This window comes from Juglans regia, chromosome 1 (genome assembly GCF_001411555.2).
Source record: "Juglans regia cultivar Chandler chromosome 1, Walnut 2.0, whole genome shotgun sequence".
Classification (NCBI taxonomy): Eukaryota; Viridiplantae; Streptophyta; class Magnoliopsida; order Fagales; family Juglandaceae; genus Juglans; species Juglans regia.
In genome coordinates, this window is record NC_049901.1 from 38,209,212 (window position 1) to 38,353,390 (window position 144,179).

General features: G+C 34.1%; 8 protein-coding genes, 1 long non-coding RNA gene and 1 pseudogene across 10 annotated transcripts; 5 read left to right on the top strand and 5 right to left on the bottom strand.

Annotated features, from left to right (window-relative positions):
* Nucleotides 1-1,455: 1,455 nt before the first annotated feature.
* Nucleotides 1,456-3,014, top strand: LOC109000156 (lachrymatory-factor synthase-like). Its single transcript, XM_018976985.2, has 2 exons — nucleotides 1,456-1,652; nucleotides 2,284-3,014. The coding sequence occupies exon 2, from the start codon at nucleotides 2,330-2,332 to the stop codon at nucleotides 2,831-2,833; it is 504 nt and encodes a 167-aa protein (XP_018832530.2). The 5' UTR covers nucleotides 1,456-1,652; nucleotides 2,284-2,329; the 3' UTR covers nucleotides 2,834-3,014.
* Nucleotides 3,015-21,243: 18,229 nt separating this feature from the next.
* Nucleotides 21,244-22,677, top strand: LOC118343813 (lachrymatory-factor synthase-like). The gene is made up of 2 exons (XM_035682641.1): nucleotides 21,244-21,310; nucleotides 21,944-22,677. The coding sequence occupies exon 2, from the start codon at nucleotides 21,990-21,992 to the stop codon at nucleotides 22,491-22,493; it is 504 nt and encodes a 167-aa protein (XP_035538534.1). The 5' UTR covers nucleotides 21,244-21,310; nucleotides 21,944-21,989; the 3' UTR covers nucleotides 22,494-22,677.
* A 14,117-nt stretch (nucleotides 22,678-36,794) lies between these two features.
* Nucleotides 36,795-40,344, top strand: LOC108986592 (protein phosphatase 1 regulatory inhibitor subunit PPP1R7 homolog). Its single transcript, XM_018959259.1, has 6 exons — nucleotides 36,795-37,170; nucleotides 37,623-37,853; nucleotides 38,093-38,239; nucleotides 38,348-38,490; nucleotides 38,578-38,692; nucleotides 39,797-40,344. Exons 1-6 carry the CDS (start codon nucleotides 36,871-36,873, stop codon nucleotides 39,875-39,877), a joined length of 1,017 nt encoding a protein of 338 aa, XP_018814804.1. The 5' UTR covers nucleotides 36,795-36,870; the 3' UTR covers nucleotides 39,878-40,344.
* A 1,233-nt stretch (nucleotides 40,345-41,577) lies between these two features.
* On the bottom strand, nucleotides 41,578-44,467 carry LOC108986594 (SNW/SKI-interacting protein A-like). Its single transcript, XM_018959268.2, has 3 exons — nucleotides 44,342-44,467; nucleotides 44,137-44,205; nucleotides 41,578-43,697 (listed from the first exon to the last, which is right to left on the bottom strand). Exon 3 carries the CDS (start codon nucleotides 43,650-43,652, stop codon nucleotides 41,838-41,840), a length of 1,815 nt encoding a protein of 604 aa, XP_018814813.1. The 5' UTR covers nucleotides 43,653-43,697; nucleotides 44,137-44,205; nucleotides 44,342-44,467; the 3' UTR covers nucleotides 41,578-41,837.
* Nucleotides 44,468-46,660: 2,193 nt separating this feature from the next.
* Nucleotides 46,661-55,449, top strand: LOC108986604 (dolichyl-diphosphooligosaccharide--protein glycosyltransferase subunit STT3A). 2 transcript variants are annotated; one of them, XM_018959280.2, is made up of 23 exons: nucleotides 46,661-46,892; nucleotides 47,316-47,378; nucleotides 47,666-47,721; nucleotides 47,812-47,883; nucleotides 48,072-48,177; nucleotides 48,261-48,311; nucleotides 48,885-48,980; nucleotides 49,231-49,290; nucleotides 49,375-49,488; nucleotides 49,951-50,037; nucleotides 50,749-50,852; nucleotides 50,942-51,037; nucleotides 51,426-51,546; nucleotides 51,626-51,706; nucleotides 51,810-51,941; nucleotides 52,046-52,276; nucleotides 52,642-52,785; nucleotides 53,493-53,679; nucleotides 53,805-53,902; nucleotides 54,057-54,136; nucleotides 54,253-54,340; nucleotides 54,790-54,879; nucleotides 54,970-55,449. In XM_018959280.2, the coding sequence occupies exons 1-23, from the start codon at nucleotides 46,776-46,778 to the stop codon at nucleotides 55,030-55,032; spliced, it is 2,337 nt and encodes a 778-aa protein (XP_018814825.1). In that variant the 5' UTR covers nucleotides 46,661-46,775; the 3' UTR covers nucleotides 55,033-55,449. The 2 variants fall into 2 exon arrangements, with proteins under 2 accessions (XP_018814825.1, XP_035548075.1); XM_035692182.1 differs by lacking the exons at nucleotides 46,661-46,892; nucleotides 47,316-47,378; nucleotides 47,666-47,721; nucleotides 47,812-47,883; nucleotides 48,072-48,177 and having other exon boundaries at nucleotides 48,283-48,327.
* Nucleotides 55,450-61,745: 6,296 nt separating this feature from the next.
* LOC108986382 lies at nucleotides 61,746-62,794 on the bottom strand. Its single transcript, XM_035691257.1, has 3 exons — nucleotides 62,708-62,794; nucleotides 62,318-62,390; nucleotides 61,746-62,122 (listed from the first exon to the last, which is right to left on the bottom strand). Exons 1-3 carry the CDS (start codon nucleotides 62,792-62,794, stop codon nucleotides 61,746-61,748), a joined length of 537 nt encoding a protein of 178 aa, XP_035547150.1.
* A 3,226-nt stretch (nucleotides 62,795-66,020) lies between these two features.
* On the bottom strand, nucleotides 66,021-75,242 carry LOC108986611 (protein unc-13 homolog). Its single transcript, XM_018959292.2, has 5 exons — nucleotides 74,448-75,242; nucleotides 73,116-73,982; nucleotides 71,782-72,237; nucleotides 67,656-67,845; nucleotides 66,021-67,566 (listed from the first exon to the last, which is right to left on the bottom strand). The coding sequence occupies exons 1-5, from the start codon at nucleotides 74,943-74,945 to the stop codon at nucleotides 66,641-66,643; spliced, it is 2,937 nt and encodes a 978-aa protein (XP_018814837.1). The 5' UTR covers nucleotides 74,946-75,242; the 3' UTR covers nucleotides 66,021-66,640.
* Nucleotides 75,243-118,148: 42,906 nt separating this feature from the next.
* On the top strand, nucleotides 118,149-118,926 carry LOC118348780 (annotated as a pseudogene).
* An 8,385-nt stretch (nucleotides 118,927-127,311) lies between these two features.
* On the bottom strand, nucleotides 127,312-127,878 carry LOC108987515. The gene is made up of 3 exons (XR_004797970.1): nucleotides 127,738-127,878; nucleotides 127,436-127,620; nucleotides 127,312-127,349 (listed from the first exon to the last, which is right to left on the bottom strand). It is a non-coding gene; the product is annotated as an uncharacterized LOC108987515 (long non-coding RNA).
* Nucleotides 127,879-139,205: 11,327 nt separating this feature from the next.
* LOC108986620 (dehydration-responsive element-binding protein 3-like) lies at nucleotides 139,206-140,522 on the bottom strand. The gene has a single exon (XM_018959300.2). The coding sequence runs from the start codon at nucleotides 140,173-140,175 to the stop codon at nucleotides 139,402-139,404; it is 774 nt and encodes a 257-aa protein (XP_018814845.1). The 5' UTR covers nucleotides 140,176-140,522; the 3' UTR covers nucleotides 139,206-139,401.
* Between the last annotated feature and the right edge of the window lie 3,657 nt (nucleotides 140,523-144,179).

The following is a 144,179-nucleotide window of genomic DNA, read 5'->3' on the forward strand; positions in this document are numbered from 1 at the left end:
GTCAAGGGAGTGGGTTATTTCCTTGAGATAAAAGTGATAAGGAAATGATAAAATATGCAAATAGTTTCGTTACAAAAAAATTATTTATTTATTATCAATTATTTTCTCTCAAAATAACAATCTCTTGACAAAATGAGTCAATTTTCATCATAAATAACTCACCACAAATATTAATTTTTCTTATAGTGTAGTTTTATTTATGATAGAGCCTTTATATATAAAATAGGCCGTTGCTATCGAAATTTTTTACTGAGCACTTTAAATTTTATTTTTATTTTTTTTACTTTTTACTTTTATCATTTTTTTAAACAATTTAGATATTTTAAAAAAAATCATATATTCATTTAAAAATATTTACTTAATTATTAAATAAAAAAATAATTAAAAAGAAAATTCGGTGACCACCATCGGTCGGTGACTACTTTATATGTGAAAAGCATTTCCCAATAAATTATTTCAACGTGTCTTCAAACATGTTAGATCCTGCGCGATCTTGCTGGTAAAAACAAAAAAAAAAAAAAAAACACGTTTTCCAACAACGATGACTAGTACTCATTCGAACAACGTGAAAAAGGTTCAAAAAAGTAAGTGAACATAACTTGAATCAGCCTGACACTTGTCTAATTTTCAGTCCATACAGTTCATCTTTTGTTTTAATTGTCGGACACAGACGGTGACAGCATATTGGTTAGGAAACGAGTACTCTGTTGGGTTATGTCACGTAAGAGTTCGCTCGACTCTTACGTGACATTCGAGTAAAGTTTATTCGATAGACTGAATATCTAAGAGTATTTCTCGAGTGAGAGAGGCCCTAGAGATCAGAGGTGTTGTAAATCTCATATGAATAAAATTTCTTGCACCTCCGTAAACGTAAATATTTTGCCGAATTACATAAATTTTATATCATATGATTGTGTATGATTGAATCCTGTATTTTAACATTTATTTCCTTCTGCTCTTGTCCCCTCCGTAGTAACCTAGTGGCGGCAATGATGGCTTTATATTTAAGGAAGAATAAATCTTTCCAATCTTTTAATACTTTATATTTCATATTATTTTTAATTTTTATTATTTTTTTCTTTTATCAAATATTTATTATATGAATAATAAATAAAAAATTTGAAATAATTTTAAAAAAATAAACTTAAAAGAATTTAAAAAAAATTTAAAAAATTTAAAAAAATATAAAATGTAGAATATGAAATGTGGTGACGGAGATTGTATAGTAAAACTCTTTACGAAATTCCGGAATCACGCTCTCCTCTCGCATGAGTTATTTACATGTATAGGGATAAAAAAAATGTTTAATCTATAAATAGATTTTATCAAAATAGTAGTTGGACGTACGTTGCACGTGATCAACGAGCTAGCTAGTGTAAAATAGATCAAACTTATTGCATTGTAAAATTACTTTTTATAAGGATCACTACCACAACACGCTTTGATTTTTATTTCATCCACGCAATTATTCAACGTGAAAAGGACACTTCGGAAACAACGAAAAGATCACGAGGAAAGATTAATAATGCAAGAGAGACAGGTAGATTTTATATATATATATATATATACGCATAAGCTCATGTAGGCTTTGCTCATGATGTCCATGATTATTTAGGTTCGTGTCCAGCATTCTCCAGTACTTACTGAGCAAGGTAATCTCCATTTTTCGTTTTTCATGGAATATCTTTTATTCATGTGATAGCTTGCTTGTAATTATCTATTAATTCTATGCCGAAAGTGATGAATTAGTAAACATTACGTACTAGCTAGTGATCTCCACACGAAATATTGCAGATCGATCAGGTACCTCGCAGTTAATTTATAATTAAATTTATGATAAAAAAAAAATTATACTTAAATTTGTTTATGTGATATTCAGATTCACATAAACTTTTGACAGATATATAATAACATGATTAGATATGATCAGATATATAAGAGTTATTATTATGTTGGTAGGTATGTACGTTGATCTTTCGTAGTACTGTTTATCTTCCTCGGACTTCACACCAGTAGTCGTTGGCATCATTATCTGTTTGATGGTCATTCTCTCGGACATTTCTTTTATAATATTTTAATTTGGTTTGTCGATCTGTTCAGTAAGGAATTCTTATCATCTTCGAAACAAAAGCGACAAAATTTCGATCCTCTTTCTTTAAATAATTAAAAACGTTGTGTGTATATATATATATATATATATATATTATATTATATTAAACCAATTGTTCCTATATAAAGCCTAGCTAATTTTTTGTTTTGTGATCGTTCTGGTCCTATATGCAGTTCTAGAAAATTACTCTCAAGCTTGAATCTACGTAGTGTTCACAAAATGGCTCATCAAAACCAACCAAAATGGAAAGGAAAGGCTAATGCAAAGGTAGAGGGTCCCAAGGCAGAACAAGTGTGGCCTCTCTTGGAGGACTTCTTTGGGCTCAATAAATGGTTCCCAACTCTGAGTACATGCCTTCCTGTTGAAGGCATCTCCGGCCAACCTGGGTGCGTTCGTTACTGTGCTGGCTTCAAAACCCCTGTTAATAATGGGGAAGAAATAGTGAATTGGACTAAGCAGAAGCTGCTTTCCATTGACAAAGCTGAACTGACTTTTAGCTATTCCATTATTGATGGAAACGTTGGATTCAACTCCTACGTAACGACAATAAAAGTGGTGCCCAACGAAGATGGGTGTAATATTGAGTGGTTGTATGAGGTTGAACCAGTGGAAGGCTGGACACAGGAGGATTTGAAAACTTTTATCAGCTCAGGCTTGCTGGTCATGGCTAAGAGAATGGAAGAAGCTCTCCAATCATCAGCTCAAACCTCGGCCTCCTCCTGATCATGAATTAAGCCACATGCATCATGAATTATTGGTACTCATGTCGACGTATGTAGCTAGTCCGTTAATTAATTAATGTTCTTAATGCTGGTTTTACTTTAGTACTGTTTGTCCTTTTCGTTGCTGTTGCATACATGCACCATCGTGATTGAAAAATTAATAAGATCAGTAATTAATGATATAATTATGTACTCAATTTCCTTATAAGTAGTACTGATTAAAATTATGTACTTGGGTCTGATCATCAATTCATAAAATTAATTAAGCAACTAGCTAGTACTCTACCAGCATGCAACAAATTAAATGAAAGTACGATCTATCTAAACTTGGGCCTGGAGAACAAGATATATATTGTTGGGAAGAAGTACACGGATGCATGATCGACCTCGATCTGCCTATAACACATGAGCCAATCCTCTCAAGGAAATGCAACCTACCATCATCGATCGATGACGTGATCTTGATCATTAGTACGATACGTACATAGAAATACTCATGTCTAGCTAAATATATAACTCAATTATACCATTATATATGTACCGAACTACGTCTTCCAACCAGAAGATCGAGGCACCAGCAGTACATGAAGCTGCCTCAAGAATTAAGTCATGGCGTTGTCTATCATTCATCAAACAATTTGTCTAGATACAAACGATTTGGCAGACAAATCTGAGCACAAAGCTATGTCAGTGGTTTTTTTTTATTAAAAAGAAAAAAGAGAAAAGTTCGAAGAGGAGAAAGAGGACCATAGGCTTTTTCCAAATCCATTTTCGTCTACCCTTCGTCTCCCTTCCCCCAAATCCCATCTCACACCCCCATTTCTCCCACTGAATTTGTTCTTAACCATTAATCCTGCCAAATATAGTTTTAATGGAAAATCTGTGGTCGTAAGTGTGCAATTGACATTTATTCTAGCTAGAGAGCATGCAATTGTTTACTGAGAAAACAAATCTGAGTGGAGTGTGTCACTTGCTTTCTCCTTATATATAGAATAGAAACATACCAATATTTCGTCTTATGTATTTGTTTGTCACTACAACAATTACTATTTTTTTCCAGGAGTGAATGTTGTGAGAAAAAATATATCCTTAGTAGAAAAATTTTTTTACCTACCAATTTGTTCCATGGGAGACTCGTGGCATATAATTGGTAAAAAAATATTCTTTTTCCACTAAACCACAAGTTCATGGAAAAATCATTCTTCTTTTCGTGACATCTGTGGCGGTTAAAACCTTTTTTCTTCGTAGCAAATAAGGTCTCATCTAGTATGATGTGGTGAAAAATAATACAATTCTCCATGAGAAGAGGTTGTGGAAAAAAGTGTTTACCCATGACATATTTTCATGGAAAAAGTTCTCTTTGGTAGTAAGAAAAAAGTATTTCCGATAAAATACTTTCCTGAGAAATATATATTTTCCACAAAGTATTTCATCGGAAATAATCTATCACGAGTTGCATTCATGGCAAATGCTAAGAAATTACAGAAAAAAAAAATTGTAAAATAAAAAAAATGAGAGTAAGCCAAAAATAATAAATCTGAATCTAAGATTTTGTTCTTTGAATTGGAGTTGGAGTTAAGGTTGGGCTCATCAAAGAATCTGCCAAAGATAGGTTTATTATAAAACTGAATCCAATAATAATTGTTGAAAGAATGGTTGGTTGTTGTATGCACTCACCAGAAGATATAGGGATCCATCCCCGAGCCTTGAAAAAATATATTTGTTCATAGTGGAAAAATAGTACTTGCGCAACATCTTCCTTGTTCCAAAGCCGTGGGAAGTGGAATAAATTGCAGAGTATATGCAGGGAAAAATAATGAAGGTATTATTCATACCTGAAACCTTAAAAAATCAGCCTTAATCTCTCTTTGGCAAGCCAAATCTGTTAACGAGAAAGCTGAGAGGGGTGGTCGTGGTGGTTGCCTGGGCGTGGAGTGGTGGCTCGGGAGGAGCATGATGGCGCTTGGGAGAGCTGGTGGCTATGGGTTGCGAATAGAGCAAGGGAGAGAGGGAGGGCCTTGGGCTGTTGGGCTAGGCGTGGAGGAGAAGGGGGCTTCGACAGAGGACTGGCGACGGCGTTGAGGGGTGGGTGGTGGCGAACGGTGCCCCTAGCGGTGGCGATATAGAGAAATTTGAGAGAGAGAGAGAGAGAGAGAGAGAGGTGAGGCCAAATTCAGAGAAAAGGAAATAGATCGGTGTGGCGGCTGGAGGAGAAGGAGGGGTTGGCGGTCGAGGTGAGGTGGTGATGGCGTGGGCTATAGCGGAGGCAGCGCTGGGTAGCGGCAACCATGGAAAACCCAAGAGAGAAGAAGCTATAGGGAGGAAGAGGGAGGGTAGACTGGCGTCCGCTAAAGGGGAGGAGGAGGAGGTGGCCGACGAGGTGGGGTCGTTGGCGACGGGTTGTGCACAACGGCTTGGGTTGTGCTTGGCGAAGGTTTAAGGGAGAAGAGGGATTGGGGAGGGAGAAGGGGGAGACTGCTGGAGGGAAATAAATATGGGTAAAATGGGTTTAAATCTTATTAGCTTTTATGGCGAGTTAATATCGCCGCACAATCCGAAAACGTTGCCGCAAAAGTTGAATAACAAAAAAAAAAAAAAAAAATCAGATAACTTTATTTGCGGCGAGGAAGATTCGCCGCAAAAAGCTAATAACGGCATCGCTAAAACCAATAACCCACGAAAAATTAATATTTTTGGTAAGACTATTTACAATGAGAAAAAATCGCCTCACAAATCTAATAACCTTGTCGCAAAAACTAATAACCTATGAAAGGAAAATATTTCTAGTAAGTTTATTCGTTGCAAAAAGTTGTTTCCCCACAAAATTTTACTTGCTGACTTAATCTCGTAGCAAAAGGCTTGTCTTTTTTCCCACAAACAATTTTTGTGTCATCAGCACATTATTTGCCACGATCGTATATCTTGGAAAAAGAACTCGTGAGAAAAGCTCACAATCGTATAACATGTTAATGAACATCAGGAAATAGAGATTTTTTTTTTTTAGGATGGTTTTGGTTTTGTTTCCAAGTAGTCTGTTTCTCTTGAAGATGAAGTTCATTATCACAAACCTCCAAAACTCAAATTGCTTTTTGGGTTTCACTTCTTTCACGGTAAAAGTTTGTATTTTTTCTCTCTATCCAAGCCTAATTCAGAACCACTAGTGCATGTAACCCCCCTATTTTTCTTTTATAATCTTTATTTTCCATTTAATTGCTTCAATTTTCATAAGATTGTGTAATCTGGGTCCTTGCTATTTCTTTAGTGGAGTGCCTACTTGACAACAAATTCACCATTTATTATAATTTTCCTATAAAATTTGCATGTTGGATTTTCTCTCATTACATTTTGAAGGATGATAATTGACCGATTGATAATTTGATACAGATCCATTCTTGGTATTCAAAGTTGTGAGGAATGGGCTAATTTGTAGTAAGAATCTGTAGTAAAAGAGGCAATATGTGATGAGGTTTTTGTTCTACAAGATTCATTATGTCCTGCATTTGCTTTTGTTAAGAAGACTTGGAGAAGAGAAATCACGACTGGGTTGTAGGGGCATCTTGTCAAGAAGACGAAGAACTTTGACATGCACCGTTTTACTTACCATATAAGTTGGGTTCGTGCACAAGGAGTGCACGAAAGTGCCTTGGTTTAAATTTTTCCTTCATCAAAAATAAAAGAGGATCGACCAAACTCCACAAGCAAGAGTCAATATATAGCAAGTAGATCTACAATCAGTACTCTTGTACGACGTAGTTCATTATCCATGCACCACATGCAACTTCTAAATGGAACTTGTTAAAGGACAGATTTAAAAAATAAAAATAAAAAAGCATTATGATCATGGCAAAAGTTCTTTGTTCTCTAGGAAAATAAATTATTAAAAAAATAAAAAAGGAAACAATTACAAGAGAGAAAAGAGTACTTTTTCAAGCATAATCATGCAACTAAATGGGAATTCATACAATTAATTATCGTAGAATGTGTATCCATTCCTTAGGGATGCCTAACAAGAAGAATTGAAGCCCTAGATAGTCGGTTTACTCACAACAAATATTACATTTTCCTTCGAATGATTTTGGTGGCAAATGGCCAGCTCACTTCCATCGAAGAAAGTCATTTTCCACCAATCTTACTCATGGAATATAACTCATCACAAAAACTATTTTTTCCCATGAGAGGCCAGTTGGTCGGAAATACCTACGTTTTCCAGCAATAAAGATGGTGGCAAATGGCTACTGATCTCACCTCAAATACTTATTGATTTCATATTTACTCGTGGAAATAGAACCTATTGCAGCGACAAATTCCAATGGGTTATAGTTTTACCTACCGAAATATTTGGTGGGAATAACTTCTTTCCCAACTAGAGTATGTCCTTAGTAAAGGTGATGACCGAACCTTTTCCCACAAAGACTTTCCCCCGATGTTCATTTCCATCATGAACTCATCCCGCAGGAAATAGCTTTTCAAGAAGTGGGATTTATATGCTTTTTACAAACATTATCTTGTCGGGAAAAGTATTGTTTCCCACGAAAGATGGATCCTAGAAAATACTTATATTTTGAAGCATTTCCCACAAATTGTTAATATTACTAATTTTCAATTGAATTGTATTTTTTGTACACGGTCGTCGCAAAAAAAACTCAAAAATATAATTTTTTTCCACGGATGTTGCTACAACTGTCGGAAATAAGTGATGTTTATTTTCTTGTTAGGTCAATTTTATGTGTCCTTGTATCGTGATAAATCAATGCAACCAACTTTGCATTTTCTGCACGCAAACACCACATTATTGTTTAAACACTCACATCCATATAACACTCACAATTTGATATCTAAATGAGATGTCCAAAATACTGGAAAAAACGGTCAGATCTAGGGGTGTAACCGGTCTGGTCTGGTCCGGTCCGGTTTTGGACAAAATCTAAGACCGAATCGGTATATACCGATTTTGTATTTTTCAAAACCGATTACGCACTGGTTACCCTCCTAACCGGTATTTCCGGTTTTACCGGTTTCCGGTCCGGTTTACTGATTTTTTTTAAATGTAAATTTCACAATTTGTCATTAAAAATTTGTTTATAAAAAAAAAAAAAAACTTTTAGTATTAATTATAAGTATTAGTATTAGTTATAATCTTTTAGTAGAAACTTTTAGTATTAATTATAAGTATAACTATAATCTATAGTCTATATTAGACTATTAGTATTATTTATAAACTTATATATTAGTATTAACATTTAATGTAATAATTTATAAATTATAATATGAAATTATTTCATATATATGTATATATATATATGAAATTATAAATTAACATTTAATGTATAAATTTATAATTATATATTATATATAAAACTTATTTATATTAATATTTAATATATATTTAAAATATTTTGTATAAAACTTATATATAAAAATATTATTTTTTATTGTTTTTAATCAACCAATCCGGTCCAAAAAATCTCAAAACCGGAACCGGCCGATTTTTACATTTTAAAAACTGGTTTCGGACCGAACCGGTTTTCCAGTTTGAGTTTACACCCTAGTCACATCCATATAACATAATTTATATATTTCAATATTTATCACATTCCAATATGACTCATGTGATCAATGAAGACCATGAAAATATATCAATGTTGAAAAGTGGGAAGTATAGGAGGGTAACTCACATGCATATGCATGCTATATTGTTCATAACATATATATGCGACTAACTAAATGTATACATATATTTGACTCTAGACACACATAGCTTAATTCAGTCCATCATGTGAGATAGCCCCAGTTCATCTCCCCAATAACTCACCGAATAGCCTCTTCATCCACACATATCATGGGCTGATAACTACCTGGAAAGATATTGAAAGCGTATTAGCCCATAATTAGCCTTCCTATAGTGGCACCACACTACAAAAAATCAATTGTACCTACTAAATGCTACACAGATTTGCTGACCTAAATCTCCCCCAAATCCAATTGGTCATTTCAGACACCTTACTCAAGTTTATCATAAGATCCTCATGCAAAGAACCCCTAGAAATATATTACTATAATGGTCCATAGATTTGTTGGGATGAATATCATGTGTTTATGAAATATGCTTAGTCCCTATAAATTTGAGTAGGAGTCCATTCATCACTCTAGTATGATTTTTCACACAAAACATGTTTTTTTACATTGATCAGCCATATAAAATTCAACAGCTAATATTTGAATTGACCCATTTTAAACAGTATTTGGAAATGATTTAATATCAAAGATACACCATTAGTTTGTGTACAGATATACCACCAGCTCCTCTTGCACCTATTTGGAAAATGACGAACTATGAAAAAAGATGAACAAGTTCCATATGCCAACATGATGAACTATGAAAAAAGACCTTAATATATTTTTAAAAAATGACTAACATGGATGTGTTTTCCTTATTGGTTACTTACTTATGTCCAAGTATATTTTTCATTTCTTTTGGTGGTTGCTAATTCTCTCAACTTTCTCCCTACAACCGCATTCCATCAAGTTGCGTTTATGTTTGTTGGAACCCCTATAATGCAACTACATGCATGATGGTGAACCCCAGCATAGAATGAATTGTTGGTTTTAACCTCCCGATGCAGCTAATGAATTTAATAAGTCCTAAAAATCAGTGCATGGTGATTGTATAGAAGAATATACTCACATCATCATAAAAGCAATCAAACGATTACCTCCCATATACAATCACCATCATCATAATAAGTCCTCTCACCTGTATGTTTCACCTTCTTTTTTGCTTATTATTAGTGTTTCTTCGAGATAGCTCTTGAAACATTTAAGAAAATATCAAGTCTCATATTTTGACTTACTACTCGATGCTAGAAAGAGAGTAATGACCAAAAAGACTGGATGGTATAACAGAAATAAGGATGACTAATGTTAGAAATTGTGGTCAATCATAGTCACAAGTACATTGAATGTGCCGCTGGCCCACCTTTCACATAGCCACTCCCATGGAATATCCATTCCGTATAAGTTGGATTTATCCCTGTAATGAACAAATAATCCTCAACCACTGTAACAAGACGAAAAGTTCTACTTTAACATCTCTTACATGGATGCTTAATGCGATCACATCCAAATGCATGGGCTTCTGCCATAGCTATAAATTTTTTAATGCCTTCACCATATTCAATGGAACACAATCTATCTTCAATATGCATACAAGCCTTATCCATCTAAATCTTGACAAGAAACTATAAAAGTTAATAAGGATTCATAATTCTGGGTAGAGAAATTCCACAAGAAAGCCATAAATGGTTTATCACGAAACTACTTTCACACGAATACCCGAATGTCGATGGTCAAAAATCATTGAAATGGAGTGGAATGATCAATGATGTTGTATGGACAAAGATTATTAGGTCAATGAATTTAGGTGTGTAATGACTAGCCATTAAAAAAAGAAAATAATGAATATTACATACATATGCAAAGCAACCAAAATGAAAAATTAGGTTAATCAAAATGTTAGTATGCTAAAACGTTTCATGATGTTTATAGGTTAAGATGAGATGGTAAGCACAATATTAATAAAGTTAAGTCATGGGTAATACACATGCCCTAATACTCGAAAGTGCACATGATTGTAGAAAAGTCGGTAAGAAGAGATATTGAACTATAACGTACATTAGTTTTACCTTTAATTACTTAACAAGAACATGACGTTATGGGTTTACTAATTTAATGAGACGTTTTGGGTTCTACAAACTAATGCTTGACAATACCCAACATGGCGTACTAAAAACTCTAATTGGTGGGTGGGCTAATGTATTCAAGTTGGCTCCTCATGGATTGGGTTTGAAGGATGGTGCCTTGGTGAAGTTTCACAAGCATAGTTTATTTGTAATGTTTTGCTCAGTTGGTGCCTACACGCTCTTAAGTAGCATTTTGTTTATTTGTAGCATGTCTCTTGATCTCAACATCCAACTCTGTAGTTCTAGCTTTTGCCAAAGTCAGAGCACGTGTGTTAAGTTAATGTGAATGATAACGTTTTTGAGAAATGGAGGTAGAGGATTTTTGCATTATTTTCATTTCATCCATTTTTTTTTCTATTCTATAACTATTATGGGTTGAATTTAAATAAAATCATAATAAAAAAAATAGCAACATATGAGAATGAGATCTTAACTGCCCCTGTGTAACTCGAATAAACTAGAGATTGATCCTGGTTTCTAGCATGGTGGGTTTTGGAAGTACAACGTATGCAATATACAACTCTCTGAAAAATGAAGAGGACATGATGGATGATGAATCTGAAGGGAAACAAAGTATCAAAGAGGAGAGAGAGAAACGAAACTTAAAATACATAAAAAAAAAAACTAATCTTATTAATAATTAAAATTAGTAATAATAATAATAATAACAATAATGATAACCTTCATTAAATTTACACATGTTATTAATAAAATTTGATAAAATTAATAGTAGTATTATATTAACAATTAAATATTTTTGATAATATTTTAAAGTACAATTGAATAAATAGAACTTATTATATTGTCTTATTTAGTTTCCACATGATACAAACGTAAATAAATAATAGCCCACCAGCTTATTTAAAATAGTCCTTTAAACCTAATTTAGGTCAAATAAAATTATTTATATCCCGACCATAGAAATATTAGGTGAGTCTTTTCTCAAGTTTTAATGGGATATTTGGAGGTGGAAATTTACATTCCAATTGTTTTAAGAATATATTTTTATTTTAAATGGACAAAAATGTTTTTGATGTTATAAATGCATACATGAACTTGGTGGATGATCATTTAATTTCTACCACTTAGAACTCTAGCCCATTCATGTATCAACTCTTGGAATCTCCAAATTCATCAGTATATTTCATTAATTCATGTATCATCCTTTCATATATCTTATCCTCCTATGCCTATAAAATGATGTCATGAGAATCATTTGTACAATAAAAGAAATTAGAAGTAAATGATATTGAGCTCCTAAAGAGCTTTTATATTGCAATATTTCTATTCTTTTGTTATTTTTCTTTAATTTCACAATACATTATCAACACGAGATTCTAGTGAAATGTTGCATTCTTTTAATCTTAGGAAAGATATTTGCGTAACATTTTCCGACCACAATAAGTTTCTCTTATTATATATGTTAGTTTGATTTTAAATATTTCTTTTTATTCAATACATAATATATTTGTTATAGGTAGTAGCTCTCGCAACTAGGTGATTGGAGATGCACCCAAGAAAGTTCCAAGAAACTGAGAGGTTGATTTAACGAGAGTTTGAGATTCTTCAGGTTCTCTTTACGTAGGGGCCATGGCGGCCAAGAGCCTCAAGGCAGGTCAACGCTCTTACGTTGAACTGGTTTCGATGGTTCCGCAACTTCTACCTGAAATGTCTGTGCCCCATCGTGGGCCAAAGTACGTGGACGGGAAAATTTGTTTTCAGTTCTCTAAGGAGGAAATTGCCCGATCAGCTGAACCTTTTTGCTTTACCATTGTGCTGAAGTTCCTAAGGTAGAGACCCTCGTTGGATGTGATTCGGTCATTTATTCATCTCCGCTAGGGATTATCTTGCATGTCGGTGGTTTTAGCTATGCGAAGACGAAGAAACACTTTCATCCGAATGTCAAATGAACAAATTTCTTGAAAGCGCTCTCTCATGAAACTTGTGAGGTTAATGGGGTTCAATATCTAGCTTTTCATTGGAAACCAGATTTCAATAAAGATGAAGAACCATCTTTAGTCCCAATCTGGATAGTGCTGCCCGGTCTTCTACTAAATTTTTATCATGAATCTTTTCTAAAGATTTTAACTGCTCCGATTGGCCGATACATTAGAAGAGACAATCCAACAAAATGTGCTACTCGTACTGATGGAGCACGTTTATGCTTGGAGATGAATGCAACAAAAGAACCGATTTCATTTTTCTGGATTGGGATGCCAGGGTCGAGACGTAAGCAGGAAGTACTTTATGAGACTCTCCCAGCGTTCTGTTCCAAATGTAAAGTACAAGGGCATAACATACGTACGTGTAGATTGAAGACTCAGATAGATGGAGAAAATGTTTGGATACGTAAGAATGTAAAGGACATAGAAGCTACAAAAACAGATTAACAAGCGGTTCCAAAAGAAGATATAGATAAAGGCCAGGGTTTGATGATGATGGGAGCTGGAATGGAACAAGAAAATACGAGTGCAAAGTTGGTTTCGCTAACACATATGCGTCAGGATCAAAGCTTAACGCAACAGGATTGTGGTGCAAAGGAGGGAGAGATTCCAGAAAATCTGGAGGGAAATGGAACTGATGTTAGGTTGAGCGAAGAAAATGTGTTATCAGGTAAGGAGTATAATGTAGAGGAAATAGAAGAAGAGGAAATAGAGGGAGTGAAAATAAATGGTACTGTAAGTTTGGAATTTGAGGGGTTGCCGGAAGTGAAGTTTGATGAAAACGTGAATCGGGGAAACTATGTTTTGGAAATGGAGAGGGATTTGAACGTTGAAAAGGTAGTAGAACAAACAGATCCAGATTCGGAACTGGAAATAATACCAGAGGAGAATGATGAGAAGAACACTTGTATGGAGGATACGGTTTTTGAACCGGATACGGAATTAAATGTTGAAAATTTCTCAAAGCAAAGAGATTATGCCACGGACAATGAGGGTGCTGATATTAAGAAAAAAAGAGCTCGAAAAATATTTCAAAAGGTTTGTAGTTCGAATCGTGTGATAGCCCAACCAAATAAATTTACACTATGATTGGTCCGATTTTATCATGGAATATTAGAGGTCTTGGTACCTCTAGAGGTAGATTAAAAAACTTGGTTACGAAATTAAAATCGAAAATTGTTGCTTTAATGGAACCTTTTGCCTCATCTAATAAGGTGCATGATGTATTACACTTTCTACACATGGATAAGTTCATTCCTAATGATGGGGAGGCAGGTAAAATTTTGGTACTTTGGCAAAATGATATTTAAGTTCAGCTGATTTTATGTAAAGAACAATTTATTTTAACTCATGTTGGTGATGGAGTTACAAATGTCATTTGCTGCTTTGTATATGCCAAAAGTAATATGGTGGAAATGAGAGATGTGTGAGTCTCTCAATGGTCAAGTACTAGGAAATGAACCCTGTATTATTGTAGGTGATTTCAATATCATAAGGGATGACTCGAAACATCGGGGTGGCAGACCACATCCGAGAATGGCAATGGAGGATTTTAATTCTTGGATTGAGAATTGTGGATTAATGGACATGAAGTCTTTAGGAAGAAGGTTTTCTTGGTGTAATGGCCAAAGCGGTCTTTCATGAAGCTGGGCGAAATTGGACAGAGGTTTATTGAATGCTAATTGCTTGACAAGATTCCCAAATGTGAATAACTGTTATTTACCGAGATCAACGTCGGATCATTCACCAAGGTTTATTGAATTTCTGTCCGACCTTTTTTTGTATGGACCTTCTCCATTTCGGTTTCAACAAATGTGGATAGAGCATCTAGAATTCCATGATTTTGTGGGGAGTATTTGGAAGGAGGAAGTGGGCAGAATGAGCCTTTTGAAGTTGGCTCTCAAGCTGAAAAAATTAAGAGCGGCATTGCGAGAATGGTATAAGAGAATTTTTGGAAGAACCGAAGCACATATACAGGGGTTAGAAACTCAAATTGAGGGATTTGAATCCACACTACAACAGGAATGGGATCGGGGATTGAACATTTTGGAGGAATTTTGGGAGGAACTTCAACATTTGCTCACAAATATGAATCCAAAGTTTATGCATATTCATAGGGAAGGAAATGCGGTTGCGGATTGGTTAGCTAGAAGGGGCGCAAAAGAAGGTGAAGTGGACTGGAAATTCATGAGTGAGCTCCCTTCTCTGCTGCGGGGCTTGATCAAAGTGGATAAGTGGGGTCTTCCAGCACTAAGGAGTAAGAGGTAGGATGCTGGGTTTAAGTGGTGCGGAATGTGTTAGAAGTTTTGTGCAGAGTATGGTTTTAATTGGCAGTATAAGTAACATGCAGGAAATCAAAATCTACATAAAACGTGGGGTGCGGATCACGGAGCTAGTTATTGTGTTTTTTTTTTTTTTTTCAGTTTTGCTTTCATAGGTAGGTCTAGGTTTTTTGATTTGTTTGTATAGGTTTGTTTTTAGATGATTTTTTATAGGTTAGTTTTAGTAGTTTTGTTGGTTGGGCTTTCTTTTGTTTTTGTTGGATACAAGGGATGGTGTTAGTGTTTTTTGTAAATCTCAAGTTTCGGTTTTGTTACCACGGTATTCTTCTGCCATAAGTGAGGGCTATTAATAAAATTGGGACATGGTCACTATTGGATATGTGACTTCCAACTCTTTTATAAAAAAAAATATTTGTTATAGATGATGTCAAATCTTACAAAACTTGAATTTGTTGCCTTCAATGTTGAGATTCATCATGGATCCTTAATAGATTTGCTTCTGACAATAATTACTTATCATGGATCCTTGATATTGAGATTTATCTTGAAGCAATAAATCTTGAAAATAATATTAAGGTAGAAAAAGAAGCATCCCTCAATGATCACTCTAAAATAATAATTCTTTTTTATCATAATTTACGTGAACAATTGAAAATTGAGTACCTCACAATAAAAAAATCCATTGATTCTATGGGATAATTTAAGGGAGAGATACGTGTATGAGAAAACTGTGATCCTTCCACAAGCTTGTTATGATTGGATGTAACTGAAATTGCATGATTATTAGGACGTTTCTACGTCACAGATAATTTCTATCGAAATTTTTTATTGAACACTTTAATTTTTTTTCACCATTTTTTTAAACTATTTAGATATTTTTTTAAAATAAAAAAAAAATCACATATTCATTTAAAAATATTTACTTAATTATTAAGTAAAAAAATAATTAAAAAAATTTGTATGACTACTTTCTATGGGAAAAGTATTTCCCAATAAATTAATTAGAATAGCTACATGTATGCAACCGCTGTGTAACCGGCTGACTTCTACGTCAGCATATGTAAAAAAAAATTAAAAGAAAATAGATAAAAATTTTAGAAAAGTAGAACCTCGGGAATAATATACATCTGAGAAGAAGTAGATATTTGAGAGAGATAATCCATCTGACTATAAACATCTCAGAAGAAGTATAACCTTGAGAAGAATATTTGAGAAAAATTTCATATTTGAGTGAGAGCATTTCGCACTGATCGCATAGAGAATTTATTGCAAAAAATTATATGTACAGGAAATTCTATGCCAATCCATATGCATTTCACTTTACTTAAACCCATTTTCCAAACATTCAAAACAAAACCAAAAGAACCCCAAAAGTGAGATTATTTCTAACATCACCGTAAACAAGCAAATACTTCCTTTCAAAAGCACAAAACTTATTTGTTCGAGATCAGGATCTCTTAAAAGGGCCCTGAAAAGCTTGCACTTTAGCTTGAATTTTGTCGCCATCTGATGGCCATTTGATGGCGTTGGTGGTCGTGGTGTTGAAGCCATGTCAAAATCCATTTCAAAGGAAAGATCATCTTTCACGCCTCACCTTTAGTTTTTATAGCAGACTTGTTTTGGATAAGAAGTATTTTATTGAATTTGGATTTAAAACTTCAAACTCAATACTGACACTAGCTAGAAGAATTTCAAGAATTGCTAAACAAGTGGATTTTTTTTATGGAGCGATGAATATTGGAGACTGGATACCTTGACTTGATTTCTTGAACTTTCAAGGATACTAAAAGTGAATGAAAGTTGTAATAAAAACTTGAATCAATTTCGTGACCATTTTTTATGAACACGATAAAAAGAAAATGAGATCTTGTGCCAAAGGACACGGTGGATTTACTGGCTCGGCCTAGCATGGCTTGAGGTTGGTGGTTGTGGCAGTGGAAGGAAAGAAATAGAGAGAAAGAGCCTGGAACTAGAGAAAATTGAGAAAGAGAAGGAAACAAAATGAAAGAGAGAATAAATTTTTTTAACCGAGTCCATGGAGTTTTCCAGCGGGTTACAAATAGAGTCGTGAGTTTGTAAAGACCGTATAGTCATTTTAAAAAAAATAAATAAATATGAGATCCGTATTAAAAATAATTAATTTTTTATAAATAAACTTATTCTTTTTTAAAATAACTATATAATACTTACATATTTTATAACTATATAATATTACTCTTTCATAAATTAATTCAACCAGTCTACAAACTTGTTAGATCCTGCACGAACTTGTTGGTAAAGATCCCAAAAAAAAAAAAAAAAAAAACACGTTTTCCAACAACGAAGACTAGTAGTACTCATTCGAAAAACGTGAAAAAGGTTCGGAAAACGTGAAAAAGGTTCAATTTTCAGGCCATACAGTTCATCTTTTGTGTTTTAGGAATTGTTGGACACACAGGTGACAGCATATTGGTTAGAAAACGAGTACTCTATTGGGTTATGTGGAGGACATTGATTGTGAGTTAAATCTATCAATTTATTATTATAATTTTTTTAAATTTTAATATAAAATATAATAAATAATTTAATTTTTTAAAATTTTAAAATTTTAAAATAATAATAATATTAAAAAATAATATTTTATTATTTCAACTCAAATCAATTTAAATTATTGGTTCGAGATTTTTGGATGAAAAGTTTTTTGTTATATTTATTTTTTAATTTCTCATCTATATCTATCTTTTAAAAATCATCAAGAGAGTGAGAGAATTTTTGATTAAAAAAAAACCAAAAAAAACAAAAAACAAAATGAGAGGAATTGTATGATTGGTGAATTTTCAAGATAGTTATATAAGTAAAAGAAATTTGTGTGCAGTCCAGGAAGAATTTTGGTCTATGTTTCTTGCTGGTATAGAAAAAAACCAGGTGAGTTTTGATTGATTAGAACTCAAGGTGACAAAAAAAAAAAAAAAACTATACGATCGTTGAACTTAAACAAAACATCACTAAACAAACTGATTAAAAATGTTTAAAAAACAAAGTAAAAAGATATTATAAAATTGGTACCTTTTTTTTTTTTTTTAGTAAATTGGTGCACTTTACAACAAAATAAAGATATGATCTTGAATAATAAAAACTGCCTTTTAAAAAAAAAAATTTGGTGGACTTTACAAAAAATAAAGATCATATGATTTTGAATAATGAAAACTGATTAAAAATTAAAAATAAAACAAAGGAAGAAGAAATTATAAAATCGATGACGTTTTCTTATTCAATCTGTGTATTAACAAAACTTCACTCAACCTAATTTTTATTTATCTTTTAAAAATGTTTAACGTCAAAAAAAAAAAAACTTTGCAGAAAAAAATTATCCACTCCATGAAGATTTTGGGCCATTTTTCTAATAGCGTAAAACTTAAGGCTTTTATTAAAAATAAAGATATGCTTCTCATTAAAGAAATAAAGAAATGTAAAATTTTTTACTTAAAATTAAATTGTACAAGTGTTGAATAATTTTCATATTTAAAAAATTTGGCCTAAGAAGACATCACTAAATTACCGATACTGCAATATTAAGGAAATTTTTTTTTTTTAACTTAGTGATTAAGGAAATGATTTTAAGTATATTGGAATTTTTATTTTATTTTTTTAAGTATTTAAATATATTAAAAAATTGTGAAAAGGAAATGAAAAAAAAATCCAAAACTCAAAAGCGGTAAATATGAGCGGGCTACTCTGGGTGGCATAGTAGCACGACTCATTTCAAATTTAAAAATCTTTTTCTTGATATAAAGGGACCTGTAAAAAAAATCTTAAATAATTTATTCAAAAATCAATTTTATTTTACAAAACCATATAATTTTTGTTAAAAAAAATTTCATCTAACTAAACAAATGTACTTTGCACGTTGTTATTATCCGTGTGTGTGTGTGTATATATATATATATATATATATATATATATATATATATATATATATATATATATAAACTATGCTGAACTTTTTATCCAATAAAAATATACTTTATTATCAGACAAAATTGTCAAGGGAGTGGGTTATTTCCTTGAGATAAAAGTGATAAGGAAATGATAAAATATGCAAATAGTTTCGTTACAAAAAAATTATTTATTTATTATCAATTATTTTCTCTCAAAATAACCATCTCTTGACAAAATGAGTCAATTCTCATCATAAATAACTCACCACAAATATTAATTTTTCTTATAGTGTAGTTTTATTTATGATAGAGCCTTTATATATAAAATAGGGCGTTGCTATCAAAATTTTTTACTGAACACTTTAAATTTTATTTTATTTTTTTTTACTTTTACTTTTACCATTTTTTTAAACAATTTAGATATTTTAAAAAAATCATATATTCATTTAAAAATATTTACTTAATTATTAAATAAAAAATAATTAAAAAGAAAATTCGGTGACCACCATCGGTCGGTGACTACTTTATATGTGAAAAGCATTTCCCAATAAATTATTTCAACGTGTCTTCAAACATGTTAGATCCTGCGCGATCTTGCTGGTAAAAACAAAAAAAAAAAACACGTTTTCCAACAACGATGACTAGTACTCATTCGAACAACGTGAAAAAGGTTCAAAAAAGTAAGTGAACATAACTTGTCTAATTTTCAGTCCATACAGTTCATCTTTTGTTTTAATTGTCGGACACAGACGGTGACAGCATATTGGTTAGGAACAGGGCCGGCTCTTCCATTAGGCAAGTTAGGCAATTGCCTAAGGCCCCTAATGGAAGAAGGCCTCCCAAAAAAATATATATATAAAGTAGAATTGTTTTTTAAAAAATATATACCTAATAAAAACTTTAATTAACTCAATGAGAATGAGAATATAAATAAGATCAAAAAGATATTATATCATTATTATTTTTTAAAGGTATCACATATAATAATTATTTTACCTATTCTCCTTCTAAGAATACACTTCTCTTTTGTCATTATTAGTTTAATATATAATTAATGTGAAAATTATAATAACAAAATTTAATTTTCCAGTGTTCATAAAATGTTTTTGTATAATCCTTTGAAGAGGCAAGGGCCTATTTTTTTTTCAAATGTGTAAGTTACTTATAGAACTTTATTGACAATAATGATTATAATTGTGTCTAAGAGTCTAAAGTTATTGTAAAACTAGATTTGATAAAATTCTCTCTAAATCAAAAATTTCCTAATAAAGATTAAAGTCAGTTATTAATTGAAAATGTGGTATAAAATCTTAATCAATAATTTTACTTTACAAAATGATAGCAATTATTTTTAAATAAAAATATAATATAAAAATAAAAATAATTTTATTTTTTTTTATTTTTTATTTTTTAAAAAAAGGCCTCACTCAGAATTTTAACCTTAGGCCCCGAAACGTATTGAGCCGGCCCTAGTTAGGAAACGAGTACTCTGTTGGGTTATGTCGAGGACATTGATTGAGTTAAAATATCTAAGAGTTCGCTCGACTCTTACGTGACATTCGAGTAAAGTTTATTCGATAGACTGAATATCTAAGAGTATTTCTCGAGTGAGAAAGGCCCTAGAGATCAGAGGCACTATAAGAAAATTGTTTATTTGTGGTCATTTAATTTCAGCGAAATGATTATTTACAACCAAAATGAATCTGTTTTGGTACAAATAATATTTTCGCCGCAATTAAATGGCCACAAAAGACCATTTTTCTTGTAGTGAGGTGTTGTAAATCTCATATGAATAAAATTTCTTGCACCTCCGTAAACGTAAATATTTTGCCGAATTACATAAATTTTATATCATATGATTGTGTATGATTGAATCCTGTATTTTAACATTTATTTCCTTCTGCTCTTGTCCCCTCCGTAGTAACCTAGTGGCGGCAATGATGGCTTTATATTTAAGGAAGAATAAATCTTTTCAATCTTCTAATACTTTATATTTCGTATTATTTTTAATTTTTATTATTTTTTTCTTTTATCAAATATTTATTATATGAATAATAAATAAAAAATTTGAAATAACTTTAAAAAAATAAACTTAAAAAAATTTAAAAAGAATTTAAAAAATTTAAAAAAATATAAAATGTAGAGTATGAAATGTGGTGACGGAGATTGTATAGCAAAACTCTTTACGAAATTCCGGAATCACGCTCTCCTCTCGCTTGAGTTATTTACATGTATAGGGATAAAAAAAAATGTTTAATCTATAAATAGATTTTATCAAAATAGTAGTTGGACGTACGTTGCACGTGATCAACGAGCTAGCTAGTGTAAAATAGATCAAACTTATTGCATTGTAAAATTACTTTTTATAAGGATCACTACCACAACACGCTTTGATTTTTATTTCATCCACGCAATTATTCAACGTGAAAAGGACACTTCGGAAACAACGAAAAGATCACGAGGAAAGATTAATAATGCAAGAGAGACAGGTAGATTTTATATATATATATATACGCATAAGCTCATGTAGGCTTTGCTCATGATGTCCATGATTATTTAGGTTCGTGTCCAGTATTCTCCAGTACTTACTGAGCAAGGTAATCTCCATTTTTCGTTTTTCATGGAATATCTTTTATTCATGTGATAGCTTGCTTGTAATTATCTATTAATTCTATGCCGAAAGTGATGAATTAGTAAACATTACGTACTAGCTAGTGATCTCCACACGAAATATTGCAGATCGATCAGGTACCTCGCAGTTAATTTATAATTAAATTTATGATAAAAAAAAAAATTATACTTAAATTTGTTTATGTGATATTCAGATTCACATAAACTTTTGACAGATATATAATAACATGATTAGATATGATCAGATATATAAGAGTTATTATTATGTTGGTAGGTATGTACGTTGATCTTTCGTAGTACTGTTTATCTTCCTCGGACTTCACACCAGTAGTCGTTGGCATCATTATCTGTTTGATGGTCATTCTCTCGGACATTTCTTTTATAATATTTTAATTTGGTTTGTCGATCTGTTCAGTAAGGAATTCTTATCATCTTCGAAACAAAAGCGACAAAATTTCGATCCTCTTTCTTTAAATAAATAAAAACGTTGTGTGTGTATATATATATATATATATATATATATATTATATTAAACCAATTGTTCCTATATAAAGCCTAGCTAATTTTTTGTTTTGTGATCGTTCTGGTCCTATATGCAGTTCTAGAAAATTACTCTCAAGCTTGAATCTACGTAGTGTTCACAAAATGGCTCATCAAAACCAACCAAAATGGAAAGGAAAGGCTAATGCAAAGGTAGAGGGTCCCAAGGCAGAACAAGTGTGGCCTCTCTTGGAGGACTTCTTTGGGCTCAATAAATGGTTCCCAACTCTGAGTACATGCCTTCCTGTTGAAGGCATCTCCGGCCAACCTGGGTGCGTTCGTTACTGTGCTGGCTTCAAAACCCCTGTTAATAATGGGGAAGAAATAGTGAATTGGACTAAGCAGAAGCTGCTTTCCATTGACAAAACTGAACTGACTTTTAGCTATTCCATTATTGATGGAAACGTTGGATTCAACTCCTACGTAACGACAATAAAAGTGGTGCCCAACGAAGATGGGTGTAATATTGAGTGGTTGTATGAGGTTGAACCAGTGGAAGGCTGGACACAGGAGGATTTGAAAACTTTTATCAGCTCAGGCTTGCTGGTCATGGCTAAGAGAATGGAAGAAGCTCTCCAATCATCAGCTCAAACCTCGGCCTCCTCCTGATCATGAATTAAGCCACATGCATCATGAATTATTGGTACTCATGTCGACGTTTGTAGCTAGTCCGTTAATTAATTAATGTTCTTAATGCTGGTTTTACTTTAGTACTGTTTGTCCTTTTCGTTGCTGTTGCATACACCATCGTGATTGAAAAATTAATAAGATCAGTAATTAATGATATAATTATGTACTCAATTTCCTTATAAGTAGTACTGATTAAAATTATGTACTTGGGTCTGATCATCAATTCATAAAATTAATTAAGCAACCAGCTAGTACTCTACCAGCATGCAACAAATTAAATGAAAGTACGATCTATCTAAACTTGGGCCAGGAGAACATGATATATATTGTTGGGAAGAAGTACACGGATGCATGATCGACCTCGATCTGCCTATAACTCATGAGCCAATCCTCTCAAGGAAATGCAACCTACCATCATCGATCGATGAGTGATCTTGATCATTAGTACGATACGTACATATAAATACTCATGTCTAGCTAAATATATAACTCAATTATACCATTATATATGTACCGAACTACGTCTTCCAACCAGAAGATCGAGGCACCAGCAGTACATGAAGCTGCCTCAAGAATTAAGTCATGGCGTTGTCTATCATTCATCAAACAATTTGTCTAGATACAAACGATTTGGCAGACAAATCTGAGCACAAAGCTATGTCAGTGGTTTTTTTTTATTAAAAAGAAAAAAGAGAAAAGTTCGAAGAGGAGAAAGAGGACCATAGGCTTTTTCCAAATCCATTTTCGTCTACCCTTCGTCTCCCTTCCCCCAAATCCCATCTCACACCCCCATTTCTCCCACTGAATTTGTTCTTAACCATTAATCCTGCCAAATATAGTTTAATGGAAAATCTGTGGTCGTAAGTGTGCAATTGACATTTATTCTAGCTAGAGAGCATGCAATTGTTTACTGAGAAAACAAATCTGAGTGGAGTGTGTCACTTGCTTTCTCCTTATATATAGAATAGAAACATACCAATATTTCGTCTTATGTATTTGTTTGTCACTACAACAATTACTATTTTTTTCCAGGTGTGAATGTTGTGAGAAAAAATATATCCTTAGTAGAAAAAATTTTTTACCTACCAATTTGTTCCATGGGAGACTCGTGGCATATAATTGGTAAAAAAAGATTCTTTTTCCACTAAACCACAAGTTCATGGAAAAATCATTCTTCTTTTCGCGACATCTGTGGCGGTTAAAACCTTTTTTCTTCGTAGCAAATAAGGTCTCATCTAGTATGATGTGGTGAAAAATAATACAATTCTCCATGAGAAGAGGTTGTGGAAAAAAGTGTTTACCCATGACATATTTTCATGGAAAAAGTTCTCTTTGGTAGTAAGAAAAAAGTATTTCCGATAAAATACTTTCCTGAGAAATATATATTTTCCACAAAGTATTTCATCGGAAATAATCTATCATGAGTTGCATTCATGGCAAATGCTAAGAAATTACAGAAAAAAAAAATTGTAAAATAAAAAAAATGAGAGTAAGCCAAAAATAATAAATCTGAATCTAAGATTTTGTTCTTTGAATTGGAGTTGGCGTTAAGGTTGGGCTCGTCAAAGAATCTGCCAAAGATAGGTTTATTATAAAACTGAATCCAATAATAATTGTTGAAAGAAGGGTTGGTTGTTGTATGCACTCACCAGAAGATATAGGGATCCATCCCCGAGCCTTGAAAAAATATATTTGTTCATAGTGGAAAAATAGTACTTGCGCAACATCTTCCTTATTCCAAAGCCGTGGGAAGTGGAATAAATTGCAGAGTATATGCAGGGAAAAATAATGAAGGCATTATTCATACCTGAAACCTTAAAAAATCAGCCTTAATCTCTCTTTGGCAAGCCAAATCTGTTAACGAGAAAGCTGAGAGGAGTGGTCGTGGTGGTTGCCTGGGCGTGGAGTGGTGGCTCGGGAGGAGCATGATGGCGCTTGGGAGAGCTGGTGGCTATGGGTTGCGAATAGAGCAAGGGAGAGAGGGAGGGCCTTGGGCTGTTGGGCTAGGCGTGGAGGAGAAGGGGGCTTCGACAGAGGACTGGCGACGGCGTTGAGGGATGGGTGGTGGCGAACGGTGCCCCTAGCGGTGGCGATATAGAGAAATTTGAGAGAGAGAGAGAGAGAGAGAGAGAGAGGTGAGGCCAGATTCAGGGAAAAGGAAATAGATCGGTGTGGCGGCTGGAGGAGAAGGAGGGGGTGGCGGTCGAGGTGAGGTGGCGATGGCGTGGGCTATAGCGGAGGCAGCGCTGGGTAGCGGCAACCATGGAAAACCCAAGAGAGAAGAAGCTATAGGGAGGAAGAGGGAGGGTAGACTGGCGTCCGCTAAAGGGGAGGAGGAGGAGGTGGCCGACGAGGTGGGGTCGTTGGCGACGGGTTGTGCACAACGGCTTGGGTTGTGCTTGGCGAAGGTTTAAGGGAGAAGAGGGATTGGGGAGGGAGAAGGGGGAGACTGCTGGAGGGAAATAAATATGGGTAAAATGGGTTTAAATCTTATTAGCTTTTATGGCGAGTTAATATCGCCGCACAATCCGAAAACGTTGCCGCAAAAGTTGAATAACAAAAAAAAAAAAAAAAAATCAGATAACTTTATTTGCGGCGAGGAAGATTCGCCGCAAAAAGCTAATAACGGCATCGCTAAAACCAATAACCCACGAAAAATTAATATTTTTGGTAAGACTATTTACAATGAGAAAAAATCGCCTAACAAATCTAATAACCTTGTCGCAAAAACTAATAACCCATGAAAGGAAAATATTTCTAGTAAGTTTATTCGTTGCAAAAAGTTGTTTCCCCACAAAATTTTACTTGCTGACTTAATCTCGTAGCAAAAGGCTTGTCTTTTTTCCCACAAACAATTTTTGTGTCATCAGCACATTATTTGCCACGATCGTATATCTTGGAAAAAGAACTCGTGAGAAAATCTCACAATCGTATAACATGTTAATGAACATCAGGAAATAGAGATTTTTTTATTTTTTTGGATGATTTTGGTTTTGTTTCCAAGTAGTCTGTTTCTTTTGAAGATGAAGTTCATTATCACAAACCTCCAAAACTCAAATTGCTTTTTGGGTTTCACTTCTTTCACGGTAAAAGTTTGTATTTTTTTCTCTCTATCCAAGCCTAATTCAGAACCACTAGTGCATGTAACCCCCCTATTTTTCTTTTATAATCTTTATTTTCCATTTAATTGCTTCAATTTTCATAAGATTGTGTAATCTGGGTCCTTGCTATTTCTTTAGTGGAGTGCCTACTTGACAACAAATTCACCATTTATTATAATTTTCCTATAAAATTTGCATGTTGGATTTTCTCTCATTACATTTTGAAGGATGATAATTGACCGGTTGATAATTTGATACAGATCCATTCTTGGTATTCAAAGTTGTGAGGAATGGGCTAATTTGTAGTAAGAATCTGTAGTAAAAGAGGCAATATGTGATGAGGTTTTTGTTCTACGAGATTCATTATGTCCTGCATTTGCTTTTGTTAAGAAGACTTGGAGAAGAGAAATCACGACTGGCTTGTAGGGGCATCTTGTCAAGAAGACGAAGAACTTTGACATGCACCGTTTTACTTACCATATAAGTTGGGTTCGTGCACAAGGAGTGCACGAAAGTGCCTGGGTTTAAATTTTTCCTTCATCAAAAATAAAAGAGGATCGACCAAACTCCACAAGCAAGAGTCAATATATAGCAAGTAGATCTACAATCAGTACTCTTGTACGACGTAGTTCATTATCCATGCACCACATGCAACTTCTAAATGGAACTTGTTAAAGGACAGATTTAAAAAATAAAAATAAAAAAGCGTTATGATCATGGCAAAAGTTCTTTGTTCTCTAGGAAAATAAATTATTAAAAAAATAAAAAAGGAAACAATTACAAGAGAGAAAAGAGTACTTTTTCAAGCATAATCATGCAACTAAATGGGAATTCATACAATTAATTATCGTAGAATGTGTATCCATTCCTTAGGGATGCCTAACAAGAAGAATTGAAGCCCTAGATAGTCGGTTTACTCACAACAAATATTACATTTTCCTTCGAATGATTTTGGTGGCAAATGGCCAGCTCACTTCCATCGAAGAAAGTCATTTTCCATCAATCTTACTTATGGAATATAACTCATCACAAAAACTATTTTTTCCCATGAGAGGCCAGTTGGTCGGAAATACCTACGTTTTCCCGCAATAAAGATGGTGGCAAATGGCTACTGATCTCACCTCAAATACTTATTGATTTCATATTTACTCGTGGAAATAGAACCTATTGCGGCGACAAATTCCAATGGGTTATAGTTTTACCTACCGAAATATTTGGTGGGAATAACTTTTTTCCCAACTAGAGTATGTCCTTAGTAAAGGTGATGACCGAACCTTTTCCCACAAAGACTTTCCCCCGATGTTCATTTCCATCATGAACTCATCCCGCAGGAAATAGCTTTTCAAGAAGTGGGATTTATATGCTTTTTACAAACATTATCTTGTCGGGAAAAGTATTGTTTCCCACGAAAGATGGATCCTAGAAAATACTTATATTTTGAAGCGTTTCCCACAAATTGTTAATATTACTAATTTTCAATTGAATTGTATTTTTTGTACACGGTCGTCGCAAAAAAAGCTCAAAAATATAATTTTTTTCCACGGATGTTGCTACAACTGTCGGAAATAAGTGATGCTTATTTTCTTGTTAGGTCAATTTTATGTGTCTTTGTATCGTGATAAATCAATGCAACCAACTTTGCATTTTCTGCACGCAAACACCACATTATTGTTTAAACACTCACATCCATATAACACTCACAATTTGATATCTAGATGAGATGTCCAAAATACTGGAAAAAACGGTCACATCTAGGGGTGTAACCGGTCTGGTTCGGTCCGGTTTTGGACAAAATCTAAGACCGAATCGGTATATACCGATTTTGTATTTTTCAAAACCGATTACGCATTGGTTACCCTCCTAACCGGTATTTCCGGTTTTACCGGTTTCCGGTCCGGTTTTCCGATTTTTTTAAAATGTAAATTTCACAATTTGTCATTAAAAATTTGTTTATAAAAAAAAAAAACTTTTAGTATTAATTATAAGTATTAGTATTAGTTATAATCTTTTAGTAAAAACTTTTAGTATTAATTATAAGTATAACTATAATCTATAGTCTATATTAGACTATTAGTATTATTTATAAACTTATATATTAGTATTAACATTTAATGTAATAATTTATAAATTATAATATGAAATTATTTCATATATATGTATATATATATATATATGAAATTATAAATTAACATTTAATGTATAAATTTATAATTATATATTATATATAAAACTTATTTATATTAATATTTAATATATATTTAAAATATTTTGTATAAAACTTATATATAAAAATATTGTTTTTTATTGTTTTTAATCAACCAATCCGGTCCAAAAAATCTCAAAACCGGAACAGGCCGATTTTTACATTTTAAAAACTGGTTCCGGACCGAACCGGTTTTCCGATTTGAGTTTACACCCTAGTCACATCCATATAACATGATGTTTATAGGTTAAGATGAGATGGTAAGCACAATATTAATAAAGTTAAGTCATGGGTAATACACATGCCCTAATACTCGAAAGTGCACATGATTGTAGAAAAGTCGGTAAGAAGAGATATTGAACTATAACGTACATTAGTTTTACCTTTAATTACTTAACAAGAACATGACCTTATGGGTTTTCTAATTTAATGAGACGTTTTGGGTTCTACGAACTAATGCTTGACAATACCCAACATGGCGTACTAAAAACTCTAACTGGTGGGCGGGCTAATGTATTCAAGTTGGCTCCTCATGGATTGGGTTTGAAGGATGGTGCCTTGGTGAAGTTTGACAAGCATAGTTTATTTGTAATGTTTTGCTCAGTTGGTGCCTACACGCTCTTAAGTAGCATTTTGTTTATTTGTAGCATGTCTCTTGATCTCAACATCCAACTCTGTAGTTCTAGCTTTTGCCAAAGTCAGAGCATGTGTGTTAAGTTAATGTGAATGATAACGTTTTTGAGAAATGGAGGTAGAGGATTTTTGCATTATTTTCATTTCATCCATTTTTTTTTTCTATTCTATAACTATTATGGGTTGAATTTAAATAAAATCATAATAAAAAAAATAGCAACATATGAGAATGAGATCTTAACTGCCCTTGTGTAACTCGAATAAACCAGAGATTGATCCTGGTTTCTAGCATGGTGGGTTTTGGAAGTACAACATATGCAATATACAACTCTCTGAAAAATGAAGAGGACATGATGGATGATGAATCTAAAGGGAAACAAAGTATCAAAGAGGAGAGAGAGAAACGAAACTTAAAATACATAAAAAAAACTTATCTTATTAATAATTAAAATTAGTAATAATAATAATAATAACAATAATGATAACCTTCATTAAATTTACACGTGTTATTAATAAAATTTGATAAAATTAATAGTAGTATTATATTAACAATTAAATATTTTTGATAATATTTTAAAGTACAATTGAATAAATAGAACTTATTATATTGTCTTATTTAGTTTCCACATGATACAAACGTAAATAAATAATAGCCCACCAGCTTATTTAAAATAGTCCTTTAAACCTAATTTAGGTCAAATAAAATTATTTATATCCCGAGCATAGAAATATTAGGTGAGTCTTTTCTCAAGTTTTAATGGGATATTTGGAGGTGGAAATTTACATTCCAATTGTTTTAAGAATATATTTTTATTTTAAATGGACAAAAATGTTTTTGATGTTATAAATGCATACATGAACTTGGTGGATGATCATTTAATTTCTACCACTTAGAACTCTAGCCCATTCATGTATCAACTCTTGGAATCTCCAAATTCATCAGTATATTTCATTAATTCATGTATCATCCTTTCATATATCTTATCCTCCTATGCCTATAAAATGATGTCATGAGAATCATTTGTACAATAAAAGAAATTAGAAGTAAATGATATTGAGCTCCTAAAGAGCTTTTATATTGCAATATTTCTATTCTTTTGTTATTTTTCTTTAATTTCACAATACATTATCAACACGAGATTCTAGCGAAATGTTGCATTCTTTTAATCTTAGGAAAGATATTTGCGTAACATTTTCCGACCACTATAAATTTCTCTTATTATATATGTTAGTTTGATTTTAAATATTTCTTTTTATTCAATATATAATATATTTGTTACAGGTAGTAGCTCTCGCAACTAGGTGATTGGAGATGCACCCAAGAAAGTTCCAAGAAACTGAGAGGTTGATTTAACGAGAGTTTGGGATTCTTCAGGTTCTCTTTACGTAGGGGCCATGGCGGCCAAGAGCGTCAAGGCAGGTCAACGCTCTTACGTTGAACTGGTTTCGATGGTTCCGCAACCTCTACCTGAAATGTCTGTGTCCCATCGTGGGCCAAAGTACGTGGACGGGAAAATTTGTTTTCAGTTCTCTAAGGAGGAAATTGCCCGATCAGCTGAACCTCTTCGCTTTACCATTGTGCTGAAGTTCCTAAGGTAGAGACCCTCGTTGGATGTGATTCGGTCATTTATTCATCTCCGCTAGGGATTATCTTGCATGTCAGTGGTTTTAGCTATGCGAAGACCAAGAAACGCATTCATCCGAATGTCAAATGAACAAGATTTCTTGAAAGCGCTCTCTCATGAAACTTGTGAGGTTAATGGGGTTCAATATCTAGCTTTTCATTGGAAACCAGATTTCAATGAAGATGAAGAACCATCTTTAGTCCCAATCTGGATAGTGCTGCCCGGTCTTCTACCAAATTTTTATCATGAATCTTTTCTAAAGATTTTAACTGTTCCGATTGGCCGATACATTAGAAGAGACAATCCAACAAAATGTGCTACTCTTACTGATGGAGCACGTTTATGCTTGGAGATGAATGCAACAAAAGAACCGATTTCATTTTTCTGGATTGGGATGCCAGGGTCGAGACGTAAGCAGGAAGTACTTTATGAGACTCTCCCAACATTCTGTTCCAAATGTAAAGTACAAGGGCATAACATACGTACGTGTAGATTGAAGACTCAGATAGATGGAGAAAATGTTTGGATACGTAAGAATGTAAAGGACATAGAAGCTACAAAAACAGATCAACAAGCGGTTCCAAAAGATGATATAGATAAAGGCCAGGGTTTGATGATGATGGGAGCTAGAATGGAACAAGAAAATACGAGTGCAAAGTTGGTTTCGCTAACACATATGCCTCATGATCAAAGCTTAACGCAACAGGATTGTGGTGCAAAGGAGGGAGAGATTCCAGAAAATCTGGAGGGAAATGGAACTGATGTTAGGTTGAGCGAAGAAAATATGTTATCAGGTAAGGAGTATCATGTAGAGGAAATAGAAGAAGAGGAAATAGAGGGAGTGAAAATAAATGGTACTGTAAGTTTGGAATTTGAGGGGTTGCCGAAAGTGAAGTTTGATGAAAACGTGAATCGGGGAAACTATGTTTTGGAAATGGAGAGGGATTTGAACGTTGAAAAGGTAGTAGAACAAACAGATCCAGATTCGGAACTGGAAATAATACCAGAGGAGAATGATGAGAAGAACACTTGTATGGAGGATACGGTTTTTGAACCGGATACGGAATTAAATGTTGAAAATTTCTCAAAGCAAAGAGATTATGCCACGGACAATGAGGGTGCTGATATTAAGAAAAAAAGAGCTCGAAAATATTTCAAAAGGTTTGTAGTTCGAATCGTGTGATAGCCCGACCAAATAAATTTACACTATGATTGGTCCGATTTTATCATGGAATATTAGAGGTCTTGGTACCTCTAGAGGTAGATTAAAAAACTTGGTTACGAAATTAAAATCGAAAATTGTTGCTTTAATGGAACCTTTTGCCTCATCTAATAAGGTGCATGATGTATTACACTTTCTACACATGGATAAGTTCATTCCTAATGATGGGGAGGCAGGTAAAATTTTGGTACTTTGGCAAAATAATATTTAAGTTCAGCTGATTTTATGTAAAGAACAATTTATTTTAACTCATGTTGGTGATGGAGTTACAAATGTCATTTGCTGCTTTGTATATGCCAAAAGTAATATGGTGGAAATGAGAGATGTGTGAGTCTCTCAATGGTCAAGTACTAGGAAATGAACCCTGTATTATTGTAGGTGATTTCAATATCATAAGGGATGACTCGAAACATCGGGGTGGCAGACCACATCCGAGAATGGCAATGGAGGATTTTAATTCTTGGATTGAGAATTGTGGATTAATGGACATGAAGTCTTTAGGAAGAAGGTTTTCTTGGTGTAATGGCCAAAGCGGTCTTTCATGAAGCTGGGCGAAATTGGACAGAGGTTTATTAAATGCTAATTGCTTGACAAGATTCCCAAATGTGAATAACTGTTATTTACCGAGATCAACGTCGGATCATTCACCAAGGTTTATTGAATTTCTGTCCGACCTTTTTTTGTATGGACCTTCTCCATTTCGGTTTCAACAAATGTGGATAGAGCATCTAGAATTCCATGATTTTGTGGGGAGTATTTGGAAGGAGGAAGTGGGCATAATGAGCCTTTTGAAGTTGGCTCTCAAGCTGAAAAAATTAAGAGGGGCATTGCGAGAATGGTATAAGAGAATTTTTGGAAGAACCGAAGCACATATACAGGGGTTAGAAACTCAAATTGAGGGATTTGAATCCACACTACAACAGGAATGGGATCGGGGATTGAACATTTTGGAGGAATTTTGGGAGGAACTTCAACATTTGCTCACAAATATGAATCCAAAGTTTATGCATATTCATAAGGAAGGAAATGCGGTTGCGGATTGGTTAGCTAGAAGGGGCGCAAAAGAAGGTGAAGTGGACTGGAAATTCATGAGTGAGCTCCCTTCTCTGCTGCGGGGCTTGATCAAAGTGGATAAGTGGGGTCTTCCAGCACTAAGGAGTAAGAGGTAGGATGCTGGGTTTAAGTGGTGCGGAATGTGTTAGAAGTTTTGTGCAGAGTATGGTTTTAATTGGCAGTATAAGTAACATGCAGGAAATCAAAATCTACATAAAACGTGGGGTGCGGATCACGGAGCTAGTTATTGTGTTTTTTTTTTTTTTTTCAGTTTTGCTTTCATAGGTAGGTCTAGGTTTTTTGATTTGTTTGTATAGGTTTGTTTTTAGATGATTTTTTATAGGTTAGTTTTAGTAGTTTTGTTGGTTGGGCTTTCTTTTGTTTTTGTTGGATACAAGGGATGGTGTTAGTGTTTTTTGTAAATCTCAAGTTTCGGTTTTGTTACCACGGTATTCTTCTGCCATAAGTGAGGGCTATTAATAAAATTGGGACATGGTCACTATTGGATATGTGACTTCCAACTCTTTTATAAAAAAAAATATTTGTTATAGATGATGTCAAATCTTACAAAACTTGAATTTGTTGCCTTCAATGTTGAGATTCATCATGGATCCTTAATAGATTTGCTTCTGACAATAATTACTTATCATGGATCCTTGATATTGAGATTTATCTTGAAGCAATAAATCTTGAAAATAATATTAAGGTAGAAAAAGAAGCATCCCTCAATGATCACTCTAAAATAATAATTCTTTTTTATCATAATTTACGTGAACAATTGAAAATTGAGTACCTCACAATAAAAAATCCATTGATTCTATGGGATAATTTAAGGGAGAGATACGTGTATGAGAAAACTGTGATCCTTCCACAAGCTTGCTATGATTGGATGTAACTGAAATTGCATGATTATTAGTGAATACAATTCTACACTTTTGAAAAATAAGTTCGCAATTGAAATTGTGTAGAGAAAAAGCTACTAATGAGGATATGTTTGAAATAAAACATATAATCATGCCTTCAATGTGCTTTTATAACAGCAATATAGAGAGTAAAATTTGTTAATTAAAAATCACCAATTTTGTCCAACTGATTCTACTCCATTCATTGAAGCTAAAGGAATCTTATTTTATCTTAATAAAGGAACGTGGTCGTGAACGTGGATGTGGTAGAAAAAACTATCGAAATCAATGCGATGATACTTAAAGTTTTTCAAAGAGAAATACTACATACCACCAGCAGTATAACCACACTGCGATAAAGCAAGATGAAAGCAAAGGCTTGTAAAATAAGCCTATAAAGAAATATGAAAATAAATATAATAGGTGTAGTATGAAAGGGCATTGGTCACGTACATGTAATACTTCTAGACATTTGGTGGACTTATATCAAGTATCTATGAAGAAAAAGGAAAAGGAAAAAAATATCAAAATGTGTTTTGCCAACCACAAGGATCCAGAAGATTATCATCTAACTTATTTTGATTATCCAGATAAATTGGAATTAGCTCATCTCGATATTTTTTATTTTTTTCTTTATCATGTAATTACATTATATTTGAATTATTATATTTTCATACATATTGTTAAACTTTCTTTTGTATTAATAAGATTTTATACATATTTTTGTTTATAAAGAGATATGAGTTCTATTGATGCATTGACTAGTTCTAAGATGATTAGCGAAGATATACAATTCTTAAGGATAATAAATATTTTCAATATTAAATAGTGCCAACTTCAATACAATAATATCTAGTTCATCAAACTTGATTGAAGACTCACAAGAGCCAATATCATGTAATGAAAATGAACAAAATTTTGTATTGACTATGCTTTGTTTTCTTTGGAATCTAGAAAAAATTTACTTAGTTTTAAAGTTATTTATCGTAATGGCTATCATGTTGGAATTTATGTTTCAATTATACATTCCGAACGCATTAAGATGGATCATCAACGTAGACTTAGAATTTATTTTCATTTTGATTATTCATTTATTATTAGATACCTCAAGCCTTTAACTGGAGATATTTTTAAGACATGTTTTTAAATTTGTTATTTTGATGAAACAATATTCTTATTATTAGGGGAAAAAAGTTGTCAGAATGACAAAAACAAATAGTATGAAACACTTTGATGTTATTTCATCTTAATCCTGATATATATCATTGTAAACTAGAAATTCAGAGAATTATTCATTTGCAAACTATTGCAAATCAATTACCGGATGCATTTACTGACAATGAGAAAATAGTAAAGTCTCGTATTTCGGCTGTTAATAGTATAGGAAAGATCGATGTTCATGTAGGACAATCAAACAATACAACAACTAATGAGTTTAAGATATTTGTGAAGCGTGAAAAACTTATTAGTGCAAAAGATAAGACTTCCCAGAAGAGAAACTACAAATAAAAGAAATCGGTACTCTTGAAAAGGCCATACCTACAAAATAGGCAATAAAAACTATAGATCCATATAAACTTTCTGTACAAAGTTCTCTCATAATAGAATTTCTAAAAGCAAAATTTCTTGAAGAGTTATCCCCTGAAGAGGAAAATGTTCCTGAAAATAACGAGATATTGATACATTATGTAAGCACAAGTGAATTATTAGATGGAAATTAAATTGTTGTCTACAACATATTTTTATTTAAAGTTGTTCTAAATATCACCCGAAGTGATGATAAAAATGAATAAAAAATAGTAAAAAAATGTCGACATAAAAATGATTGGCCAAAATAAAAATAAGTAATTCATGTAGAATTGATGTCACTTGTAAAGCGTAAAGTATTTGGATCTGTAGTTCAAACACCTAAAGATGTGATACCTGTTGGATATAAGTATATATTTGTATGTTAACAACGAGAAAAATGAGACTATAAGATATAAAGCATGACTTGTTGCATAAAGTTTCTCGCAAAAACATAATATTGATTATGAAAAAATATATTCTCTTGTAGTGGATATAATTACATTTAAATTTTTTAGTAGGTTGATAGTCACAGAAAGTCAGGATATATGTTTAATGGATGTTGTAACAATATATTTATATGGATAATTAGATAATGATATATATATATATGTATATATGAAAATCCTTGAAAGATATAAAATACCTTAAGCATGTAATTTCAAATCTCAAAATATTTATTCTATGAAGTTACAAAAATCTTTATATGGGCTAAAGCAATTTGGACACATGTGGTACAATCATTTTAGTGAATATCTAATAAAAAAATAATCCAATTTATCCACGTGTTTTAATTAAAAAAATTAGATTATGGATATGCTATTGTTGTAGTATATGTAAATAATTTAAATCTTGTTGTGACTCTAAAAGAGCTTATATAAACTACAACTTATTAAAAAAAAAATGACTTTGAAATGAAAGACTTTGGTAAGGGTGTAAATAAAAAACCGGAAAAATAGTTGAACCGAACCAAATCGGATCAAATCAGTGAGTTTAGTCCAGTTTGTAGGTAGTCCAATGCGGTACTAATTTTCCTAGTTTTAAAATCGGTTTAAACCAAACCGAACAACTATATATATTTATAATTTTTTTTATATATTATATATATTATAAGTTATATTGGTAATTAGTATAACATGAAATTCTAATCTTATTATTTAATTCTATTACTTATGACATATCAATATATATATATCAATGATAAATATATTTTTGGCATAATAAATTATAATATATATTTATTCTTTTTATAAATAATTTTTTACAAATTTGACCATATATATTCTTAAAACAAATCTAAAACTTATATAGACTATAGTTAAATTCAATACTATAATAGTATGTGTTAATTATTATAAAATAATATATTTATACTATAATATAAATAGACTAATAGTTTAGTTTATAGAAATATCATATTATTATTAATATAGATAATCCATAAAACTGGAAAAACGGACTAAAATTAAAAGTTTCGGTTTCGGTAGTAAATTGGTCTGGTATCAGTTTTTAAATTTTCAAAAACAGTGTATACTGCTTCGATTTTAAAAAGTGTAAAAAATCGGACCAAACTGAACTAGTTGTACCCGTAGACTTTAGAAAAAGGCATTTGTATGGTCTACAAATTGAACATTTTTCAAATAAAATTTTTGTCCATCAATCAATATATACTGAAAAAAATTTCATACTAATGCTAGCAAGCCGAACCGGATGCATCAAAACCATTGAGCCAAATCTCTAACCCAAAAACCAATGTTGTTGTAATCGCAAACGATTAAGTTTTGTTTGGTTATACAATTTAAATGATATGAAATAAAATGAGATATTTTGTTGAAATTTAAATAAAATGTTATTAGAATATAAATTTTTAATATTATTTTTATTTTAAGATTTAAAAAAATTAAATTATTTATTATATATTTTTTAAAATTTTAAAAAATTTATAATTTGAGATTAGATGAGATAACTTATAATTTGTAGAAGCAAACCAACCCTAAACAACGCGACCTCTGTGAAATTTCGGATTCCTTCGAACTCAACTCCACTCTCTAATGGACGACGACGAGACCCGACCGCCAACGCGTCTGGATCCCGAGGCGGATGATACGACGATCCAGGATGATCCCTCCTCCACCGTCCTCGACCTCACCAGCTTCCAGCTCCACGATCTCGATTCGGTCGAGTTGCCCCCGAGTCTAACCGAATTGGACCTGACGTCGAATCGCTTGTCGAACTTGGACCCTCGAATTGGTCAGCTCTCCAACCTCAAAAAGCTTTCTCTCCGTCAAAACCTCATCGATGACAACGCCGTCGAGCCGATCTCTCGCTGGGACGCCTTGTCGGGTCTTGAGGTATTCAATCTCTTTCCTCGCTGCTGTTTTCTTTTTAATGCTTTAATTGGGCGCTTGGTCGTGTTTCTGTTATTTCTTTGGCAGTCTTTAGGGTTTCCGTAAAATGTCTGAAAATAAATACGGTTTTTACTTCTATTTCCGGTTTTGAGACTTCATTGAGTTGTTAGGGTTAGGCCATTTGTGTGATTTTCTTGGTGCTCTGTTTGGGTTCTTAGAAGATTTTTACATATATAAGAATAAGTTTAAAGCATCGAAGCCCAAAATTCCTTAAATGTAAAATTTGAAAGGCGTATATGCGGTGTATGAGCCATTGGACGGCTCAGATGGTTCATTTTTGTTATCAGGCTGATATTAGTTATACTTCCTCTACTTCCTTTATCTCATTCTTGTAAGGTTTAGTTTGTTTCTAGAATGACGTAGAGCCAGTTATTTACTTATTTATTAATATGCAGGAGTTGGTGCTCAGGGATAATAAGCTGACGAAAATTCCTGATGCCAGCATATTCAGGAAGCTTTTTGTTTTTGATGTTTCTTTCAATGAAATTACGTCGTTACATGGACTTTCCAAGGTGTCCAACACGCTCAAGGAACTCTATGTGTCCAAAAACGAGGTTACTAAAATAGAGGAGATTGACCAATTCTATGATCTGCAAATTCTTGAACTTGGATCTAACAGATTGCGGGTTAGCTCTCTACTTTGGTAAAGTTTTCTGATGCGAAACTAGAAATGAGTTTATTTTGATAATTTACAAATTTATAAGAGTGTATACTATGCATAATTGGTTATCATTTTTCTATTGCACACCCTTTAGAGTGGGTCTATGCGAAAATGAGAGGTATTGCATTGGATGGAACAACAAGTTTTATAGTTGTCTTTATTGGGCTATTGGATCATGCCTTAATTAATGACTTGCTACTTCAGGTAATGGAGAATTTGCAGAACTTAACAAATTTACAGGAGTTGTGGCTGGGGCGAAATCGTATCAAATCAGTAAACCTATGTGGGCTGAAATTCATCAAGAAAATTAGCTTGCAAAGCAATCGTTTAACTTCTATGAAAGGATTCGAGGTATGTCATTTTGGCTATTGTGAGACAGTCTATATTTGTGATTCTGAAGGCATTGAGTTGCATAAAAGAGTCCACTGAGCGTGTTGTTTCGTTGATTGTCTCTGTAAGGACTGCATCGGTCTAGAAGAACTCTACTTGAGCCATAATGGTATTGCTAAAATGGAAGGCCTGTCATCTTTAGTAAACCTCCGAGTTTTGGATGTATCATCAAATAAGCTAACGTCAGTGAATGACATTCAAAACCTGCTGCAGTATGTATTTTATTCCCTTCCCAGTCCTTTGTTATACTGTCTTGTCTTTGGTTGTTGATTTTACCACTTGAACGGATCTGTTTACAGGTTAGAAGATCTATGGCTTAATGACAACCAAATAGATTCACTTGAAGACCTCACTGAGGCTGTTTCTGGTTCAAGAGAGAAGCTCACCACTATCTACTTAGAAAACAATCCTTGTGTATGGCCATTAACTTCTTGGAGATCCCAATTTTTTAAAAGCTTCACTATTGCATTCTGCCTGTTTGCTTAGACTTCTTTTCTGACTGGTGATAGATGTTCTTTTTATAAGTCTGACTGGTGATATATGTTAACTCTCATGTTATTTCTTTGTGGTTCTGCTGACCTTCTCCTGGTCCTTGAGTGGCTGAAAATCAATCATCTCACTAATGATTACATGTTTGAACTTAAAGCTCCCTTTAGAGTGCAATGGTGGTGCTTGGAGAAGCAAAAGGGCAAACAAAAACAAACAAATGAGAATTCCTTTTTCTGTATATTATTCTTTAGAAAGCACCATACTGGACTTTTTTCTGCCCTTAAAAAAATCATGGGATGTCAAAATTATGACTAGGAAAGCATATGAATGTATCTTACTAATTGCAATGTTATTTGTACTGCTAAGTTCAATTACAATCTATTGTCAACTTTGTGTTTTGTTTTTCGCTCATGCATGTTGCGAGGTTTTTAGAAGGTTGTAAGATGTTCTGATCATGCCTTGTCCACAATTTTCTTGAATTATGAGGGAGTTCTTCACATCATACATCATTTCCAAATATTAAAGATATTGGATGGTCGATCTTTCCTTGTGCTCATATTCCCATTTAAGAGGTGCATGTTTTTAGTCTCTGATAAGCAATCTAAAATGAAAAGAATCTTTCTGCCTCTATTTGTCTGTCGGTTGTAGTGCAAGTAAGTATTAAGGGGAAAGAACTGAACTAAACAACTCTAAATTTAGTTGTTACCTCATCTGCTTTCATTGCATAGATGAGACACTAATTTCAAGGAAGTACACATAAAGCATGCACACAAGGTGATCACATTCTCTTGTGTTTCTAGTTAACTGATACAGACTAATGATCCTTGTTTGACAAGTGCAAAAAATCTTGTTTTATTATACTGTGGAACAGATTCTTGGTTCTGCTTTTCCGCCTTTTGCATGTGATATATGGATATACCTCTTTCCATAGTTTGAAATTATTTAAGCTTATTTTCACTTCAACTTTGGGTTAATGTATTTGATATTACTTCAAGACTTCTATATCTGATCCTCTTGCTTTTAATTCAGGCAAAGTCTCCAAATTATTCGGCTACTCTGAGACAAATCTTCCCAAACATCGAACAAATTGATTGCAATGTATTTGCTTAAAAATGTGGCTACTGATTCTCTCAGGAGCATTACAGGAAGCCCATCCAGATGTGACAAACCTCTGAGTTATTGCCTATTTATGCGTATGCCTGTTGTCATAATTGAATGTTGCTGCCTTCAACTTAATAGACCGAGTGTTGACGTGCCAGGCCTGTAGGCAAATGTTGGTCCCAGAGGTCGCTTAAAAACGCATGGTAGTGGTTTTGGAAGAACTTTCTTGATAGAAATTAGAAGGAACTATATAACGATCAACTGGGGGATAGGGGATATTGAAGACTCGTGCTTGCTCGTTGGTTGGGGCATTTAAGATACTCGTTAACAATTTTCTTGAGACCTCACCTTTGCCCCATTTTGATTTTCTGGCTGACATTTGAAGTAAATGTTGTATCCTTATGGTAATTTAAGAACTTTTACTTAAAATGATGGAATGCTTTGAATTCATAAGAGAGAGTGATTCGCATTAGCAATTCTCTGAATTCAAATAGACGTACTTGGATTGCCGGATTGCCCTGAATTCAAAGCAATCCCACCAGTGGACTGTTCCAGCAACTACCTACATGGCGACCTTGTTCTTGGTCTTAGGGCCAAGAAACCATGTCCGTTTCGGTTCAATTTTTGACATTCTTAAGAATCGAAATGGTATAGATCGATTTTAAAAATTTAAAAATTGATACCGGATCAATTAACCAATGGAAGTTTCGTTTCGGTTTCGGTTCGATTTTTGACATTCTTAAGAATCGAAATGGTATAGATCGATTTTAAAAATTTAAAAATTGATACCGGATCAATTAACCAATGGAAGTTTCGTTTCGGTTTTGGTTTCGGTTCGATTCAATCCAGTTTTTCTAGTTTTACGAATAAACAAAATTTTAGCAAGTGGTTGATCCATTTTATAATTTTTGGCTAAAATGTTATAAAATTAACATTTATATATTATATCAAAATTTAAATGTTATATTAAAATTTAGAAGATTAATTTTATGTTATATTAAATTTTATGTAAGTTTTATGTTATAAGATTAATAGATAATATTACAATTTCATATTATATTAATTAATAATTACATATAATATATAGAATATAATATAAAAAAATCATATATAAATAAAAAGTCATAAAAAATATTTTATATATAATATAAAATATATATATATATATATATATATATCTTCCGGTCCAGTTCGAATCGATGCTCTAAATATTAAAATTGGAATTGCAACGGTTTCTGACCAGTTTTGATTATTAGGAACTGGAAGGAATGAACACACCTTGCTTTTATTCTCTCCTTCTAGCTTTCGCTTCTTTTGGAAAGCATCTATCTAAATTGACTCATTACGCAACACTGACCCTTAACTCATTCATTTAGAAGTTTTATGGGAAAATGATTTTAACTAAAATTAAAATACCGCAGGAAATGGTGGAGAACCAAACAAATGCCAACAAACAGATGTCTACAATTGCATAAAACAGAAAACGAAGTTTGAAGTGAAATCGAACACAAATACCAATATACAAATATTTCAATGCATTAAATGGAAATGAAATCAAACAATTCTGGGACTGAATAACACTAGGATGCCCTCTAAAAACTACCCATGATGGAATATATAACGCTAACTCTCAACAAAGGACGCATCTAGTCTCGACTCTCATTCAAAATAGTGTTTGGGAACTATAAGACGTTCTTATGAACACGGAATGAAAAACACCATTTCTTATAAATTTTTAAGACGGGCATACGTAGCACAGCAACAACTGAAAAATAAAAATGCAAGTTAAGAAAGGAAATTGGTACAGCCCATTTAGCAAGCAGAAATACATGTTCTTAACACAAACCACTTCAAACCTCTAGGATTTGTTTTGGCAACTATAAGGTGATTGAGAAGCAAGGGTAACATCAAGGACTCGTAGGAGTCCAACCAAGAAAAAGAGACAACAAAGAGAGGCAAAAAGAGCTCATTAACGCCCTCTTTCAAACCCGATTCGAGTTCTACTGGAACCTCCTTCATACCCATCTCGCATTGAGGAACCAGCGCTTGCTTTCATTGTTCCTGCAGTGCCAACTTTGTCGAGAGCTTTCTTACCCTTCTTCACCTCTGTCAAGAACTGATCCAGTCCGAACGGATCAGCCTCTTCAGCCACCTTCTCAAACTCAAGTGGGCCGTCTCTTGTACCGGCCTTTTCAGCTGCTCCTGTAAAGCCCTTGTCAGGTTTGAAGCGATCAGTCTTCATGATATTCTCCAACTGCTCATCTGCACCTCCATACATCTCAGCATCGGCATCTTTCTTTGGCCTGTATAGGGTTGACAGTGTTGGTTGAGCAGTAAACAAACCCTTATCATACACATTGTATTGATCATCTGTGGCAAATCCAGAGTCCATTCCTTTTTCCTGGTTGAACAGCCTCTGGTCATACATAACTTCCCCTCCTCTTCCTGCTCCAGTAGAAGCCATACCAAGAGCAACCTTCTCACTGATATCACGGTCTCTATCTCTGGTAATCTTGCTCTTCTTTCCCATTGCAGCATCCTTGGCTTCCAACCTTCTTTCCCTCTCCCTCTCTCGGCGTCGCTCCTCACGAATTTTCTCACGACGCAGCCGTTCTTCCCTTTCATCCTTAGTCTCCTTCGGGAAATCCCTCTCTTTGTCCCTTGTGTGCTCATAATCAATTCTCGAATCAGAACCATCCATGGCACTCTTCTCAGAAGGGATTGGAATGGCTGCTGGGGGTGCCACACCGGTTCTCTCAGAACGTGCTTTTTGAGCAAGTGCTCTCAGCTCCTGTTCTTTTCTTTCCTTCTCCTTCATCATCATCTCCTTCTGAACCTTTGATCTCATGGCTACAGCTTCTCGAGCCTTCTGCTCTGCAACATAAAGCGCCTCTGAAAGCTTTGCAAAATTATCATTGATCTGAACATCTTGAAGGCCTCTACCATCAGCTGCAAGTCGCTTATCAAGAGGAATTGTATAACCTTTCGGGTTCTTCCAATTTGAAATACAAGGTGGGATCTTCCAATCTTGTTGATCCTTCACAGTCACGGGGCGAGGAGGAGAATGCATCACTGGCACAGGTGGTGACCCAGAAGCCTTTGGGACACGCTTATGCTTGAACTTAGGAGGCTCAAGCGGATCCACAGGCATCGACATCATACTGATTATCCTCTCCTTAGCCCCAGAGTTGAAGGCTGCAGATTGCTGTGATGGCTTATACTTGATAAACTTTGTTTCAGAAGACTGTTTTGGTACATTTTTTGGCTGGGCCGCACTCAATCTCACATTCACAATCTTTTCAAGCGCAGCTTTTGTCTCTTGTGTTGTCTCCTCAATTTCTTTCTCAATCTCCTCATCAACTTCTTGCTCTTCACTGTCGTTTTTCAGAACCTTAGGGATAAGATCTTTATGCTGGGAGTAAACAATCTTCTTTGCATTCTCATTCTGCCTGACAATTGCATCATAGGCAACATTGCCATGGGCATCAACAGTAACAGGAAGAATCTTGGATCCAGGCTTTGATGATCTGTTCCTACCCATGTCAAGAGGGTACTGAGCTAAGTGAATCTCCGGAAATGCTCCCCCATCCCCAAAATCCTCGACTCTTCGAGGAACAAAACCTGCACGCTTCAAGTAAGGAGGCACGGGATTTTGCTTGATAACAGAGGACTTTTCAGCCTCCGAGGAAGTGAATCTCTGCTTAAACCATGGATCATTTGAGTGATCATAATATGAAGCTGTGGTTGATTTCACAGGCGGAAGAAGCTCCTTCAAAGCCGCCATGATAATCTGCTACCCAAAACCTAATAGAGCTTCAAACCCAATAAACTGCAGATAGACCTCAAAAACAATAGAAAATTAATTTAGGAACAGATGCAATTGGATAGAAAAACTTAATAAAGAGATCAAGAAGTAACAATTTCTAATCAGAAAAATATATAATCTAAAGACCATAAAATTACTATTTATGAAACAATCAAATTAACTTTCACAGATAACATGTCACGCCCCAAACCCAGAGGGTTAGGGGAGTGATTTCCTGCCACTTAAGTCAAATCCCAACAATCAAAGTATAGACCCCAAATAATATAGGAAAAACCTCAACATGTAAAACTAATTTATTCCAAATAATATGTTCATCCAAAAGAGACGAATTGAACTCCTCCAATTTATAAAAATAAGAAAACCCTACAAAATCTCAACAAATTCATCATCATCTCGATTATCATTCAAAAGAAAATAACCGAGACGGAAGAGAGTACTTTACCCAATCTTGGAGCGGTGGTCGGTCGGATTCGAGATCGAGGCGGCGCTGCGTAGAGATGTTCGAGAAGATCTGTGACATTGAAAAACAAGGTCAAATCCGAGTTTGTGTCGGTGAGGAAACACACGGCGGGAGAGAGAAAACCGGACGAAGTGAGAGAGAGATACAGACAAGAGAGAGAAAGAGAGAGGCGGACGGAGTGACTTACCGACGTCGACGACAGCGCAGTGAGGCGTTCGACGGGAAAAAGAAAATCGCAAAGGAGAGGGGAAGGATGTCGGGCTGGGGATACAAAAGGGGAAAAAAATCCTTTGTCAAAAAAGGTGCGCTGCATTCTTTTGTTTTTCGTTTTTTTGCTTTTGGTTTAATCGGTGGGCTGGGTTAGGGCCTTGGGCCGGGTATTACGTAAAATCAAATAGCTACATTGACATTATCAAATGGCAATGAAATCAAACCTACTAAAAAAAATTCATTTCCATCACTACGGTCAATAAAAATAAATTTGTAAATTTATCTAATTTTATATTATAAATTTATTTTTATAAAATTTTTTATAATTAAAATTTTTTTATTTAATTAAATTTTTTATAAAAAACAAGTACATATTAGGCGAATCTTGACTAGCAAAGGAAAATAATGAGTACAAGCAGGATCAAAGCAGAAACCAACGAAACTCCAACGTAAAAAATCAAGGATAGATAATCCCGTGAGATGGCAATGGTAGGCCATTATTAAGTCTAAATTTTGATTAAAATTTGAGATTTTGATTAAAGTCAAAATTTTTGAAGAGATTAATCGACATTATACTAGCTATTTCAAAGTCAATATAATAATATAATATTATATATATTTTTATTTTATAAATACACTTTATATATTAATTAATAATTTAATTTCAACTATCCAAACAAATTATTTAACATGATAAAAAAATGAAGAAGAAATAAAGAGAAAGGGAAGGAAAGGAAAGACGAGACGTGGGAGTGAGTGAGAAAAGTGAAAATATTTTTTAATAAAATATTATTTTGATCGATGAACAATAACTCACTAAATATAGCTTTAATTTTTCATTTACTATATAGCTGGTAACATTACTTGAAATGATTTGATTAATTCAATATAAATAATTTTAAAAAAATTTAGTCAAAATTTAGATTTCATTGAAAACAACAAACCTTGATACAAAGGAAGTCGTAAGCTCGACCTCCCTATTCGAATTAGGAATCGTGGGATAGCGCAAGTGTCGAAGAAAACAAGTGCAGTAAATGAGGCTGCTATACACTTTAAAGGAAGAGGCGGTTCTGGATAAGATGGGCCACAAAGCCTAACCAGTGGTGGACTGGGCTCCAAGCCTGCCACGTCGGTTGGGACCGGTCCTTGTTCTTCAAAATATAAAACAGAAACTGAAGAAATTAAACAAAAATAAAAAAATAAAAAACACTCTCTATAATTTATAGCCTAAATTAAAAAAATACGGTCAATTAAAAGTATTAAACAAAAACTTAATAAACTCAGATTAAGAAAAAATAAATAAATTTATATAAAAAAACTTTGTTATTAAAAAAAATACATGATTGGCTCGCGTGCGTCAAGATTCATTACTTTTGACCCTATGGTTAACAGTTTTTTAAGTGTATTTCTTTCTAATTTGTTTTTTTAAATTCTAATTGATTATTTAAAATTACAATAGCTTATATATATATTTTTATCTATTTCTTATATATTTTTTTCTTATTTCTTAAGTTTTTCAAATATCTTTTACTAATGTGACATGTCTAAGGATATACTTCTTGATTTTGAAAACTCGACTCTGCATTTGGGATGGGTGTTTATATGGAATTGGCTATGAAGTGACACTCCAATAATTTTCATTGATGAAATAGTGAAATTAAATGACCACTTTAATCTATAACTAAATGTATATAGATCATTAGATATTACGTTGTTGAAATGATTTTTTGTTTTTAAAAATTTTTATTTATAAGTCTTAACACTTAATAAAATATTTATATAATATTTTTTAAATTTGAATTATTATTTTCTTTTAAATTTAAAATTTATAAATCAAATATTAGAATTTAAAGTCTCGTTTGTTTCTAAGAAATTTCTCAACTCATTTCATCTCATTTAATTATTATAATTTTATTAAATTTTCATACAAAATAAAATAAATAATTTAATTTTTTTAAATTTTTAAATAAAAATTATATTAAAGAATTATATTTTAATAATAATTTACTCAATTTTTTAAGTTTAATCATAACTCATCTTATCTTATTTGGATAACAAAAGTATTGAATAATTATTTTTTTATTTTTATTTTTATCTAGAAACCAAATTCTATAAAAGGTCATCATTTAGACTTGTCCAATACAGTCACGCCACGTCGTAAACCACGCGTCCACAGCCAATGACGAAGCATGTCCGAACAGCCAATAGCGTTTCGCCACGAGCAACGAAAGAGGATATACTTGTCATTTCAGGACATATATGAGACCCATCATTGTCATTTTCAGAAATCAACTCCCTTCTTCAAAGTCTTCACTCTCGCTCGTCCACCCACGACCTACAAAAAAACCCACTCTCACACCTGCAGACACAAACTCTCTCTCGCACCTACTCAGAGCTCGATTAGGCCGTCAATGGCGGCCTTGGAGACCTCCAAGGAAACAATCTTAAGATACGCTTTTGGCAATGTCCTCTCCTTCTTCATCCTCGTCCTGATCGGTGTTCTCGCTTTCTCGATTCGACTGTTCTCTGTAAGCTCTCTGATCTTCAAGTTTCCTCACTTTTATTCTAGATCCAATCGTCTCAGAGTATTTCCTTTTATAATTTTTCCGTTCGGCGGCTGCGACAAAGAAGGCAAAGGATGTTTGAAGTTAATTTCCCGTCCGTCACACATAATTTATGTTGAATACTACTCATCAAACTCGAATATCGAATAATTTAACCACGAGTCTTATTTTCTTAAAAAAATCTTTATGCCGTTTAGGGATTGATTGCATATAACGTAGCAAATCCCAAAAGTTGCTGGAATAAGGTCTGACAAATGGAAAATTAGAATATTGAATTTGCATTTCCTTCATATCCTTATATTTTCTCAGCGGCCGGACGAGAACAATTGTGTTCCCGTAGGATTCGTTTTTATGCTCATAGCTACTGCTCTGTTTGATAATTTGCAGGTTATAAAGTACGAAAGTGTTATTCACGAGTTTGATCCTTATTTCAATTATCGAGTCACTCAGGTTTGTTTTTTCTTGTAGAGAAAGCTTTACTTGTTTTATCGGCATCAATTTTCTTGATTTGCACTTTGGTGTTGATTAGGGTGAATGTTTTGGAGTCGCTGTTTGATTACTTGAAAAATCACTGTTATGTTGAACTTAATTTTCTAAATCACAGTGCCCATATGTTAAAATTTCATGAAATTGTCATAATGCAAATGCATGTAGATGATATTCTTCTCAATCATATCCTTTACTTCTATATAAAAAAAATCCATGAAGATGATAACGGCCTTGTTTTTTGGTTTCAGTACTTGACAAAGAATGGGATATATGATTTTTGGAACTGGTTTGACGATCGAACCTGGTAATTTCTTTTTTAATCTTTTTTCCTTTTAGCCAGGTTTCTTATGTAAAATTCCTAAACTGGATTTTTTGTTTAATTATTTGCCTCTAGGTATCCTCTCGGTCGTGTTATTGGAGGAACTGTTTACCCCGGACTGACATTGACTGCAGGCACCATATGGTGGTGGGTATTTCAGAGTTCGTAGTAAAAAGTTAAATGCAGTTGATTTTCTCATTCTGTTTTGTTTCTGGATTTGGCATACCACTATGCTTGTCTCGATATGGTTTCCCCATGCTAACAGTATTTGAAGTACTAGGTATTGACCAGTCCTATGTTGCTAATATTTTTGAGATTTTATTCTGTGATGGCAGGCTTTTGAGTTCTTTAAACATTCCTCTGTCTGTGGAAACTGTTTGTGTATTTACTGCACCTATATTCTCTGCCTTTGCCTCATGGGCTACATACCTTCTGACTAAGGTGCGTATTATGACTGGAACTGTGCCGTTAGAATCTTGAGTTTATCCTCTGTTTTAATTATGATCTTAATTTTGTCTTCATAGGAAGTTAAGGGTGCTGGTGCTGGACTGACGGCGGCTGCTCTTCTGGCCATGGTAAATTATGCAGCGGGTATTCATAACTCTGCAATTTCTTTCTTTATAGTTGGGTTTTTTAGAACAAGTACAGAACCAAAATTAAGTCATTGCTTCTGCATTGTTGTACATATTTTTTACATGTGATCCTTTTATCATGTTTCTTTTGTGATGTATCTGTCTTTCTGTTGAGTCTAAATCTGCATTTCTCTACTCTTTCTCTTTAGATATTCTGATCCTATTCTCAGGGTCCTGTGGTTGGGATAGATTTTTGGAAAAAGCTTACCATTGAAAAGTAAAGAAAAAGATTTATCAACAATGATGATTTGGCTTCAAGAGTGTATTCTGTTTAACTAATATCTAAGCTCACATGACACCTTTTTTCTTTTTCTTGTTTTTTTTTTTTTTGGTGGGTGGGGGGAGGGATTTATGAACGTACTTGAACTATGCTCTTGCTCCCTATCTCTGAGATTTTAGAATTGTTTTATAAACATTAATCTTGTTGCGTGGTGTCACATTTTTTTTCAATGCATCATTTTTATAAGTAAACAAGCTCATAATGCTTACTGTTCTCTTTTGTATTTTCATTTTCAGGTTCCATCATATATATCTCGATCTGTGGCTGGCAGCTATGACAATGAAGCCGTAGCTATATTTGCTTTGATATTCACCTTTTACCTTTATATAAAGGTTTGGTTTCGTTAAATTCCAGTAGAGTTTTTCCTATTTATGCAGTGTTGTATTTACTTCTAAAACTGATGTAGTTTTCTAATATAATTCTACCATTCTGGTTTGTTTTTAAAAAAACAAAATGTTAGTTTATGAAACAATTACATGTAGTTTGCTGGCAAACTTTTTCTGATTGATGTATTATTGGATTTCTACTTGAATCATCATTTTATCTGTGTAATCGTTGTCTGACAACAATATGTTTTTGCAGACACTGAATACAGGATCCCTCTTCTATGCCACATTAAATGCCATATCATACTTTTACATGGTAACCTTTGCGTGCTAATGCAGTTTAAGATCTTGTCTATGTTCACTTTGTTTATATTTTTTTCTTTTGCAAAAATTCTTTCAGGTTTGCTCTTGGGGAGGGTACACCTTTATCATTAACCTTATTCCGATGCATGTTCTTCTGTGCATTGTAACTGGTCGCTACTCTTCTCGACTGTACATTGCATATGCTCCTCTTGTAAGTATCTATTGCATTCATACAACATGTCTTGTATATGAGCACAAAATGAATGGGCACTATATACGGAGATTGAAGAATGCATGCTAACATTGATCAGAGATTAGTCTCTGGTTCATAACTGTCTCCAAACTAATAATACCACTCTTAGGGCAGGTTTGGGGGATGAGATGAGAATTTTGTATTTTGTTTTAGTGTTTAAAATATTATGTTTTAGTATTATTATTGTATTGGGATTTGAAAAAGTTGAATTGGGATTTGAAAAAGTTGAATTATTATATTTTGTATGAGGATTTAAAAAAAGTGTAATGATGAGATGAGATGAGATGAGAATTTTGTGTCTCATCCCACCCCCCAAACCTGCCCTTAAAGGTCACATTTATTGCGATTTCCTTCACTCAAAATAGAGGTTGTCACTGAATTCTCTCGGTTCTCATCAAAACTATGTCTCTTCCAATGCAGGTTGTCTTGGGAACTTTGCTAGCTTCCTTAGTGCCTGTTGTTGGATTTAATGCAGTGATGACATCAGAACATTTTGCATCATTCTTGGTGAGTTGTCTTTTGTCTTTTTCTCCACTGATAATCGACTCTGATTTTTGTCTTGGGTCAAAGTTATTATGGATTCAAAGATGAGTTGAGATGGTTTTAGATGAGTTGAATAAAATATTGTTAGAATATTAATTTTTAATATTATTATTGTTTTGAGATTTGAAAATGTTGAATTGTTTATTATATTTTGTGTGAGAATTTGAAAAAATTGTAATGATGAGATGAGATGAGTTTCCAATCCAAACCGGGGCAAAGTTATTATAGTGTTATTTTACATCTTGATTTTCCATTTCTAAGTGCTCTTGCCTGCCATATCTATTGGCTCTTGCTAGAAAACTGTAAGCTGTGTTGACTTTAGCAGGCACGATTGAGAGTACATAACTGGACCATGCTACTCTTATGGGTTATAATCTCATGACTAATTACTTCATGATGGTGTTTCTTTGGAGGCCAACAGAATTTTCAAACATGGTCTTACAAGCGTGGAAAAGATTTATGGGGCAATGGAAAGGGGCATGAAGTCAGAACTGTTTGAAATATATCACTTGGGGACATAACTTAGGATAAATTGATTTGACGCTATCCACTGTTCTTTTCATTTTGTTCAGTTTGCCACAGGATTTGTTCTCTTACACTTGACCTTGTACATTTTATGCCATGTAGCTTTTATTTCTTTCACATCTTGATTTCTTCTTGTTAATTTCACTACAGGTTTTCATTATTATCCATGTGGTGGCACTTGTGTATTACATCAAAGGGATTCTTTCCCCAAAGATGTTCAAAGTTGCTGTTACCTTTGTTGTCTCTATTGGCCTGTAAGCTTTCACCATTCAATTTCTCCACTATATTAATGATATGACTGAACAAAAACCTGATTACTTTTTTATCATTATTTTTTCTGCAGGGTGGTGTGTGGTGCTGCGCTAGCTGTACTTATAGCATTGGTGGCTTCAAGTCCGACAAAGGGATGGAGTGGACGAAGTTTGAGTCTGCTTGATCCGTAAGCATCTAGTTCACTTCATATGCCTTATTTATTTAGCTACTTAAGTCTTCTGTAATGATAATATGGCAACAGAAGTCATAATTATGGTCAAGTGCAACCTGTTTCGTAATTGACCACCCTCTTGAGTTGGCACTGTTTGTTTTCATGAGTAGGCTTTGTCTGGCCTTGAGTTACAAAGTCTAGAGCCTTCCTCCCACCGCCCCTTCGCTCCAAAAAAATTGCCCTCCACTCACTTTGAGATATACAAAAATGGCTTGGGCTGTTTGTCATTCTATTGGTTTTCTCATATTATCGGAATAATTTTTGTTGTGCTGTTGACCCTTCTAGTTATATGTTAGCATGCAACATTATTTATTTTCAATTTATTTTTGCTGTATCTTGACAGAACATATGCAAGCAAGTACATACCTATTATTGCTAGTGTTAGTGAGCATCAGCCTCCGACTTGGCCTTCTTATTTTATGGACATCAATGTCCTGGCATTCTTGGTTCCTGCTGGAATTATAGTAAGTTTTGAACTGCAACAAATGTTTGCTCTGTTATGTATACTTGTGACATCTTAACATGCTCTGTTTACTTTGGTAGGCATGCTTCTTGCCACTGTCTGATGCAAGCTCCTTTGTGATCCTTTATATTGTCACATCTGTTTATTTCTCTGGAGTCATGGTGAGCCGGTTTTGGGGATATCATGTGTCTTTTTGACTTTCTTCTTTCTAGTCTCATATATCTATGTCTATGTCTGTTATCATTGTTTTGGCTAATATTACAGGTGCGGCTTATGCTTGTACTTGCTCCAGCAGCATGCATCATGTCTGGGATTGCTCTTTCAGCAGCTTTTGATGTTTTTACACGGTCAATCAAATTTCAGTTGCCTGGAGCAACTGAAAATTTCGAACGTGATGTAAGCTTGTTTTCTATGCACAGTACTGTGCACATGCATTCTTCTGTCCCCACTTAGTAAGTGTAATCAGGAATAAACTTCATCTTCTTTCTTTGACCATTAAGGCAGGAGAAACTAGTTCCAATAGTGTTGTAGCACAGAATGATGTGGCCAAGACTGAAAAGAATGAAGATGCAGTGAAGGAGCGACCCTCGAAAAAGAATAGGAAGAAGGAGAAGGAGAATGTGGAAAAGCCTTCCGTTAAGTCCCAAATTAAGAAGAAGCTACTGATTTTACCTTTGGAAGCATCTATCATTGCTATTTTCTTGCTTGTGTTGCTGGGCGCTTTCTATGTGGTATTGGAATCGTTTTCTTTCTCCATCTATAAGAATATTTCTGTGAAGCATATATATTATTCCATGTCCAACTTTTAGTTCAATTGATATGTACTTGTGAAACAATTTGATCCATATCAGTTTAACTTTGAAAATTTGCAATTATATTCAACCTGTTTTTATGCTGAATAATTCTGAAGTTTTTTACCTTTCTGACCTGATGCTTATCCTAAAAGTACATGATATATTGTACTTGAATTTCCCTTGGATTTAAATACTAACATCCATATGCTGCTTTCCTCCTTTGTACTCCCTTTTCTCCTTCCATAAGGTGTATTTCTTGATGAACAAAGGCCTCCAATTTTGAGTTATCTTTCTTTTTGAAGGTTCACTGTGTCTGGGCTGCGGCAGAAGCTTATTCAGCTCCATCAATCGTTCTGACATCTCATTCACATGATGGTCTTCATGTTTTTGATGATTTTCGAGAGGCTTATGCATGGTTGAGCCACAATACTGAGGTGGATGATAAAGTGAGTGTTGTGTCATGTATTTTCCTTTATTATACCACAATTTTGTTCTATTCTACATCTTTTTCTTTGTTGTCATGAATCTGAAGTCTAGCAAACTTTTCTTTAGTTTCTTTCTGGTATCATCATCTGAAGTTGCAGTGGTATCATGAACTTGTTTATAATTTAAGCCTTCATAATCGTACTAAATCTGTTACTGCTCAGGTTGCGAAAAAAAAAAATTTATGTTTTGTCTTGATTACAATTATTTTCACCAATGGGCTTACTCAAAGTACTTGTAGATTGCTTTTTCTGGCCATAAAGAAAGTTTCTTGTAGAATGAGTTGGATAAAACTACGATAGATATAATTGCTGGGGTGAGAATATTGGGGTAACATATTACTTTTATCTACATTAATGTCTTTGGTTCTGATGATTTCCACAGCTTCATTCATTATTTCTGTTCTTCAGGATAGTTGAATGTTAATTGCTTATCAATGTCAGGATTATAACTACTAACATAAAAAAATGTCAGTAGAGTGTAATTGCTTAGAGCCAACTGAGAGCTTCCATGAATTTGAGTTCTATGTTTATTTTACTATGTTTGTGAGATATCTATAAAATTGAGACCTATGTTGATGTATGTGGATATTGTGCCTTCTATTAAATTTGTTCACTAATGTGACCAAATGAAGTTATTTAGTACACTGATTCCTAGCTGAAATTTTCAGGTTGCATCTTGGTGGGACTATGGTTACCAAACTACTGCTATGGCTAATCGTACTGTCATTGTTGACAACAATACATGGAACAACACACATATTGCAACTGTTGGTACTGCAATGTCTTCTCCTGAAAAGGCAGCGTGGGAAATTTTTAACTCTTTAGATGTAAAATATGTTCTTGTTGTCTTTGGAGGTATATTTCTGTCTTTGATGCTTGAGATTATTATTTTTCTATTGGCACTGAGTGTCCAGGACAAAGATGCTTGAGATTATTTTAATAATGAGAGAATTTTATTCTGAAGTTCTATTTCTTATTAGGTCTTGTTGGCTACCCCAGTGATGATATCAATAAGTTCCTGTGGATGGTCCGTATAGGAGGCGGTGTATTCCCTCATATCAAGGAACCTGATTACCTTGTGAGTTATCACAAACAATTGCTAGCCAAAACAGTCATCACTAACAAAATGGGATTTATAATTCTTTTGGCAAAGAAACTGGATGATACGTTAGTTTAGTGATAAATTCGATTTTCCTTGTATTTAACTATGTTCCTTTTATGTTTGTATATAGAGAGATGGTCAGTATCGCATCGATTCTCAGGCCACTCCAACTATGCTAAATTGCCTCATGTACAAACTCTCATATTACAGGTAAATTGTGTTGTAAAGTTGGAGGTTTAAATGTGGAGGTTGTATTTGTCTTGAATGTTTGGATGTTGAATTTTCTCTTTATTACCCGTCAAAAAAATTTTGCCTCTTTACTACAGGTTTGTGGAGACAGATGGTAAAGCCTTTGATAGGGTACGGCGTACAGAAATTGGGAAGAAATATTTCAAACTTACCCATTTTGAAGAGGTCAGTTGATCTTAACATCTGGTTTTTAGAAGTGTTACGGGATATCAGAAATATGTTCGGAAATGGCTACATTGTGACTTCAAAAAACATTGCTAGGGATAGTTTCTAAAAGTTATTAGAACTCCTTGCTAAATGTGGGCATTGAAATGCAGCTGTTAATTGATGCAAACATTAAACAGTTCCAGTGTGCTTTTTTCCCTTAACCTTTGTATTTTAATGCGGTTAGATTTTGTGATATTTGCATTGATTTCCTTTCCAAAATGTTATCCTACGCGAGCAAATTATCCTCATTACAATAGATACTGTAAGCAAGTCTTCATTCTCATTTTGTCAGAAGAGAATGTATGAGCTTTGCCGATCTAATGCAACTAGGCAAATTTATTAAAAGTCTTTATGTGAAGTGCATATGCTTTGTCTGATTGGACTTTTGTGGCATTTGATCAATTTAGGTGTTTACGACTCATCATTGGATGGTTCGCATATACAAACTGAAACCTCTGAAGAACAGGATACGGGGAAGGGCCAAGAAATCAAAATCGGTACTTAATTATTTATACTTCTTTATGTATCCGGAGATTTGAACCAGTGTCATCAACATAACCGCTTTTATATATTCTGGGTCTTCACAGAAAGCAAGCTCGACGACTAGCACCAAAAGAATTGGGATGAAAAAGAAGAATCCTTGGCACTAATGTCATAATGTCCCCCCCGCCCCCGCCCCCCTGCCGAATTCAGTGACTCTAGTTGATCCATGAAAGTGTACTAGAGAGCCATTTTGGAGGACTGCGCTGGCATAGTTAGTCATGTTTTCTTACACAAATGCGAAATGATCGGTCCAATATTTGCAGCCTCGAAAGATTTTGTACTTTTCTAGTCTTTAACACTTGGCCAGGGCTGAACACATTTGGGTAGTTGTTTGGGATTGGCTTCAAGTTCTACATTCACTGTGAATGTACTTCTCTGGCCCATTAGAGAACACTTCCTTTTTTGCCATGTGATTTTTTTTTTAAATTTTATTTCTTGCGGTAAATGCCCGTGGCATTGCCAACTTGAGATTATTCTGTTTCTGTTTACTTAACATGCCTAGGAAAATTCACTGGATTCGCTGCATTTTTGGCCTCCCGTAGCACAATGATGAAATCTCACAGAAATGGGACAAAAAAATCCTGAAATCTCAAGACAAGGCACGCTAGTAGAAAGGAATAGAGTTTTTCCTCTGCATTTCCGGAAATAACATGGTAAACAACAGCGCCTGATTATGGTTAAGTAGTTCAAAGATGCTTTTATCAACGGGTTTTGATCATTTCTCTCTCTTATATGGGTGAGTGCACCATCTGGACTTTCCCTTTTGACCGACAAAGTAATCAAAATTCTTTACTAGGTACATTCTTGCTAGTGACTAGTCTCCCATTTTAGCATCGCAATTCTGAAACAAGATCGGAATCGGTTTCCAGCACCTAATCGGTATGGTTTAGGTAATAGAATAAAAAGTTTCCCTTCCTTGGAGAGTTATAATCTCAGCAAAAAGATTTGCACCATGACCAAAGAAATGAGAGAAAGAACCATCCCATGTATGTATGCATAACGCTACCAGGATTCCCATAAGAGGCCACCATCATCATTAGATTAAAGCTTTCCATGTTGGGGGTCAGGACATGAGAAAATGACTTTAAAGCTTGACGGTAGAAATAAGAATTTTTTTAGAGCCTTTAAACCATCTAGAAACTTTATTAATAATAAAATCAGCTTCCATATTCATGATATTGTTAGACCTGCAGTTCTTTCTAGCAAGCCCAATTTCCCATGATGGGGTGAAGAGCCTTGCTACAAAAGAAGATACTTAATTCAACAGGCTTAAAGCAAGACACCAAATGGAGCTTAGATCTTTAATCTTGCGACAGAGGAAAAAGCAAAGCCGGAGATAGAAAAAGAATAAGACTATACTTTATAGCAATCTGGGGAATACCAAATAAATAATGAGCCAATTCTCTGAAAGCAGCAACATCTCAATACAAGAGGAATACAACATAGTTGTACGGCTGAATCTAGGGACACTCCATCAAACCAATGTTTCCAACAGGATCAAAACCTTGGAAGTGAGCAATATTGTAGAGTAAAGAAGAAGATAATCTAATAAAATCAAAAGTAGAACTGGTTTGAAAAAGATCATTCGGGAGAATGCAGATTCGGAGATTCACGCTCTCCCTTGGCTAACAGAGAAATTGGATCTCACTTGAAGAAAATGGGCATCACGAAGCTATGACAGAAAAAGGCCAATTCCAGCTACCATTGATGGCCACATCGTTGAAAAGTACATTGGGAAGAGAAACAAGAAACATTGTATTTCAAGTGTGCGTACCAAATCTTCGAACCACAAACTTGTATTACCCGGCCTAATCTGAATATTTCCAGTGAGAAATGATAAAACTTCAACCACTAGTTGAGTAAAACCCCTAAGATTTGATAAGTTTTTTTGGTGCATAAAAGTTATCAGGGTGTCCTAAGAGCATCCCCATCCGGATGTGTAAAGTACTGTTATCCCTAAAATTTAGAGATCAAATTTAGGAGAAGTTGAAAATGAGCCTCCCATCCCATTCCCTAAAATAGGGATTTGTTTTAGGGGATCCACAGTCGTTCCCCAAATATGGGGAATCACTGTACATCCCCAATCGACCGAACCCCAAATCTAATGCCATTGGTCCTGCGTGTTCCTCTCTTCCTCTCGATTCACAGCAAAGACCAAAATCGCTCGTGCCTACCTTCGTTCATAGGTAAGGATTTCGTCTATTTAGCTTTCAATCTATTATCGCAAGCAACTTTTGTATTTTTGTTTTTGCAAAAGCAGTAGCACATATCAAAGGCGAGTGATTTTGTCAAAACCCGTTGAGCTCAAAAGTTGTGCGAAATCATGATTCATTATCATCTTCAAGTAATATCCTCTTGATGTAGTTTTTCTTGTTTGCCTGATGATTTTTAATAGGATGATGAAACATTCTCTGAAACCTATTTCCCCATCTGGGTTTCGGTTTTTACACTCGTTTCTATTTTTACACTGATTTCTGTTTTTACTCGTTGTTTCCATAGAATTTATTTTTTCTTATGATAATTTTTTGAAGTTTTCCTTTTGCGATTCTCTTCAGATTTGTCACTTCTTTTTGTCACTAGAGACAAGTCTTGGCTACCTTTCTTATGATAATGCTGCCTTTCTTTTGCCACTAGAGACGAGTCTTGGCTATTCATTTGCATTTTTGGGTCGTTTTAGGTTCATTTGAGTTTGTCTTGCTCGCTTGGTTGTGTTGGGTTATAGTTTTCAAATGGAATACTCTGTGTGCATCATTCTCGTATAGTTGGACGAAGCTGAAATTTTTGGGTCAAAACATATTTTCTGTGCAACTGAGTGTTGATATCAAGATATGAGGTATTCAGATAAGAGGAAGTTAGGAACATTATTGATGTTGCGTCTTGAGAATTTTTTTCCTAAATGAGAAGTAGTTTGATTCGGACTAAGATGACAAAACCCGTTGAGCTCAAAAGTTGTGCGAAATCATGATTCATTATCATCTTCAAGTAATATCCTCTTGATGTAGTTTTTCTTGTTTGCCTGAGGATTTTTAATAGGATGATGAAACATTCTCTGAAACCTATTTCCCTATCTGGGTTTCGGTTTTTACACTCGTTTCTATTTTTACACTGATTTCTGTTTTTACTCGTTGTTTCCATAGAATTTATTTTTTCTTATAATAATTTTTTGAAGTTTTCCTTTTGCGATTCTCTTCAGATTTGTCACTTCTTTTTGTCACTAGAGACAAGTCTTGGCTACCTTTCTTATGATAATGCTGCCTTTCTTTTGCCACTAGAGACGAGTCTTGGCTATTCATTTGCATTTTTGGGTCGTTTTAGGTTCATTTGAGTTTGTCTTGCTCGCTTGGTTGTGTTGGGTTTTAGTTTTCAAATGGAATACTCTGTGTGCATCATTCTCGTATAGTTGGACGAAGCTGAAATTTTTGGGTCAAAACGTATTTTCTGTGCAACTGAGTGTTGATATCAAGATATGAGGTATTCAGATAAGAGGAAGTTAGGAACATTATTGATGTTGCGTCTTGAGAATTTTTTTCCTAAATGAGAAGTAGTTTGATTCGGACTAAGATGACAAAACCCGTTGAGCTCAAAAGTTGTGCGAAATCATGATTCATTATCATCTTCAAGTAATATCCTCTTGATGTAATTTTTCTTGTTTGCCTGAGGATTTTTAATAGGATGATGAAACATTCTCTGAAACCTATTTCCCCATCTGGGTTTCGGTTTTTACACTCGTTTCTATTTTTACACTGATTTCTGTTTTTACTCGTTGTTTCCATAGAATTTGTTTTTTCTTATGATAATTTTTTGAAGTTTTCCTTTTGCGATTCTCTTCAAATTTGTCACTTCTTTTTGTCACTAGAGACAAGTCTTGGCTACCTTTCTTATGATAATGCTGCCTTTCTTTTGCCACTAGAGACGAGTCTTGGCTATTCATTTGCATTTTTGGGTCGTTTTAGGTTCATTTGAGTTTGTCTTGCTCGCTTGGTTGTGTTGGGTTTTAGTTTTCAAATGGAATACTATGTGCATCATTCTCGTATAGTTGGATGAAGCTGAAATTTTTGGGTCAAAACATATTTTCTGTGCAACTGAGTGTTGATATCAAGATATGAGGTATTCAGATAAGAGGAAGTTAGGAACATTATTGATGTTGCGTCTTGAGAATTTTTTTCCTAAATGAGAAGTAGTTTGATTCGGACTAAGAGGAAAATATGCAGAGCTTGATAAAGTACCTGAATGAAGAGTAACGTATGAAGAGCTTAACTTTTCTGCATTGGTAGATCTATATGTTGAGTTGATGATATAAAGCTTATTATGAGGCTTTATGCCCTGTGTTTGCTACGTTTGTGCCCTGTGTTTTCTGGTTTGAGCCAATGTAGTCTCTTTAATTATTGTTTCCATGGACTGAGTTTTGGTTTGACAAAGTTAATTTCTATTTTTATGTTCTTATACATTTCGCTTGCTGCTTAGTATTAGATTTTCCTTCTCTAACCCCTCGACTGTGAATTGGTCTGTGCTATTGGGACCTTTGCAATATTTGGTACTAATGAATAATTATTACTTGTAGGGGAGGGAGGGGCCTGCATATCTATTGTTAGGCTATGATGATGGTGATTAGTGGGGTAATTCATAAGTGTTAGTGGGCCCCATTGAGATGGCGGTGTAATCCTCACCCGAATGACCATTTTGTAGTTTGTAATATTTTTCACAAAAGGCACGTGGGGTTTGGGTAAGGTTTTGTAGCCATTTGATGTTGGGCTCCTGTCTCACACATGATGTAAATTTTGTAAACCCTTCTGAACCACATTTAGAACACATAAGTATTTAGGGAAGTGGATGAAAATGCTCTTATTTTCACGTTTGCAAACTAATTTTGTTATTGGATTTGAGTTGTCTTAATCCCTTGGCTGTGATGATGAGAAAATTCGAAAATGATGATGGAACACTTTGGCACACACCTCCATGGCATGGTAACCTGGATGACCAATAAATAGTGGCAACCGGTTGTTGTAGCCATGCAAGGAAGGGTGCCAAGTGTGGTCATACGTTGCCATAGGATTCCTGAGCTGGCTGCCAAAATCACTTGCAAATGTAGTTATTAATTGTCTAACATGTGTACTACATTTCTATGTTTATAAATTTTTAGAGATGGACTCAGAAGAGCATGTAAATATGTTCATCACCAGCCTCCTGACTCAGGAGCTTGAACTTGACCACATTTATGTTGGTCAAGGTGAACAACATCCCGTGACTTTGAATGACTCTCCACTCCCGCCTCAAGTAGAGCCTCCCTTTTAAAGAAAATCAGCCAAGGGTGCAAACTTCACCTCCGAAGAAGACAAGTTACTTGTCTCTGCATAGCTGAATAGTAGCATTGATCCCATCTAAGGAATGGACCAAAAACACGCCCAACTTTGAAAAAAAGTTAGTCAATACTTCAATGATTATAAAGAAAGTACAAATGAGCGGAGTGTTGGGTCCTTAATACATCAGTGGTCTGCCATTCAAAAGACGATGAACAAATTTTGTGCTAAACTCGCCTAAGTTGAAGGGCTGAATCAAAGTGGCATGACTGAGCAAGACAAGGTATAAGCATTCACTTATTTATTATTGACAGCACTTAATTATCATTTTTATTTGTTATGTTTCCTTTATCTTTAATGGAGTGGTTAATTATTTGATTTTCATTTTGAATTGGAAGTTTGACAAAGCGAATGTCATGTACCAATCGCTTGAGAAAACGACCTTTCAGTTCGAGCATTGTTGGCAGCTATTGAAGGACCAACCGAAATGGAATCAGCGTTGCACAAAGGACGGGACAAAGCGAAGGTCGACGATGTCCCCTACATATTCACGTACATCAACAGTGGCAACTAATTCACCCATTGATTCAGTGGGTGGTACAGATGGCGAGAATCTGGATACTAATGATGTCATCGAATTTGATAGGCCAATAGAGAGAAAAGCTGAGAAAGGAAAACGTACGGCCCAAGGCAGGGCCTCAGATGAGCTTGTGGAGCAAAAAATACTCTCCTAGAGGAGTCACGTGCTCAGGAGAAAGAATTTTTCCTACTCAAGGCCGAGAAGATGGCATATGAACGAGAAATGGAAGGAAATAAAAGTAGACAAGAGGACGAGAGACTGAGGTTGGAGGCGGAGAAATTGGAAATCGCCCGGTGGGAGAAAGAGGAGTGCATAATGTTACTCGATGTGAGTACGTTAAATGAAGTTCAGCAGGTATATTTCCAACAACTTCAAAGAGAGATATTGGCGCGACGCAATGCATCCTCAGATTGAGACATTTATTTTCTTTTTTCAATGCATCCTCAGATTGAGACATTTATTTTTTTTTTTTGTAACTAAACCTATATTCAGTATTAAAGGTGATGTATATTATGTACCACTCGCTTGTGGCACTTTTGCACGTTTATTGTATTATATAATTTGTACGTTTGCAAATTTTTATTAAGAAAATAGAAAACGTGGCCGTTGAATTTGAGTCTAACATGGATAGATGTTGCTTGATTACAACTCGACATTACAAATCTTTAAACTACTACAAATAATGAAAATATTACAATAACTTTTGAGCATGTTCTTGAACCAAACATTATTTTTGGAATGGAAATTCTAGAAACTTTCATACACTGTCGCTACTAATGATAAAATAGAGAATCCAACACAACCTTATATTCTATTGTTGAGAATATAATTGCCAGTGATGTTCAATTAAATCTGCTTGTAGTTGATGATGTGCCGAGTTGTCTCTAATTTCATGATGGTGCTGAATGAAATTGATAAACTCGTTTGTTGGATTGCGCGACAATTATGGAATATTATCATCAAGTTGATCATATTCCATGTTCAGATCCTGAGTATCATTACGCTCGTCCTTAATGATCATGTTATGTAGAATAACACATGCTTTCATTATATTTGTTAGGTCATTGACTTTGAATAATCGGGAAGGTCTATGAACGATTGCAAATCGTTGTTGAAGTACCCCAAAGGCACGCTCAACATCTTTTCTTGCAGATTCTTGTGTTGTGGCAAATTTTTTCTTCTTATTCTCTTGGGGTGATGGAATCGTCTTCACAAATGTTGACCACTTGAGATAAATACCATCGGCAAGGTAGTATCCCATAGTATAGTCGTTGTCATTGATTGTGGAATTGACTAGTGGAGCACGCCCTTGGGCAAGTTCTGTGAAAATAAAAGATCTCTTTAGCACATTAATATTGTTATGTGAACTGGGCATACCAAAAAATGCATGTCATATCCAGAGATCATATGAAGCAACTGCTTCTAAAATAATAGTTGGTTCACAGATATGGCCAGAGTACATACATTTCCAGGTAGCAGGACAAATTCTCCACTTCCAATGCATGCAATCAATACTTCCTAGCATTCCTGGGAATCCCCATTGTTCACCAATAACAAGCAATCGAGCAATATCATTGGCATTTAGAGACTGCAAATATTCATCTAAAAAAACAGTTACGATTGTCTTGCAAAATATTTTGAGGCTCTTCATTGCGGTGCTTTCTCCAATCTGTATGTATTCATCCATAAAATCTCCAATAACCCTATAGGCCAGCATTCTAAGTGTTGCGGTTATCTTTTGCATAGAAGATAAACCGAATCTTCCGGCATTATCTCTTCTCTAGACAAAGTAGGGCTCGTAAGCCTCTACCTCATTTAGAATATAAAGAAATAGTGGACGACTCATCCGAAATCTCTTTCAAAATAGATTAGAGGGATATACTAGATTTTCTGCAAAATAGTTACGGAAAAGACGTTCATGCCCTTGAATATGATCACGCTGAATAAACTTACGACGTTGGCGATTGCCACGATGTCTCGATGACTCTCCATTAGCCTTTGCGAAAGAAAGAATGAGTCATTTGATGAAGGAAGTTGGAAATGAGACTTGGGTTTTTTAGAATGTGAATGCAAGCAGAATGCGTATTTATAGAGGAAAAAGTTACCGTTGGAGAAAAGATAAAAAAAATTACCGTTAGGAAAAAGATAAAAAAAGTTAATGTTGGATAAATGACAAAGCATGTATACTAATCATGGCGAATTCAAAATGTTACCGTTGTACTATTTTTCAAAATATTTTTGCATATATTTAAAAAAATTATTATTTTTAATACAGATATTGAATTGAAAAATAATACTGTATCTGGAAAAAAAAATTGTATAAGTATTTATAAAATGTGATCTTTGAAAATAAAAGAATATAACAAAAGAGAGAGTGGTTAAAAATGGAAATGGAAGTGAGAGAAAAAAATAATAAAGAAAGAACATAATAATATTATTTGAATAGAATAGAGAAATGATAGGGAATGAGATATAGAAGATTTTTTGAAGATAAGTAAAATTTAGGATAAAATTATAGTAAGTGTCCTTTTTAGCTAAAATTTAGGAAAAATTTTAGGGAACCCAATGGGAATGCTTTAAAAGTTCATAACCTCCAAGCCAGTTAATTAATAAGCTATGACTTATTAAAAACTAAATAAAAGATGCAATGCCTTTAGAATGTCATGAAAAACCTCAATCGTCCTTCCTGTAGTTTACGTATTTTCTCCAAAGCAATCCAGTTTTTACTGGGAAAATTTATAATCATACCAACTCTCGGGCAAAAGCAATATCCTAAGCAATCAATCTTCCTTCCACGAAAGCTCCCTAATTATGAGAAACAAGTTTGGGCAGTAATGAAGAAAGCGTCTAGGAAATATCTTAGAAAAGATTGTACAAGAGACTTGGCAAAGACTATAAATGGGTCTAAAGGCAGTAGATTCCTTAGAGTTCTCTACTTTGGGCACAAGTGTAAGCAAAAGAAAGAGACCCTCCACGCAACAACTCCAGGGCTGGCTGTGCATATAAATCCTCAAAAATAAATGGCCAACAATTCAAAGAAAAACCACTAGAAAAACCATTTGCACCAGTGGTTGCATAGGTGGGATTAGACAGCATAGCATCCTTAACCTCTTGCTTAGGAGGTCTGGCCAAGAGCATTTCATTGTCGGCTTCCGAGACTAGCTTGGTAATAATCAGAAGAAAAGGCAATGATAGTCTCAATAGAGTTTTTTCTCAAAGATATACTCATCTATAATCCCAGAGGGAAGCAATCATAGAGCTTACGACAAATTTCTTTCTTCTGTTTTCAGCCTGCTATGAAAAAATTTGATATTTCTCTCGCCTTCAGATAGTCAATCAGCAGTCTTTGTTTCGTAAAGCTCTCCTTCTAAAGTGAAATTGAATCATAAGACTGCTGCAATTTCTGTAAGGCCTCAAAAGCAAAAGATGACCCCTGAACTTAAAAAGTTCATATTCAGATGTTTGAATTCTATCCCAAAACTGACTCAAAAGAGTGAAACATATTATCAAAAGTAGACATGTTCCAATCTTTTAGAGCAGGAAAATCTGTGAAGACCAGGAAGAGGACAATCCAACTCTGAAACAAATCTAACAAATTCTAGGAAGTTACGACGAGATACCCACATTCATTGAAATAAGATCCAACTCTAGCAACATGATTATTTTGAAGAAGCAAAGGGGTGTCGTCATAATGATTTTTCTCAAGATGAGTGAGCAAATACAGCAGAAAATTCAAGCTACATTACTTCAGAAGGTATTAGCTACAACCCTATCCAATCTTTCCAAAGTTAACTCCCTCTCTAGAACAAAACCAAACGAACTTTGAGCTAATAAAACGAAAGCCATAAAGAGCATTATCATAAATGAAATCCAAGAATTCAGATTTAGCAATTCGGGAGAAAGGACTACCCCTAGCTTCTCATGATCCCATTTAATAACGAAGTCACCAATAGCCATCCAAGGGAAACCATCAGGAATAGACCAGTTAACGACTTCCACAAAGTCTCTAAGAGATATGTGCATTTAGTATAAACCAAGGGAAAAAATGACATCAACACACAACCAAGAAACAGAGAATGTGAGATGGTTATCAAGCATGGTAAGAATGCGCAGCTAAATACCAGGTTTTATGCACTGCCAAATCTTCCCTCCAGCACTTTCATTTGAGTAGTAGAGACAGCTGACAAACCCAACTTATAGTAAATAGGATCAGCTTTAGCAGAAGGAACCATAAGTTCTTAAAATAGCTACAGAAAAGGCAAATTGCATCTTTACAAGATTTGTAAGTGTAGTCAGAGTTCCTTTATGGGATATACCCCGAGCAGTCCAAGCCATAGTCAAATAGGAAGAGAGATTTTGTTCTGGTAAGAAACATAAACACGATACATTTTCTGCTTTTTCATCCTAGCACCATCCTAAACAAGGTCAGAATCTGAATGCTGAGCACATCCACATCCTCTAGAGTTAAATCTGGACCGAATGGAAAACCAGATGAAGCTTATCAATAAGAACATCAAATGAATTGCTTAAAGCAATCTCATCACCACTACCGTTTTTTAGAGAGCCACAGTTGAGACCAATAATGGAATCCTTCATGGATAGATCTAGGATTAGATGGTTTGACCTCAAAAGGAATAGAAGAAGGTAGAGCAACAGAAGGTTCAACCTCATTAAGACAAAGGATCCAATCACTAGACTACAGCTATCAGAGGAATAACATTCTGCATATTTAATTTAGAAGAACGAAAAATTGTGATAAATGGAGAAGCAGAAGACGTGAAATTCATTAACCAAAACCAACGTTTGCCATCGAATTTTCCTTGGGAGATTTCTCCAACTCCATTACAAGGAAAGAAGACATCATCTTACAATCACTAAAATCATGCCCCTAAAAATAAGAACAATGCCGAGATTTTTCATAAATCACCCTCTACCAAAAACCCACCTCATTATTGAAATCAATCCAACTTTTATCATCTTTAAGCACAGTTAAATACATCTCTATACGGATCTGAGCATAATTAGCCCTTGTGTGAGTTAGAGAGAAGGAGACCAGCAACCAAGAATTTACCAAGACATTTCACAATTTTTTTTTTCAAATAAAAGAAACACAAAAATCAATCAGTTACAAAGGCAATCTAAATTAGACAGGAGCCATGGGAGTAATGAACTGAAAATGGGTACGCATAAGATCCAGTCTACCACAGTTCTGCACAGCTGCTCCAACAATAAATTCTCATTATTGGTAATAATTTTAAATATTAAATTGTACAGATGATACTACATCTGACAACAAACTACCTGATACACATACCCTGAAGCAAGAAACAATACTTTCCTATCATCAAACCTTTTTCTATTTTGCACTGTGTCATCATATGCGGTATAAGACATTAGAAATAAAAATCAAACAAAAGGGAGAAGAACCCCACCATATCCAGCGAAAACTTTTGTGGCAGTTTGGACAGAAGAGTTGGCTTCCGAGTAGCTTATGGGAAGGACTGAAACCCATATCCGCACCCTTCCAAGTGTATTATAGATACCCAAGCTTATTAATCATAAGCCAAGGAGCAAGTCCACCATTCCCTCGAGATCTCACAACTGACTGGCAAAGGCTCTAATTAAATCTAAAGCAGTCAACAAATCACTATACAAGAGGCTAGAGCTATACTTTTCCTCCAACTAGCTCAACCCTGCCAGAAGCCACAATGGAAAATACATGTTTGGAAAATTAACTTCCAGTTGGTATAATAAACACCGGCAAAGCTTGAAGTAACCGTGCAGTATTTCGTGCCCATGAATGCATCATTCAGTCATTATTTTCAGAACCCAAAGCAGTTATAGTTTCTTGGGCAGATTGTAAGTCTTCTTAAGAAACTTTGCAGCCATCTCATCATTCCGATAACACAAAACTCGCAAAATCGTGTTTGGTTCAGTTGGATCCCATTGAGCTGAAGTCGGAGGCAATGGAAGCTTAGAGTTTGCAGAACCAAAACTCTCAAGAATTAGATGTTTAAATTGCTCGATTAGGCTCTCTGTGTCAGTACCAAGTAGAGGAAGAATATTTTTAACTGTGGTTGAAAACTTATCAATTAAATCAGCTGGCAATCCATCCCCATTGGACCAAAATAGATCCGTGAGCAACTTAAAATCCTCCTTTATCATTTCAGAATCTTTATGAGTGAAAGCACGAGAAGGGCCCCCAGCAAGCAGAACCAACAGGAACCCATCAAAAGAAGCTTTCATTATGTCAGTAATGACCCTAGTTCTGACTCTGTCATGCACTGTCGATGAAATAATCTCTAAATATTGCTCGACCTCCTCAAGGAATGGTTCAATCCTACAAGAATAAACTTCCCCGACATATAAGCCATCCCAGAGAACATGACTTAAGTTATGGAAGATGATTTTATATGCTATTGCCTCACAGAGTTGTTGGATCCCTTCCACGCAAGCAGTTGCTGAAAGGTCAAACCTTTTCCCTGTCCCATTTGCAATATCGTAACTCAGAGTGCATTCAGCATTTTCAAGATCTGCAAGTATTCTCTTCTCCAGTACTCCCAATTCCGTTCGGATTTGCTGCAAGGTATTTAGGCGAACACAAAGCTGGGGTATCCCGAAGGAGTTATCCCCATTTGAAGTTCCAACCAGCCTCTTCTGTGTAATTTGTGATTTTTCCTTCTTTCTGAATACGCCGTGGAACTTTGATCCTGTTGAGCATCTAGTCAAAGCAGGCAAACTTGGAACATAAGTACTTCGTGTCCCTGCAGATAAAAGAAGAGAATTAGTTATCATTGAAGATTGAAATACAATTTAAAAATCAATGCAACAGTCGCACGCTGTGGAATAATACCACAGCCAGACTTGGCCTTCAATATGTAATGTTGAAGACATCTGTCAAAACCAGTCATCAATTCTGGAAGCAAGACCGCATGCATGGGAATCGGTAACAGAAAGTATGCTTCTAAAGTTTCGTCTATGATTCGTAGAACTTCAACAGCAGAAGGAGCACATCGCTCTTTGTTGGCTTGTGGACTCCAGACCTACGAAAAGGAGGACAGCAAGGTTTGGTCATGGACTAGTAAAAGGGTAAGTTTCACATGTATCTTCAAGGAATAAACATCTTGTAAAAAATGACTAGTAAAGTTTAAGTTTTGTGACAGAAGCATAGAAACTAATTGCCATTACGTAGTACATATAAAGAAAAATGGACTAGTATTACTGCTGGTTGGAACAAATTTCTATGGCACTGAACATAAGGTTGACTCAAAATATTTGAAGTTTAACAAAGACTAATCTATTAATCCCTAAACTCATAGGGGTTCAGAAAAGATACCTTAACAGACAAGGATTGTTAGCAAGTGACTAGTATTTAAAAGGTGAAAATAATATTCAAGCAAGGGGGAAATTTAAACCTAGCTTTAGAGTTTAAGGGTACATTTGATAGATGAGATGGGATGAGAAATTCTTAAAACTTCTCACAATTTCCTTTCCAAACATCACTCAAATACAACCACTTTTCAATTTCAAATCTTTAATTTTCTCATCTAATCATTACAACTTTTACAAACTTCAAAACAAAACACAAAAATCAATACAACTTTTTCAAACTTCAAAACAAAAATTTTATTAAAAAATTATATTCAAACAATTTTTTAACTTTATAATATTTTTATTTAACTTTTTCTCCCATTTCCCAAAACCCAATAAAACATTTTAAGTCAAACCATTTCACTACTATTTACAGAATTTTGAGATACTCCAAGTGTCCAAACAAGCCCTGAATTTCAAAAGTTGATACCCAGAATAATTTACCCATGGTGCTTAAACTGAAAATTCATGTGCTACTTTCAAGACGGCAGGTATTTGGATGTTGTGATTGAAAAAATGGAGTTTAAACTGGCAAGCTGGAAGAGGTTATATCTGTTTAAAGAGGGTAGGCTTACCTTAATCAAAACCATCTAACCCACCCACATACTTCTTGTCTTTATTTCCCCTTCCCACAAAGGTTGCCAACCGTATCAAGGAGCTACAACAGGGTTTTTTGTGGTGTGGCATGGGGGATGAGTGGTTGTGGCGATAGCAACAAGAAAGGGAGGTTCTATGCAAGGTTGTTATAGATTCAACGTTCAGTAACATGTAACCAAGGGGTGGCTGGTGCTCAAATGAGGTACATGGACCACACAGAGTGTGATTGTGGAAGCACATAAGAAGCAGATGGGAGGAGTTCTCTAGACACACTTGTATTGAGGTGGGTGAGAGTTCTTGAGTCAAATTTAGGCATGATAAAAGGTGTGGAGATCAAAGCCTCAAAGACATATTCCTACCAGCTTTTGAGATTGCACGGGCAAAGAATGCTCCAATGATGCTAGACACTATTGATGCTAGGCATGGTGTCGCTTGGGGTGGTTGGTGCTCTAAGGAAGTAAGTGGGGGCTATGGGGTGGGTTTATAGAAGTATATAAGGAAGGGGTGGCCATGTTTTGTAAATCAAGTTCGCTTTGCAGTTGGTGAGGGCAGTCGTATCAGATTTTGGAGGGATGTGTGGTGTGGAGTCTAGGCTTTGGAATGGGTTTTTCTGGCCTTATACCGTATTGCAGCTCATAGGGAAGTTTCAGTGGCTGACGTGCATATATTCTCTCATGGTGCGCATCTGTGGAATATCCTTTTTAATAGGGATTTCCATGATTGGGAATTACCTATTGTTTCAGAATTTTTCAGCTTATTATATTACAAGGAGATCTCATTGGTATAGCGAGATAGTTTGAAGTGGAAGTCTAATAACCATAAGTTATGTACAGTCAAGGCATATTATAGCATCTTGACAACACAACTTGAGATTACTACGTTCCCTTGGAAGAATATTTGGAGGTCTCGTGTGCCCTCTAGAGTAGCTTTTTTCGTTTGGAGTGCAGCTCTTGGGAAGATATTGAACACAGACAACTTGAGGAAGAGAGGATGTGTAGCATTGGATTGGTGCTACTTGTGTAAGAAGAATGGAGAATCTGTGGACCATCTATTACTACACTGTGAGGTATCAAGAGTGTTGTGGGATGAGATCTTTCTGAGGGTTGATATTGCCTGGATTATGCCTATGAGGGTGGTGGATTTGTTGGGATGTTGGTCAAAGTTGCAAGGTTGCAAACAAGTGGCAGCAGTGTAGAAGATGATTCCGTTGTGTATTATGTGGTGCATTTGGAAGGAAAGGAACGCACAAGTACTGAGTTGAAGAATTTTTTTCTCCACACTCTAATGTGTTGGTTTTCCACTATTGTATTACATGAGGACAATGTTCAGGATTTCCTGTCTTTAATTTATCGCTTTTAGAATGTTTTTAGGAGTTCCTTTGTATACGTCCTGTGTACAAGGACTATGTCTATTTCATTCATATATATAATATCTCTCTTTTTACTGATAAAAAACAAAAAAGAATGCTCCAATGGCTGACCTCTTTGGATTATCTAGTGACTCCCTTCAATGGAATGTTGATTTATCCAGAGCAGCACAAGATCGGGAAGAGGATGCCATTACTTAGTTTTTTTACTTTATTGTACTCTACAAGAGTGATAATTGGAACTGTAGATGATCATTTGGAGCCTCTCTACGAAAGGAAGATATACTCTTTACCAGACATTTACTAGCTAAGGCATGAATACCTTTCTAGGGAGGAATATATGGAAGACTAAGGGTATGCCCAAGACTTTATGGATTCACGGCTCATGCCTAGAAGACTGGTGGATTTTATAGCAAGTTGGAGAGGCCTCCAAGGCAACCCACAAGTGGCAACATATGGAAGATAGCTCCTATATATCTATGTTGGTGCATTTGGAGAGAGAGAAACGATAGAAGCTTCGAAGATCGCGAGCGGACAATGGATGAGCTGAAAGCTTTTTTTTTTTTTTTTTATAAGTAGGATGAGCTGAAAGCTTTCTTTTTCAAAACCTTGTTCCATTGGGCAGTGATGATAGTACGGACTGTGTCTATGACTTTCTTATTTCAAATGTAAATCCTAGTTAGGTGTTACTCCAATATAAGTCTAGTGTACTTGGGCTATGCCTATTAATTATTCATAAGATTTCTTGTCTCCCTATTACAAAAACTATTAATAATTAATTGAAGAAAAGTCTAAATTGTGACAAAAGAGACATAACACCAACCCACATCTTCCCAAACCCCAATCAAATCAATGCTGAGAAAAAACATGTATGGGGTCATCGTTCAAGATATTCTACTATGCATTATAAACAACTCGATATTCAGAGTTTTTGCACCCCTACCCTCCTTTGTCTTTCTTTTGTTTTCAAGATTCAAACCTGAGCCGTCCCCAAGCAAACCCCATCCCTTGACACCTAAGCCAATGTGTGGAAGCACTTTTTTACTGTTGCCCTGTGTTTATTCCTATGTATCAATACTCATTGATAGAGTATGAAAAAATTATTCTCATCAACAACAAGGGCAAATTGACTCCAGAGTTTGTCTACCTTATTTTCTCATCATGCAACTTCTTCACATGCATGGTCATTAACAGAATCAATGCATAAAGATGATGCAATTGCAATATAAATGTAACTAGAAGATGTGACAAAGCAATGAGGTACAAGTGGCTCCATCCAAAGAGACCACAAAAATGGGTTTTTTTTTTTTTTTCCTTTGAAGCGGTGGGGTGGAAGGTACTGGCATCTGACTAAAGTATTTGTTTGTGTGCACACGTATGATGAATAGTGAATGGCCACATTCAAGTCCTTTTGCATAAAACAGAAAAGAATAAACCTTCACTCTTTTTTTATAAGTAGAAGAGAACAAACATTAATCCATATCACACAAAACAGAACAGAATAAACAGCAATAACCACTACTCCATATCCAATTTGCATGACATTAATCCATATCAGATTTGCATCTGTGGGTGCTGGGCCATATCCAGCCATCAATCAAACTGAATAAAATTCAGAAAACACCATCCTATTTCCATCACATACCTCCTGTTGCAGATTCCTATCAGTCCACTCCTTCAGTCTGTCCACTCTTGTCTCTATCCATGACTTTACCAGATTGGCAACTACAGCTTCAGCCTCATAAGGAGGCATCTCTCGTATAATGGACTTCCCACCATCCTCGCTGTCTACAGCATCTTCAACTGCAATCTGCACAAGATCTTTCTCCAATTTGTCAGCAGCTCTCAGGACTTCTATCGCATCAGGAGTCAACTCACTAATACCCGTAATAAATTGCTTCAGCTCATTTCCATAGCAAGAATGAAGGGTAGCTACAGCAACACCTGCTGCAAAAGGGTGCCACCTCTTCATTATTGGACTAAAAATCTCTTTCTCATTTAGAGCCAGTTTGCTAGTGTCTTGTGCAAGGATGGAAAGGGCAGGAAGAGAACCCTTCTGGTTCTTAGATATATGCTTCCTTGAGTTCACCTTCTCCATTTTCTGCCTTAAGACAGAGCAATCAGAACCTCGAGTCATATCTCCATGGCAAAACTAAGAAGCGAGACCGTTAAAATAGATATAAATATTTTGAACATAAACTGGGGAAAAAATCAAGGGGATTCTGTATAGCCAAACGGTAACTGAAGGAAAAAGGAAAGTCACTTGAAAAAATGTATATAGTTCAAATTGCATTTTTCAGACTTTTAAGGACTCAAATACGAGGAATATATTCCTAACAGTCACACATGTTTTGTATTCTTATAGGCTAAGCACAGCCATAAAGTTATTCGACCACACAACTTTTACAAAAGTACATATGCTTCTCATCAAGAACTTCACTTCTAATTATCCATCCATACTTTTGTCACAGACAAATTTGAGGTCAGATTGATTCAAAATATATAAATAAGAAAACTATCTTGAAATGCCAATTGGCTAACAACAATTGAGAAATAAAAGGAATCCAAGGAATGTTAGATTCAAGCTCAACGAAAAGAAAAGATTCAAGTAAAGGACAGAAAATGCTATCATAGGAGTACAGAAGAATGGGGATATTCACAAAATTTTTATCGTACATGAATAATCCGGTTAAATAATGTTTCACAAGAAGGTTGGAAATGGTCATAAATGTCTTAAATTATTGCAAAGAAGAATACAAAATTGCAACGATGGATCAAGTTCCACGTTATAAATATGAGTACCCCAAATAATTCATTTTCCTGAGTGAAATATCTTTCAAGGGTTCACCAACTGATCAGTTTTAATTGATGGTCCCTGTCAATAGCCTACCATATACATCTCAAGATCAAATGGTCTGTACATCTGTTTCATCTTGCATGCATATTCATACTCAGGGAGATGATTCTAAAGAAACTTGCCTGAGCAAAAGCAGTGCGAAGTGATGATCTTATATAAGTTTCAACCCTTTCACATGTGACACTAACTTCTTTCCTGTTCCTACGATACTCATAAGAGAGATCTTCCACCAATATTTTTGCTGATAATAACCCTAGAGAGACAACACTTTGCATTGATTCAACATTACCGCTGTGGAAATTGTCGTGGTAAGCAAGAAGCCGTTTCTCCGCCCAGCCTAATATCACACTCAATATAGAGGTCAAAATCTTTGACGAAACAGGATCCCTTATTTCATTGGCATCTTTTTCAACTTCAATCAATAGACTATTGGATGCAAACAGCAGGTCATTTTCCACTTGGCCAGTTGCAACATAACGGTGGAATAAAACCCATGAGAAACAAAGATTATGCAGCATTTGGTTCAATCCGAGGACTACCCAGGTCTTCTTAATGAGTTCTAAAACCTCATCAATCTCTTCAATAATAGATGTATCTTCATTTATATCAAAAGATGCCTCTAACAGCATTTTGTAGAGCCTGAGGTTCAATGGAAACCCATCCGCCCAATGACATGTCTCAGTCGCAGACCCGTCAAATGATCTGCAAGCAAGAGACATAACACTACTACGCAAGACTTGCATTGACTCGTTGTGTTTTCCAGTTTCTAGGGGCTTCTCCGGGGCCCCGCGAATAATCTGCTGGAGCTGTTGTGAGGCGGAGTTAGTCTTCTCTAGCGGCAGGTGAGGATGCAGGAGAAGTCCTGCTTCCAGAACCTTCAAATTTTTCCTTTGCCAAGCCGCATATTCTTGCTGACTTGGAAAATCGGAAGACTTGAACTGCTGTAATAGCTCGAGTGGTAAAACCACCGACTCCATTCGTCTTCCAAGCTGATTCATGAAATAGCACTCCAATTTGTTAGTGTACCTGATTAAAATCATACGAGAAACGGAAAAACTATGGATTCTAAAGAAAATATTTGGTGCAATGGTCCTTGCATTAAATATACTCCCCAAAAATATCGATTGAGCAAACGAGAAACTGAATATAACAGTGCAAAATTACAAGACAGTAATGAATACAAAAGGTGCCAAAATTTTTATTCATGCTCCCAAAGAAGTTCAAAGACCCTAAATATAATCCGGACTTGAATTTTCTCTTATTCATACTATATATAGAAAAGAATGAGAAACAGTTCAATTCTTTTTCTTTTTCCTGCCTTTAATTCCCCTCAACTTTCTCTGCTTCCCAAGAGAAGCCAAATCATAAAACTAACAAATAAATCAAACAACCCAAATTCATATTGTGAACAAAAAGGCCAAAGCTAGTTTATTATTATTATTATTATTTATCACCTGCCCAGCAGCGATCCTCAGAAGAGCTCTCCTAATTCTCGAATCGGTTTGCTCTGAAACCCTCATCTGGACCCTTATAAGCTCCCCAACCGTGACCGCCTTCTTCCCTCGCCCTTGACTCACCGAGTCACCGCCACCGACTCTCCTCTTTGAAGCCGACGACGTTTTCAGCCCCAGAGCCTTCTTCACCCGGCTGGCCGCAGACGAAGTCAGCGACCTCTGCAGCGAAGCCGAATGCGAGATCGCAGGAGCCCGTTCGGTTTTCTCCGACTGCGGGATGTAGGTCAACGGCCGCGTACCGGTGCTCCGACACGCGGCGACGAGGATCTCATAAGCAGTTTCTCGGAGCTCGGAGTCCGAAAGATTCGAGCCCAGGTCGTCGAACGGGGAGGGCAGGCCTTCGACCGGGTATACGGGCTGCTGCTGCGGCATGGGGCTCTGGTACTGGCTATGTCTTTTGGAGGATCCCAAAGCCCTGTCCCTGAAAATACTGGACATTGTTGGCACGCTCCGTGGGTCTCACTCTCGTGCGTTTGTGTCAGCGCGCTTTTTGGGAATTCGAGAGATCAGAACAAAAAAAAGTACGAAGGAGAGGGGGTTGTATAAGTTCTTCTGTTATCCTTGCTTGACTTTCAAGGAAGTGATGATGGCGTGACAAAGGAAGCATCGGGTGGAGACTGGAATTTTACATAAAGGGAACAAAAGTGTGACAACCATATTGGTGTTTTGCGCTTTTGCTTTGAGATTTGAGATGAGAAGGAATTTCTGAGAGAGAGAGAGAGAGAGAGAAGGGGGTGGGGGGGCCCGGGGGGGACTTGGGAATGAAAGAAAAAGTCGGCGGTGGGTAATGAAGATGCAGTGAGAAAGGAAAAGCAAGAGAGAGAGAGAATTTGAAGTTTGTAGATAAAATAAAGGAGTTGGATATGTATTGAATTTGAAGTGATTGAGACGCGAGAGACGCTATCCCTTCCATCTGGCCTGAACTGAACAAGTATGTTCTAGTGAGAGAGTCAGATACCAAACAACAAACAAAAAAAAAAAAAAAAAAAAAAAAAAAAAAAAAGGCTATGACATTGTCTCTTTGTTAAGAGTTTTATTAAGTATAAATAAATTTATGTATTAATCTGTATATTAATATTAATATTTTTATATTTTAAATTTAAATTAATCTTTTTTTTAATAAAATTTATTTTCTGACTATTCATATTGATTAATTCGTAAACTTATTTGTATATAATAAAACTCTTGTCAGTAATACTCCGATCACTTTGTCCTGTTGATTCACTTTTCATGTCTGATTTTTAAGTATTAGATAAATAGAAATGATATTTGTATTAAGTTGTGTAAATTTTGTGTATTTTTTTTAAAAAATATATAAATTTGAAATTTATATAAAAAAATATATATTTTTTTAATTATAGACTCCACTCATTTTAAAAAAAAAAATACACGAGATTTATATATTTTAGAAATATATCTAATATTCTCTCGAATAAATTTGTTTGTCTCCCAATTTAGAGACTTTGTACATTTGCTTCGAAGATTGCTTTCTCTATGTAGCCTTCCCGAAATATCTATCTAAACCTAATTACCTACCTCCTATTTTGTGCCTATCTAAAAATCTTCCTCTTCCTTCACTCTTAAAAAAATAAAAAAGCCATTTTTATTAAATTCTGTTTTGGATTTTTGTTTTTTAGGGTGGAAAACATTTGATCTTTCAACTATATATATATATATATATCTTTCTAATAGACGTGACCATCTTCTTCAAACTGAAGCACCACCAAGATCAAATTTTCCAATAGGCAAATAGTAAATCCATATGAGGACGCCTGACCCTCAATTGTCGGTGTAGTGACCAGAATTTTAAATTTCATACCTCCCGGTATTTGTCATATTGAGATAGTGATTGATATAAGAGAGGTATGTGTTTTGTATCGGGTCAAATACTAGACGTACCGGTACGTTTTGGTCAATGCTAGCTAGTTTTTGATGTACCAATCGAAATTTTTTTCTTTTTGTAATTAATGTAAAAAATTTGTTTTTTTTTTATAATTTTCACTCTAATTTTTACATCTGAAAATTATTTTCTTAACTTTTTTTAATCTCATTTTCTAGATGACTGAAAATCAAATTTCTACTCTCATTTTCGTGATGAAGATGAATAATTATTTTTTTAAATAGTTAGATTGAGATTTATAAGTATTATTGAGTTTTATAAATATGTGTTTTAACTTTTTACAATTTACATTTATGTTATTTTAAAATATAATTTATATATATAATTAATTTATTACATATAAACTATCTCAAAATAGTATTAATATCAAAATATTTCGTTTCAATATCTTAACTCAAAAACAATTAAAATAGTATTCAAAACTTTGACAGTGACACATAAGGCTCACGATATATGTGTCACATTTTTAAACTTGTTTGAACTATACACATTGCCCTAATAGATCGGGCAGAATCAGATCTTTAAAATACTCCACGTCCATTTATGCATAAGCCACGCAAGCACGCATGCATGCTGATATAGAATATTATCTGCCTTGAAAAATGATTCGACCTTACGCCCATTTTGACTCTATTTTCTAATTTTAAAATTTAAATATGTATAATATATAATATAAAAGTATTCAAATATTCTATTCTTTTTATTTTACATAAATATATTGTACGGTAAAAAGAATGAGTAATTCTAAATACAAATATCAAATAGATAAATTTCATATAAGTCTTTTATAAAATAATAGGTTCTATTAATAAATAATAATTTTTTTTTATATTTTTTTAAGATAAGATCTATTTTTTTACAAAAATATGAATGAGATTTGTCTATTTAAAATTTGTATAAATCATTTCTCAAAAAGAATTGGCCTCCTTAAAAAAATTACAGATTCCCCCATTGGTTGTTTGATCTTCCACGTGGAATCATGTACATGTTCTCTGTTGCATTTCTCCGAAATTAATTGTCCTTACCAATATAGTTCACTATATGTATATATATATATATATATATATATTGAATTAAAGAGTTCATAATTTAATATAATACTGCCACTGGAATCACTGTCACTATTCAATTTTCAATGCAAAAATTAAAATACCGATACCTAACGTAGATTCATGTCTTGATTGATGATCTTGTTGCTTGCCCGAGAGACAACCTTGAACGGAGAACAAATCCAATGCATTTTCCTTCTGAATTATTTTTCTGTTTATGTTTAAAACAAAACAAGAAGAAAAGATGTAGAATAGTTTTGTTTTGTATGATCTGTACAGTGACTTTTCTCAGATATTTTTACTTGGTTATATTACTGCTTATATATATATATATATATGAAAACACTTGGCAATTTTTTTACTCGAGAATCGCTAGACAGATAATTCATTCGAAGTTTGCACGATATGTCGCTTAAGTAAAGTTCAGGCAGAGAGTTCGCTCATGGCACGCTCAACATTCCACTCAAGTAAGTAACACATAAAAGTGAAAATTAAGACTTCCACGGTGTAATACTATAAATATATACTTATCCGGTTTTGAACAGTAAATTTCATCCCAAATTGTATTTTTCTTTCCTCAGCATAGTAAAATCATTTGCAACTCTATGTAGATAGACACATTGTCGACCCACGTTAGTTTTGTGTCCTGTTATTGATTGTTCTTGTTTGCCTTTTACTTTTTTGTTATCATTTTCACTACATGTGTGTGTGGTGCTAGCTTCAGTCATCAAGTACCTCTTTCTGGTATTGATAAAGTATGTTTGATTGATCTTCTTATTCCTCCAAAATGGTTTTTCAAAATTAAAATTGTTGTTTGTCATGTATTTGAATTCAATGTTGTTGCTTTGATTGATTCAAGGTCCCTAATTCCGATGTTATCTACTGCTACTATGATTACATTGAAACATGGTTCAAATTTATGTTACTCCAAAATGCTGAGATGTTTGATTCCAGGTTCATTAATTTTGACAAAAAATCCAATTCCCAATTTCCTTTTTAGTTTTTGAGATGGTGGACACAATTTGACCATATTTTAGAAATATTTCCTGATAAACTCAATGGTGCTATTAAATATCTTGCTACTGTCTATAAAAGTATGTCTTATTATAGATGGTATCAAAATGTTTTCATTTCCAGAGTTATACTCCAAGAAGATAGTTTGAAACCTTATTGAAAAGAAAAGTTCATTGACACACTACTTTATCTTTTTGCTCATAAGGTGAAAGGCGAACTTACTAATGCTACTAGTTTGATTAATTATGATAATTTCACTTATAGTAATATCATCAGTACGTACTATTAAGAAACTCGGTATCAGTATGTGTAATGATAAAAAAAATATTACGTCAACAATTGAAAAATATTAGAAATATAATCCTGATCTAACCCTTGCTTTAGATGATCAAAATATTCTTAAAGCTCTGACTTTAAATTTATTGACATCTGATAATGATATGGATGAAGGGACTAAACCCTCTTGCTATTGTTTATCTTATTTATTACAGAGTATTGAAAACTAATTAAATCTTAAGGCTATTTTAAAAAATTTACGTGATAAAATTTTGCTAATCCAAATTCTAAAAATGATTCATTGGGGAGATATCACTATTCCTAATAAATGATTATTGAAACATGAATCTTAGCCTGCTAAGTTTGTTTTGATGAGATTATATATATATATATATATCATTTCTCATTCGAGAAAAGTAATGACTTGCTATTCGAGAAAAAATGAGAATTTTTGGATTCTGGTGAACACTCAAAGAACCAGCACACATATCTCTAACCCATTCAAGAGCCGAGAAAAAGAGAGAATCCATTTTGAAAAGAGAGAGAGAGAAAGGCAAGGCAATGTATATATTTCCTTGGTGTACACTTGATGCAACGTTAATTCTCGAAAGTCTTATATATTAAGTTCTCTAACAGTTTAAGGATGCACCTGAAGTTCCCATAGAAAGCTTCTCCTTCTTTTTAATTCAAATGTCTTTAACATGGGATGCTTCGGTTTCTAAGGTTTTTGTGAAAATCAAAAGCTTGGGTTTCTAAACAGAATGGATGGGAAAGTTCGACACCGCAAAACAGGGACAAAGCCAAGATGACAAGTTTGGAGGGCCAGGTTTAGAATAATAATTGAATTGAGTTTTTTTAGGAATACCTTTAACAAAATGATAAAAGTGTAAAAAATAATAAAGAAATGAATAAATTTCAAATTTGTATTTTTTCATGAATATTGATAATTTTACATCTAAGCTTTTCATATATTGCAATAAAATGTGATGTTGAACTATAGAAATGATATATATAAAAATTATAAAAATTAGGTAATATATGTAAACCACAAATTAAGTTTTGTATTTCACTAAATAATGTATAGCAGTAACATATATTTAAATTATTTTTAATTAAGTAGCGCAATTACATACTGCGTAGGTAGCCATCCAGTAAACATGGAGGTCTTTGTTAAATATATTTCATCGAGATAATTACAAGCTTTAAAAGAGAAATAATCTAATGTGAATATTATATATTAATTTAACTTCTTATAATAAATAGGAAAAGAAAAAAAATTCCTAGAGCCTTGGGAACTGTGGATGCAAAGTGTTTGATAAAATTTCTTAATCATCGTGAGAGTATCGAGAGCCACCTCTTTCTTTGGTACTTATAGAGTATGTTACAATATTCAAATATAATTACAAGTTGTATTGTACCGTTATAAATTATATTACGTAATATTCTATGTATTGAGAATCCTAATGTTGACTAATATTGAGTAGGTAGCCGTTGGTGATACCACATTGCTTCTCATGTATAGAGTATCCATCTATATCTTGAGTGGAGTTCGTGATTATGGGAGTGCCGTTGGAGCTTGATTTGTGCAGTCTGGGTTAACACTCCCTTGCAAATTAGGCTGAAGTACATGGCCAAGTTTAGCACGAAGAAAGGACAGTGTAGGTCATCCGAGTGGTTTGGTGAGGAGATTAGCAAGTTGGAGAGAAGCGAAAACATGTCATGTATGGAGGAGGCCTAGTGTGACTCGTTCACATACATAATGGTAGTCAATCTTGATGTATTTGCTCCAAGCATGGAAGACGGGATTGGCTATCATGTAGAGAGTACTCAAATTGTCACAAAGGAGGAGCAGTGTAGAAAAAAGAGAAACACCATGATCATGTAAGAGGAACGAAATCCAAGTGAGCTCGATAGTAGTTTGGCCCATAGCGTGGTACTCAACTTTAGAGCTAGAGCGTGAAACTATATGTTGCTTCTTGGTAGACCAGAAGATGCAATTGCTTCTGAGGAAAACATAATAACTAGTGGTGGAATGCCTGGTGATAGGAAAACTTGCCCAATTTGCATCTAAAAAGGCATATAAATCAAGTGTAGAGTTTTAAATAAAATGTAAGCCAAGATCAACAATACCCTCTAAATATCTTAGTATTCGTTTGACCATTTTATAATGAGCCTCTATAGAGGAATACATAAATTGAGAAACATAGTTAACACTATAGAATATATCTAGGCGAGTAAGAGTGAAGTATTGAAGAGCACCGACTATGATACAATAGTGGGCTGGGTCAGAAAAAAGGTATTGCAAAGGTAAGATCTCTTAGGCATCATGAGAGTACTCATGGGCTTATAGTCTATCATTTAAGCACGTTTGAGAATATTAAGGACATATTTGGTTTGGGATGAGGTAAGCCCATCTGGAGTTGGGGTGATTTGAATGCCAAGAAAATAGTGGAGGGGCCAGGGTCTTTCATGGCAAATTGATTGCAAAGAGTTGAAATGAACTTGTGAAAGTAAGTAGGAGAGGAACCAGTTAATAATATTATCAACATACAATAATAAAATAAGAGAACAACAAGATGAATGATAAATAAATAGTGAAGAACCAGCATTCTTACAAATAAATGTAAGAAACTATTGAACTTGTCAAGCCAAGCACGTAGCGATTGTTTGAGACCATAAATAGCTTTATTTAATTGGTAAACATGGGAAAAGCTTGGTGGATAAAACCTAGAGGCTATTCCATAAAGACAGATTCTTGGAGGTCACCATGTAGGAAGACATTCTTGACGTCAAATTGACAAATATTCCAGTGATTGATTAGAGTAGAGTAATGATTAGGGCTAGGCTCCGACTTCGACGGATTCCGAATGCCCAACTCTAACCTCCGACTCCACCTCTAACTCCGACACTAATTGGAGTGGATTTTGACTTCAATTTGAGTTCTTGGATTCAGAGTCGAAACATCGAAGCCATAGAGGGAGAGAGACGAAGAGAGAGAGGAAGCTTAGTGGGAGTTGAAATTCCACCAATATTCATCCAAAATCCCAAACAAAGCAACCAAACCCACTAAACATTCATTGATTAGTGCTCACACTTCAATCAACAAACAAAGCGACTAAAACCACAATCTTAATGACAACGAAAATAGATCAATTAACAAGAAAGAGAAAAAAAATCATTGTAACATTGATTATCATAACTATAACTTGATCCTTGAAAGTAAGTGTGAGCTTATATGGGTGAGACACCAATCACGGCCACAATAACATTGACTTTGAAGCTTACTTTGGTGCAACAGAGCACGAGATTGTCGAGCTTTGTCGAGAGAATGGTCAAAAAATGTAGCGATGGTGATTGTAGAGATGGTTTGATAAAAATGAGACTTGGGTGGATTGCAGGTAGGTTTTGTTGTATGAAGGCAATAACTCTGCCACCGCCATGGTAGCATAGACAGACACTTTAAGAGAGAGTGAAGTGAAAAAAAAAAAAAGGGTTTTTACTGAGAGGGAGAGTCTGGTTAGGGGTTGAGAACATGAGGCTGTGGTATGGAGCCATGGAGGAGCGAGTGGTGGAGGAAGTGGAGAGGGAGGTAGGCCACAATCGAAGTAAGAAAGGATGCGTAGGGTTTTTACTGAAGGGAAAGAGAAGAATATATAGGGGTAGAAAACAATTCTTTTTTTTATAAAAAAAAAAAATTTAAATGAATTTGGTCACCGGGGAGGGGGGCTAACGTGGGACTAATGATATGCAAAATATTGTCTCAACCATTAGGCCACTCAACTACCTAATACTTATATTACAATATTAAGTTTACATATCGGAGTCGGAGCCTATATCGACTCCGACTCCGTCCATTTTTTTCGGATTAACTCCAACTCTGAACTCTGAATTCTCTTACATCGTCAGAGTCGAAGTTAGAATGGGTGTCGATTGGAGTTGAAGCCACCAAAAGTTTCTTCCACCCTTAGTAATGATTTCTGAATCGTGCTCGGTTTGATAACCAGACAGAAGGTTTCGTGGTAGTTGATGCCATCTACCTGATGTAAACCTTTAGCAACTAAACGAGCCTTCAGACGATCAAGAGTGCTATCAGCTTTGAGTTTGGTTTTAAAAATCCATTTGCAATTGATGACAAACATGTGAGGCTCACGAGGGAGAAGAGTCCATTTATTATTTTCATGTAAGGCTTGTATTTCATCATGCATTGCTTGGGACCAACTTGGATGAGTGAGAGTAGATCAAATTGTTTTTGTATCTTTGGGATGGTAGTAAGATCATGAAGATTAGCATATTTGGGGTTGGGTTCGCAAATTCCAATTTTGGAGCATGTAATCATGGTATATTTAGATGGCACTAAAGAAGGTGTGAGAATAGCAGTAGTGGGTGTGGATGTAGTGGTCGGTGTATCGGAGTTGGATAAGGCAGTGGAAAGGGAGTCATTGGTAAGGGTGGTAAGGGGAAGGGAATGTGAAGAAGTCAATGGATGTGGTAGCAGGAGGGGTAGATCATTGATGAGAGTGGTGACAAGGACCTCGGATGTGGTGGAAGTAGGTATAGGGGAAGTATATGGGGGGAGTAGTCCACATATCAAAAGCCGAGAGAATCGGCTCGGTGGAGGGAGGCAAGTGAAGGTTTCTAGGTTGTTTAAAGGGAAATGTAAGTTCATCAAAAATGATATTTTGTTAAATGAAGGTTCGTCAAGGAGGGTTGTAGCATTTGTACACACGATGTTTATTGCTATAGCCCATAAAGACAAACGATAAAGTTTTTGGACCAAGTTTGTTATGTTTGGTATCTTAAGTATAGGAATAATATTTGGATCTAAAAACATGCAAGGAACTATAGTCAGGATAAGTCTTGTAGAGTATGGAGAAAGGAGATTGTAAATCAAGGGTAGTGGATGGGAGTCGGTTAATATGAAAGCCTTCAACCCAATAGTGCTTTGGAACACTACTGTAGAAAAACATGGTCATATAGAGTTCATGAATGGTACGATGACAATGTTCTACCATACCATTTTATTCAAGAGTATGTACAGAAAAAATAGTGAATAATACCTTGTTGTTACCTGTCATATGGGATGATGCACTAGTGTTTGCAGTTCATTCGGTATCATGAGAGAAATCCTCAAGGATCAGAGCAGCTAGTGCTTTAGGGATATCATCAGGTTGGTAAGCGTGATTGAATCGATTCCAACATTTAAGATTCATGTAACCCTTCTTGTCACATATTTAACAGTGTCAATATGGGAGAGATCTCGAGCCTTAGGATCTTGTTTCTACTAGCCTGTTGGATAATGTGTATTAGAAGCACCAGGGGCTTGGTCAGACCTGGCTAAGTGAATTGCAAGGTGAACCCCATGGTCGATTGAAGAGAAAGAATGCAGCATGGAGGCCGGGGGACTTTTTTTTTTACCATAAAAGGAAAATAAGGAGTTAGATGAAGAATCATGTAGAGAAGATTGGATTTCAAACCCTTGGAGAAGAGGTAAGAGCTCGGCATAGGACAACATCGGTGGTTTCAGCATCGACATGGTGAAGGGCTTTTGGGTTCGAGACTGCTCAGCAACGAGAAAACCTTCATCTTGTCTTGCATAGAGCATCCAATAGAGGCCAAGTTGTGGCACACTTTTGAGCTCATGCAAGTGATCAACAAGCTGTGTGCTTGGCTCTTTCTGTAGTTAGGTGAGTTGCTGTGTTTGGCGAAATTCTCGTTCTTGCGAATCGAGGGAATAGGCTTCTTTGAGTGCAACCTAGGCCCAGTGTGCAGAGTCTAGCCTGACAACGAGACTGAGTACTTCTTCAGAGAGGGTTTCAATTGATCCGATTTGTGCCACTGGAGGAAGACTAAGGTGAGATATGAATTAACATAGTCAGAAGCACCATTGATTGTGTTGTCAAATTCTGAGGGTGCCGAAGTCGCATTTAGGAGGTGTTCAACAAGGTCTTAGCTATCGACTGAGGCCAAAATTTGTTCACACCAAAGATGGTAGTTGGTGCTATTGAGGCAAAGTGTAATAAAGTTACCAAAATTCAAAACAATGGTGGTCATGGGAGGAAGACTCTCTTTCTCTCACACGGGCTTTGATACCATGAAGAAAATTGATGCAAAGTATTTGATAAAATCCTTCAATCACCATGAGAGTAACGAGAGTCACCTCTTTACTATTTATAGAATATGTTACAACATTCAAATACAATTACAACTTGTATTGTACCGTTAGAATCGTACAAGGAAATATTTTATGTATGGAAAACCCTAATGTTGACAAATATCTTGTAGGTAGCCATTGGTGATACCACATTGCTTCCTATGTATAGAGTATTCGTATCTTGAGTTGAGTCCATTATTATGAAAGTGTCGGTGTAGCTTGATCTGTGTGGTCTGGGTTAATCAGCACCATGATCGATCCTAGGGCCCAACCCCCAAGATCGTGAAGCAATGCTCGAAGATGGTTGGTGCTTGCCCTAAAGTGCAAGTGTTGAATGCAGCCTCATTGTAAGGGGTGGCTCAGTCCACCAGTGGGGTGGTAGATGCTCCCCAAGATGTGGTGGTTGACCACCCCAAGAAAGTGGCTGGTATGGTTCTATCATTCCATTTACCCTTTTATTAAGGATTTATTTTGTTTTATTTTTTATTTTTAATTATTTAATATTAATTTGTGTAGTGAGAATGGTGTTGCTAGGGTTTTGTTTTTATTTTCTTTTCAAATTTCTGAATAAATGTTCAACATCCAACGGGCCGGCCAACAGGCAAAAAGTGAATGATAACAAGATAATGTCTACAATAGACATGAATTGAAACTCAAGGCAATACAATATTAGCCTTAATTATCCCAATTAAAGATCTTATTGAATTAAGTTACTGTATTGTGGTACATGGAAGAAAATTTGTTGGTCATATAACATAGGACTGTCATGACTCGCATTGGTAGCTAGTTTGACATTGATATTACAAAACTCATATAATGTATTCTGAACTATGAAAGTTTTGTGGAAATGAATTTGTGCAGTATAGTTAATTTCCTATAATAAACCATGAACATAAAATATTATTTTATAGGCGTATAGGTCAAGTGGGAGAATGTAAAATTTTTATTTAAACTCTATATCCCACACACTCATATCCTGATGGGTTTAGAATATCTCAATACTTATCACTTAATTGATGAGTTACAATGTGATAAGATTAACTCCAATGAGATAAGATTAACTATACATCTAATTAGAGTGGGACACAAAATCTCTAGATTTCTTGATGGCCAGAAGTCTATAAATAGTACTGAGAGGTTAAAGGTTCTCACCTACAACATCATTGTGCTTCTAGCCATCGAGAGACACTCAAAGGTAAAGTTGTTAGGGTGATCCTTCTCTCATAGTTAGGTCAGATTCTTTATCAACCTCTAATGAATAGATGTACGGTTTTTAACTGTTATTATTTTATTATCTTGGATTACAGAAAATCAAATATCTAATTATTAATGTTCATGTTAAATATAACATGTGGCATCAGAGCTAGGTTATAGATTTTTTTGTGATCTCGATAAAATATTGTATATGCTCGTGCCTTTATTTGTTATTTCCAAGTTGTTTGGGAATTCTATGTGAATGTCCCAACTGTTCATAAAATTGTAGTTTTGGTTCTGCATATGTAAAATTTTCATATTGATATTATGCATGTTTCGGATTTAACTGTGAATCATGTTTGCTATTGTTTGTATTATATCTGATAGGGAAATAGAGGGAGTGGAGGAAGGGGCTGCCTTGTGGGTTGGCAGTGTGAGGTGGCCGGTGTCACCATGCCGGTAATTCGACACGTATGACTGCATAAAGGGAGCGGCGTATAGGGGCTAGGAATTAAGCCTCGAATGGGTACTGTCGTTAGTGGTTTTTCTTTGAATTGGTTGGTACAAAGGTACAAAAATTGGAGGGATATTTGGCGTTGGGAGGAGGCTCAGAACCTCCTCTGTGATCCCTTTGTGATAGCGCTGCAGAAGGCTTTAAAGCCTAGTGGCTGCGGCTGTGATTATAGTAAGGAAAAAAAAGAGAGGAAGATAACTATGAATGGAGGTGGGCATTGGTTGCGGGAGGAGGCTGGGGACGCCATGTTGTCTTCTCCTCATCGGCGACGTCCACTGTTGCTCCAAACCGAAGGTAGTTTGAAAAGTCTGGTTCGGTGCTACTTGGATGAAGAAGAAGGAGAAAGTGTCCGTCTAGGGTTTTCAATGTAAAGAGCTTGGGCTGGTCCATGGGCTTTGGCTCAGTCCAAGAATAAGTTGTAATAAGGGTATAGGCCAGCATAGTGGGCCTGAAAACTAGCCTAGCACAAAAAAAAAAAAAACTGAGTGAGTGGGCCCGTACAGTAGGCCCAACCAGAGCAAGGGCCACTGTCAGACCCGACTCCTTGTCCCCTTTTGAATTGGGTTTCAGCCCAGGTTTACTAGACCGGTCTGGTCCAGACCTGGACTGGGTCAAATTATAATATAATATAATATTATTATTTTAATATTATTTATTTAAAAAAAATTGAAATTTGATTTTATGTACATGTTCTTATTGTTAAATACATGTATGAATTATTTAATATTTATTTTTTACTCTTATTTAAATTATTATGATTATGCCATATATAATTGTTTATCCAATATGGGGCAAATGATTTACATCAAAATTAAATAATAGATTGATTGTCCAAACGTACAAGATCTTCTTAAATTTTGGTGAAAAATCATTAAAGTTCATAATAAGATGGATATGGTGGAGTGAACAATTTTGTGTATCAAGATCTACTCCCAAAAGAGGATTTTGATGATACTACTATTTCATCCATCAAAAGTTCATTCATCAAAATAAAGTTAGAGTGAATAATTTGTGTATCAAGATCTACTCCTAAAGGAGGATTTTGATGACACTACTAGTTCATTCATTAAAATAAAATTGGAGTGAACAATTTGTATGCCAGAGTTTACTTCCAAAGGAGAGAAAAGTGATACAGCTACTTCATTCACATAATTTAAGGTTGTAGGGAACAATTTGTATGCCAGAATTTACTCCCAAAGGAGAATTCTGGTGATACAGCTAGTTTGTCCACATAATTTAAGGTTGGCGGGAATACTTTGTATGTAAGAGTTTACTCTCATATGAGAATTTTGATGATACAACTAGTTCATTTACGTAATTTAAAATTGGAGGGAACATTTTGTGTGTTGGGATTCACTCCCAAAGGAGAAATCTCGATGACACTATTAGTTCATCCATAATGGCTTAAATTCTGTTATTGTTTGTGAGTGTCGAACTCCAAGCACTAATGTGATTAAAATGTTTTTCTTGCAGTTAGTATATGAACATTTTTACAAAGCTTTTTGTATAGAATGAACTCTAGTTTAGAGAAACATGAGCATACCAAATTTACACTAAGAGTTTTAGATCCTGATTTATCTATTCTAAGTCTAACATTAATTATTATTGAGAATAGTGATAAGGTTTATAAAAGTATAATGTTTAAGAAGATTAAATTAATTACTACATATCAAACTATAGGAATTTCTTAGTTTTGTACATAATAGTTTACTTCAGAGGCATTATTATTTCATTAAAGTAATGAGATATGAATAACTTCGTAGTATGGTTGTTAGCTAGATAAAAATTTATTTTGCTAATTTGTATGAAAAATCATTTGTCTTTTGGAAAAAGAAAGAAATGATGGTGATGAAAATATAAGAATTGTGTCAATTGAAATTTGAAAGAAATAAAGACACTTAAAGCTTTAAGTGTCCTAAGCATAAGATGGGAATGGTAAAACTTTTTTTGTATAAGTTTCGAATCAGGTCTTATACACACTACAAGAAAAAAGGTCTATTGCGGCGATTTTTTGGCCGCTGGAAATAATATTGCCGTAATAAGCAATCTTTCACGGCGATTTTCTGCTTCGACACTGCTTCAAAGGGGTTAGTTTTTAATTTTATCTTTTGCAGCGAATTTAAAGTTTTTTGCGGCGAATAAATTTCACTGCAAATTTATTTGATTTTATGCTGCGATTTTTAAGATAATTGTGGCGAATTTAACTGCCGCAAAAAGGTAAAACCTTATGGCGTCGCACAATTTCGCTGCAATAGTCATTTTAGGTCCTTGGCGCCAACACCCCAGAAAAAGTTTAACATTTCCCTCCAAATCCCGATTTCACATTCGTCGTCCCCAACTTTCATCTTTTCCATTTCTCTCTAGCTACAGATTACTCACCGCCCACACAAAATTTCCTCTAATCAACTTCCACCGAATGAAACCACTAACATTAGCACTGCTCCATTCCAATGATTCTCGCGTAAGCAATGTACGCGACTCCGCCCCATCGAAAACCCACTAATCGGCATCTTTGTCAATTTATGCGGAGTCGAAACCAGTGAAAAAAGGCCCATTTTTTTTTTCACTCTAAGGCTTTTTGGTTCATCATCGTCGACCATTTTCCGAGGCAAATTGGGTTGGAGTCGATTTTCCGTCCCATTCATCTCCTGATCCACTCAACTGGAGTCGATTTCCTAAGGTAATTTACTCTGTTCTAGCTCTTCATGGTTCTTAACGAAATCGTTTGGGTAAATTAGAAATTGGGTTGTTTTGCTATAATATTTATGCTTAGATTTTCCTTTTGCACACACATTTGACAATCCCGAGGGGAAGCAAGTGTTTGGGTTTCTTCAACTCTGGCAAACTTCATTCCGAGTGCCTGGGTTACGGGCAGAACAAATTAAACCCAATGAAGTTGTTTTTTTAGTTATTAAAGCAGCATTAACATCTTATGCCTGCACACACACACACACAGGACCTAATCATAAAGTTGTATCTGTTGCTTCATATAAGTAAAATAGAAGAGGCAAAGTCATTCAGAAACATGTGGTGCTAGATTTTAGGGTGAAAATGGCTTTAGGATTGTGGCGATCCTGCGGCGATTGATAGATCGCCGCATTTGAGCTACAACAGCGATTAAGAAGATCATTTTCGGCGAATTTGAGCGCTGAGAAAGCCCAGTTTTCTTGTAGTGACATGTTTATACATTTTTATTAGATTAAACTCGAGTGTAAATGTTCATATTTATTTTGTTTGTATAAGTTTCAAATCAAACTCTATAAATGTTGATACTTATTTTAGTGGCTGAACTCGAGCATAAATGTTCAAATTTTTAAATTGTTTCAAAATGTCATTTATGTTTGTTCAAATTTTCTTTTTAATAAAATTTTTATTTGTCATACCTTCATAATAATACTTTTGTTAAAAGTTTTTCCTTTTCACTCATGAGGTATGTATTGGAACAAAATGAAAAATGATTTATGAAAATTGTTTACAATTTGTGGCATAGAATTTGAAACATAATTTGTGACATAAAAGTTTGGAAAATATCTCCAAGAAAAATTATAGAGATTAGTAAATAAAATAATTTCCGCATTTAGATTTTCTAATCTCAATATGTGTGTTGATTTATATAAAAGGAAAACAAATCAAACATATTAAGAAAATATGATACAAATAATAGAGAGTTTCTTGAGATAATGCATATAGACACATGTAAACCTTTTTCTCTATAATATTTGATAGATAAAAATATTTCATTACTTTTATAGATGATTTTCATGGTATGAATTTATATATCTGCTATATGACAAGTTTTAAGCAATTAATAATTTAAGCAGTTAATAATTCTTGAGGTACTTCTCATAGGAAGGAATTGCAATTAGATAGAAATATGCGTCTATATGCATTATCTCAAGAAACTCTCTATTCATTACTTCTATAAATGATTTGCATGGTATGAATGTATATATCTGTTACATGAGAAGTTTTAAACCATTAATAATTCTTAAAGTACTTCTCACATGGAGGAATTGCAATTACATAGAAATGTGAAAATCATTGAATTGAATTGAAGTAGTGAGTGACAGAAAAAATATAATGAGTCAAGCTATAACCGTGACCTATTTTGTTAATTTCTTGAAAAGATGTGCAGTAAAATTCTTAAAGTCAATGGCATATATCTTAAATTGTGTTTCTAGTAAGTAGTCTCAAAGACTTCTTTTGAGTTGTGGAATAATAGGATACTTGATTTAAGGATGTATATGAATTGTCAATCTAAAGCAAGACTTTACAATCCAAATAAAAGAAAGTTGGATAGTATAATAGTTAATGGGTACATTATTAATTACTCAATGAGATCCAAATTATTTAGCTTATATTGTTTCTATTCATAGTTTGAATTTTGAGGAAATTAAAATGTTAAATTCCTTATGGTTGGAAAATCAGTGGGAGTATAGAAACTAGAGATATGATTGTCGTGAAGTGCATTATTGTATTTCAAAAATACTTGTAGTTCATTTTTATGATTATTTCAATAATAACATGGAACAACAAACAAATGATCATCTATCTCATTGGAGAAACACTGCTAAAGAATTGGCCATGGAGACATTAGAACAAGTAACCTCATGTGATCTTCTTGATTTGATTTTTGGTTACGTGGTGTATTTTCAAAATTTGAATTTAACATAGAAATAAATGAAAGTTCGCATATGTTTTCACAAGTTATAGAAATAAGTGATTTTATAAAAGACCGATGCATAAAAGAGTGATTGAAATCTATGAATCAATGTAAAGTTTGTAATTTCGTCTAAATTTTCTGAAATGTATACAAAGTCGAATGTAAATGGGTGTTGGAGACAAAACCCTAACTTTAAAGGCAATGTTGAATGATATAAAGTCAGATTTGTAATTAATGATTTCACTCAGAAATGAGTATTGATTAGAAAGAGATTTCTAATAAACCCAAAAAAACTCATTAAGGATCACTATGACATTAGTAGCTCATTATGGAATAGAGTTACATCAAATAGACGTGAAAACAATTATAGAGTGAAAGTCTGAAATCTACAAGAAATGAATAAAATAATTACTTAAAAAATGTAACATATTTTTTAAAAATTGGTTTTTGAAATTTGATAATACCAATACTGTTTTTGGATTTAAGAAAATATTTATTGTTAATGTATATACCCTAAGACCAGTGAGAGTATATTTGTATTTATGGTCATGCATTTATATGACTTTTTGGCCGGTATGAACTGTGATTTGTAGTATGACCCAAGGATGTTTGACCCAAAAGTTGTGAAAAGAGTGCAAAATTATTTGCAATGAATTAAAAACTATATTATTGCTTTAAGAAGAACCGAGACTCTTAAGGTAACTGGATATTCAGACCTTATTTTGTGGGATTACTCTAATGATGAAAAATGCAGTTATGGTTATGTATTTTACTATCTAGTAGAGTTATTTTATGGAACTGTATGAGACAAATCTCTTACTGCTTCATGTGCAATAGAAAATGAGTTTGTGGTAAACTTTGAGGCCATAATGTATGGTATCTGACTGAGGAAATTTATTTTAGGACTTGGAATTGTCGACTTATAGCCAAGCCACTAAGAAAGTGTTGCAAGAATCTCTCAAAGTATTTTTCTCTAAATGATAAGTATTTAATGGAATTTTAAATACCTAAGTGTTAATGAGAAAATATAGAAACAAATATGTCTATAACAATACTGTATTAATGATTATATTTTAAAAGACATATTGAAAAGATAAGTCATATGCTTATACCCATGATGTGAACATGTTAAGAGATCATTAATATGCTAAGTATTTTGTTACAGGACATTGAAATATATCTATATGGTTGTTTCTGTTTTCTTGTCTTTTTACTTTATATGTACATTAAATGGTGTAAATGAATGATAACAAGATAATGTTTACAATAGACATAAATTAGAACTCAAGGCATTACAATATTAGTATTAATTGTCCCAATTAAATATGGTGTTGAATTAAGTTACTAGTGTTGTGGTACATGGAAGAGAATTTGTTAGTCATATAATAAAGATCGTCATGACCTGCATTGGTAGCTGGTTTGACATTGATATTAGGGAACTCATGTAATGTATTTTGAGCTATGAAAGTTTTCTGTAAATGAATTTGTGCAGTATGGTTAATTTTCTGTAATAAACCCATAAACGTAAAATATTATTTTATGGGCGTATGGGTCAAGTGCGAGAATGTAAGAGTTGTATTTAAAATCTATGTCTTACACACCCATATCTTGATGTGTTTAGAATAACTAAATACTTATCACTATTGATGAGTTATAATGAGATAATATTAATCCCAATGAAATAAGATTAACTCTATATCTAATCACAATGAAACACAAAATCTCTAGATTTCTTGATGGTTAGAAGTCTATAAATAGTGCTGAGAAGTTAAAAGTTCTCATCTACAACATCATTGTGCCTCTAGCCATCAAAAGACACTCAGAGATAAAGTTGTTAGGGTGATCATTATCTCATAGTCAAGTCAAATTCTTTCTCAAACTGTAATGGAGGGAGGTTCATTTTCTTACTGTTATTATTTTATTATCGTGAATTATAGAAAATTAAAGATCCAATTATTAATGTTCATGTTAAAATATTTAATAAAAGATGATGGTGATATATGAAAATGCAAATAACTAATCAAAGATTACCGACTGATCAAAGATCGACTTCAATCAATTAGGTAAAAGTTTCACATCGATTAATGCATGCACATGTGTCCTAGGCCTGTACGTAGGATTCGATAATATACATACATACATATATATATATACATACATACATATATATATATATATATAAAATGCATGCAACTTCATTAATGTTAATGACGAAGTCACGAAAGTGGCCAACCGGCCGTTATAAATTCCATGGAAAATGGCCTTTGCATAACTGCAATATCAGATCAGAACACCCACTGAATGCATGCCTGCGTGCAAAAGAGAGTAATTAAATGTAGTGTCACATGACTTGGCCAGTCTTTTTGGATCAGAAGAACAGGAGAAAATATATAATCTTTCCCGACTCAACTACACCCAGAAAATATATATAGATAGCTTTTCCTTCTGTCGTCTTTATTCGTACTACTGCTATATATATAATTAATAGCTAGACCTGGTAATTATTTCCCTAGCTCTCTTATAAATTTATGATCATCATGACGATGCATTTGTTTCTGATCAGTCCTTGCGTACGTTCGTACATAAGAAACGTTGCTCATCAACAATGAATTTCACTCGATAGTTAGGTGATTGGTTTTGCCACCACAACTACTGCGCGCATGCCTGCCTAGCTAGCTAGCTAGCTCCTTTATTTTGGCTTAATGTCCCCATCCAGATTTATAATATCCAACCTCCAATATTTACAGGAAACCTAATTACCTAATCTTTCGAACCCTCTTATTTATTTCTTTCCTCCTAATTTCCTCTATACTCTTATAACATGCCAATTTCCAACCACCACAAGCCCATTCATTACTTCTTTTTAGTTACTTGTACTGCTGAGATTTACCTAGAAATTGAAAGGGTTGGAATTTGCTTGGGTGTACGTGTGGCTTTCAAGCTCATGAGTCTTGTACGAAAACTATATTTTAAGCAAGCTAAGGCATGTGTTTAATAATTACTTTGTTGGGCAAGTTCCACAAGCTAGGGATCTGTTTAATTTGTCACTTTTGACAGTCTTTAGACATTGCAATTAGTACTGTGAGCCAGGGTCTTTTGTTGTATGGAGACACATGGACGACATTAATACAGAAAGCCTCGATGTAGTAATTATTAGTGGAGTCCTACAACAGAAGTAAAAGGGGACAGCTGCCATGTTTTGGGAACAAGTATACAGTCTATACATTCAATTTGAAAAAAGTGAGGTATATCATTAAATCGGTTTTTAATAATAAAATTTTATTTTATTTTTTCAAAAAAAATATTATAAAGAATTTGCAAGACTGTAAATATCATTTTTTTTTAAATATACGATCACACAGATATAAGAGTCTATATATATATATAAAATTGTAACTTTCTTTTATTTTTTAGTAGAAATCTCCTTTTATATGCAAGTGAGATTTGGGTTTAAATAATTCTTATTATAGCTCTCTTTCATATAACGTGCTCAAATTTCTTTGTTTATTAAATTTATTTTGGATCATTGTCGCTAAGTGTCTTTGGGCATTAATTCTATACCAGCAGGACATGACATGCCTCACAATGCAGTCTTCTATCTAAACCAATATCAAGTTGTTATCTAAAAGCTATTGGCACATTTGACAACATCAAAGAAATTCTTTTATAAAATAAAGTTGTGTTATTTATAAGTTGAATGGGTATTAGTGTTTTTATAGTTAAATGAGTCCCACAATAAGTGGTATGTTCTTGCGTGTAGCAAAACTCAACGGGGGTATTGACAGAATCATCTCTTCCCATATTTTTAGATTGCACAAAATCAGGGATTTCTTATTTTTAGGCAACTGTTACAATAGTATAGTTTCCTTATATGTAAATTTCCATTATTAGTTTTATTGTACACTTATATATTTTGTAAAGCAGAACACAAAATAAGATACACAGAATTATTCAAACCCTTTTTCCCTCTTTCTTAACATGGTATCAGGCTAGGTTTCGTTTTCTTGGCATCACCATGGATGAATCCTCCAACCCGCCTCTCCCTTCCCTCCCTTCCCCTTATCTTCTTCATCCCTCAGATTCACCAAGCTTAACCCTTGTCAATGGACTCCTAACCGGCGACAACTATCCCAAATGGCAAAAAGCCATGACCCGAGCCCTCAATGCCAAAAACAAACTTAGTTTTGTTGATGGCACTCTCAAAGCTCCTGAACCTAATACACCCGAATACACCCGATGGAACCAAACAAAGGATATGGTTCTTACCTGGATCCTCAACTCCATCAGCCCCTCTCTTGCCAATTCTCTTGAATATCACACCAACCCACGTGATGTTTGGCTGGACCTTTCCTCTCGTTTTTGTCATGGCAATAATGCCAGAATCTACCAACTCAAACGGACTCTATCTTCCCTACATCAAACCACAAATTCCATTCATGATTACTATAACCAAATCAAACAAATTTGGGATGAACTTGGTCATCTCAAACAAAGCACTGACCTCACAGCTTTACAGCAGCAAGCCGATGATGAACAGGTGTTCCAGTTCCTCCTTGGTCTCAACGATTCCTTCGCCTCCCTTCGCACTCAAATCTTAGCCATGGATCCACTTCCACCCATCAGCAAAGTCTTCTCTATTTTGTTTCAAGAAGAGCAACAAAGGCTGCTCAACGTTAGACCCTCTCAATCGGAAATCATGGCCATGGCTGTTCGATCTAGTGGACGCCCAAAAAACCCTTTCAAGTGCACGGCTTGCGGCAAAGATGGCCATACCCGCGATCGTTGTTGGACTCTCGTCGGTTACCCCCCTGGACGTAACCCGCGACCCAAGACCCAGCCATCCATTCTCGGACAGCCTCCGTCCAGCGTCAACCAAACCATTGCCGTTTCATCGGCTTCAAGCCCGGTTCCTGGTTTGTCACCGGAGCTCTACCAGAAGCTTCTCGGCTTGCTCGCGCCATCTTCTTCTCCGCTTGAGTCATCTGTGAACTTCATTGGTAACCTCTTCTCCCCTCATCTTGATTTTCCTCTCAATCGGCGCCTCCATTGGGTGGTAGACAGTGGCGCGAGCCACCATATCTGCCACCACAAGGAAGCTTTCGTTGATCTCCAACCCCTTGCAACCCCCCATTCGATTCGGCTTCCCACGGGTCAAGATGTGCCTGCCGAGGGTCTCGACACATGCGTTCTCTCCCCTTCTCTCATTCTCACTCAAGTTTATTTTGTTCCCCTTTTAACCTTTAATCTATTATCTGTTTCCCAAATTGCCCTTCACAATTCTTGCATTATTACTTTCTCTTCTAATAATTGCTTATTTCAGGACCCACAGTCGATGAAGCTGATTGGAGCGGGTGAACTCTGCAATGGGCTTTACGTGTACCGTCCTGACCCACCTGTGATTTTTGCTGCTCAATCTACTGCTAATAAGACCCTATGGCATCAACGTCTAGGTCATCCCTCCAGTTTTATTATTCCTAAAATTTTAGATTCTCCTTGTATTCTTTCTAATTGTGATGTTTGTGCTCGTTCTAAACATACAAGATTACCCTTTCCAATTTTTGCTAATAAAAGTGTTTTTGCTTTTAATCGTATTTTTTGTGATATTTGGGGTGGATATCATACTTCTTCCTTATCTGGAGCACATTATTTTCTCACAATAGTGGATGATTTTTCTCACACCACTTGGATATATTTAATGCGTTTTAAATCTGAAGCTTACACTCATTTAACGCATTTTTTTGGCTCTTGTCAAAACTCAGTTTAACACCAATGTTAAAATTATTAAAACTGATAATGGACAAGAATTTCTCTCTCATCAATTTCAAACTTATCTTCTTGACCACGGCATTATTCACGAACGTACTTGTGTTGAAACTCCTCAACAAAATGGTGTTGCGGAACGTAAACACCGGCACCTTCTTAATGTTGCTCGCAGTCTACGTTTTCAAGCACACTTACCCCTCCCTTTTTGGGGTGATTGTGTTCTTACTGCCGCCTACCTCATCAATCGCACTCTCAGCCGTACTCTTCAAAATAAATCACCTTTTGAGGTTCTCTTCAACAAAATACCCAACTACGATCACCTTCGTGTATTTGGGTGCCTCTGTTATGCTCAAACTCTTCGTACTCACCGTGATAAATTTTCTCCTCGTGCTACTAAATGTGTTTTCCTCGGCTACCCTAGCACTCACAAAGCCTACAAACTCTACAATCTTGATACACGGTCCATTTTCTACTCTCGTGACGTCACCTTTCATGAACAACAATTCCCTTTTCAGAATATTTCAGACTCCTCTTCTTCTTCATCTCAAATCATTCCCCTTCCGATTCCTGAACTCACTTTATCTACTTCTCAAACACCTCTAAATCCTCCTCAAACTCCAGCCTCTTCATCTTCACCTCCTCAAACTCCACCCTCATCACCTTCACCTCCACCTCCACCTGTCTCTCGTCCTCGCCGCCATACTACCCGGCCTTCCTATCTCCATGATTACATATGTCCCACTTTACACACAGAGCCCACGGCGTCTTCACCTGCTACAACGACTTCAGGTACTGCTCATCCTCTATCTGCTTTTCTTTCTTACTCTCGTTTTTCTCCCTCACATATTACTTATTTAAATGCTCTCACCTCTTGTGTTGAACCCTCATGCTACTCTGATGCTCTCAAACATTCTCATTGGCGCGAGGCAATGTCTACCGAGCTCCAGGCTCTAGAAGCTAACTCCACTTGGACTCTTGATCATCTTCCACCTGGTAAGAAACCCATTGGCTGTAAATGGGTTTTTAAAACCAAACTCAAAGCTGATGGATCCATTGAGAGATACAAAGCCCGACTGGTTGCCAAGGGCTACACTCAAGTTGAAGGACTTGACTACCATGAAACCTTTGCTCCGGTAGCCAAGATGACCACTGTCCGCTGCTTATTGGCCATTGCTGCTAAAAAAAATTGGATCATTCATCAGCTCGATGTCAACAACGCCTTCTTGCACGGTGATCTTGATGAAGAAGTTTACATGATCCCACCTCCTGGCTATTGCACTCAGGGGGAGACCCGTGTTTGTCGCCTCAGAAAATCTCTATATGGCCTCAAGCAAGCCTCCCGTAATTGGTTTTTTAAACTCACTACTGTGCTTCTTGATGCAGGTTTTCGTCAATCTCAGGCTGATCACTCCTTATTCACTCTTATTACTCACACCAGCATCACTATTGTTCTTGTTTATGTTGACGATATCTTAGTTGCTGGCAATGATCTTCCCCAAATTGAGTTTTTCAAGAATCATCTCTTCACTCACTTCAAAACCAAGGATCTTGGCTCTCTGAAATTCTTCCTTGGTCTTGAAGTTGCTCGTTCTTCTGCAGGCATTTTTCTGAATCAGCGAAAATATGCTCTTGATATTCTTTTTGACAGTGGCCAACTTGGTGCCCGGACCGCCTCTTTTCCGATGGAACAACATTTGAAGCTTTCCAATGAAGATGGACCTCTACTTCCTGATCCTAGCATTTATCGTCGTCTAGTTGGTCGTCTCATTTACTTGACCATCACTCGACCTGACATTGTTTATGCCGTCAACATTCTTAGTCAGTTTATGCATGCTCCTCGTATTCCCCATATGACTGCTGCTACGCGTGTTCTTCGCTACATCAAAGGGAGCCCCGGCCAATGCATTTTTTTCTCCTCTTCCAGTACCACTCAGGTTACAGCTTATACTGATTCTGATTGGGCCAGTTGCCCAACCACCCGTCGCTCCACCACAGGCTATTTCATCCAGCTCGGTACCAGTCCAATCTCGTGGCGCACAAAAAAACAGACTACTGTTGCTCGTTCTTCCGCCGAAACTGAATATCGCGCTATGGCTGTCACAACCTGTGAACTCACCTGGCTAAAGCAACTTCTCACTGATCTTGGCATTCCTCATCCTGAGCCTTTTCATCTCTACTGTGATAATCAGTCTGCACTTCACATTGCTCACAATCCAGTGTTTCATGAACGTACCAAACATATTGAGATCGATTGCCACATCATTCGCGACAAAATTCGCTCCGGCCTCCTTAAAGTCATTCACACTTCTTCACATGAGCAAATTGCAGATATCTTCACCAAAGCTTTAGGACAAGATCTTTTCCACCATTTCTCATGCAAGTTGGGCATTACGAATCTTCATGCGCCAACTTGAGGGGGAGTATTGACAGAATCATCTCTTCCCATATTTTTAGATTGCACAAAATCAGGGATTTCTTATTTTTAGGCAACTGTTACAATAGTATAGTTTCCTTATATGTAAATTTCCATTATTAGTTTCATTGTACACTTATATATTTTGTAAAGCAGAACACAAAATAAGATACACAGAATTATTCAAACCCTTTTTCCCTCTTTCTTAACAGGGGGAAGGTCCATACCCTCCTGCACTTCTCTAGGCTCATTTGAATAGTTAGATGAGATGAAATGAGTTGAGTAAAATATTAACATAATATTATTTTTTAATATTATTATAGTTTTGAGATTTGAAAAAGTTGAATTGTTTATTATATTTTATATAAAAATTTAAAAAAATTATAATGATAAAATGATATGAGATGGTATGGTTTATGTATCCAAACGAGTTGGATTTAATTGGTATCAAGTTATCAATCTCCTACTCCCACGTTTTCTCCTCATGTGTGTCCCTGCAACAGAAAACCCAGCCCAAATGGAGATCAGGAAAGAATATATTTGACTGGACTACTCTTATTTGGGTCATGGACAGAAAATTAATTAACATTGTAAAGCATTTTGTATCAGTTCCTATAAAAAGGCTTTAAGATCTCTTTTCTAATCCATGGGCCTGTATGAAGCATCTTTTATTGGCTCCCTCCCCCTGCTTTGAGAGAGAGAGAGAGAGTGTTCTTGTATTGTTATTGCATAAAGAGAAACCCTAAGCATACAAATATAATTAGATAAAAAGAAGTTTATAAAATAACCTGAATTTGATGCAAAATGTCATATTTACTTTACAATAAAAGAGTTTTTACAATTCAACATATATTATCAAATCACGTCAATTTGTAAAAACAAATTCATATAATTCACTTTTACCTACTACATATTTCTTCTGCATAAAACAACAACTTCATAAGATCATTTGATTTGAAATTTAGGAGAAAGCTATGAGTTTTCCATTACATACAAAAACAGAAAAGAAATGATAAAATCTAGTAGATTGGGCTTGGACAATATCATCCAACTGATATGCCAGCTTGGACTTGTTGTACACTGGCCCTTTTGATAATCCCTTTAGTCGAGCCAGCCAGGCCAATTAGCATTTTGAGAGCCTAGACTCTTTATCCATTAAACTCTTGTTTTTCTTGTGCTAAGACAGAAGCTCCAAGTCAACGTCGGCAACCGCGTAGAGAAAGAGAGCACTCAACAAAAGTTTTTAATGGCAGTAGACCAAGAAAATTTGGGCATTCCTCATCTCCCAAATCATAACCCCCTTTCTTCCGATGACTTTATCATCATCATGTGGAATGGAATTTTTATGGATTCTGTCGGGTCGGTGTTATTTCTTCAAAAGATTCGGTCAACAATAGGCCTTTGCTCAATGGCAAAAACTTCAAGCCAGCTTGCATTAAACTACTTTTGGATCTATCAAAGAAGCCGACATGTTTTTCAAGCTTTTTCTGAGCTGTCAGAATGTACTTTTCAAGGTCCTTTTTGGGCTCCTTTGAAAGTTGGGCGGAATCCACTTCAATTTAATTTTAAATTATATCTAACATCTAAATATTTAATTTTTAAATAATTGAATTCATTTTAATTCAAAATTTTTTTACATGTAAGACTGATAATATTTTTCAATTTAATATCATTTTAATACACGAGATCTAAAACCTTTTTCAACTTTCCATAAATACATCTAAATGCATCTTAACATTCAAACATATCTAAACTTATCTCAGGTGAATCCACAAAACTCATTTCATCATCTTAACTTACTATTATTCATAAACAAATCAATTCATCTCAACTCAACTCAACATTCAAACGATCCAATTTAAAAATCTTTGCACTCCAGAATGAGATATGTACATCTCCTTTATAATTATTTTAGAATCAATACAATCATCATGTCATTTTATAAAAAGAATAAATTTTAATTTTATAAAATTACTGTTTTCATTCATATATATGGCTGCAAAATAATTATAAATTTATTATTCTTTTCCTAATAATACAATCATTAGCCATAATCACTGCTTCTGGTTTGGATCCGGTGATCATGTGAATGCCACTAATCATAAATATATATATATATATATATATATATATATATATATATATTTATGTATATATTGTGTTGGGCCATGATTCATAATAATCGTAAAAGGTAGTAATCATGCATGCATATATATATCATTGATATTAACAGTTTCAACCTTTTTCTATAATCTTGTGTGAATTATGTCCACCCATGTACGATGGGGTGTACTGCATGCAGAATGAAAAAGCAGAATTTGACATTCAATACACACTTGGGCGGTTCTTTTTGCAACGACAGACCGGAAAAAAAGGAACGAACAACCTGATCATGTGCGTACCGTCGACGGTGACTGTTTTAACTGAGACAACCTAAGTGTCGACGACACTTTGCCATGGCTTCAGTAGTTTTCTTTTGATTCAGGCTAATTTGATGATATTAACCGGGATCATGAAAGGATGCACACGGATGTCTTGTTGCTGTCAAGTATCCGACAATCAGTCGTGCACAATGTGTATGGTATGGTACTGGCTGAATTTCCAACAACACACGTAGGTAGTTTATATGATAAGTTAGATCTATTTTATAATAAAAATATATTTATTTATAACCTGCATACCACCTATATCATTAATAAAAAGAGAACAAACTTGGACAAAAAAAAAAAATAAATAAATAACTCGGACCATTAATGAATGGGAAGAATGTAGACAAATGGCCGAACCAATGAGGAGCTCTACCTGCTTAGTGCAGGTTACATTCAACCCCTAAATCATAAAGAACTTGTCGAGTACTATAAGAAAAATGAATATTTATAATTAATTATTTGCGATAAGAACAACTATTTGTGACGAGAATAAACTCATTTTGACAAGAAATAGTAATTTTAGTAGGAAATAACTAGTCACAAATAAACAGTTATCTTGTAATGAGGCCTATATATATAGGAGAGTCGACACTGATTTACAAATTAGACTATGAAATACAGATGATATTAGAGTAAAAACTGCAAAAAAGATGGAGAGGAAAATATATATACAAAATTCTAATCACGTCATTTTGTAATTATTAGTTGGCTTGGTTCAACTTATTTAATCATGTCACGTTAACACTTAAGATAATGTTTACATCTTTTGATTTTATTACACCAAACCACGTTGCTTTATTATTTTGTCATGATTAGCTCTACAGATTCCTTTTGTCTGGTTCGAATTTTCAGCCTAGCTAGCCAAAGAAATCCGAAAGTAATTGATCGATTTTGCATGATTAGTAGCTAAAACTACACATGAAACTTGTTTCTTTCTTGAAAAATAATGAACAATTTGCCATATTCTCGACATGCATGCATGATCTGATGCATCTCATCGATGGATTAATACATGAGACCAAATAGACCACCCATCAAATATGGGTCGGCGCACTCAATGAGATTGATCACTACCAAGCTGGCCACCTTTTTTTTTTTTTTTTTTCCTATTATTTTTTTTCTTAAAAGGCCGACATTATCTCTGTGCACGTGCAATTTCAATGACAAAAGATGAGGAAGATATGTCTACGATTATGTGGACGCCGCAAATCCCTTGGACCACCCCTCCTTTTCCAACACTGATCTGTACCTCAACATATGACAAACACCACAACACCGCCCCATGCACTCTTTACAGCCAAGTCTACTGTTCCTGATCGATCATTGATCATTTGACCATTTCACCAAAAAGAACAGATCGATCATGCTGATCACACGGTCATTATTAATCCATTTTGTGATCTTGATCTTAATTAGATATTGAAGTCGGCACAATATCATTGGAGCACAAACCTGGGGACCCCACCTCAGGTTATTATCTTTTCCATATGGTTGTCGATATATGCATGATTTTCTTCCACGTATCGATCCGTGCATGGTAGCTAGCTGATGCCTTTTTGTTGTACCATTAATAATACGAATGAGATCTTTTGTATGAATCACAAGCAAAATATTTCATGGGGTCCATGTTTTTTTGTGATGTTCAGTGACTGTGAGCCCACCTCTTAAATTCTTCATATTATTTGTAAATTAATGTCCCCTGGAATAAAGTTTGAAATGAACTAGAAAATTTTATATCATATCATTTGTGGTTAAAGTTGTAAGATATCATGTTTAATTTGCATATATACATGATGATTTTTTGTGAATTCAATGATCCAAATCATTGGATTATAAGTTTTGGATGATTTGATTCTTTCAATCTACTATATATATATTTTAAGATAATTCTAATCACACTGTACGATCGATATTCCTCTAAGTGAAAATTAAATTCTTAATTCGGTCTTTGAGATTATCATGCTTTTAATACTCTATAAATTATAAATTTTGGAGTAATTTCCTTCTTATGATCATGATCATGATGATCATCGTCATATATAAGATATGATTTCCCACTTTAATTTCTACGTACTCATGATGACGGCCTTGAGTCTCTTCACAAACCCAACCTTGTTTTACCCTATTAATTTGTTTGCTGCTTGCTGCTTGCTGCTGTATCTTCCATAAAATTAGTTATCCGATGATCATCCGAATCTCACCTATGCCGACCACGTCATGATGTTTCATTAAATATTAAAAGACATCATGTGAAGACAATATGCTGAAGACAAAACTAAAAGTAGTTAAGCATGACAGCAGTAATTAGTCTCTTGTACTTTCTTTCACGTACGTACGTTGACATGATTAATGATAATGACGGATAATTAGCTGATTAAACAAAAGTTAAAACGCAGTGAAAAGTCCATACATGGTGTACCGAACTAATTCCTCGCTTTTACTAGATAGCAACACTTTTTTCTAGTACACATGATGAGTTCGTTAATTATTAATTAATGTTGAGTGGGTCCGATTTATTGTGTACTTGAATAATTTGGATTTATACCCATTTTTCGTTTCTTAGTTCAACATAATTGATTAAGCTGCTTTCTAAATCAAGTGTACGTGAGTACTTAAATTAACTTCATGCATTCATGTTATATTATTAATTATATATAATATGCTAATTACTCCTTCAATTGGACATTTGTGGTCTCGATAGACACTCGTTCGTCGGGAGAATCTAAGTAGATAGATATCCTTACGTGAGCTGAATATGATGAGTAGGTCTTTTGAATAAAGGAACTTAGAGTTTGTCGACAGAAGAATGACAGCCGAAAATCTTGACAAACTGAGCTAAAAAGATATTAATATAATTATTTTATGGGATTTATGAAAAGTGAAAGAGGGACCCAGTGACCTTTTTTTCCCATCCTTCCTTTGGGGTCCAGAGACCGATCGAAGAGAGAGGCCGTACCCCTCTGCATTCAGGGCCAAGGATAGCTAGCGAAAAAACGTTGACGGATTCTGCAGAAACGAACGTACGTGCACCATGTAATGCCGACAGTCGCTGTTAATTGGTCGGGGCCCTCCACCGCCGCCGCCGCCTGCTCCGCTGGCCTCGGTGAAAGTGACATGAGCCCCAGCACGGTTCCCCCGCCGTTGGCACGTCCAGTACCTCTTGCTTAATTCTTTATTAGTAAATGAGATGGAGTGCCTGCCTGCATGTGCGCGTTGGTGTTTTATGTTATATTTTCGTACTTGAATTGGACTTAATTAAAAGATTTTTTCCCTATCCCTAGGCTGCAATTAGTTAAATGATTTTTTTTTTTCCTAACCAAAGTTTATATTTAGGTTCCTAGGATCGATCATGTCTGAATTTCATAACAATTATATTTTCCTAACCAAAGTTTATATGTTAAATCTCAATAAATATTGCGAGAATAGTAGTTCTACATATAACCGTAAAGTATATAAACGCCGCGTAATCGTTTTAAGAAAGAATATGGTTTACTATTAAAAAATTAATTTTTTTTATATAAATCTCAAGTTTTATTCACTTTTTTCAAAACGATTATATTGTAGTTACACAATTTACAATTGTAAATATATTTTCTTTTACGAGAATTTATATATCTTTAGACTAACAAAAACTCGATAGAACTAAAATTCTTAAACTTTATTAATAACTAAAAAAAAGTCGAGAATTTGAGAGATTGACCCAACAAGAAGTAACAATTGGAATAATTAATAAGTTCTAATTAAAGATCAATGCAAATAATATAAATTGAGGAGCCCAAAATGAGATGACGGCCCAAAGCCCAAGAGCACCTGATCCATCCAAGATTGCCGAGGGTAGAGTAGAGTAGTAGAAACCATGCATTAATGCATGGTTACTGTCGCATAGCCTGTGAAAGAGGGATGCATGCAGGAAGGTAATTGAAGTTTATTAATAATTTTGATCTTGACTTGATCTCCTCGATCGTTTCATGCAGGAGGAAAGTGACTGATGTGATAGATCATATTATATATATATATATATATATATATTTAGGACGTACATGCAGCATTAGCACTAAAAACTGATGATGATGGCGAGGTTTTAAATTCTAGCCCTTGATCATTATTATGCTTTATTAACTAATTATATCTTACCACAAGCATGCATGCCAGCCTCAAGATACTTCATCATGATCATTGTGCTAAAGACAATTTTCATTATTCTATATATATATATGCATGATAAATCGATATCGGCCGGCCAGTTGTTACATCTTATCCATTGACCACACTCTTATATTTTAAAATATAGTTACAAAATGTGTCGTGAAAAGCATTGCATATACATCATTACTTGTATTAGTTTACTCGAAAAGAAAATTATATAAATGCTTAGTTATTAATATATATGTGATCTGATGCGAATTGCATATATAGTAACTAGCACAATGAGTCAAAGGATCTTATATAAATTAATTGCCTGATCGGGAGAAGAGGCTTACTTGAAAGAGTAATAAGGAGGCCTGGATAGTAAGTTAAGATGAAATGAGATAAAAATTAAATAAAATATTATTTTTTTATTATTATTTTTATTTTAAAATTTTAAAAAATTAAATTTTTTATTATATTTTATATAAAAATTATAATAATTAAATAAGATAAAATAAAATGAATTAAGATTAATTCTGACTCCAAACCTAAATGGAACTCGACAAGACTCTCGATGATCAACACTATGTATGATCGATCTATCTCTTCAACAGCCTGCAAAGGCAATGACGTACACGTACGTACCAGCTTGCTGGATACCATGAGTACTTAGGAAAATATATATATATATATATATATATATATATTTTAGAAAGTTTTGGAAATTTTGATGCATAATTAATTTCCCACTCAGGTAATTAAAGGTAGATATTGTAGGATTCACATGATAGGATGTTAATTTATCGCTCTCGAGAATGTATATAAATAAGTCCTATATACTTAAGAACTGATCTGTAGTAGTAGGCCGATCAATTATCCATATATAAATCTATAGGAAAATTAATAGGTAATCTTAAAATAGAGTTGACGCGGTACTTTCAACCCGTCACAACATGTTATAATATTGAAATTGCTTGTGTAACTAGCATTCATTTAATTAATATAATGAAATAGCTAATTCTTATGATTGCTTGGGAATATCGCGTGTCTATCATATATACTACATGACTACCTAATAATTACTCAGATAACGATGTTGTAGTACTGTACATGATAATTTGGATCTGTATATAGTGAAAGAGTTTAAGAAATGTGTCTTGATTAAGTTACCAAAACAAGTATATTCTCCGTAAATATATAGAGAGTTACAAGTAACAGCCAACACATAAGGTTGCTGTAGATAAGTACAAAGTTCAAATAATAAGAGATAGATACAAGTGATAACTAACTAAAGGGAAGGCTTATCAGATAGGATAAGTCTCAGGGAATATTATTTTATCTGTGATCAAGTAGTTGCCTTGCTTTAGGAATGTTAGTTAACAGATGTGTATCCAGTTGGTTATCTTTAGTATTATCTCTAACAGCCCATTGCAAGCTCATGGGGGAGGAACACACATGAAGCTTGGATTTCAAAACAGAGAATCAAGTGGAAGCTAATCCCTTGGTGAAGGTGTTTGCTATCTGATCTTTAGTGGAAATGAATTTGAGATGTACATCACCATTTATCACTTTTTCCCGAATAAAGTGATAGTCTAATTCAATATGCTTTGTCTGAGCATGAAAGACAGGGTTAGAGGCCAATGCTATATCACTAACATTATCACACCATATTAAGGGTGCACAAGTAAGTGGAATATAGAGGTCTTGAAATAACATCCTTAGCCAATAAAGTTTTGTAATAGCAATTGCTAAAGGTCTGTATTCTGCCTCTGTACTTGATTTAGACACCACTGGTTGCTTCTTTGCACTCCATGATATAAGGCAGTTCCCAAGAAATATGCCAAAACCAGAGGTAGATCTTTGATCATCTGGGTTGCCTGCCCAATCTTAGTCACAATAGGCTGTAAGTTGCAGATTTCTCTTGGAATAGAATAGGCCATGATCAATGGTGTTTTTCAAATACCTTAGGACTCTTTTTGCTACAGTCCAATGAGAAGAAGTTGGAGCATGCATATATTGACAAAGCTGGTTAACAGAGAAAGAGATATCTGGTTTGGTTAATGTTCAGTATTGAAGAGCTCCAACAACATGGCGATATTCAGTAGGGTCAAGTAGTGATTCTCCCTCAAATTGTGACAATCTGCTACCAGCAGCAACTGGTGTTTTAGAGGGTTTAGCACCTAGCATGTGAGCTCGATGTAGCAAGTCATAAATGTATTTTGCTTGAGTAAGGTATTGACCATTTCAGTTGTGGGTAGCTTGAATTCCCAAGAAGAAACTCAAAGGTCCAAGATCCTTCAGTGGAAAGGTCTGCTGCAGTTTAGTTATGACATTGAGCAAAGCTTGAGGATGAGTACCTGTGAGAATAATATCATCAACATAGAGCAATAGAAATATATGTATATTGCCATGATGATATACAAAGAGGGAGCTATTAACTAGAGATACTGTGAAGCCAATTTCAAGTAGGGCATTAGACAAGCGAGTGAACCAAGCTCTTGGAGCTTGTTTAAGACCTTAGATGACCTTGTTTAATTTACAAACATAATTTGGATGCTCTTGACTTCGAAACCCTTGAGGTTGCTCTATATAAACATCTTCTAATAATGTTCCATGGAGGAAGGCATTTGAGACATCCAACTGCCTTATTTCCCAATCAAATTGTACTGCCAAGGCTAGTAGAATTTGAACAGTTGGTGGTTTGATCACAAGACTGAAAGTTTCTGTGAAGTCAACCCCAAATTGTTGCTCAAATCCCTTGGCAACTAGTTTGGCCTTAAATCTGTCAACACTATGATCAAATTTTTGTTTGATGCGATACACCCATTTGTTATGAATGACATTATGATGTTTGGGTCGAGGATACAAAGTCCAGGCTCCAGTGGTCATCAAAGCTTCAAATTCTTATTCCATTGCAGCCTTCCATCGTAAATCAATTGCTGCTTTGGTATAACAGGAGGGAGTAATCTCAGTAAGAGTGGTGTGAAAGGCTATAGGGTAATTGGTTGAATAATATAGATGGTAATAAGGGTAGTCTTTTGGTTTGAGGGAGTTGGTCTTGGCTTAGGTAATCATGGGATGAGTGGGAGCTGTAGTGGTTGTTGGCTCAAGTTGTATGCTCCCAAAATTGTTTGAATGGTTGGTACTAATTGGAACTAATTCTTGTAAAAAGTGATCAGAATGACAGGCTAAATGTTCAAGAGGTAAACTTGAGATGGGGGTAGTCAATATCCGGGAGGATTCTTGAGATGCTGGAGTAGCAGGGCCTGAATGTTGCTGCTGTTGAGATGTTGAAGGTATAATCAAAGGAGAATCAGCTACTGCATTCAACCTGGAGGTATGATTAGAATGAGCCAAATCCAATGCAGGAAAGGAATTCTCATAAAAAACAACATGCCTAAAGAGATAGATCTTGTCAGTGACCAGATCAAGTCACCTATATCCAGCATGACTATAACCTAAGAAAAGACAAGCCTTAGAGCGATACTGAAATTTGTGACTATTGAAGGGTCTCAACAATGGATAGCATCTATAGCCAAAGGTGCGAAATATACTGTAATCAGGGAGCTTTTTGAAGGCTGTGAAGTGTGGGGATTGATATTATAAGATTGGAGTAGGCAGTCTATTAATAATGTAGACTACTGTGAGGAAGGCTTCTACCCAATATTTGTTGGAGAGATGAGAGTGAACCAACAAGGTAAGACCAATCTCAAGAATGTATCTAAGCTTTTTTTTTCAGCTAAGACATTATGTTGACTAGTGTGTGGGCATGATTTGCGATGAATTATTCCATTTTGAGTGAGAAATGTTTGAAACTGATTGGAACAATATTCTTCCCCACCATTAGTTTGTAACTGTTTTATTTTGGAAGTAAACTGATTTTCAACTAACAGCTTGAATTTGACAAAAACTCCAAAAACTTCAGCTTTGGTTTGAAGAGGGTATAACCATGTATATCTAGAGTGGTCATCCACAAAAATGACATGATATTTGCAACCATTTATAGATTGAATTGGTGAGTACCAAACATCACTATGAATTAAATCAAATGGTTGAAGTGAAACACGAGTGGAATTAGAAAAGGGCAAACAAATGCTTTTGCCCAATTGGCAAGCATTGCAAATATTTTTATTCAGATCATTATCTGACAAAGGAAGAGAATGAGTCTTAATAATGCTAGATACAACTTTATGAGATGGATGACCTAGTCTAGAGTGCCAACCAAAGAGGCTTGTTTTTATTCCTAAGAAAGTTGTAAAAGATGGCTGATTCTTGTGAGAATTTCCTTGTAGCCATAGTGGATAAAGTCCATTTTTACTCTTGCCTTTCCAAAAGGAGTGCATGCGTCTGATTGTCCTTCACATAAAAATGAGAAAAGGTCAGTACGAAGCAACAGTTGTTCTCAAGACAGAATTTTTGTATAGACAATAGGTTAGCAGCTGCATTAGGATAGTGAAGAACTAATTTAAGAGCAAAAGGTTGGGAAGAGTTAGAAGAGAGGAGAGTAGAGGAACCACTATTTCTTATAGAGAGTCCTTCACCATTACCCACAGCAACAACATCATTACTTTGGAAGGGCTTTTGGATTTATAGATTGTTGAGATCATTGGTAATGTGAGCATTAGCTCCACTGTCAGCATACCACTCTTGTTCTTCTATTGCAGCATTGATATGAGCTACCATGGCTGCTAGCTGAGGAGAAGGGTGTCTACCTTGATAAGAATAGTCCATCATATGATAGCAATCAATGAGTTGATGGCAACTTTTTCCACAAATTTGACAAGAAGCCCGAGGTGCTGTTGAAGAAGTAGTCTGCTGTGAAGCTTGAAATCCAGCAGAGTTGTGAGGACCTTGTGGCCAGAATTTATTGGTTTTATTGTGATGGCCTGATCCTTTGGAAGAGAACTTGTTGAATGGAGGACCTTTTCCTCTGTTCTTAGCATTGAAGTGCCCTTGGCGTTGGGAAAGCAGGGCAAATGTATTGGTTTCAACAACAGCAGCTTGCTGATTTAGCAGCATCTTATGACTGAGTAATTCATCCTGAAAATCATCAAATGCATGTCTACCTATAAGTTATATACGTAGTGCAGCATGCACTTGCATGCCATGCATGAGACTTACATCTCATGGGGAGTCATGCATGATGAGTACTTGAAGATCAGCAAAATAGCTTTAAGTATTGGACAGATCGATCGAAGAACTCTAAATTAATTAGTTTGTACTTGTATATATAATCGTTGTAAGCCCCAATATTGAGAGGAAAATCCAACGAACTACCGGTCCCCAATTAATCTATTCATGTAAATCTCGTCTAATTAATTAGGGCTCGATCGAGTTCATGAATTAGTATTTGAAAGGAGCTGATCAATTTTTATAAATTAAGCTCGACTTGTATGTAGCTTCTATAACTTTTGTCGTTGTTATTTCAATAAGGAAAACACTATTCTCACAGAAGATTTCTACCGAAATCTTTTACCGAAAATTTTTTTAATTTTTTTTTTTAATTTTTTTTTTACTTAATGATTAAGTAAATGTTTTTAAATGAATATATGATTTTTTTTTATTTTTAAAAAATATCTAAATACTTTAAAAAAATGGTGAAAGAAAAAGTTAAAAAAATAAAAAAAAGAGTTTGAACTGTTCGGTAGAAAATTTCGGTAGAAATTTTCTGTGGACGTAGCAACGTCCTTTCAATAATATTGTTTTAGATTTATAACGAGAATGAATAAATATATTTTAATAAAGTGATAATGAGTACTAGTCATTTTTTAACGTGATCGTTATAAATAGATTACATCCTTAATTGACATGTGTGAGAGAGTATGCATGTATTTATAATCTTAGAACACTACAAGAAAATTGCTTATTTGTGGCCATTTAATTCTAGTGAAATAATTATTTACAGCCAAAATGAGTCTGTTTTGGTAACAAATAACCTTTTCGTCGCAATTAAATGGTCACAAATAGTTCCTATATATGTTTATTTAAGAATTAATAGCAAAATTAATTATATCTAGATTAATTTCACATTTTTTAATTTTTAATTATATGATATATTATACCGCGTGACAATTAATTTATTTGCGCTGAACCAAATATGACTAGAAAATTATCTGTTGCTTGCCTGAAACACGTTTATTAGTAATTTTGTGCAAACTGTAATTCCAAATAGAAATTTTATTTGCAGTTACTAAATGAAGATTGTATGTGTAAATTCTTCATTAAATAAAAAAAAAATATTATTTTAATAAAAATATTATTATAATTTTAAAAAAATTATAAAATAAAATTAATTAAACTTACAGTATAATTTTTAAAATAAAAACTATACGTAGCATTGCTTTTTTTCAAATAATCTGGCTAAAATGTTGTGATGACAAGATTGAGATAATGCATTGTCCGTGGGCATAAAAAAATGATCAAATGTTTTAAATATTGGTATTGAATTATCTAAATAATGTTATTCATTATTTTAATTTTTATTATTTTATATAATGTAATATTAAATAATTAAAAATTATTTATTATATTTTATTTATAAACTTATCATTTAATACCACATAATAAAATAATGAAAAGATAAATAAAAAAATGACAAATAAATTTTTTCTAATCGTTTATATGTTTTGTTTAAGTTAAGAAACTCTCTCCCTCTCTCTCTCTCTCTCATTTTTTAGAAGACTCTAGATGTATATAGTAATTAAACATGCATGCGTAAGGGGCCAGGAAGACAGCTGCATGTTATTAGTATCCTATTTAAATCACCCACCACAAAAAAGTGTAGTCTTTTTTTCATTTTTGGTTCTTTTCCCGTGTTGATCAGACTTTAATAAAATCTTCTATATATTTCAATTGCTGCCCTTTTTTCTCCAATACTTTTACATGAATACTAATTAGGGGTGTAATCGGTTCGGTCTGATTTTGAAAAAAATTTAGGACCGAACGGATATGTATTGATTTTGTACATTTTTCAAAACCGATTACGCTCCGGTTATCCTCCTAATCCGGAACTTCCGATTTTACCGATTTCCGATTAGGTCCGATCGGATTTTTCAATTTTTTTTAAATGTAAAAAAAACATATAATAAAATGTTACTTCTTATGATAAAATGTTATTAATAATTTAATATATATATATATATATATATATTATGTTTAAAGCATATGATCAATTAAATTTTTATCTTTAAGATTAAACTTTTATTTTATAAATTATAATAACATTATCTTATATATAATTATATTAATAACATATGATTAAACAAATTACAAATGTTCATATTTAAGATTAACATTTTATGTTATAATTTATAAATTATAATATGAAATTATTTCATATATAATATATAATTATATATTATATATAAAAATTTAATATATAATTATATATTATATATAAAACTTATATATATAAATATTTTGTATAATATATAAAATTAATTTATATATATTTTTTTCAACCGGTCCAGTCTGAAAAATTATGGAACTGAAACCGGACTGGATCCGGCCTTTCATAATATAAGAATCGGTTTCGAATTAAATAGGCTCAAAACCGGATCAATCAATCCGGTCCGGATCAGTTTCTCGATTTAAATTTACACCTCTAATACAAACGATAAATATACAACTCTTTTTTACAATGCCTTTATTTAAAACATGATAGTATAAAGAATTGAACACTGAAAATGATTGACGTTTGTGTAAATATGCGTCATATAATTGTCTGTAAATTAGTACGATTGATCAGCGAAAAAGCTATGCTGCTCGAGGCTAAAGGGAGACAGTGATAACAAATATGCCCACCAATGCTAGATATTATCTCTAAAGTTGTATTTATAATAATTATGATCGAAAAAGTTAAATGCTTAATGCAAAGGGCCGGAGAGATAGAAAATATGAAAACCCGGCTATTCTCCCCACTTAAAAAGGCTATATACAAACAAATAATGCACAGTCGAAATGACTTATAATTAGCAAAGGTTTAGAGGTTACCAAGAAGTCAAGATAATGGTTCGATTATAGAATGGAAAATAATAAACAAAATAAAAAAGGGTTTTGACATGAGTGTAACGTCATCGATCCCTTCTCCTCCCTCACATCAATGGAGTTTTCCTGTAAAAAGACAGCTGAAAAAGAAGTCCCAACAACCTTTCAGCACCCAGACAACTCATTTAAAGAATTGTAATTTGAGTATCCGCAACTTTTATATACATAAATGCATCAATTAATATAATCGAATTTTTTTTTTTTACATTATGCATGGGTCCACAATATGAGATGATTGGGTTAATATGTCCAATATTAAAAGAGACTTTAGCTAAAATGTTAATGGATTAGAACAATATTCCATTATTAGAAACTAATGATTCAATTTGTTGAGGGAACAAGCTGATTAGACACTTCAATTTTGTTTTTGTACTACAATCTTGTGGTGGGCCAAAGACTACATTATATATATATATATATATATATATATATATATACACACACACACATATACATACATACTAGCAGAAGGGTAACGTCTAAGTGATGTTTGCTTAATTTTTTTTTTTTATCTAGTGATTGAGGAAGTGTTTTTTTAATAATGTTATGAATTTTTTATTTTTTTTTAAATGTTTATGATGATTAAAAAAATACATGAAAAAAAAATAAAAGAAAAATAAAAAAGTGAAATACACATTCAGGACATATTTTCGGACTACTTTTTCGGTAGCTGTAGCAGTTCCCTCTAGTTAATTAAGAATATTATCATATTTAAATTATGTTAAAACTCTAAATTATTTATATAGTTTTACTTTTTAAAAAATATTTAACAAAATTTCATTATTTATTTAATGATGAAAGATTAGTATTTAAATTAATTTAAATCAATATTTAAATTTTCACCGTTGATCAAATTTGGAGAGTTATGATGAAGGGTTAGATTTAAATCCCAAAAAGTTTCTTTTCCCCGCACTTTCTCTTTCTCCCTCTCTCTCATTCCGCTCAGCCACAGCTTCTCTCTCTCACTTGATCTCCTCCCTCAAGCAGCTGTGTGCCACCGTGGGTGTCACTGACCTCTTCATCGACCACTTCACCGGCTTCCCCTCGTGCCGACGAGCAAACCCCACCGTCGAAGCCCCTTGGCAGCTCTTCCCTTCGCCGCACGCGAGCAACTTGAAATGGGTCTTAACGCTTGCGTCACTGCATCATCGCACCACCACTATCGAGCTTCTCTTCCTCCGATGACCACCTCCATGGACCCAAGCCAGCGTTGAAGCCCCCACGGCAGCCCTCGTCTCCTCGCAACTCCCTCTTCCAAAATGGGTCTCTCCGTTTATTGATCATTACATATAATTCAATTAAGATATTGTATGCGGTGATTTTGTGATCTATTGTGATATTTTGTAATAATTTTTCTAATATTTTGTGGTGATTTTGTAAAGATGATTGCTGTGAGGATGTAGAGATGGACGAAGAAGGGAAGCGTAAAATAAGAATATTGTTTATCATTGTTCATTACTATTCATCAGACGATACACACTTTTAAATATAAGGAGATATATATACGCACACATATATAAAAAGTTAATTGGCATCCTAGTATAGTAAGGTCGGTAAGGACAGAAGCGTCAGATCGGCCAGACGACAGTAATTAATTAGTTCATATTTTTTTTTTATTATTTTTTTTTTCTGTTTGTGCTATTTATTTGATTCAGTGATTGCACTGATCTCTAGAATGAGCTTGGTTACTTTGAAATTAGTGGTACTTGTGTAAAATCTTGTATGGCATAAGATTTTCTAATTGATAAAAAAAAGGGACGTTTGCCACATCTCCCAAATTGAAGAAAAAAATAAAGAATAATTTCGAATATTAAAATAGTCTAATGTATAAGAATAAAATTATTATTTATTTATATTCATAATTTATTATTTATTTAAATTATATTAAAAATTCAAATTAATTAGATAGTTTTTTTTCTTAAAAATATACAGTAAAGTTTCATAATTTATTTAATAATGAAAAATTAGTATTTTATAAATTAAAATTGATTTTTAGTGTATGATATAATATTATTCTCTTAAAAATATTCAGTAAAACTTTATCTTTTATTTAATGATGAAAAATTAGTATTTTATAAATTGAAGTTAATTTTAAGTGTATGATATAATATTTATATTTTAATTATCTATTTTATGTTAGTTTAAATCAATATTTAAACTCCTACAATTAGATTAAATCTGAACATTAAAGATGAAGGGTTGGAATTTAAAATCCAAAAAGTAATATTTTTCTCCACTTTTCCTTTCTCCCTCTCTCTCATTCCGCACGCACGATTTTAGTATTACATCACATATTGGCATTCACACGGACGAAACCAAAAAGAAATAGAAAAACCAAACAAACATGAGGAAAAAAAAAACTATTTACTGTTCATTATTGTTCATCATTACTGTTGACGAACAGTAATAAACAGTAATAGTGATATGCGAAAAAGATGCTACAGCCCCCGCTGGGGGTGTAGTATTATTTTACATGTGTTTTATTTAAATAATTTTTTATATAGATCTTTTAATATTTTTAAAAAATAAAATAAATTTAAAAAATCATTAAGAAAATATTTTTTTAATCAAAAAGTAAAAAACAATATATTAAAAAATAATTTCTTAATTTTATAATTTTTTATTTTACTTTGTGATTAAAAAAGTATTTTTTAATAATATTATGATTGTTTTTTTAAAAAATATTTAAAATGATCATGCTACAGCCCCTGCTAGGGGCTCTCGCTGGGCTTAGCATATACTTTTTTATGTGTATTTTTTAATTTATTTTTTATATAGATTTTTTTTACATTTTTAAATATTTTTTAAAAATAAAATAAATTTAAAATATCATTAAAAAACACTTTCTTAATCAGAAAGTAAAAAAAAAAATTATTAAAAAATACTTTTTTAATCACGAAATAGAATAAATATTAATTTTTATTATACTTCGTGATTAAGAAAATATTTTTTAATAATATTATAATTTTATTTTTTTTAAATATTTAAAATTATTAAAAATATATATAAAAAAAACTAAAAAGAACACATATAAAAAAACACTAGAGCCCAATGGAAGCCCTCAGCGGGGCATCTAGCATTTTCTAAAAAAAAAATATGCGGAAAAAAAAAATAGTCTCTTTACTATTCATTACTGTTGATGAACAGTAATAAACAGTAATAAAGATAGCCTCTTTTTAAGTTATAGGAATATATATATAGGTGTTGTATGAAGGGACAGCAGGATAAGAGTCTGAAAGCATGGATCACTAAGCTCCTGCTAGCTAGTTTAGTGTTGACCTTTCCCACCTTTTCACCTTTTAACTTTGATGAAATTCTATCTGGGGAAGAAAGATCAAAGGATGGGAGTTTGAGATCAGCTAAATAATTATTTCAAAGAGAAATATGTGTCCGGATCATCAATAGGAGAAAGTACTTTTGCTGATGATTTTTGTTTTTCCTCTAACTTTGTAGATCAAGTTTATAAGAAAGATATATGGCGTTTTCCTTATAGTTAGTGATATGGGACCAAGTTGTTCAATCTTATGATTTAAGGACTTTTGGAGGCCATTATGATCAACTCCTTTAAGGGTTCTCATAAATTAGAGAATTATATATAATATAATTATAAAGTCTAGTCCTTTATTAAGTTCTAAATATCAATTGCAAAATGATTTATATGTATTTCATCCCCTCAATGTTTATTACATCATGTAATACTTAATTAATCAAAGAAAAATAAAAACACGTTAAAAAGAGTATTTCACATGTGATAAAGGTTGAAATGATCATAACCAAAAATTATGTGCAGTAATTTTTGTGTACTCTTTTATGCACTCCACTAATGTAATCGACTGCATCACTTTTTTTAATATAAAATAATTATTTTGACCAACTACATTAATAGAGTGCGTAAAGAGTATGCACAATGTTCTAGAAACTATCTTGATTGATTGATCATATTCTCCCAGCAAATAAGTTATCTCTTTAATTGTATTAACTACAAAAATAAAGAAAAGTACCTGCTGCAAAAGAAAACAACTTATTCGACAAAATTGAGAAGCACGTTAATGTTAAAGGGAAAAGCTTCCAACCAGATGGAAATTTTGCACCAGTCAATAGATGGATGACCCGTAGGCATTTTAGAAAAATGAAAGTTGAACCTGCATCCACACAATTCCTCCTTTTTTCTTTTGAATCTATCTCCCTCTCCTATCTCTACACACAAGTTTTTTTTTTTCAGAAAAATCACTCTCTCACGACAATCGTTATTTCTTGGTTCAGCCTTATATCCTCCCCTGAAATCTTCAACACGGTCATTTTCACGACGATTGCTCTCATGTGCATCTTTACCTACGCACCCGACATCGAAGATGCAGAAAACCCTATCCACGATATCAAATGCAAGGGTGGGGATTTGAGGTACTGCCATAAGTATTCTCACTATAAGCCTCCTCGTGCGCATCATTGTCGTGTTTAGATGTGTTTTGCGAATGGATCACCATTGCATTTGGATTAGTAATTGCATTGGGCATGCTAATTATAAGGTTTTCTTCATTTTTGTGATGTATGCTGTTATTGCATGCATCTATTCCATAGTCTTGCTTGTCGATAGTCCAACTATTGATCATCCAAAGGATGAGCAGCAAAGTGGACTCTTTTAGAATGGCATATGTATGTCATTTCAGGACTGTTGCTAGTCCCATTATGTGTGGCACTAAGCATGCTCTTAGATTGGCGTATCTACCTCATTTTGCATAACAAGACTATGATTGAGTACCATAAAGGTGGTGGGCGTTCCGACCACCTCATCGGTTTCCCCTCACATCGACGAGCAAATCCCACCGTCGAAGCCCCTTGGCAAGTCCTCCCTCAGTTGCACGCGAGCAACCCGAAATGAGTCTCGACACATGGGTTTCTCCCCGTAGCGTCGCCATTAGCCACCCCTACGCCACCGCACCACCACCAGCAGTCTCGTCCTTCACCGACAACCCCTCCTCTTCCTCCTTTCCTCCAGTTGAAGCCCCAGCTCCTTTTCTCTTTACGGGATCTGTTGATTTGTGATTTGTGTGGTAATTTTGTGATTTGTGTGGAAATTTGTTTGGTAATTTTGTGATTTGTGTGGTGATTTTGTGGTAAATTTGCTATGAGGATACAAAGAGGGACGTAAGGGGAAGTGATGATTTTGCTGTGAGATAGAGAGGGACGTGAGGGGAGGAAGAAAACGTAAAATAAGTTACTGTTCATCTTACTATTCATCGGGCGATAAACTCTTTTAAATATAAAGAGATATATGAGTATCAAGTACTCCAATTTTGTTAATGAGCAACAGATTAAGCAAAGGTTGCATTGGAAGAGACAACTAGGTACATTTAAAAAACAACATATTCTTGAGGTCTGGTGATTATTTACAACCATGCATCTTATTATGTCAAATTAGACGGCCATCAACACAATTCGATCGATTTGGATCCATATATATTAACTTTCCCTTAAAATCTTTTTGAAAGATGGAATTTGACAAAAAAAAAAAAAAAATCATCGAAATCAAAATCGATAATCAAGGGAAATCTTCAAAGGCCTTGGCATAGGGGAGAAAATGTGGACTGAGATCAAACATTATAGAATCAAAAGGTTTTTTTTTTTTTTTTTAATCTTTAGTACTGTCGCTTGGAAGCAATTTTTTTTTTTTACACTTCAGCCCTAGCTTTGTCGGAACTAAAGATTAGCGAAACTTTTTATATGTATTTTGTATTCGGTTCCGTGAAAATGGGTAAGAAACAAAAGAAATTGATTGGGCAAAACCTTTTTGATGTGATGCGTTTTGAGTTAGATCATCAGGTTATAAATTAAGAAAAAATATATGCATCAGCCTATAGTCGCTGCACACCCGTGTCACTACAAGAAATAGGCCTTATAGCAGCGATTTTCTATCTGCTGCAAAATAAATCGCCGCTATATGTAATTTTTGCCAGCGATTAAAAACTCGCCGCACGTTTTAAAATCCAATCCTCATTAAAAATACGGGCCGGGCCAAATGCAACAATTGCAGCGATTTAATAGATTCTAGCTGCGAAAACAATCGTCGGGATATAAAATCACATGTTGTAGCGACATGAAATCGACGGGATAGCTCTGGGCGCGAAATCTAATTTATTTCCCCCTTTCCCTCCCGTCCCGAGCCTTACCCATTTCTAAAATCATCTCCGTTCTTCCTCGCTGCTTCCACGTTCTTCCCCAGTTCGGCTACCTGCAATTAAATCCACCCACTTCACACACACGACTTCATCTCCATTTTCAAATACGCCCCAAAGCTTCTGCGCCTCTGACCTCCACTTCATTTTTCTTCCCCACAGAAGCGAGGGTCGTAATTTTTGGAGTAGTTCTTCTGGAATCAAGTATCAGAGGGCAAGCATATTCCACCAAGACTCTTGGAGTGAATTCCTTTAGTGAACAGAGGTATTGCTTGGGGTAATTTCTCTATCTCTCCACCTTCATATGTAGACTGGTTGCTTTACAACAATCGGTGCATTTTTCTTGTAGACTAATTTCCATCTGTTTGGGTCAGGAAGCTTGATGCTTTTTGCACAAAAATGCCACCTTTAAATTTGCATTTTGTGTAGGTGTTGATGTGGGGCGTTAATAGTTAGTAATTTTTGGGTGATATTTTTAATTTGCACACCATAGATACATATATATATATATATATTATATACATGTCCAACCAGGAAATAAATTAAATTGATTTTTGTTGGTCTGATAATCAATCCTCTAGCTAGGCTGCTAGTGTTATAAAGTCATGCAAGTTATTTCGGTGTCCAAAATAAGCTATCTCACAGCCCTGAAGTTTCTGTCTGTTAAAATTGTGCATGATGATGATATATTAGAAAGACTTCCATAAATATGTATTTAGAAAGTGTATATATATATATATATATATATATATATATATATATCATTATAAGAATATATTTGATTACCGATGGAATTAAACAATAGTTTAGCAGCTTGGACTTTTCTGGACAAGTAAGAATACTGTATATGTGTAGGATTTGAAATTAGTGATCTTTCTTGATTTTAGATATGCTTTTCGAGAAAGTGGATGTAATGCGAAGGGAATGAATATTTCATATTTTGAATGTTACATTGATGTTTTCTTGAGATTTTATATGATGCGAAAAAGAAGACTAAATGTGATAGATGCTAAAATATTCACCTCTGGTTTCTGTTTTGTTCAAAGGCTATTTTTGTCTACGAATCAAATGTTTTATCATTCATGTTCTAAATATTAAAAAAAATTTATCAGTTGTATTTTCTCAAGACTTGAATGATGTGGATTTGATTTTTAAAAAAAGTTTTTGAACCAAACTAGTGTTGAGGCTTTTATTGAAATTATCATGTGTATGTTTCCTATTCTCTTATTTTTGAAATTAGTGATCTTTCATGCTATTTGTAAGATCTGAAATTAGTGATCTTTCTTGCTATTTGTGTATGCTTTTCATCAAAGTAGAGATAATGAGAAGGAAATGAAGGTTTGGCAGTTTGAATGCTGCATTGCTGTTTTCTTGGGGTTTAGTGTGATGAAAGAAAGAAATATAAATGTGGTAGATGCTAAAATATTGAGTTCTAGCTTGTTTTTTGTTCAAAAAGTATTTTTGTCTGGAAATCAAATGTGGCATTATTTATGCTGTATGAAATACCGAAAAGTTTTTATTGGTTTTATTCTCTCCGAACTTAAATGATGTGGATTTCTTTTTTTTAAAAAATTTTCTGAACCAAACTAATTTTGAGGCATTCATTCAAAAGGCTCACTCAAAATTCATATCATATTTGTTCTCTTGTTGGAAGTACAAACTTAGTTATGGTAGGTTGAATAACTTTTGATTTTAATCTCAATCATTGTTCATTAGAAGCAAACAGACCGTTGTGACTCATTAGCATTTTCATTGCCTTTTCCTGGTTATTTTGCATTTATAAAGATTCTCATTGTTTGTTTTTTTCCTTATATATTTTCGGAAATCGAAGTTGTTACTGGCCGACAGGTGAGCCTGAGTACATGATCGGTATATTAATTATGTTATGGTCCAAAACTGTACGTTTACATATATATAGCAGTAGTTTATAAAATCAGGAACACAAAGCTGAAAGCTATATATTTATATATATACATGATATATATATATATACATGATATATATATATATATATATATATATATATATTAGGTACTTACCGAGATGAAACCATGTCTCAAAGTGAGATAATCAACTTTTGCTACGGAATGGAAGAATTGTCTGAAGAAACATTTCTACATAACTAAACCACATGAATCAATTATATCCAAACTAGCTAGCATGCACTCAGACACAGACTATATAAAAGGAGCTAGCTTATAATAGCTGGGTATGCAACAACTCAGAATCCAGAGCTGAAACGGTGTTCCCGTACAAGAACTCATGTGCCGCCTTCCAAATGTGGTTTGCCTTGTAAATCTGAATCGATTGGGAACTGATTTATAATATTAATGATATTAGTCATGCAATTGCATGCACGTACCATCGAGTAGTAGTACTAGCTGCTTATTAATATATATATATATTAATAATATTAATTAAAACTATATATATTCATTTGATAACTTTTACTACATTTTTTTTATATGAATTGGCTTTTTTAATTTAATCTTATTAATTACTTGATCTGATGATCCGTAGCTAGCTAGCTAGCTCATACAGACGTTAATATCAGAAGTTAAAAAATAAAAAATAAAGCTAGCATTAAGTAGCCGAACTTTCATGATATTTATATACTACTAATTAACTACATGATGACTAGGTAGCTAGAACGTATATTTTGCATTTATCAAGATTCTCATTGTTTGTTTTTTCCCTTCTTTCCTCACACATAATGCTCTAGTTCACTCTCGCAAAAATTGAATTTGGAATTTTCTTTAGTTTTTGTATTTAGTTTTTGTTTTTTGAATGTTTCTTATTCTCTTATTTTTGGGGTCTAATCTGGCTATAGGATTTGAAATTAGTGAGTGTTTCTTGGTCATTATGTATGCTTTTCAAAAGACATTTTTGTCTAGAAATCAAATGTTTTATACAGCTATGTTTTGAATAACAAAATTTTTTACTTAGTTGTATTTCCTCAGGACTTGAATCATGTGGATTTTTTTGGGGAAAAAAAGTTTCTAAACCAATCTAATTTCGATGCATTATTGAAAAAGGATCACCCACATGCATATCATGTGTGTGTTCTATTATTGGAAGATTTACACGAACATATATATATATCGCATATATATATATACATATTATATATATATTAGTTTCTTCTCTAAAGTTCTGCTTGATATATATATTCTCAACCAAGGCATTAACTAAACATCTTGCAGCTATATACAGACCAAGGCATTAATAATCAGGCCCATAATTATTTTGCTTTTTTCTGATGCTCTCAACTTTATATATAGACCTTAGATCGATCTGGGCATGCAGCATCGTAGACTTTGTTCAAGGAGTTTGGTCCCTATAAGTATCCTGAATTATACTAAAAGGTTTGTGTATGGTTCCCTGGTGATTATGCCCCATGTGGTTTCAGGATTTAAAGGATTAAAAATTTTAGTGGATCATGCAAGCATGAACATGATCTTATATATATAGGCATCTTAGCCAGAATTAGCTATATATTGGTTGATGGCAGCTTAAGTATAATGAACTACTCCTCTAGCTAGCTAGCTAGGCTCCATATGGTTATAGTCCATATATATCCTCCATTTAAAGAACAAATAACGTATGTACACAACCTCAACCCACGTATTTAATGCAGTTTTTTGTTAGAGGTAATTAATGAGGAATCTGATCCCTAGCTATTGGACTAGGGCTTCTCAAAACAGTGTCATCTTTTACTCATGCATAAAAGTTAAATGTAGGCTTATTGAATATTGATATTTATTTCTACTCTTTTTAATATTGAGAAGATCTTCTGTTTTAAATATTGAGTTTGAATCATTTTGTGACTATGTTTAACCCTTTATCACTATGTGTTAAACTAGTGGATATGAGAATGTATTATTTTTAACACTTTTCTTCAAGATAATAGCCTATGTAAGCAATCGATGATTTTATTCAAACTAGTAGGTTCGATTAGAATTTTCTGGTTTGTCAAGAGCTACTCTTGTATGGGTGTTCTATGCTTTCACACAAAAATGATGTGAATTCTCAGGTTTTCTTCAAATCTAGTATGCTTGGGTTGTGTAGTTGAGATTGTGGTTAAATGAGGGATGTTTAAGAGCATGAATGTACTAAAGCTGCTAGCTGTCCATTCTTTTTAGCCGAAAATTCTGCACTGCACTCTGTTTTGCTTGCATGCTGTCCATTTCATTCCCATTTTTCATTTGCATCTTTTGCTCAACCAAAGTTATTTCTTTGTATGAAAAACTGTTGAAAACAAGGGACAAAAACCAGCCATTTTGTAATCTTTAAGCTTTAACTTTTCTGTACTAAGTATTGAGGCAAATATTATTTCCTTGGGGAACTCGATGAAGTTCTTTTTGCATATAGAGATTAATTTATCTTACAATTTAAAAAGCTGATCATTTCATTGAATGATCACAGCAAACTATATAAATTTATATTAAGGGTGTATATATAAGTAGGTATGTATTTTAGTTTCTATGCAAAAAGAACTATTTGTAATTTCTGTTTGTGATCAACCAAACATTTATCTTTCTATGTGATCTATAAACATATACTTTTATTTGCAAAATGAAGTTGTACTAGGCTATTTGTGTTATTACTTTTAAGAATGACACAAATATATGAATCTTTTATCCCAACATGTTTGTGTTATTACTTCTAATATTTAGTCTATAAAGCCACCACCCGGCCAATTTTGTAACTACTAATTAAATGAAAACTAAATAATATATAGCAAAGAGTTAAATTTATCAACTAAAATATAATACATCAAACAGAAATAAATATCTTGTTTAAAGTTAAAATTTATTAAAGGAAAAAAAATTAAGAGGAGCGTGACATCATCTAAGTTATAATGATATATATATATATATATTATATATTATCTTCCATATTGGAGCTAATTGTCAAACAATATTGTATTAATGTTACGGAGATCATGATGATGATGGGATCTCGCACTATGTTCAATTACTCACATTGGTACTACATTATTTACATAGTACTAAACTTATACATTATAATATATATATATATATATTTATATAAATATATATAGTCCATGCATTACGTATTTTTTGCGCAACTTATTATATATATATATATATACACATATATATATGAAGCAGTACTACTAGCTTATAAACAGAATCAACTATCACTGATTGATCAACTAATACCTAAAATTTTCCATTTCCATATTCTGCCTTATGAGCACATACGTGCCATCCATAATGCTTTAGTTCTAATATATTTTTTTATTTGTTTGAACCATAATTTGAGTATCAAAGGAGCTACACTTGACTGGGGATCAGTAATTGTTAAATGAGTCTCACGACTCCCACCTAAATATGATTTCTTCCATAGAGAAATACAGGAAATACAAAGTAACTTTATGCCAGTTCTGTGACTTAATCATGTATTACGCCAACTTTACATAGTTTTATATAATCATTTTCCATTATGTTATTAGCTGGTTTTGTCCAGTTGGGAGTTTCAACACTGAACAGCCAGCAAATGAAATTGATTGATAATTTGATTTTAGTTTTTATATATATGGAGGAGTAGTCCTATTTATGCCAGTTCTTTCCAGGTTATAATGCAGACGTGAGTACTGCCATATATCCTAATACTTTCTATATATATATAGAAAGTATATACTAGAAGATTAAAAGCACTAAGCAGAACTTTATGTATTTGTCAAATAGCACAGTTGAGTGTAGCTTCCCCTTGCATATGATCTAATATATAAGACCAGATTCAAAGTCCCTATGTGAGATGAGACAATCATCACTAGTAACCATATCATTTCAGCCAATCAAGAAGTCCTTTAATGGAGTTAAAATATTGTGAACTTGGGTTCTTCATTAAAATTCCTGAACACTTAAACTTCTCAGTTACATTTGCATAGTAACTTGGGATATTTAGCCATTTAATTGTTGGCCAGAAAATGCACCAACCCCACTCTGTCCTTCTCTCTTTTCCTGCCAGGGTAGAAAACTGTAAATAAATATATTTTCCACTGTTTTAACGATATTGCTTTCTTTAGGGGTATTCATCACACAACTTTTTTTTACTGCTCTTATTCCAGGACCATACTAAGTATGCCCCTTTTGCCTTCAACACCAGCCTCCCTTCAGCTCATCCCATCCTACTTTTTTTAAACCTTCATATGCAAAAATTAAAAACATCAAGTTTCCTTCATTTTATTTATGTGGCTTTTGCTTGTCTTGATTTTGAGGGCTAAAATGCAGAGAGCAATCATTTTATAATTGTAAGAGCCATATAATGCATAATCTCTGTATGAAGTTCAAATAAAAATTCATACAGAGAGATATGCTTCAAAATTCTTGACTCGAGTTGAACCCTAAAATGCAAATATTCATTAATGGAAATGAATAGATACCATGCCCCAATACCTACAACAATTAGCTTCCCCTTGCATATATATGCTATTCATGTTTCTAATACCAACAAAGTGTATATCGCATACTAAATTGAAAGCAGTTTGTTGCAATTTCAGGGTTACTTTTAGTGTCATGTAGTTGAGATTTGCTAAAAGTAATTTTATTAATTGGAGTGATTTAGATCGAACTCAAGTATTGATTTGGTATTTTATTCATTAATTGAATAAAATATTCATTAAGCATTGAATGGATTGTTTAGCCCGTGGTATTAATATGTACATTGTCTGAGCCGATCTCAAGCTTATAACTAGCTTTCCTACTTTGTGCACTAGTATACGGGACATCCTATTTCAAATTGCTATTTTTTAAAAAATGAAACTACACTTACTTAAATATTGAAAGTACAATACCACATGAAATACTATTGAACTTATAGGAACTCAACCCAATTGTTGCTTCCATCCATTTATCTTTCATGTACAAAACCCAACGGCCTTTATTGGACAGCAAACATGCAATTTGAATGATGCTGCATTAGGCCCCAGAAGCTCCAACTTCTGGGATGGGTTCACCCTCAGATGCTGGCAATGGGGATAGGACTTTGGTTCTTCTTTTTGGGAGTTTCATGATTTTCATGCACACAGCTTGAGGCTCCACTATTCCCTTTATGGTCACTTTTTTCTTTTTAGCCATGTCTACCTCAACCCCCTCCACTCCTGATACCATCCATAAACAGGATTAAATATACAAATAAAATTAGGGGGGGGGGGAGAAAGAGAGAGAGAGAGAGAGAGAGAGGAACCTCTAATTCCCATTATAAAGTCTCAATCTTCTTGGCACATCCAACACAATGCAAGTCCACGTACAAGACAAAAAAATTAGATGGTGGTTTTGCCTCTTCCTTCTCCTATGGCTTCTCTTGATCCTTCTTCTCCTCTGTTTTCTGATCTTCTTCTCCTATGGCTGAGCCTCTGCCTTAGCTTGTTCCTACCATATACAAATAAAAAACAATCAACCAATATTAGAACAAATTAAATGCAGCCCGAAAATAGTCAAAACGCATGGGAATGAATTAGAAACACTTGAAAAATACAAAAATATCACCTGTTTAGCTTCTTCCCCCATATCTCTCAATCAAGAATGAGATATCAAACTCAAGTTGTTTAAAATATAGGGAAGAATTTGAAGGACGAGAAAGCTGGAAAGGAGAAGGAGGGAGAGGATCAGGGTAACAATGAAATGAGAGTGATTATATCTATCTATATAGATATATAGATATATAGATATGCAGATCAAGGCGAAAGCATATATATATATATATATAAGACTTTATATATCTATATATATATAGATATATAGGTTTTTTTGTTCCTGGTTTCTTTCCCTGTCCAAAACTGGATGTGTTGCTTAGATATTGTAAATCTAACCCACTTATAAAAAAATACTCCAATCCAGCCCCTTTTTCGGTCAAGTCTGGAATCCTGATCCTCCACATGTTTTGAGGTGTCAAACATAAGTCTGGAGTGGATAGTGGATACTCCACTCATTTTGTCGAACATATTGATAAAAGCTATCTTCTACCTGCTTCTCGAGCAGCGATTATCCAACATCATACTACTTATTTTGAAAAATTGATAGGCGTAATGCTCATGATTTTTTATATATTCTTACCATTTGTACAGATGGACAATAGAGGAACTGCTCGACGTGGGCTTAATGAAGGCTCTTTAAAATACAAGGCTGGCCAGATTTATGCTGATGATGAGCTGACTGGAGCCGCACCCCACATTTAAACGAGGGCTTGCTAAAGTTGGCCATATTGGGTTGTATGGGTGGAGTTATGGTGGATATCTTTGAGCTATGACCTTGGCCAGGTTTCCTAATGTCTTCTGTTGTGCTGTGTCTGGTGCCCATGTAACGGGCTGATTGTTGCTGCTTATTTATTATTAAGGATAAAAGCTCAGTTTGTATATGAGAATACATTAATACACCACCCCATTGTAATATATATGAGTTTGGATTTTATTGATGGGCTTGGATGGAACTTTATGTATTTATTTTGCATGTTATATTGATTAGCAACTTGAATGAATGAGTTTGGATTATGAATGCTGCATTTAGGAACAACTAAAAAACAGGCTTAGAAAGAAAATAAAGCTCAGGAAATTTAAACACGAATTGAGTTTTAGCGGCGAACTAAGCGCATTTTGCGGCGAATTTTTACTCGCCGCTATAAACATACTCATAAATTCACCTAAACCAGCGATGCACAAATCGCTACTATATTGAAATACTGGCGATTATTTATTCGTCGCAAATACCTTTATGTAGCAGAATGTGCATTACGGCGATCTTGGAAACTCGCTGGCTTTAATTATATGCCGGCGATTTAATATATCGCCGCCATATAATTACCTGTTTGAAAACAAATTCGCAGCGAGTGAAACATCGCCGTCTAATATTATTTGGCAGCAATATAATATTCGCTGCTATATACCATGAAGAATATAGCGGTGATATAATTTTCGCCGTTATATTGATATAGCAGCGATATTTAATCGCTGCATCATGATAATATACGTCGCTTTTTCTATTGCGGCGATTTTGTGGAGTGGCTGGCAAATATATTTGGCAGCGGTATTTGGCATTTTTAGCGGCGAGTAGTAAACGCTGCTAATAATCTATCGCAGCGTTTAATGACAGAATCCTATTTTGAATTAGCGGCGATTAATTTGTGATCAGCAGCGAAAATAAATTCGCCGGGATATGTTTATATGGCAGCGAGTTTTGGTGTCCGTTGCAGTAGATCTAAAGTGGGGCGTTAATACCGGCGAAGTTGCAGCGATTAAAAAATCGCTGGCATATATGTACGCCAGCCATTTGTTGTGTTTTGCCAGCGATTATGTATCGCTGGCAAAATTGTTGAACCTTGTAGTGTGTATTGAGGGTTGAAAAAAAAAAATTATTACGTGAGGTGTGCTGCAGCTGTAGGCTGATACCGAGCATTCCTCATAAATTAAACTAGGCAGGTAGATTTGAAAAGTTTTTTTTGGATAAAAGTTTTGTGAGATTTTTTTTTTTTTTTTTAAACTTGTTTTAATTTTTCTATTTTTTTATTTCACAAATGAAAATCTTTCTAAAAATAAAGATATTCGTGAAAATATGTTTTAGATTGAATTAGTAGATCTTATAAAATAAAGATAGTAGTTAAGAAAAAATTGAAAACCAAACATCGCCTTAAGTTTTCTTATCGACCCCTCATCCAACATTAATGAAGTTCGGAGAATGACCCTTTATTTATTTGGGTCGGGTTGTCGGATTGGATTGGAAAACAATATTTTTATTTTAAGATATAATATTTACAGTTATAGAATGTGTAAGCGTCACACATTCTTTTTGAAAAAACTTAGTTAGTAAATATAGAATCCACTTAAAAAAATTAATTTAAAAAGTTTACGACGCTAGTACAAGAACCCATGATTGTATCTAACATTTCTCTTTTATTTTTCCTGGCCATACTTCTAGATCATCTAGCCCCAACAAATTGGTATTGGAGCTAATTATAGTTAACCTTAAATAATTGAAGTCATGAATTCATTGATCTTGAAGCATTAATTATTTGATATATATTACTTCATTGAAGGATTTATTGTAAAGATCGATCTGTTGTTGCTGGCCATTAAGTTTGGTGGAGGATTAATTAGGTGGATACAGAGGTAGGGAAATTCACACGTGCTGATGATCAAAGAAAAGGACTTATTGTTTATGAATTGAGGGAATGCATGTCCTTCTTGCGTACAGTACCTGCACCGGCCTGTTAAGGTCTCATTTATTTTTAGAAAATATTTAATGTCATATTATTTTATTTAATCTAATTATTATAATTTTTTTAACTTTTAATATAAAATAAAATAAACAATTCAGTTTTTTTAAATTTTAAAATAAAAATAATATTAAAAAATATATTCTAATAATATTTTATTCAACTTTTTAACTTTCATCTCATCTCATATACGAAAACAAACGAGGCCAACAAACTTATAATAAGGAACCTAGCTAGCTAATTTGTATCAACTGAAAATGACCAGAAACATTGCATGCGGAAGTTATTTATGTGACAAGAACCTTGAAAATTTATATATATAGGCTGATATATGATGTATTATGTAAAATTTATTAGGTAAAATAGAAAAGGTGGGTTAATTTGATTAGTTATTTAAGATAAACATTTAAGATAATCTATTAAGAATATTGCTCTAACAAATTAATTTTCTCAAAATCCAAATAGTTACCCTATTTTCATATGTTTAAGAGGGTAGGAGCTTCGATCCGTATCTCTCCCTCTCCTTGTTCTATCTTCAGCTTTTTTAGTACAGAACAATGAAGTCCAATTTATTGCACCGGACCACCTTCGACGTGCACGCACGTACTCGCCTCCCATGGAGCCAAAAGTTGTCGATCTTCAAGTCCAAATAAGTAATATTAATTGTTGCGAACAAGTAAGCATGTGACCACAATATCGCCATACGCCACACGCCACACAACATTACTGATCGATCATTGACCTCCGCTTTTCCAAGCTGTTTACCTATCATTCCACAGCTAGTTAATGGGTATGTGCACATGCATGATGGCAAACTTTTCAGTACAAAACTTTCATGCCGGCCAAGCTAGTGTTCATGTAAAAAGTTTACCATGTACAAAAATTAGGCACACAATTAATGTTACGACGTTAACAATTATTGTCACCTAATTATCATTAGATGTAACTGATCAACACTATCATCGACGATATCACTATGTAAAACTTTATTTATTGGGTATGAGATCGATCGATGGACCGACCTTATGATTAGTATATTTTTATAATTTCATATATATCATATTTTGTAACTATAGGGATCATAGATTCACAAAATTGTTTGTTATCCTCATCCGTACATATCCTTTGTTGTAAGATACAAGTACGTGATGAGGAGGAAGATCAAGTAATACTACCGGGAGGCTAAAGTTTTAGCTCTTGATCCTCTAGAATGGTCACAATATGCAATAAATTATTGGAAGCCCCATTGCAATCAAAACTGGGAGCTGCATACTATATATAATTGAAAGATCCTTCTCGTCTTTTATGCCACAAAAGATCGAGGGTCGAGAATAGCTAGCGCTAGGGTTCAGTCATTTATATTAACAAAGACGTTTGCTAATGGAATGTGATCAGAGTAGTAGTGATGATAGGTCGAGATCAGAGCCGCGCGCATATATAAGCCGTACATAGATAAAGAAGTACGTAATTAATTGCATGCATGATGCATCTACCAAGAAATATTGGTGCTGAAGCCTCGTAGGCCCTCCATGTACCATCGATCATCCCAACTACTCGGTGGTGACGGATTCAGAAATTTATTGTAGGAGGTCGACCAAAATTAAGATTATAATAAAATATTTTTTATTATATTTTTTAGTCAAAATAATCTGTAAAATCAAAATAATTTTATAAAAAAATCAAGATAATTTTTTAAAAAGAGAGCCAACATAATATGAAATTAATATAATCTTATTAAAGTAAAAAAAAAAATATATATATATATATATATATATATATTTTCAAACTTTGGGAGGCCCCGGCCTGCCCCTTATGGTCCGCCACTGCAACTACCCCTCCTAAGCGCCTATGTACACATTATACAAACCACATACATAAAAAAAGACATTTAATAATTTCATATAAAAATATCTTCTAGCTTTCTTTCCAAAATAAATGACCCTTTTTATTTTTACAAGTACTTGTGTGCTTTTAACAAAGATTTATATTTTTTTAGAGTTTTAATTCAGATTTTAAAGTTTAGAGTAAAAAAATAAATACTTAAAATGGCTCCCTACAAAATCTATTGAGCATTTATTGATGTCTATTTTTTTTAATAAATATTATGAAACTCACTTTATATATCTATCTTTCACACTCATTACATATATATATATATATATATATATATATTCACCACTTGCCATGATAAATTCATGATGCACGTGCAATGGTCAAACATGGGCGATATAGTAGCACTATCCTTACAACATAGAACATAAACGCATTATTAAAAGTAGTTACCATTACAAAAAAAAAAAAAAAAAACCCTTTGGAATATGGAGAAAGGGTAGATCAACAACAATAATTTTAGGTTGTGTTTGATTGTTGAGGCTATTTCATACTACTTTACTGCTATTTACAAATAGTAGATTAATATTTATAAATTATTTATTATTATTAATAAATTATTTTATTATTATTTACGAATAATCTAATATATTTTTAACATCCAAATTTTGGATCTTGTATATGAGTTCCTCTTGCTACAAGTCAAACCCTTTTCAATTTTCATATTAAAAAAAGGAAATTAATTAAGTATCTGGCCATAAACAAATTATCATAAGGATTAGGAGTTTTTTTAACCAATTTTTTATTGAATATAATTATGATAGCCATCGGTACATTGGAGCGCGCATGCAACGTTCGCGATTTGCAATCATGTGCCACTGAATTCCATTAATTGATCGTGTGTGAAAAAACTCGGTTGACCGGGAATCACGCATGTTAAACGTTAAACACTTAAAAAAATATTATTTAAAAATAAAAACAAAAAAGAAGTTTTATTAAAAGAATATGTTGTACTTTGACATGACCATATTATATTTATAAAACAAAGAATGATTTGCTGACTGAGTCGACTCACGACTCAAAATCGTGATGATTAGAAGGCATTATTAATATTCTATTGATAGACGTCTTTGTAGTTTGATTTATGATATTCATTATTTCATATCATACTGCATTATATATATTTAAATTTTTTATTTTTTTATGTTATTTTTATTAAATTAATTGAATTATTCTACTCATCATTTATATACTATATATTTATTATATATAAAAAACATTATAGTGTGTGGCATACGTGTAAAATGCAAAGTGGAATTATTCTTGACAGCTTGCATCAAAGTTGGAGTCTTTTGACGTTGCTAAAATAAAACCTATATATATATATATATATATATATATGTATATGTATATGTAGTGTTGAGAAATAAATAGTTGAGATTGATCTATGCATGAACGAGTAATAAATATATTTGAAAATCTAAAAGTGAGACCTTCAACAACGTCCTCTAGCCAAACATTAAAATATTATCACTACAAGAAAAAACCATTTATGTGGCCAAAGAAAATTGCGGAGAGTGAGAATTGTACGGCATATGCCAATTATTGTCACTGTAGCTATGTTTTTCTTGTGAAGAGCGAGAGAATCACCACTAAAAAGACTATTTGCGACAATAATTTGTCGCTGCAAATAGAATAGCCTGACATAGCACCTTATCTGTCTTTGACGACAACGTTTTGGCTATATTTGTAATCACCGCAAAATATCATGATAAAATCCTTCATGGATCCCCCTTCTTTCTTTTTCCCCATCTTTTCTTTTCCCCCAGCTCGATACTCACTCTTTATTCTCTGAGTTTGTTGCCGCCCTCACCAAGTCATGCCTGCTACCGTGCCATCGCCACCTCGCCGAGGAGGTGAGTCTCTCAATCCTCCATCTATTTCTTTCTCTGTCTTCTTCTTTGTGTGTGCACGTCTCTCTCTCTCTCTCTCTCTCTCTCTCTCTCTCTCTCTCCGTCTGTTTCTTCCACTCTCTATTTCGCCCTGATTATCTCTCTCTCTCTCTCTCTCTCTCTCTCTTGGTTCCATACTCGTATGTGGGGGATCTTGACCGGGGCGTGGACGAGGGGCTGCTGCTCAATGAATGGGTCTACGTTTTTCAAATTTTTCCCCTCCCGTTTTAGGTATATGTATTGCAAGCATTTCATGATCTGAGCATAGTGTTATTGTTTTCATCTCTATTTGTTTTGATTTCATAGATTTGGAGTTTTTGTGTACTGTTTGGGTAAATGGGAGCTCTTTGGGAACTCGATTGTGACAGTTCAGGTGTGAACAGAAGCTTCTTTGTTCCCTCTCTGTAAGCGTCTCCGTGTACTTTGCCCTGACATTGCAGATTTTATATTATAAAAAGGGCCTTTCTTAGGTTCAGATTTTTATGTTGAATTCTTGCTGATCATAGGCATAAACTTTGTTGGCGAGGTTTTGCTTCTTCATCTAGCGGGCTTCTTCTTTTCTTTTTCCTCTTTTTCTCATGCAACTGTACTTGATTTTTCTCTCTGGGTTTAGTCTTGGATGTGAATGAAAGAGTGGGTTGATCTTATTTTTCTACAAAATTTGAGTCTTCATCTGGTTTGTGAATTTTGAAGGGTTATGCTGTGGGAGGTTTTAGTATATTTAGGTCTATGCCTTTCTTTTCCCAAATTTTTTACTTATTTTTTTTTCCTATATGTTTCTGAATTTCATGGTTGTTTGTAGTTGTATCATGATTGACTCTTTTATGGATGTTTTTTTTATGCAAGTAAAATATGGATCCAAAATATTTTTTACATCTCTCAAGTTTCTATTTTTTTCTTTAAACATTTTGCTCTTTGAATGGTCTTTAACAGATTGCTTGGATTTGAACATAATCTGGCTCTAACAGAGAGTTTTAGAGTTATATTCTGTTCATAGAAATTATCCTTAGAAATTGAGGCATGTGTTGGAATTACCCTCTTGCGCTATCCTAATCATGGGGCACCACAAATGACAAATGATGATGCTTTCACTACCTCCCAAAAGAAGAACATGATCTTGAGGATGTAGCCAAACTACCCTCACTGAGGAGGTGAGTCTCTCAATCTGATTTTGCTGGTTTGGTATCTTGAGACTTTCTTTTCACTTTTGTTTTCTCTTGTAATTCTTGTATGATTTTGATGATCTTGAGTCTCTCAATCTCTTGTTTTCACTTTTGTTTGGTATAATTTTGTTTTCTCTCAAACTTGTTCATCTAAGAATCATAAACAAGAGGTTCAATTAAGAAAGCTTGCAGAGCAGATACTTGAGGCATCAACTAATGCAGAGCCAAATTCTACATAATGTTTGCATATTTAACTTTTATATGATATTTACCTTTTAGAGGACATTTATTTGTATTCTTTTGGTTAATTTTTATTGATTTTCCTTGAAATATAAAATTAGTGCATAGCTTGGATTTTGATGAATAAGGTTTTATGCATTTATATTTTTTTGGGGGATAATTGTTATTTGCGGCGAATCCTAATTCGCCGTAGTTTTTTTTTTTTAATGTTCATCATTATCTGCGGCGAAGACTACTCGTCGAAAATAATTATTTTCAGAGAACTACGCTAGCGGCAAAAATTAAAGTCCTCACATGAAAAGTATTATTTCCGACGAATGATTTTTGCATAAAAAGATATCCTATACGAAGAAATCCAAAGCTCACCGTAATTGATCAACTCAAACGATTTATTCTCGACCAATTTTTTGCAAATGAATTTCGGTTGGGTGAAGTGTTTTGTGGCAAAAAGTATGCTTTTTGCAGCAAATACTACTCGCCGCAAAAGGCCAGATTTTTTGTTGTGTATTTGTCATAAATGATTTATCATATATTTTTTATCAGCTTAAATTTTTAAAGATAATTAAGTAGTAATTTCACATATAGTATTAGAGCGAAAGTCTTAAATTCAAACACTAACACTTAAAAGATAAATATAAATTATTAAATTTATATATTTTCATCCGTTTAAGCTTTTGAGATAAGTGAACAAATTATATATAATTACATGAGAGATCATAGCTAGACATAACATGTGGATTCACCAATGTTATAATTATATATAAATTATTATTATTATTTATTTATTTGTAGTTTCTTTACTGCATGCAGGCTAGCTTAATTAATATATAATTACTAGCCAAATGTGAATGCATGCTGCCAGGCTCGATCGATTCCAAGCTAACCATGCATGATCCCGGTATTAGCAGTACTAGCTGCCAGATACTTAAATTGTGATTTCCAGTCAATTCCTTCAAAACCAAGGGTCAACTTTCAAATATTAAAGTGCACGTGCACGTGTCACTTGTTAATTACGAGAAAAATGAACTTAACTAGCTAGGTACGTACAACTCAGAATTAATTTATTCTTATTAATTATTTCTATTACTATTATATAAAATGCCTCATTTGATCTCCAAAGCATGCAGCTAGCTAGCTAGCTAGCAGTTTGTTGATCAACTGCAGCCCTCAATCCCATGTATTCATAACTAAAAAAATCTTATTGATAACATATATTCTTGAAAAATGATTTATACAGTTTTAAAGTATGTAAATTTTATATATATGTATTCTTTTTAAGAAAATTTGATAAATTTTAGAACTGCATGGGAAATTTTTTTTTTTAATAATAGGCTCTATTTAAAAAAAAAATACACGAGACTTGTACACTTGAAAATTATATCTAACTAGCATTTATGTTATTAGACTAGAAAGAAACAAAACGAGGTATATTAATATATGAGTAATGTTAGAGAGAAGTCATTATAGTAGTGCACACTTTGTACGCACTGCGTGACTGCTTCTAGTTGATTATTTTCAACACCACTTCAGAAGATGTATGATCTACATGATGCCACATCATGCGTGCAAAATGGATACTCTTAATAATAATTTTTATCTATATTTATTTTTAATATATATGCAGAACATATCTTTGGAGCACATAAAGAATAATTCTTTTTTATTTATTTATTTGAAAGTCGGCCGCCATTTAAGCTGGATTATTTTAAACTAATCTTAAATCTAGCTAGATTTAATCTAGGATTCCCGATTTCCAACCACATAAAATATTGGCATGCATTTAATATATATACTTAAGAATAGAGTGATAATTAACAAACAAAATGGGGTCCATGATCATGATCAATTGCATTGTCCTGACGTGACACGTCTTACAGCCATATGATGGGGTCATGAAAGTTTGACTTATAAATCTTCGTATAGAATATATATATATATATATAACATTAATATCCATAGGTGGGGGGAACAATGAAAAGTTTCTCCTTGTAATCATGAAGTACTCCACCGAACCCTTGAATCCTCAATAATTTTAGTGGGTTTAAGAAGAAAGGATACAAGCTAAAGAAAAAAAAAAAAAAAGGTTTAGCATGCAGGCTCAGTCCCCGGCCGGCCCCCACCCCCCTTCCCCTTCAGTTTTTGTGAGCTAGACAGGAGCAAGCAGCTAGGAAAATTTGTGACCTAGATGTGTGCGGAAATACTATGTGGTTTACTCTTTTGTGGCAACATTTTTGAAACCCTACTCTCAATGATGCAATTATGTATCTTCTTCTTTCTTTTTTTGCTTCTTTTCTTTTCCTTTTTGTTTTACTGTATTCTCTGGGGACCAAGGGGGGCCTGTTTCTTCGAAGCACACGTACTACTGTTGACATAGATTGATCTGAAACGTTCGATCAAGAAAAAAAAACAGATGTTAATTTACTGATCTCAACTACTGTTATCATTATTATTGGACTATCACATCGGATATGTATGGATGGCATGGCTTTGATGAAGTGGAATCACAATTAAAAGCCTTTCGAGGCAATTCTGGTTGGATGGCCAAGTACGTAATTATTGGAGATTGGCCCAAAAATATTTCTCTTTTATTTTATTTTTTTTTCCTTCTTTTTCCAATTAAGTTTCTGTTTGGAACTTCTGCAGACTTTATTAAACAGTACGACTGATAGATAGCTTTGAGTAAAAGCTTGTGATTTATATATAATTATATAGTTTGTAGAGTTTTTTACTTATCATTCATACATATTATGTATTATATTTAATTTTTAATTTTTTTAATTTTTTAAAAATTAATTAAATTCTTCTACTCATCATTCATACAATATATATTTAATAAAAAAAATTAAAAATTAAAAAATTATGTATAATGTGTGATATATATAAAAATGATGAGTAAAAATTTTCGAACCCTACATATATATATATATATATAAATATATATTGGCTGGGTTTGAATGATGGACATCTTTGAAATAAAAAGAATATGCCCTATTAAATTTGTATGTACTGGATTTTGGAAAACCCTAGTGTTGATGGGACCAACAGTCCTAATCTTAGCTTACCTATCTTGTTCTCTAAAAGTATTTTTCTTATGGGTGGTAATTACAAGCGGTAAGAATAAATGGTAAAAATAGTATTTTTTTATAGTATAAATAGTACTGATGAGGTATACGTATGAGGAGGGTAATATAAGGTGGTTGAAAAGCAGCTGTCAGTGGAGGCAGTGCCCTCTAGCTAACAAGTAAGGGAAGCAATATCAACCTAAAAAGACATCGTAATTACTTCTTCCATCTAATAAAAACTTGGCCGATAGAAAATTATGATCTGGTTACTGACTCTCCAAACACAATACGTATGTACAAATCTGTCATATTGTGTTTTGAATTTCTTTCATGATTGATGATGAGACAGAGTAAAAATCTCAGAGAGGGAACTGTAATCCACATCTTTTAGGTCCTTTTGAGGAAAAAATGTCACCTAAGCTGTGATATGGACCTTTTGAAGGGAAGGGGGAACACTACTACATATGTAGAAAGAAAGGAGAGAAAATGCATTGGTAATAACTTGAGCAGCAAGCAACGTATTTAGATTCTAGCCCTTCAAAAGCAAAATTGATAAAGGGTCTTACACATATACATATGTAGAATTGATAAACAAAGGCAAAAGGAGAAACAAAAAAAAAAAAAGAAAGAAAAACTTTCCCAGAAAAGAAGAGAGAAGAACATTGCACACTGAAAGAAAATGGTTTGGTTTGGTTCATTTAATATTGCCACAGTATAGGTTCGAAGCTACTTGGGATCACACCCTCTGCCTCTGTCATTGAGATATTATCCCTAAAATACCCGATATCATCAATGCTGCTGTGACACCATGGAGGAGGATAGAGCCATCCGTCCACCGAGTCTACATACACGAAATCGTTACTCAACTCGACCGACTCGAAACTCGTCCCCAGAGTCGGCAGCTCCACTATCTCGCTCAGCTCCTCTGGGGTTGACACGTCGCACGAAGACGAAGACACTGTAGTAGCTGAGGAATATGACGAGGAGGAGGACGACGGCGAGGGCGTTTTGGGAACCTCAAACTCCATGGAAGCTGCTTTGGCAGCAGCGGCTTGGACATCCCGGGGCGAGTTCGAAGCGGGCCGTGGAAGAGACCCGGAGAGTTCGGGGAAGTTGAGGATGGCCGAGTTGCCCTTGATGCTCAGCGCGGCCACGTCGTGGGCCCGGGCAGCCATTTCCGGGGTCGAGAAGGTACCGAGCCAGATCCGGTTCTTCTTCCGGGGCTCGCGGATTTCGGATACCCATTTGCCCCAGCTTCTCATTCGTACCCCTCTGTAAACCGCGTGCTTGCTGCTGTCACGGGCTCGCTTCGGCTGTTTTGGGTCCGGGTCGGGCGAACTGGACTCCTTGTAAGTCGGGTTCGGAGCCGATCCTGGTAAAGACCGGGACAACCCAGATGAGAATGGTGAAGATGGAGAAGGGGAGGACGAGTTGGAGCTTGACTCGGTCTCCGAGTAAGGCGGATCAGCCATTGCTGCTAAATGACTTGGATGGAAAGCAATCTCGGGATTATAATTCTCAGAAGGGAAAGATTTCTTACTATAAGTGGAAAGCCGCCTCTGAACTTCTCAGTAGATCACTACCGTGTAGCACAAAAGACACAAACAGAGAGAGAGAGAGAGTGCGAGAGCGAGAGAGAGAGAGAGATGCAGAGAGAGAATGGGTACTCGTGTGTATGAAGTAGGAAGAAGTTGGGGGATGAGAAAGGACAATGAGGGGAAGAAGAATGAGAATGAGGAGGAAGTGGAGGAGGGAAGTGGGGTTTTTATTAGGAGAAAGGGGAGGGAGGATGAAGAATGAAAATGCAAGGTAAACGTGAGGCTTTTATTTCCCAATGGACCCTTTTTATCCCATCATCATGCTCATCTTTCATTCATGCATAGGCATGAGTTCTCATTTTTCCAAACCCATCTATAAGTACGACGAGTGTCCGTTAAAAAGTTTTGCCACGTTTTTTTATTAAAAAATTATGTACTTCTCGCATATTCTGACGTGTCTGTAGTTGGAGTCGAAACTCTTTTCCTTTCAAATGTATTAAAAAAAAACCAAGACATACCAATTAGAAAGGGAGAGATTTTTGAGGGGCAAGTAGAGGGAGAAAAAACTTGAAAGGTGAAAGAAAATGGTGAGTGTGGGGTATCTTAGTCAGGGTACAAGTAAAGGGTAACACAACCAAACACAGGCTGGAAGAGGCAGGCGGCCCTGGCATGGGGACAAATAGGGATTTCCATTGAAGAAGAATGGTCTAAAGCCTGATCTCTACTAGTTGGGGTCCTCTTCTTCCCTCCCTTGCTTGCTGCTGATCATCTCGTACTACTTACCATCTCAATAAAATCTTTCCATAATTTGTTTTCACCTCTCTCCTTTGCTTATGTATAATATAATGAAAATAATACTTCTACTTAATTCCTCTGTCCTCCCCTAACCCATTCATAATTACCCTTTTGTCCTCCCTCCCCCTACATCATGCAGTGCATTGGTACTGACTCTGTTTTGCCAGTTTTTGAGAGGTTCTTCTTTTTAAGATCCAGGTTTCCTGTTCTTGGTTTCTGATATGGGTCTTGGTCTTCTACTGTTTATGAGTAGAATTCTCCTCTTTCTTTGACTATGGAAGTTTTTATGGATTTAAAATTCCTTTAATGACTGAAACAATCAGCAACCCCCGGTTTCATGGTTCATAACATGGGCTTTTAATTGTTTTGGTCCCATCAAAAACTTGATTTCATCATCTTTCCGATCAGAGGATAACGTTGATAGTTTTCTACGGAACAACCTTACTCTCAACTCATTTTATATTATTTTATTATTATAATTTTTTTAAATTTTTACATAAAATATAATAAATAATTTAACTTTTTCAAATATCAAAATAATAATAATATTAAAAAATAATATTCTAACAATATTTTATTCAATTTTTAACTTTTATTTAAAATCATCTCATCCTATCTCACTATCCAAACGAGAACTTATAGTTTGTATTGAATTTTATTATTTTTATCTGTTACACAAGTTTATGTGGTTGTGATATATTTAAGTAGGTTCATGGATCAATTGCTAAATTAAAAGTCAGTTAAAATGTGACATATCGATCTGTATAATTAGAAAGAGAAATACTCGATCCATAAAGAGAATCACAAAAACTATTTCATGTAACCTTATGATGAGTTAGATTCGGACTTTAGAACGATATTAAATAAAAGGATTAGTAACATCATCGGCATGGAAAGTACATGTTCTGTTGTCTTCAAAAACGATAAATTTGAATCTGACATATGTAAGAAATTTATGGCTTGATCACTATTGGATTGGGCTCCATTATATTGCTAGCTGGTTCGGGCCTGCAACAGCTTTTAGCCTGATCTTGGCTTTTTGCTGCAGTTGTCTCGGATTCTTGGTGTTTGATAAGATAAGTAATTACATCAGAATTTTACTATTTATCATCTTTACGTACCACATTTTTTTTTATAATTTTATTCTTCTTAAACTTATTAAATTCTTCTACTTATTATCTATATACTACATATTTTGTAAGAGTAAAAAGTAAAAAAAAGTGTGGGGGTGTGACTGTGTGGTGTGTGGGAATTGATGAATTTTTTTTTTTCATAAAATCAAGGTTGTTGGATGTTGGCTAGGTTTGGATATAAAAAACATTTTGGGCCAGTTTGGATAATGAGATGAGATGGTTTCATCTTATTTCATCTCTGTATTCAAATGGGCCATTTATCTTATCTCAGTTAATTATTATAATTTTTTTTTTAAATTTCAACATAAAATATAATAAAAATTTTAATTTTTTCAAATCTCAAAATAATAATAATATTAAAAAATAATATTCTAATAATATTTTATATAACTTGTAATTTTATTTTAATTTATCTCATTTTAACTCAATATTCAAACTTGTCTTTCTGTCCGAGTGCATCCGTATTGTATGGTACAAGCACTGGGCCATGCCATATGCATATGCATGCAACTAGGGGTGAGCATCGGGCGGTCCGGATCGAAAAAACCAATCGGACCAGACTCTGGTTGGTCCCGGTTTGTCTCGATCCGAGTTTTATAGGACTGAGTTCATTCGGTCCGATCCATGGTCCAGGGATTTTTCGGACCGGACTGGACCGGATCGAATGTAATTAATTTATATATATATATTTTTTATAATATATATAATTAATTATATAATTTTCATCTAACCTAATTCTATCACTAACTAATATATAATTATACTATATTATAATTATAAATTAAGTATAGACTATAGTTATACAGTTATACTAATATTACTAATATATAGCTATACTATATTACTAATAGTCTAATACTTTATACTGATACTATTATATAATTATACTAATCATGATTCATAATAACGAATCACTATAAATTTATAACTATATATATTTACTATTTAGTATCAATGTATTAATATATTCTTTAATGTATTACTAATACTATTAAGTATTAAGAGTTATAGTATAAATTATAATATATGTATAATTTATAAATTTATAATAGCATGTATAATTAAATATTTTATGCTTATTTATAATAGTATGTTAAGTATGTATTTTTCTCAATTATGGATATAATATGTATGGATAATTAAATTATTTATGCTTATTGTTTCATATACAAAATGTTAAAAGTTGTATATGGCTCAAATTCAATGGCTCGTTAATTCATTATGGATTAACATTCTTTAAGTTAGTAATAAAGTGATAATTAACATTGTCAATATAATTATAACTAAACTAAATCACTATAGTTTATAACTATAATTATAAATTATAACTAAATCACTATAAGTCTATAAGTCTACTATCTATATATAGTATTAAATTATTAATATCACTATGAGTCTATGACTAATGACCATATCACTATGAGTTTATGAGACTATGACCATATATTATTATATAGTATTAATATCACTATTAAATTATTAATATAGTATTAGACTATTAGTAATAATTTATATCAATGTATTATTATATAACATATAGTATTAGTATCACTATATCATTATAAAATATATATACACACACTATAAGTCTATATGTAATAGTAATAGTAACACTATAGTCTATAATAGTATAATATATAGTATTAGTATATATCATAAGAGTTATAGGATTAAAACATAATGTACGTATAATAGTATAGTATTAATATCGCTATAAGTTATAACTATATATACCTAATAGGCTTATAGGCTAATACAATGATTTATTAATCATATTACAAATTTATTGTTTTCTTTTATTATTGTATTTTTTAAGATCAAGTTTTTTTTTTTTTTACTATTTTTAGTTTAAAAATGTACAAAACTTGAAGTGGGTCGAAAATAATTAAAATTGGAAAAAAAAAATCCAAATTTAGATGGGTTGAATAGCCTATTTGGGACATGTCCAGATCGAATGGACCGATCCTGAACCAAACCGAATTGAAATGAACCGGACCGGTCTTATATATA

Coding starts and splice junctions, on each gene's coding strand:
- LOC108986604 (XM_018959280.2), top strand. CDS start 46,776: ATGGCGGCCTTGGAGACCTCCAAGGAAACAATCTTAAGATACGCTTTT. Junction 48,312..48,884: donor CGGCTGCTCTTCTGGCCATG/GTAAATTATGCA, acceptor TTTCATTTTCAG/GTTCCATCATATATATCTCG. Junction 50,853..50,941: donor TTTGTTGTCTCTATTGGCCT/GTAAGCTTTCAC, acceptor TTTTTTCTGCAG/GGTGGTGTGTGGTGCTGCGC.
- LOC108986611 (XM_018959292.2), bottom strand. CDS start 74,945: ATGTCCAGTATTTTCAGGGACAGGGCTTTGGGATCCTCCAAAAGACAT. Junction 67,846..71,781: donor ATAGGAATCTGCAACAGGAG/GTATGTGATGGA, acceptor TCCTTTTCGTAG/GTCTGGAGTCCACAAGCCAA. Junction 67,567..67,655: donor GAAGGCCAAGTCTGGCTGTG/GTATTATTCCAC, acceptor TTTTATCTGCAG/GGACACGAAGTACTTATGTT.
- LOC108986594 (XM_018959268.2), bottom strand. CDS start 43,652: ATGGCGGCTTTGAAGGAGCTTCTTCCGCCTGTGAAATCAACCACAGCT.
- LOC108986592 (XM_018959259.1), top strand. CDS start 36,871: ATGGACGACGACGAGACCCGACCGCCAACGCGTCTGGATCCCGAGGCG. Junction 38,240..38,347: donor CTTCTATGAAAGGATTCGAG/GTATGTCATTTT, acceptor TGTCTCTGTAAG/GACTGCATCGGTCTAGAAGA. Junction 38,491..38,577: donor GACATTCAAAACCTGCTGCA/GTATGTATTTTA, acceptor ATCTGTTTACAG/GTTAGAAGATCTATGGCTTA.
- LOC108986382 (XM_035691257.1), bottom strand. CDS start 62,794: ATGGAGAGTCATCGAGACATCGTGGCAATCGCCAACGTCGTAAGTTTA. Junction 62,391..62,707: donor AGGGCATGAACGTCTTTTCC/GTAACTATTTTG, acceptor GAATATTTGCAG/TCTCTAAATGCCAATGATAT. Junction 62,123..62,317: donor ATTCCCAGGAATGCTAGGAA/GTATTGATTGCA, acceptor TTATTTTCACAG/AACTTGCCCAAGGGCGTGCT.
- LOC108986620 (XM_018959300.2), bottom strand. CDS start 140,175: ATGGCTGATCCGCCTTACTCGGAGACCGAGTCAAGCTCCAACTCGTCC.
- LOC118343813 (XM_035682641.1), top strand. CDS start 21,990: ATGGCTCATCAAAACCAACCAAAATGGAAAGGAAAGGCTAATGCAAAG.
- LOC109000156 (XM_018976985.2), top strand. CDS start 2,330: ATGGCTCATCAAAACCAACCAAAATGGAAAGGAAAGGCTAATGCAAAG.